This window comes from Balaenoptera acutorostrata, chromosome 5 (genome assembly GCF_949987535.1).
Source record: "Balaenoptera acutorostrata chromosome 5, mBalAcu1.1, whole genome shotgun sequence".
Classification (NCBI taxonomy): Eukaryota; Metazoa; Chordata; class Mammalia; order Artiodactyla; family Balaenopteridae; genus Balaenoptera; species Balaenoptera acutorostrata.
This window is the reverse complement of record NC_080068.1, coordinates 137,000,110-137,144,288: the sequence shown is the minus strand read 5'-3', so window position 1 is coordinate 137,144,288 and position 144,179 is coordinate 137,000,110.

The following is a 144,179-nucleotide window of genomic DNA, read 5'->3' as shown; positions in this document are numbered from 1 at the left end:
TTTTTGGAACAAAGTATGGAATACAAATTATGCTAGCTTAAAATTGTTTAAGTGCTTGATTTCTATTTTCCCCTCAATTTTTATGTTTTCTGTTGCCTTATGAGAATGAAGAATTTCTATCAGTTAAAAAGAGAAGTGCTTGTTTTGGATGTGACAAATTTCTAAAGAATAAGAATCATATCAAAGGACTGCATTATCACATAATCAGGGGGTGGGGATAGCACCTTAAATACAGCACCAACTGCATTGCCGTTTCTTACACAGAAGAAGTTAGGGTTGAACAAATGGCTACTTTCTCAGCAGCTCTGTTAGATGCTTAGGTGCTAATGTTTCTAAATGAAAAGGGTAGAAGTGCCACAGCTCTTTTAGGGACATTAGTGCTCAAAGAAGCTAGTGTATTATTAGCTTTTACATGACTCACTTTTAATATAGCTAGTCATTAACCAAGACTTACTTTGGGGTTTTCCTTTTTTGAAAGCACTTTATATTTTGGCTTCTAAAACTAAATGCTTTGTTTCTGGGAGTCCCAGAAAATATATTTTTTGTTACTGTAAAAGAATAGAATACTGGAACTTTGAGCAGTGTATCAGTGATATTTTCCCCCTATAGAAAAGCCGTGAGAAATGTGTTGCACTATCATAAGACCACCTGAAAAATAGCAGTATTGTTTGGTTTATAATAAATACAGAGATCTAAATAGAATTTTACCCGTGTATTGTTTTAAATTAATGCCCAAGTATTTTTATAATCCTCATTTTAGAATGTGAGGACTCTATTATGATCTGGGGTAGGTATTTATTACTTTTTGTTTTGTTTTGTTTTTAATTTGTTTTTAATAAGGAATTGCAAAATCTTGTCGGTGCTGATCGTTTGACCAGTAGGTGGCAGCATAGCTCTTTGGTTGCTCGGAAGAAATGTTCTCTAAAGTAGTCAAAAGAACTCTTCTTTCGGTGATTAAAAAAAAAACAAAACCTTTTCTGTCTGCTGCATATGCTCCTTTTATTCTCACACCATATTCATGCATGGGTGTATAATATTTAGGTATTAGTTTTACAGAAGGTTAGCAATCTGCCTTATCAGATAGATTCTGTGATATGTAGGCTGTATTTACAATATAATTTTGATTTTTAAATCAGAACATTTTAGACCATAAAGGGATACTTCTAAACTCACTACTTCACCCTTATCATTTTACATATTAAAAAAACATAGAGTCCCAGAAAGATAGAGTGATGTATCCAAGATCAACCACAGGTAGTTTCAGAAATCAATTCATCCTCCTCTCTCAGTAAAAACTTATCTGCAACAAATTTTCTTTTGCACAAATGTTGAGATCTGAACTATAGAGTATAGACAACTACTCATATTTTATTTTGTTCATATTTTAAAGTAAAATCTCTCTCTCTCTCTTTTATTTGGTAAGTTTAGATTAAACTGTATGGAAAGACCATTGATAAGCGGCAGTATTTTTTCCTGACCATTGACATTCCTAATCCAATAACAACATCAGATTAGGTGACGAGACAATGCCAGCTGATAGGACAGTTTTAAATGATATGTTATCTTATTAACCACTTGTCTGCGATCTCTCAGAATGTTTATAGTTGCTTTTCAGAAGGTATTTATCTCTCTGAGCTTAAAGGCAAAGTTGTTACTGTGGGGAAGGACCCTGACAAACTGCCCCTCCTTACCTCTCAGGACTGGTGCTGCTCCTGGTGCTCTTTCACTACAGCGCACAGACTCCAGGCTGTTCCTAGAGGCCGCCAAACATAGTCCAGGCCAGACCCAAGCTTTTGCGTTCGCTAAAGCACTCTGGCTTCAAATATCGTCAAGGATTGCTTGCTTGTCTTCTTTAGGTTTTGGCACAAATATTACCATTGCAGGGAAAGTACATGATTATCTTACATAAAATTACAACTGCCCCCTTGTTATTTTTCCAATCCATATTCTCTGCTTTATTCAGTAGTCCTTTTGGCTACCATAAATTTGAAAACACTTCTTCCCAGCAACCAAAGAACTATACTATTATCCACATAGGCAAACAATATATTTTATTTATTTATTTATTTATTAGTTTATTGTCATTTATCCCACTAGACTATAAGCCTCAGTGTGCCCCAGACTTTGGCTATCTTGTTTTCTTCTGTATCTCCAAAACCTAGAGTAGTCCCTGGCAAATAGTAATAACTCAACAAATTGAATGTTGGATTTTTTTTCTTTTACAAAAAATAAAGCTCCTGGGGTCCTTGGAAGGAAGCTGTAAACAAGAGGATGCTACTTTTTAAGGTCTATTTAACATAGAGCTTATTTCCTAAATTATTTGTAATTCATACAAAGTATTACACGTCTTGTTTTGGCAAGTTCCTACATCTTTGCTAGTAATTGATGACTATTGCAAGGAAAAATAAATGAAAACATTAATAACGTATTATGCTTTCCAGATATTTGGTGAATTTCTTTTTTTCCTTCTTATTCTATTTTTTCTTCCTCTTCTTCTCTTTTTTAAATAATTATATAATAAAATACATGAGGTCAAACTAATAAAGACATCTTGGAATTTTAATAATCTCAAGTTTAGATACAGAAAAATAAAATATGGGGTTTATTTTTAATCTTGAGTCATAGTATTGACCTTGACAAATGTGTTAATGTGCTACCCAGCCTGAGGTGAGCAACTCTGCAAGTTTTGTGTGCACAGCCTTATTTGACTGGAATGCTCCTTGGTAGTAAGAAGGCTTATTTTCGTGACTAATCACATACCATTGGTACCTTGTGGCTTTGTGACTGTAAACCACCTAATCTAGGCTACAGATCAGTGGCAAGTGATGTCAGAAGAAATAATGCTAATGATGTGTGTGGCATTTTTCCTGTTAAGTGAATATTGATCCAGGGTTCTCACATTCAGTTTGTAGGGAGAATTTTATTACATGAAACACTGTCTTATGGAAAACATAGATACCAGATCCTTTGCTTTGGGGTTATTCCAGACCTCATATGTGTAAAAAGCTATAATCTATAGTGAGAAAAATATATTAAGCAAGCTTAATCAGTTCACATTAAACTCACATACCCCTATTCATTTAAGTTCAATGATATGAATTTTTTATTATGAAAGAATGAAACCTTTTATTCACACAGACTACCTATGAACACATTAATTGCTCCAATAATAGGCTTGTTTATGATGTTACCACCAACAAAGAACTAGTAAAAAGGAACTCTCATTGTCACAAAAATAAAATTGAATAAAGTAAAATGTATATTTCCTCATTTAACTCATGAGCAATTGATATTGCTCACTATGAACTATTTTTCTTAAAAAGAGTGAGATGAAAGAGCAGATCATGAGATGAAGGCAGTTTTACATCCATATGCATACATGGCCAGTTCCTTCAGAAAATAGTATGGGGAATGAGAAGTGAAGAGTTATCAAAATGTCTGAAATCACTCTATCTTGCCTTGAAATGAGATCTGGATACTTTATATAGGAATGCAATTAGCCACTAGCCAGTGTCCGGAAATGTGGAAGAAATATGATGCAAAAATGGTAATGATATCAAAAATTTCCATTTTTATCTAAAATTTGAAGAATAAAATGAATTCACAAAGAATACGTTTGCATTACAGAGGCATACACTTTTTGGAGTGGTATTTACTATGTGAATGATCATATGGCATACTGTCACTTCAAATGTTTTAGAAAAAAGGTCTGGATAAATTTAACCAGATGATGTGGAAAATTAGCCAATAAGCCACCTGTAGTTTTGTTTGTACAACAATAGCATACACATATAGTTGATGTCTCTGATTTTAGACATCACAATCTGTAACACCTCAACATAAAATGAATATCTGTAGTAGCCTCCTTTGGTTCCAGCTATGCAAATTAACAGTGTTTCCTGGGCACAGAGCTTAAATGGCACTAGGACTCTGCATGACAGCAATCATGCAGAGAACACACTAAGGTTTTTTGAAAATTTAAAATATGGACCCTAGCATGAATATTACCAACTTTCCTCATGGAATAAAAAGAATGTATTTTTTCTTAGATTAGGAACTTTAAAACAAAGTCAATTGTGACTCTTCCATATTAAAATTATTATTAGACATTATATCCCTGAACAAATGTAGATATAAAATTTATTGAAGAAATGAATATTTTCATATCATGTTTCGAAGCATATTCTACCATGCTGCTGTATTATATTCCATTCGGACCAATGCAGCATTCATCTCCTTTATACTAATGATTTGTTTGTTTCTGTCTTCTCCCAGTGGGTTGTGAGCTCTTGGGCAGTGAAACTGGTTTTTTGCCATTTGGGGAGTTCAGGTAGCTAATATAGTGGCTGGCATGAGGTATTATTCAAGAAATGTTTATTACATGGACCATAAATACTCAGCAAATTTTTTTCCCTTTTAAAGCTTTTTTGAGATGTATAAAAAGTAAACAAGTGAAATACTATAACCATTCACAAGATATTTTAATTTAAATGATAGTTATAAACTTTTGTAGAAAAAAATTTCATTTATTTAGTCTTTGTGTGCTTTCCTTATTTCTCCCCTCTTTGTTTTAAATGACAATATATAAGAAAATGAAACCATTTTCCTCAAGGCATGCCATTTAAAGCGCTTCTTTACAGTGATTTTGATACACATTTATGAGAAAAATGTGAAAATATTAGAAACTATCTCAGTACATTTTGAGAAAGTGATTTATAGTTGCTAGTTTTACTTCTTTTTTTATTCTTTCTGACCAGTAAGCAAAGACTTTTGAAATTAGGTTATGTCCTTTCTGATATGTGTCATATTTGAATCCAAATACATGTATACTTTTATATTACTTGCCAAAAATAACACCAAGATAAAAGTGATTTGTTTTCTCCATTTTTTTTTTTTCTAAAGTCAAGACCCTTTGTCATCATCTTTCCATGTAATATTCAGAACACAAAAGTCTGAGTGTGGAAATGATCACATTTCTTTGTTAATATTTGTATTAGTATTTAGTTAAAATAAGACCCTTTTTTAAGAAAAATAAGTGAAGAAACAGAGACTTAAAAAAAAGAAGGTCTTGAGAAAATTAAAAAGGGGAACAAGAGTCTATGCTTGTATCATTGAATTACTTCTGTGTCATATTTTTAAATGCCATTAAAATGAAGGAGAAAGTCAAACTTATTTCTTGTTAAAATTGTTTTAAAGCGTCTTCTCTTTCTAAATCAATTTTGGTGTGAGTATATATGTACTTGTAGGCCTTACAGAATACCGTCCCACAAATTGGTATTTGCATGTTTTAAGGATCTATCTTGGGCTTCTTTAATTACCTGGGTATAGACGGAACTAGCCTATAAGGCATGGTGTTCTTCATTCTGCTCCCTTTGGCCACCAGTACTGGATTGCAATTTTCTGTGGATTCATCAGGCGTAGGCACCTATCTTTTCAAATATACTAAGTAGACAATTTTTAACATCAAATATTATAAAGTTAATACAAAGGGTTTGGTAAGAAAATAATTAAAACATACTATGCAGTAAAATTTTATATTTTTTAAATTTAAACTTAAAGATGAATAAAACTACAAGTTATATACATAAGGGAATCACTTTTGTGATATTAACTTACAATTCTTCCTCTCTAGATGTTAGTGTGGCTCTTAGTGGATATGGTTTGACACAGAATCATTATGGTCTCCTTCAGCCCCTCCACTGCTTTCATCTTCTGTTAATCCTTTCTTGTCTCCTCATACCAACCTATATCTTCCTTAAGTCTGTCCGTTGTCATTGAGAGGGAAGATATTTAAAAACAGAGTCATTCATTTTATTTTTAAATACTTTTCCTACTAATGTTCTGAATTTTACTGCAGAAATCCAAGAAATTCTAGAAATTAAGAAGGTTTTTTGTAGATCATAGTAGCATCTTCCTTTTAGAAATTTTGAGTTGTGTGTTTCTTGAAAGTTTTTTGGGTACATACTACGTAGGCAAAAACATTAATTTTTAAATCACTGTTGTTATCATTATCCTCATCTCATCTAGATTGACTTGTTTTGATAACAAAGATATTGATTGAGAACAAGTTCATGAAAGATCGTGAAACCAGGAGTACTTATAGCATAGCTATCCAAGACCTACCAATAAGATAAGAACTATTCAAGGATAAAAAAAACTCTTTCAGGACTTCTTAGACAAAATTGAGACTGTAGTATATTAACAAAACTACTCTGGGACTAAAATATTTAATGTATTATTCGGGCAAAGAAAAATTGGCAATGCTTCATGTGCTTTGCTTCCTTAAAATACAAGTGCTTCAAATAAAAGAGTATTTGGGCCACATCTTCTCAGTGTACAGCCTAGTAGCTGATTTTTATTTCTTTTTTTCCCCCTGTATTTTTAAAAAGATATCTTTACTTAGCCATTTCATCTTTTTATTTGGCATTGCATGGGTGATTCATTGATGGTTGATGACATCATATAAATCACAAACTGGGGCAAAATGAAATGGAAGGAATCTTGTCCTCATTACTTGACCTTTACTTTAATGCAACTCTTATCGGACTACCCCTTAGTTTGGGGAATATACTGAGAAATGTAGTGCCTGCCCTCAAATTATATTAAAAACAAAAACAAAAACACTGTTAGCACACTTAATGTTCTCCTATAAGTACGGTTATTCGTACACTGTTGTTTCTCTTTGTGGTCATATAAAAGAATTATCCTTGTTTGTGAGTTTCTCCATCTGTAATAATGACTTTTACATTACTAGTGTGTAAATGGAGGAATATAGCTTGACTCACTGTTCGTTAAAATAGTAGGAAATGCCTAGAAAACAGTCAATATGATATAAAAATGATTTTACGGTTGGCCCAGTGCTAAAAAGCACAGATGCCTTTACCTTTCACAAATGCTTTGCCTTTCACATGTAAAAATGTAGTTGAAATTCGATTCATTCACTTGCAAATAATTAAAATGTACTGATTCATTGCAATACATTAGAAAAAGAAATGTCATCATTGGGTTAATTTTGTAGGTAGCAGATTATTAAAGTATTTTAAAAATATAAATATATTTAATTTAAGTTATTTATAGTAACAGTTGCTGCCATATTCACACTTTTTAAAAAATTGAATCTAAGGTAAATCATATGTTCTGTGTCTAGAAGAATTAAGGTAATTGTGAATAAAATATTTATCCAATATTATTTTACACAAATAAGTAATACTTCAGGTAGTTGCTGAAAAATAATTATTTTTTCAAAATTATTATGAATAGTTTATTTTCAAAGAGATAAAGATAGAAATTTTTATTTAAAATTGAAGAATTCAAAATTTCTCTTATAGCCATTAAATGGAACCAGACTTGTTTTTTCGGTTTAGACAATATTAAATTTCAGAAAAGACATGAGGCAGATGTTTCCAGGCCTTGGACCACAGTCAGTGAATGACTGTGATTTTGAGGAAAGGAAAACAAACAAGGCAAGCCCCACATGCACTCAGGCTTTCTGACTCAGGAGACCTTCTCTCCCACAGTGCAGTAAGTTGAAGTCCAACCAGAGTACAATAGCCTCACTGAGCTGGGGGAGAATATTGGAGTTTAGGGCAACTGAAGTGGTTGAAATTAGTAGGGCAGGTACTAGAGAGAAGAGAATGCAGAGAGGGAGGTCTCAGAAATCTAGAGAGTGTTCCCCATGTTTCCATGATTGAGGGACAATTTGTACATGTGCAGAGGGACTACTGGAAGGTTAGTAGGGAGTCACTGCTGCAGGGGACCAAGAGCTGACAGAAATACCAGATATTGTGAAGTGCTGAAAGACAGAGTTCTAGCCCAGTCAGATAGAGTCCTCCCCAAACTCCTTATCCATTCAGTTGAGACTGTAGAATCTTCAAGCCTTGGGAGAAAAAAAATATGCCTTTGAATATGAACCGCATCCTGGGACTAAGGAAAAAACTAAACTAGCTGTATTCTAACAAAGAATAAAAGCAAGCCTGGGAGTCTGGAAGTAATGTGTCAGTAATTTAACTCCCTAATAGAACAAACAAACCTAAATACCTTTAAAGGTGTTGCAGGCTCACTGAAACATACCATACATAGCATCCAACATATTAAGAAAAAAATGACTGGATCTAAAGGGAGCAGTAATTTGTAATCCACAATTAAAAAATTAACAAGCATGCAAAGAGGCAAGAAAATAACCAATAACCAGGAGAAAAATCAATCAATAGTAACAGAAAAAAATCGTGACTGATAGAATTAGCATAAAGAAGTTAAAATAGCTTTGATAATTTCATTGCATATGTTAAAGACTATATGATGAATAAAGAAATAGCATATGTAAAAAAAAATCACTCAAACCACTAGAGATTTTAAAAAACATGCAAAATGAAATGAAAAATACACCAAATTTGATTAAGAGCAGACTGGACACTTCACAAGGTAAGATGAGTGAAGATGCAAAGAGAAAAAAAGACTATGAACAGAATTTCACATTTTCTGTGGGGTATTATCAGTAAATCCAACATTTATATAATTCGAGTACCAGAAGTTGGAGAGGCAGGAAAAATTTAAATAATAGCAGTTTTTTTTCAAATTTGATGGCAACTACATGCTCACAGATCCAAGAAGCTCAATAAACTTCAAGCAGAAATATCAGGAAAGAAACTGCACAAGGAATATCATAATCAAATTGATGAAAATGTGTGATAAAGAAAAATCATCAGGCAGAAATAAGAACTATGACTTACAAAGGAATAAACATAAGAGTGACCGCAGGCTTTTCACCAGAAACCACACAAACCAAAAGATAGTAGAAGGTTATTTTTAAAGTAGCAAAAACAAAAAAACAAGAAACTGTTGACCTATATTTCTATACCCCCCAAAAAAGTACTTTTCAAAAATAAAAGTATTAATTTCTAGCTTAAGAGCATGAGGAGTTTTGCTGACCTGGTCTCCAGTGAAATTGATGGAAATTATTTGTAAAAACAACCATTTAAAGCCTCTGGAAATAGTACTAAGGGCAAACGGAAAATGAAGAAACATCTATTCAAGAAAATGTATAAAAACTCAGTAGGAAAGGCAAGAGTCTGTGATATTTGAGCCAAGATCACTCCCTCCCTTCTCTCTCCCAGCTCAGCAAGAAAGAGACTCCAGACAGCTGCAGCCAAGAAGCAGGACTCCTCTCTCTTCCCAGCTCCCAGTCAGCGGGCTTTCTTCCCAGGAGAGGCATGACTTCAGTGTTTCTCATCCTGCCCTTAAACACTTGTTGCTGAGGCTAAATCACATGTAAGTGCAGTCTAGACGAGGGGGCTTCCTTCGTCTGTGCAACTGCCACTTGTGGAATGGAGGCTCTGCTTTGAGTGTGGCATGTTGAGAACACTGGGGCTCCCATAGCTCTTCCTCCAGTTTGTGAAGTGGTGGATTCACATCAGAGAGGCAAGCTGAGAAAATTGCGGACTGTTGCCTGCCCCTCCACTGAGTCAACTCCAACAGCAAAGGTGTTACTCAAAGAGAAGCTTTCCATTGTCCCATCCCCAGCTGTTTCAGAGATTTTTGCCTTTGGGTAAACACAGGATGTAAAACAGGTAGTTCCTAATCTCTTCGCAAAGAAACTGGCCTCTTTTGCAAGAGTATGGAGAAATTTAAACCTAAGGGCACTCTCAAAAGCAGTTGAGGGGTTTTTTTTGCTTTTTTTTTTTTTAGTACATCGCTCTTTTCTTTAATGTTTTTATTTTATTTTATTTTATTTTTTTATTTTTGGCTGCGTTGGGTCTTCGTTGCTGCATGCGGGCTTTCTCTAGTTCCGGTGCGTGGGGGCTACTCTTTGTTGCAGTGCGCGGGCTTCTCATTGCAGTTGCTTCTCTTGTTGTGGAGCACGGGCTCTAGGTGTGCAGGCTTCAGTAATTGTGGCATGTGGGCTCAGTAGTTGTGGCTCGCAAGCTCTAGAGCGCAGGCTCAGTAGTTGTGGTGCATGGGCTTAGTTGCTCCATGGCATGTGGGGTCTTCCCAGACAAGGGCCCAAACCCATGTCCCCTGCATTGGCAGGCAGATTCTTAACCACTGTGCCACCAGGGAAGCCCAGCAATTGAGGTTTTGATGAAAAACAATTGGGAGGAGATAGGTGGCTTCAATGAAGATACAGCTTATACTGTGGGCCTGCTAGTTTGCAGGAGGAAACTCTGGAATAAGACAGCTAGGAGGAGTACTCGAAACAAATATCAATGCTGATTTCAGAAACTATCCCCTCAAAGGAGACAAATTTGACTGGATTAGTTTGAAGAGTAATTTTGCCCCAGGGCCTTACTGGAAATAATAGAAAAGTTGTCCAGAGGAGCAGTTAGTGGCGTTTCACAGATAGGTGGGTTATGGGAGAGAGTGGAAGAGAGTCCTACCAGTGACACTGCCATGCCACGGTAACTGGGGGTATAATGAACACTGTGACTCTTTGAGGAGAAATGTCAGGGGCATAACACTGTTGGGGTAGGGGAAAGACTTCAGTAAAATAATCCAGCCAGTCACTAAGCAAACAAGTGAATTGTAATAATAATTCCAGGAGGAGGGACAGTACCAGAGAGTACTGAGTTCCTACAATATATTATCTAAAATGTCCACTTTCTAATAGCAAAATATGAGACAGGCCAAGAGATAGGGAAGTATGACCCATAACTAGGAAAAAAAGCATGAGAAAGGAACTGCCTATAAGGGCAACTAGATGTCACATTTAACAGCAAAAGACTGCAAAGTAGTTATTGAATGCCTATTTACAGAAGTAAAGGAAAGTATGATCGAAGAAGTGAAGGAAGGTAGCCAGGAGGGAATCCGGGGAAGTGTGGAGCTGCTTAAGAGGCAAGAGACTTTTTCTTGCCTCTTTGTTTCCTGGTGTGCAAGTAGAGGGGATTAAGAGCACCGCTTAAAAGAGCTCCAAAGACAGGCACAAGCTGCGGCTGTCAGCGCAGACCCCACAGACGGGCATGGGACGCTAAGGCTGCTGCTGCAGCCACAAGAAGCCTGTGTGCAAGCACAGGTCACTATCCACACTGCCCCTCCCGGGAGCCTGTGCAGCCCGCCACTGCCAGGGTCCCGTGATCCAGGACAACTTCCCTGGGAGAACACACAGCGCGCCTCAGGCTGCTGCAAAGTCATGCTGGGCTCTGCTGCCACAGGCTCACCCACACTCCATACCCCTCCCTCCCCCCCCCTCGCCCCCCCCCCCAGCCTGAGTGAGCCAGAGCCCCGGAATCAGCTGCTCCTTTAACCCTATCCCACTTGAGTGGAAGAACAGACGCCCTCAGGCGACCTGCACACAGAGGCGGGGCCAAATCCGAAGCTGAAGCCCAGGAGCTGTGCGAACAAAGAAGACAAAGGGAAATTTCTCCCAGCAGCCTCAGGATCACTAGATTAAATCTCCACAATCAACTTGATGTACCCTGCATCTGTGGAAAACCTGAATAGACAACGAATCATCCCAAATTGAGGAGGTGGACTTTGGGAGCAACGATATATATATTTTTTTCCCTTTTTCTCTTTTTGTTAGTGTGTATGTGTATGCTTCTGTGTGTGATTTTGTCTGTATAGCTTTGCTTTTACCATTTGTCCTAGGTTCTGTCTGTCCATTTTTTTTGTTTTTTTTTTTAGTATAGTTTTTTTTTTTTTTAATTAATTAATTAATTTATTTATTTATTTATTTTTGGCTGTGTTGGGTCTTAGTTTCTGTGCGAGGGCTTTCTCTAGTTGCGGCAAGCGGGGGCCACTCTTCATCGCAGTGCGCGGGCCTCTCACTATCGCGGCCTCTCTTGTTGCGGAGCACAGGCTCCAGACGCGCAAGCTCAGTAGTTGTGGCTCACGGGCCCAGTTGCTCCGCGGCATGTGGGATCTTCCCAGACCAGGGCTCGAACCCGTGTCCCCTGCATTGGCAGGCGGATTCTCAACCACTGCGCCACCAGGGAAGCCCCCTTTAGTATAGTTTTTAACGCTTGTTATCATTTGTAGATTTGTTTTTTGGTTTGGTTGCTCTCTTCTTTCTTTCTTTTTTTTTATTATTTAATTTTTTTTAATAATTATTTTTTATTTTAATAACTTTATTTTATTTTACTTTATTGTATTTTATTTTATTTTATCTTCTTCTTTCTTTCTGTCTTTTTTTTCTCCCTTTTATTCTGAGCTGCGTGGATGACAGGCTTTTGGTGCTCCAGCCAGCATCAGGGCTGTGCCTCTGAGGTGGTAGAGCCAAGTTCAGGACATTTGTCCACAAGAGACCTCCCAGCTCCACGTAATATCAAATGGTGAAAATCTCCCAAAGATCTCCATCTCAACGCCAAGACTCAGCTCCACTCAACGAACAGCAAGTTACAGTGCTGGACACCCTATGCCAGACAACTAGCAAGACAGGAACACAACGCCACCCATTAGCAGAGAGGCTGCCTAAAATCATAATAAGGCCACAAACACCCCAACACACACCACCAGACGTGGACCTGCCCACCAGAAAGACAAGATCCAGCCTCATCCACCAGAACACAGGCACTAGTCCCCTCCACCAGGAAGCCTACACAACACACTGAACCAACCTTAGCCACTTAACCCAAAACAATTAACAAAATGGTAATAGGAACATACATATCGATAATTACCTTAAATATAAAAGGATTAAATGCTCCAACTAAAAGACATAGGCTCGCTGAATGGATACAAAAACAAGACCTGTATATATGCTGTCTACAAAAGACCCACTTCAGACCTAGGGACACATACAGACTGAAAGTGAAGGGATGGAAAAAGGTATTCCATGCAAATGGAAATCAAAAGAAAGCTGGAGTAGCAATTCTCATGTCAGACAAAATAGACTTTAAAATAAAGACTATTACAAGAGACAAGGACACTACATAATGATCAAGGGATCAATCCAAGAAGAAGATATAACAATTGTAAATATTTATGCACCCAACATAGGAACACCTCAATACATAAGGCAAATACTAACAGCCATAAAAGGGGAAATCGCCAGTAACACAATCATAGTAGGGGACTTTAACACCCCACTTTCACCAATGGACAGATCATCCAAAATGAAAATAAATAAGGAAACATAAGCTTTAAATGATACATTAAACAAGATGTACTTAATTGATATTTATAGGACATTCCATCCAAAAACAACAGAATAAACATTCTTCTCAAGTGCTCATGGAACATTCTCCAGGATAGATCATATCTTGGGTCACAAATCAAGCCTTAGTAAATTTAAGAAAATTGAAATCATATCAAGTATCTTTTCCGACCACAATGCTGTGAGACTAGATATTAATTACAGGAAAAAATCTGTATAAAATACAAACACATTGAGGCTAAACAATACACTACTTAATAACCAAGAAATCAAAGAGTAAATCAAAAAATACCTAGAAGAAAATTACAATGAAAACACGACGACCCAAAACCTATGGGATGCAGCAAAAGCAGTTCTAAGAGGGAAGTTTATAGCAATACAATCCTACCTTAAGAAACAAGAAACATCTCAGATAAACAACCTAACCTTACACCTAGAGCAATTAGAGAAAGAAGAACAAAAAAACCCCAAAGTTAGCAGAAGGAAAGAAATCATAAAGATCAGATAAGAAATAAATGAAAAAGAAAAGAAGGAAATGATAACAAAGATCAATAAAACTAAAAGCTGGTTCTTTGAGAAGATAAACAAAATTGATAAACCATTAGCCAGACTCATCAAGAAAAAAAGGGAGAAGACTCAAATCAGTCGAATTAGAAATGAAAAAGGAGAAGTAACAACTGCCACTGCAGAAATACAAACAATCATGAGAGATTACTACAAGCAACTATATGCCAATAAAATGGACAACCTGGAAGAAATGGACAAATTCTTAGAAATGCACAACCTTCTGAGACTAAACCAGGAAGAAATAAACAATATGAACAGACCAATCCCAAGCACTGAAATTGAAACTGTGATTAAAAATCTTCCAACAAACAAAAGCCCAGGACCAGATGGCTTCACAGGCGAATTCTATCAAACATTTAGAGAAGAGCTAATGCATATCCTTCTCAAACTCTTCCAAAATATAGCAGAGGGAGGAGCACTCCCAAACTCATTCTACGAGGCCACCATCACCCTGATACCAACACCAGACAAAGATGTCACAAAGAAAGAAAACTACAGGCCAATATCACTGATGAACATAGATGCAAAAATCCTCAACAAAATACTAGCAAACAGAATCTAGCAGCACATTAAAAGGATCATACACCATGATCAAGTGGGGTTTATCCCAGGAATGCAAGGATTCTTCAATATATGCAAGTCAATCAATGTGATACACCATATTAACAAATTGAAGGAGAAAAACCATATGATCATCTCAATAGATGCAGAGAAAGCTTTTGGCAAAATTCAACACCCATTTATGATAAAAACCCTCCAGAATGTAGGCATAGAGGGAACTTTCCTCAACATAATAAAGGCCATATATGACAAACCCACAGCCAACATCGTCCTCAATGGTGAAAAACTGAAACCATTTCCACTAAGATCAGTAACAAGAGAAGGTTGCCCACTCTCACCACTATTATTCAACATAGTTTTGGAAGTGTTAGCCACAGCAATCAGAGAAGAAAAAGAACTAAAAGGAATCTAAATCAGAAAAGAAATAAAGCTGTCACTGTTTGCAGATGACATGATACTATATATAGAGGATCCTAAAGATGCTACCAAAAAACTACTAGAGCTAATTAATGAATTTGGTAAAGTAACAGGATTCAAAATTAATGCACAGAAATCTCTTGCATTCCTATACACTAATGATGAAAAATCTGAAAGAGAAATTAAGGAAACACTCCCATTTACCACTGCAATGAAAAGAATAAAATATCTATCAATAAACCTACCTAAGGAGACAAAAGACCTGTATGCAGAAAATTATAAGACACTGATGAAAGAAACTGAAGATGATACAAATAGATGGAGAGATATACCATGTTCTTGGTTTGGAAGAATCAACATTGTGAAAATGATACTACCCAAAGCAATCTACAGATTCATTGCAATCCCTATCAAACTACCACTGGCATTTTTCACAGAACTAGAACAAAAAATTTCACAATTTGTATGGAAACACAAAAGACCCCTAATAGCCAAAGCAATCTTGAGAAAGAAAAATGGAGCTGGGGGAATCAGGCTCCCTGACTTCAGACTATACTACAAAGCTACAGTAATCAAGAGAATATGGTACTGGCACAAAAACAGAAATATAGATCAATGGAACAGGATAGAAAGCCCAGAGATAAACCCACGCACATATGGTCACCTTATCTTTGATAAAGGAGGCAAGAATATGCAGTGGAGAAAAGACAGCCTCTTCAATAAGTGGTGCTGGGAAAACTGGACAGCTACATGTAAAAGAATGAAATTACAACACTCCCTAACACCGTACACAAAAATAAACTCAAAATGGATTAAAGACCTAAATGTAAGGCCAGACACTATCAAACTCTTAGAGGAAAACATAGGCAGAACACTCTATGACATACATCACAGCAAGATCCTTTTTGAACCAGCTCCTAGAGAAATGGAAATAAAAACAAAAATAAGCAAATGGGACCTAATGAAACTTAAAAGCTTTTGCACGCAAAGGAAACCATAAACAAGAGAAAAAGACAACCCTCAGAATGGGAGAAAATATTTGCAAATGAAGCAACTGGCAAAGGATTAATCTCCAAAATTTACAAGCAGCTCATGCATCTCAATATCAAAAAAACAAACAACCCAATCCAAAAATGGGCAGAAGACCTAAATAGACATTTCTGCAAAGAAGATATACAGATTGCCAACACACACATGAAAGAATGCTCAACATCATTAATCATTAGAGAAATGCAAATCAAAACTACAGTGAGATATCATCTCACACCAGTCAGAATGGCCATTATCAAAAAATCTACAAACAACAAATGCTGGAGAGGGTGTGGAGAAAAGGGAACCCTCTTGCACTGTTGGTGGGAAGATAAATTGATATAGTCACTATGGAGAACAGTATGGAGGTTCCTTAAAAAACTAAAAATAGAACTACCATACGACCCAGCAATCCCACTACTGGGCATATACCCTGAGAAAACCATAATTCAAAAAGAGTCATGTACCACAATGTTCATTGCAGCTCTATTTACAATAGCGAGGACATGGAAGCAACCTAAGTGTCCATCCACAGAAAAATGGATAAAGAAGATGTGGCACATATATACAATGGAATATTACTCAGCCATAAAAAGGAACGAAACTGAGTTATTTATAGTGAGGTGGATGGACCTAGAGACTGTCATACAGAGTGAAGTAAGTCAGAAAGAGAAAACAAATACCGTATGCTAACACATATATATGGAATCTAAAAAACAAACAAAAAAATGGTCATGAGGAACCTAGGGGCAAGGCTGGAATGAAGACACAGACCTACTAGGGAATGGACTTGAGGATACAGGGAGAGGGAAGGGTAAGCTGGCACAAAGTGAGAGTGGCATGGACATATATACACTACCAAATGTAAAATAGAAAGCTAATGGGATGCAGCCGCATAGCACAGGGAGTTCAGCTCGGTGCTTTGTGACCACGTAGAGGGGTGGGATGGGGAGGGTGGGGGGGAGGGAGACTCAAGAGGGAAGAGATGTGGGGATGTATGTATATGTATACCTGATTCACTTTGTTGTGAAGCAGAAATTAACACACCATTGTAAAGCAATTATACTCCAATAAAGATGTTAAAGAAATAAAATAAAATAAAGAGAACATGCAATTTTCCAATATTATTAATGAAAGCAGAAACATCACTACAGATTCTACATACATTAAGGGTTTGAGAAGGGAATATTATGAGCAACCTTTGTGCCAAGAAATTTGATGTTAGATGAAATAGAAAAACTCCTTGAAAGACATCAACTACGAAAGCTCATCCAAGAAGAAATAGATACCCTGAATAGCTCTATATCTATTTTTAAAAATTGGATTCGTATTTTAAAATGTTCCCAGAAAGAAAATTTCAGATCTAGGTACATTGAATGATGAATTCTACCATTTAGAAAAGAAATATTAACGGTTTCATACAAACACATCCAGAAAATAGAGGAGCAGCAAACAGTTCGCACTTCATGAACACAGATGCAAAATCCTTAAACATAGTTTAGCAAAGTTAATCCAGTAATTTATGTAAAAGAAATAAAATTTGTGTAAAATTTGTAAACAATGTAATTCACAATATAAAGAGACTATACTATAAAAATTATATGATCATCCCAATAGGTGCAGTAAAAACATTTGAAAAAATTCAACATATATTCATGATAAAACTCTCAGCCAACTAGAAATACACAGGAACTTCCTCAAACTGATAAAGTGTACCTGTGAAAACTTACAGCTAACATGATGGTTAATGTTGAAAGACTAAATGCTTTCCTTCTAGTATCAGGAAAAGAACAGGTATTTTTCACTTAAAACTGTCTAATAAAATGTTCTCAAGATCTTGATATTTTGTTACACCTTATCTATCAATTATTAACATTTTCATTATTATACAATGAAAGGAACACAGAACTAGTTTAACTAGTTAAATGGGTTGTCTAACTGACCTTAGTTAAGTATTTTGGGTCAGTTTAGGAAAGACATTAAGGAAAGGAAAGAATTTTGTTCCAGGGACTGGGCTTGATGTTAATATACATTACATATTCAAGTTTTTCTCAGGCTTTTATTTCTATACATTTTGTTCAAATTTTTATATTCTAGTACTGCACAGTTTTTTAAAGATTCTTGAGTGTTTATGTTCAATGTTATATGTAATTCTATACCACATTCCATTTAGAGATCCAAACATACAGAATAGAGAGAGAACAAGGGAAAAGAAAAAAAAAAAAGCCCAGAAGCCAAAAAGATGAACAGAAAGTAATCTAATTTTTTAGATTATACAGGTGAAGATAAAGATATAATTGGACCAGAAAGTTCCAACTGGACAGTGAGAATCTGAGGAATGCGAATTAGGCTTCTGGAAGAGATGGGGGTTCAGAAATGGTATGAATGATAGGGTGGCAATTAGGTGGTGTTTCACCCAGATTCCCTCTTCAGTCTCCAGGCACCCATCCTCCAGCTGCCAAGCATATAATCTTGATTGCCAATTGTTCACAGCTCTATTCCTCTCTTAGTCACAGGAAAATGCTTCCCTCAAGGCTGTTCACCTTTCCAGGAGTGACCAGAGATTGGCTGATGTGGGGATACAAAAGCCTGGTCCTTTGCCTAAATTTGGAACTACCCTGAAGGGTGATCCCAGCTGCAGAGCTCCGTGTAGGATTAGCTGGGATCTTGGTTGCACAGCGTTACAATAGCCCCTCTGTCTAGTCCTGCTCTTCTCACTTCCAGACAGGTCTGTCTCCCAAGACTACTCCCCAGTAATCATTCTGCACGGAAGTCCCAGTTTTAGAATCTGTTTCCACAGGACCCAATGTAGAACGGATGACCGTTGAATTGATACCTGTGGGAGAGTGGCTTTTCTGGTACATGGTGCTATTTTGAAAGGGCTAACTTTTCAGTGAATTGAGTAGAAGACATGAGAGGGTGTGACTGAGGCGTGTGAAATGAGCAGGATCACCAGAAAAACTGGAACTGCTGAATTTAAATAATAAATACTTGTATGGAAAATATTTCTCAGAAATTCACTTTAAATTACTAAATAGGAAGTAAAGTTAGCTTGCAAAAATCATTTCTTTAAAAAGAAAGTGGAACAAAATCATTTTACAACTTGACACCTAGGTCCTGTGACTGCCAAGTACATCCTGGCAGTATTGGCACTGAAGCCAGGGCAAGTTTAAAGAGTGCCAATGGGAAACGCTGGTGCCAAGCTAATGCTGAAAATTGCTTAAACTGAACACTAATGCCAGTTTGCTTTTGCATCATAATAAGGTAAAGAAGAAGCTAAAATTCAGCTTTTACATGATAAACATTTTTGGTGTCCACATCTGGTTATTTCTGAACTTGTCATCCATCCCTCCTCACTTACCCCTCCTCCCGTATATCATCTGGGAATGATTCCAGCCACCTAGTTTCTAAAACAAGAAATCTGAGAGCCAATTTAGAATCTTACTCACATAATCCTTACATGCATTCCCTACATCATGCCCAAGCTGGCTGCTACCTCTTTATTAACGTTTGAATTCATTCTTCTCTCTCTCCAAGTCCATTGTTGCTTTTATGATTCTGACCAATATTTGCTAGATTATTTCACAGCTTTCTTACAGCTAGTATCTTCCAAACCAAGCTCAAAATTATTCCCAGAATGAATACTCTAAATGCAAATTTAATCATGCTATCCTTCTGTAACATGTTCAATGTCCTCTATCTTTAAGACACATCTCAGGCTCCTTAGCACATCACAGAAGGCTCCAGTCCTGTCTATACATTACCTTTCTAGACATTTATCTTCTCATCAAATCTTATGGCCTAACTACATTATACTACTTTCATTTTCCTCAAATTTGGACCTACTCACATGATAACTCCTCTTCCTAGAAAACCCACTACTTTGGGTATCAAAAAGTATTGTCCTTAAGAATGTGGTTTGGAAAAAATTATAATCAGCTGACTTTTTAAAAAATAGAATTTGAATAGCTTTAGTGGGAACATGTACTCTCCAGTTGACTTTGGGACCCCCCTGACTTTTATGATACCAAGGCAAGTTGCTTAGGTTTATCAGTATTTGTCTTGTAAGACTGTTCCTCTGAGTACCATCTGAAACTTCCCTGACTGTATTAGTTTTATTTAAGTTTCCCTCCTCTTAAGGGCTCCTATAAGTACCTTAAAAAATTTTTTTTACAATAGCATTTCCAGTAATCTTCTCATATTACCTACATTTTTCATATTACCTTCATTTCCTTCATTTTCCTTACTGACATTTTAAGCATAAAAATATGATATATCTGTTGAACTAAAATTTTGATAATTCCATCCAATTTGTTGTTTGTATTTTCATATCAAGCCCATCTATATGGCATCTTATTTTAAGTTACTATTAAATGGCTGTTAAGTATAGAACAAATAAATTTATATCATCAGTTCTCCATTGGGGGTGAGCTTGTCTTCCAGGGAACATTTGCAATGCCTGGAGACATTTTTGGTTGCTACAATGAGGGGTGGAGGAAACTACTGGCATCTGGTGGATAGAGTCCAGGGGCACTGCTAAATATCCTATAATATACAGTACAGACTCTCACAACAAAAAATTAACCATCGCAGTATGTCAAGAGTGCTGAGGTTGAGAAACCCTGATTGATAAGGAAACAAATGTCTCTTAGGCTCAGGAGTCAAACTCTTCCGGTCCAGATCCTGCCTCCAAGTGGGGAAGTGTCTGGTGTGATGTTGGCCAGTTTACCTGTTCCTTAGTTTTCTTTAAAAAATGGAGGTAATGACCATGCATCAGAGGGTTATCATCAGAATTAAATGCTTAAAACAGTACGTGTATATAGGTAACAATTAAAATTTTTAATTATTATTCTTGTCATATAAACATAGTTTTATTGCTTGTGAATGTATGTGACTTTTCAATCACAAAATTGTTAAGTCAAAGCAATTTTGCCAGAATCCATTTATCTTGTTGCAATATTCACTTATATATCACTGTGGTTTCCTTTTGTTTTAATTAAAGACCACCTAAGTTAGTCACATATTTTGTTTTCTTTTTCTCTTCTCTCCAGTCATGCCATCACTAGGTCTAAATTGTTAGTGGTTTAGTTATATAACAAGGGAAAATTGTACCAAACAAATAGATCTAGTGTTTGCACAAGGCAAAAATGACATAATTTGACCTAGGCTAATAACTGGAGATAGTTGACTTAAGTCTGATGAGTATCATGAGATTGCTGAGCTTTTTAACAGTAACAGCATTCTAAATTCCCAAGCAAAGGAACCATTTACACTTGTTGGTTACAAAGTCTAAAATACCAGTGTATACCCAGTATATTTTCAATATTATAATTTCTGTCTTGTTTTTGCAGTAGTATTAAAAATCTTACAATTTACTGGCAAATTCTTACATTTTCTAATGTGAACAAATAAACGGTTACAAAGCAAATAATTTTGCACTCACACAGGTAGTTAATATAATATAAACTTAAAGTTGAATCTATCCTTCCTGCAAATAATGGACTATATGAAATTTTCTAGCTTCCTAACCTATTTGTAAGCTTTCTGATAAAATATTTATCGTCTATTGAGTCACTGGATACTAAAAAGAAAAAAAAATGTTTTGGAACTCTTTTCATAATAAAAATGCAATTAATCACATTTAGGGAATTTCCAGGGAAACATATGTATCTTTCTTAATAGTCAATAGCACAGAAACAGTCGGAACCATCACTTATCGTTGAGTGAAGTTTATTAAGGACTGTGTGGGAAAAATGTGGCTCATTCCTCAACCTAAATTAGACTGTTTTGATTTAAAGAAGCTTCACCCCACTTGGAAAAAACAAAACGAAAAAACCCAATGCTTTCTAAAAGTGCTATAATATGTCAGACCAAAATATCGGTTTGCAGTACTTTAGATGAAACATAAAAAATTCACAAGACTAGTATATTCACAAGGCTATCTAGTATATAATAGACATGGCTAGATACCTGATATGATAGATTTTTCATCTTTAGTGTTGATTTTACAAAACTATAAAACTTTGTAGACATATAAGACAAAGACAGAAATAACATTTGAGATAAGAACAAGAAAAAAGAAGCACCTTAATAGAATCAGGGTTTTGTTTTATTTTGGCTTTTTGTTTGTTTGTTTGTTTTATTTTTTGGGTCCAGACCTCAATATATTAACACATGCATTTATCTCTTCTATTTCCCCAAATCACACTACAATTAAATGAAAGAATCACTTGTTCTGAGGAAAGCTAGTTGCCATGTCGTGAGGACCCTCAAGCAGCCCAATGAGCGGTCCATGTAGCAAGGAACCGAGGCTTCTTGTGAGTAGCCCTTGAGATACTGGTGTTTCCTGCCAACAGCCATGGAAGTGAACCATCTTAAAAGCAGATTCTGGAGCCCAGTCAAGATGACTGCAGTACTGGCCAACGTCCAGCCCACAACCTCATGAGGTACACTGAGCCAAAGCCACTCAGTTAAGCCACTTCTGAATCTTTGACCCACATAAACCAAAAGAGGACCAACGTTTGCTGTTTCAACTTGCTAAAACTTGGACTAACTTGTTACATGGTAAAAGTGATACAATGCAAGAATAAAAGAGAAGAAAGAACATCATAGCAGATGGAATCTGGTAAAACTTTGAAAGCTGTAAGGCAAATGGACAAGTGATATAAGACAGAATGTAGGTAGGATTGAAAACAGGTGGATGGATAATTGAAAGTCAATAAAAGGAGAACTTAGATTCCAAAATGTCCTCTCCCTCTCCTAACTCAAAACAAAATGGGACAAAACAAAAACCATCTCTTGCCATTTTGTCAGAAGATAGATGGCTTACTCTATGGAAGGATGGTAAATTCTGGTACATAAGGCACAGCTGTGGAAAGGAGTAACAGATTTAATAAGGTTGATTAAATGGAAGTCTACTTGGTGATTAGCAGGAAACCAGCCAAAGTTTCCTGCTAACTTCCCAGAATTTTACAAATTAGAGTTATAACTCCCACCCCCCAAGAGACAAAATTGAATTAGTCCTTCCTTTAAACTAATCAGCACCAGAGAAAGCATGATCTCAGTGGAGTGTACAGTTCCACAGTAAAATGGCCTGGATTGTCGACTCACTATGCTACTGTGGTCCACATCGTGGTAGACAGAATTCTAAGATGACTCCGGATGACCCACAGCCTCAAATAATCACCTGTGAATAGGATGGGTTATCACTCCAGTTATAAGGTCACCTTATTTGGTAAAAGTGGAAGGATTTTGCAGATGTAATTAGGTGTCTAACCAGTTGACTCTGAGTTAATAAAAAGGGAGATTATTGGGGTGGGCCTGACCTAAACAGTTGAGCCCTTAGAAGAGACTTAAAACGAAAGCAGACGTATCCCTTTGGGCCTTGAAGTGGAAAACTGCCATGTTACGGAGAGCGCCATGTTTCTAAGAACCTGAATGCAGACTTTAGGATCTGAAAACAACCCCTGACCAGCAAGCAGCAAGGAGAACATGGACCTCAGTCCTGTAACTGTGAGAATTTCTACAGTTGAATTCTGCCGCTCATCTGAATGAGCTTGAAAATAGCTCATTTGAGCCTCTGGCTGAGAATGCAGCTTGGCCGACTCTTTCATTTCAGCCTTGTGAAACCCTGAGCAGAAAATTCCTCTGAACCATGCCCAGACTTCTCACCTACAGAACTGTGAGATTAAAATGGATTTTTTTTAAGCCACTAAACTTGTGATAATTTGGTGTGTGACAGTAAGAAACAAAAACTAAAATACACACCATTAGACAAGTTCTGCCAATTTAAACAGAACTTCCATTTAGCACTTTTCTTCTTTTTAACATGAATAGGTAACCAAACGTAATTAGACTTTGAGGAAAGACATTAATTATAGACAATGAATTTTTTTTCAGAATTGAAGGACTTGAGTTTTCACATTAATAGGACCATTGAGTATACAGCAATAATGAAAAAGACTCAAAATAAAACTACATTATAAAATTTCAGAACATAGTGGATAAAGATATGATCAAGCTGAACTGCATTAGATTGACAATAATATATGGAAGCCAGAAGATAAGAGTGTAATACCTTCGTTTACTAAGAAAAAGGGTTATCCCTCTCCCCTGAGTTCTATACCAAGGCAAAATAAGGATGTCATATTATGATACAACAAAGATGTTTTTGGTGGGCATGCATGTTCTCAAAATATTACCTCCCATGCCTTTTATGGAAACTACTGGAGGCTGTGTTCCCTAAAAGTCTAGAGAGTACAGCAAGAAAAAAAGAAGACCTCCATTCCAGAAAGCAGAAGATCCAGAGTTAGTTCTAACAGAAGGATGATAGTGAAAGGAAGTCCCAGGGAGAGTTGTATAGTAGGCATGGAGAACAGCAGCGCAACCCACATGGAGGTGGGTGCAGAAGGAGGAGGGCTTTGGGATAGAGGTCACCTTGAAAATAATGAATTGATAGATATTTTGATGGGTTTGAACATGCAGAAAATGCCACTCCGAGACTTTTTAGAATCCAGTGGACTGTTTCAGAAGAAGAAGCAATTTTATTAGAAAACAATACAAATTCCAAAATGGGGCAACTGTTTATTTCAGAAAAGTTAAAACTTTTTTTAAGGGTGCTTACTGATGTATAACACTTGGCTCAGCATTGAATGATAAGTGTAGTTGCATAGTAGTATATACTGAGTATTTAAACAAATTTTGTGATTTGGGCTTATTATAAGAGTGGAAAGAAAGAGAACAATGGAAAGGGCTTTTGTTGTCAGAGATATAAATCTTACACACCATAATAAAAAACAATATATACTTTATAAAAATTGTATATCTAGATATAGCAGTATAGGTATACATTTTATGTATACACAGGTAAATGTAAGTGGACAGAGCTAAAAAAGAAAAAAGAAGCCAAAGCAGTGGGATTAGGGAGTGCTAGGAAATAGTGGGAAAAAGACCACTTCATTACCAGGCTTATTGGTTCTATTTGACTTTTTTTTTTAACTGAGTGTTATGTACTACTTTTTAAAATAAAATTCATTAAAAGGATCATAGTAAACTAATTAAAATGTAAATGTGGGGCGGAAATGTGGGAAAATATTTCCAGCTAATGTTACAGTCAACAAGATGATATTTATTATTCAAATAATTTACTCATTACTGAGAAAAAATATAACATGCTGTCATGGTTGAGAGTGATTTGGAGACAGACTCCATTTTTTAATCTCAGTTCCTTTGATACTAACTCTTATTCCAGGCTAGACACATAATTTCCTCCTCTCTAAAGAATAATACCTACACAACGTGGTTCTTGGAAAAATAAATATGAGAAAGCTTGTAAAGTATTTTGACAGTACCTGGTAAATAGTAAGTCAATAAATATTGACTAAATAAATTACTAGAAAATATTTACTAAGCAGCTCTACGTACACAGTCTAAGTCTTAAGTCTGGTCACAAAGGAACATGAATGAAACAAGAATAATTTTCGCATGTAGAGCTGGCAGTCTAGTTGGCAGTCTAGATAAAAGACAAATGAGAAAATAAAACTATAAATTTTTTAAAAGCTCAAAATATTTTAAAATTAAAATCCTAATAAATGATGAGTACTCTGAAATACACAGAGTAGAAGGCAACACCGGAGTGTGTGTGTATGTGTTGCAGGGTGGAAGCTGTACTTTTAAAGGTTATCGTTGGTTGTCATGAGGCGATGGTATTAAGTCGCCACCTGTATTAAGCTGCTCAGAGTGCCATAAGAAGACACCACACTGGCTGTCCTAACCAACAGATTTGTCTCTCATAGTCCTCAAGTCTAGAAGTCTAAGATCAAGTTTCTTGCCCATCGGATTTCTGTCGAGGGCTTGCTGACGGCCACCTTCTTGCTGTATTTTTACATGGCTTTTGCTCTGTGCTCACAAGAAGAGAGAGACAGAGAGAGAAAGAGAGACAGAGAGAGCGCGCAACCTCTTCGTGTCTCTTCTTAGAAAAACACCGATCCTACTGGATCAGAGCTCCACTCTTTTGAGCTAATTTAATCTTGGTTACATCTGTAAAGGATCTGTCTCCAAATACAGTCACATTGGAGGTTAGGGCATCAACATATAAATTTGGGGGGAACACAGACATTCAATCCACAACATTTTACCCCTAGCCCCCCAAACCTTATGTCATTCTTGCATACAAAATACATTCATGCCATTCCAACAGCTGCAAAAGACTTTAACTCATTCTAGCAACAACTCAAAAATCTAAAGTCTAACGTCTGTTGTAAATATCTAATTCAGGTGTTAGTGAAACTCAAGGTACAGTTCATCCTGAGGCAAAATTCCTCTCTAGCTGTGAACCTGTAAAACCTATCAACTTGCATTTGTGCTTCCAAAATGCAAGTTGAGAGGATAGACGCTCCCAGTCCAAAAGGGAGAAATAGGAAAGAAGGAAGGAGGGATGAGTCCCAAGCAAGTCCAAAACCTAGCAAGGCAGATAATATTAGGTCTTAAGGCTTAAGAATAATCTTATTTGGCTTGAAACCCATCTTCTGGACCCACTGGGGCTGCTGTCTGCACACAAGGCTCTGCCAGGCAGGGCCCCACCCCTAATGCACCAGGCAACCTTACCCTCAAGCCTCCAGGTGGCCCAAGGCTCCATTTAGTGGCAGCCTGGCATATTGAAACCTTGACGGTGGCCCCACCCTTTGAAACTGGGGTAGAAGCAGCCTTGACCCTGGACCTGTGGTGAGAGTGGCAGCCCTGATGATTGCAGAATCACCTTTGGGGTCATTCTACGGCCCCATCCTGTAGAATATACCACTTTTTTTTTTTTTTTTTGGCCGCACCTCGCAGCACGTGGGATCTTAGTTTCCCGACCACGGATCAAACCCGTGCCACCTGCAGTGGAAGCGCGGAGTCTTAACCATTGGACCACCAGGGAACCCACCCTGTAGAACAGGGGTCCCCAACCCCTTGGCCGCAGACTGGTACCGGTCTGGGGCCTGTTAGGAACGGAGCCGCACAGCAGGAGGTGAGCAGCAGGTGGGGGAGGGAGCGAAGCTTCATTTGCCGCTCCCTGCTCCCCATCGCTCCCCATTGCTCACATTACCGCCTGAACCAACCCGCCCCCGCCCCCCCGATCCGTGGAAAATTGTCTTCCATGAAACCGGTCCCTGTGCCAAAAAGGTTGGGGACCAATGCTGTAGAATATAAAGTCCTACAGCCTTCCCTTAATTGTCCTATCTTCGTCCCCTTCAGTTCAAACTGGCAGTGTTTCTGCTCATATAATCCCATAATCTCTTTATCTTTGGCAGTCCAGCCACACCCTTGGTGTTCTCTTCACAACACATTTTCTCATTTTTTGCAATACGGACAGACTGAGAATTTTTCAAACGTTTAAGTTTTTGTTCCTTTTTGTTTAATAATTAATTAATTTAATAATTATTAAGTAATTAATAATTACCTCAATTACCTGTCTCCTCTTGCGCTTTACCATAAGCAATCAGGAGGACCCACATCACACCTTCAATATTTTGCTTAGAAATTTCCTCAGCTAAATATCCAATTTCATCATTCACAGGCTCTGTCCTCCACAGAACACTAAGAACAAAAGTGAGTCATGTTCTTTGCCACTTTATAACAAGTATTATCTTTTCTCCAGTTTCCAATAACCTATTCCTTGTTTCAGTCTTGAGACCTCACTGAATGGCTTTTAATGACCATATTTCCACTAATATTCTGTTGATGATTACTTATGTATTCTCTAATGAGGGAGGCTTTCTCTCCAGCTCTCCTCTTTTCTTTATGAGCTCTCACCAGAATCACTTTTAACAGCCATATTTCTACGAACAGTTCCTTCCCAGCCATCTACGGTTTTTCTAGCATACATCTCAAAACTTCTCCAACCCCTCTACCCTTTAGCCATTTCCAAAGCTGCTTAACATTTGTAGGTATTTGTTATATAGCAGCAACCTCATTTCATGGTACCAAAATGTGTCTTGGTTTGCTCTGGCTGCCATCACAAAATATTACAATTGAAACATAAGAAATTTATTTTTATCAGTTCTGGAAGCTAGAAGTCTAAGATCAAGGTTCTGACCCAGTTACCAGTGAGATCTCTCTTCCTGGCTTGCAGGTGACCACCTTCTTGCTGTGTCCTCACATGGCCTTTCCTCTGTTCTTGGAGAGAGAGAGAAAGAAAGAGAGAGAGAGAGAGAGCATTCTGATGTCTCCTTGTATCAGGTCTCTAATCATATTAGATCAGGACCCCACCCTTATGACCTCATTTAACCTAAATTACTTCCATAAAGGCTCTATCTCCAAATACAGTTGCATTGGGGGATAAGGCTTCAACATATGTATTTTGAGGGGACACAAGCATTTAGTTTATAGGATAAGAAGGTAGATTCCATGACAAGGGACAGGGTAAGAAAAATTCCACATATGCATTGGCATATTTCAATAACTGAAATAAACCTGATGTGGGAAGCAGAATTGGTAAATTTGGGCAAGTATGAGATAGGGAAAGGTTAGAATGGTGTGGTGAGGACCTTCATGTCATGATTTTGGATTTTTTTTTTTTTTTTCCACACCATGCAGCTTTCGGGATCTGAGTTCCCCAACCAGGGACTGAACCCGGGACATGGCAGTGAAAGCACCGAACCCTTAACACTAGACCACCAGGGAACTCCCTGGATTTTGTTTTAAATGTGAGGGTGAAAAAATTAAGCCGGGATGGCACTACAATGCAATTTATGTTTTAGAAACATCACTATGATGGTTGCATTGAAAACAGATGGATTATGAGTAATCCTATACAGAGAGTTGATCAAATATGGAAAGCCAATAAGTAAAACACAGGCAAAAATATGAACAAAATACTTACAGAATTAATACAGATTATGATATATTTAAACTTTATTAATAAAAGATGCTAATAAAAAGCATCAATGTAATGTCATTTTCATCTCTTCAAATTTGTATTAAAAGGGCCCAACTAAGATAAAAATCAACCAATGAAATGATATAAAAGCAGAAAAACCAAACATAGTACCTCCAGGAGATCAAGAAACTGGATGCTGCCCTCCTGTTTCCCTTTCCTAGGCAGTGCCTGTCCCCAGTGGTCGTGTGGAAATGTGTCAGAGTGATTTTTGGTGTCACAATACCTGGCAAGGTTCTACTGGCAATTATTTGGGCAGAGGTGGAGGAGTTGTGGTGGGGAGAAAAACTAACCTTCTGAAATGGTCTGGCATGTTTCATGCAAGGAAGAATAGCCACACTTAAATGCCAACAGAGCCCTAATTAAGGGTGTTATTCATCAATGAAATGACCACATAACAATCACCCTTTTCTCTGCTCCTCTCTGGCCAAGAGACAGGCTCTCTAGAGCAGAGAAAACCAGAAGTAGCCACATTCCAGAAACAGGAAAAAATATACGTATGAAGAGAGAAAAATGCTTGACCAAATGGACTATGAAGGATTATTGAGGTGTTAATGACTGGAAGATCTACCCAAGGCAGGCATAGACTTAGAGAAATGGAAAATACTAACTCATAAAATTGATTTCCATTTTGTGGTAGAGGTTTTTGAATTTGACTTTTGACAGTCCAATTCATATTTGATATACTATCCTCAGTCAAGCAAAATAGCAAAACGTAAAATAAGCTTTAAAAGAGTTAATATACTGTAATTTCAGTTCAGTAAACTGTCCTAATGAAATTACCAGAAACTTCAGGAATTCTCCATAAATTAGTACATTGTTATTTATATTAAGAGTGGAAATGATTATGTATTATATGGCTATCTACACTGTGTTTTCCAGAATACATATTGACATACACATCTTCTCACAATACAATGATAGGAGAAAGTACATTGCATATATACATACAGTTTATAAAACATTGTATGTATATATGCATATGTATATATTAAAAGGAAACCTGCTAAAATATTAACAATGATTATCTCTGGTAGGTAGTATTACTAGTATCATTTTTTTTTTTTTTCACGGAAGGATTTTTAATTAATTAATTTATTTATTTTTGGCTGTGTTGGGTCTTCGTGTTGTGCGAGGGCTTTCTCTAGTTGTGGCAAGCGGGGGCCACTCTTCATCTCGGTGCGCGGGCCTCTCACTATCGCGGCCTCTCTTGTTGAGGGGCACAGGCTCCAGACGCGCAGGCTCAGTAGTTGTGGCTCACAGGCCTAGTTGCTCCGCGGCATGTGGGATCTTCCCAGACCAGGGCTCGAACCCGTGTCCCCTGCATTGGCAGGCAGAGTCTCAACCACTGCGCCACCAGGGAAGCCCCTACTAGTATCATTTTTTAAAATCTCTTTATATTTTTGAAACTTCTTTAACAGTCATTTTGCTTTCCTTCTTCATGGTTATTTGCAAAATAAAATGGTACTTTTCTCATTGAAAATGATTCAAACATCGTTGAGATATATCAATGATGTCTTTTATTTTAAAAGAGGCATTTCTGGGGATATTATGCAATTGCAAGTTTGCATAATTCAAAGCTAAAATAATTCAAGAATATTTTTTTTCCTGTAGAATAGGAAATGGAGAAATGCAGTCTTAGAATATAGATATTTCTAATCACAGCACATCTCCTAGATGTGCTTCTTCTCTAATTATGTTTTTTTTATCTAAAATAAAGCTATCTAAATTAAAAGCTTGACCTTCTTCGTAGAAATTTAACATACATAATTGAATTCCAAGGTTTGTGTCGCCTGGCAGCACTTTTCTGAACTAGCACTGATTCTACTATTTAATTAATTCTTAGATGATATTGTCATAAGATAAAAATATTTTTGGGTTACAAAAACATTGAATGTCAAAGTAACAGCACAGGTGTTAGAAAAAAATTTCCTGGAAATTCCAATACACATTAAAAACAGTCTGGTTTAAAAGATGTACTGCAAAAAAAAAAAAAAGGAAGGAAGTGGATATTGCTGTTAGCTGACGTTAGTCTGTGGCAATCATAGAAGCACAATATACAATGGAGCTCGTCTGCAAGTATTACATTCAGAAAGCCTTGATAATAAAAAAGTCAACATTTTGTATACTATTGTTTCATAAAATGCAATTATACTACATATGCAATAAAATACAGCACTCCCCTCTACCCAGCTCCTACACACACACATTTTATTACCTTCTGTTCTCAATCATATATTCCTCCCTAGAGTTAACCACTAAACAGTTCGTGTGATTGCGTCCAATCATTGATTTTATGATTTTATATGTACATAGTATATAGCATTACCTATGAATAACAAAAATAAATTAAAATGTACATAAATCATTTTTCCTTTAACTTATGCGCTAAAAAATCACTTTGTTGTAATACTCAGAAGAAAAAATCTAATCCCTATGTACTCTGTAATCAATTGGCTCATAAATCAGGTCCTACGATTGAAAATTTAAGAATTTAGTCACAAAAAGATTCTCCTTAGACTCTGTTCTCTAGATCTACATAATTACTTCTATTTGTCTTACCTAAATATGGATAGAAACATGTTAAGAGTATGCAATTACATAAATTCCTGTTACTAGGTAATATTTCTCCTAAAAGTAAGAAAGATGAGGAAAGAGAAAAAAGCCAGCTTTTCCTCTTGAGTTAGTACAATGTAAAATACTCATTAGCATAGTGTTTTTCTTGAAAAATAAGGGCCAGCTATCTACTAAGCTATGCTAATCTCTCCTTAGAAGCAATTTAAAGGAAATTTATAGAAAATACTTATATTGGATTAGGGCTAAATTATTATCTTTGTGAGATGAGGGTAAATCTTTTTCTTTTTAAAAAAGAAATAAATAGAACAAAAAACACTTAAAAAATTAAATTATTAATTTATTAATTAAAAAATATTACCTAAGTATTTATGGAAAAAGGCTTAATTACAAATTTCTCCCCAAAGAAGCAGTTTTAAAACTTGTAGTTCCACTACCTTAAAATGCTGCCTCTTCTATGTCTCTCCTCTTATACAAACTAGGTACTTTTTAGCTATTTTTTTTTTTCTATGTTCAGTGTGATTCAGATTAGTAAACTATCAGGCAACTGCTATTTCAATAATTAATAATCTCCTATCCTTGTAATTTTCCATAATCATCATGGTTAAAATGCAGTGATTCTACCAACCAATTATTTTGTGTCATGGACAGAACACAAAATAATTAAAAGCATCCAAAGAGTTTCTAATGATCAAAGAAAAGAAGTTTAGCTATGGAGATAAGTTTATTGCTATTAGAGATTGACATGCACGGCAAATTCTTATATCCATTTCCCAATTTTGTATGATTTATATTTGGCTTTTCTGTTGATGGTTAAATAATTCAAATTACATCAGCTTTTTAAGAACTAGAAAAAAAATTTAAGGAATAGACGTTTTAAGAAATAGAAAATTTTGTACTTATAATTAAGATTGTTCTGGGTTGCTGTCCTCATGTTTTTCAATGTCAGCCCACAATGGCTCAATACTTAAATAGGAATTGTATGCATGTGTGTGTTTACAGTTTTTGTACTTCTAGAAGAAGAAGGTGCTTAACAGATGGAGCAATATTGAACTTTACCCAGAGTTACATTCATCTTATGCACAAGTCTATGCAGCAAGCAAGCCAACTTGACAGTTTAATTCCACATTAGGATAATGCTTGGAAGGGTAATTCTATTGGCACTGCAGGATAAGGATGCCTGTGTTGTGGCTTTGGCCTATAAAATTGTTAGCTGTAAATTCTGAGCTGGCATTGTGAGCTTCTTAACTTTTAAACCAGCCTTTTTTTAGCATCCTATTACCAAGAGTAAGTTATTTGCCCCATAAATCCGTCTAACCGATTATACTTTTCTTTTTAAAATCATTTGGCAAATATACCCAAAGCAATAAAAATCTGCTTTTCATATGGATTATCTTATTTTAGACATAATAATCATGTGTATGCAAAAAACACTGAATGGGTTATAAATGGAACAGTTTGTTTACGAGAGTAGATTTAAACAGAACCAGAAGAGTTTTATGTTTGCTGTATTTAAGGATTAAAAAAAAATCAATCAACTGCTTGAGTCGACATAAATGTTCACGATATTTTCTAAGGATAATCAAAGAAATGAAAATACCTCTTTGTTTACTTAGTTTTTTAGAAACTAGCACTCAAATCTGATTGTTTAACTATGTACCTTTGAGTTTATATAATAGAAACAGTTGATGCTTATACTTCGCCACTGTGGAGTGACCAGACATGAGCACAGAGAGATGAGCTCTGAGGATACCTGAGAGGTGTCTGCCCTGCCTTCGCCATTTACACGATGGCTGGATATCTGAAGTTTCAAGCTTACAAATGTGAACATAAGGGTTTTAAAGGGCAAACGTTTTTGCTCTTAGCTCTTTCCTTTTCCAGATGGAGAAAAATCTGCTTTCAACCTTAAGTCTTGGGTGGACTCTCATCTCAAAGTCTACAGATCCTGCCATCTCTTTCAGCTTAAAGGGGCTGGTTGTCTCTGAGAAAAGGTTTGAAGCCCTGGCATACTGTCCCATTTCCAACTGTGACTATCTCATGAGATTCTTTCTTTTTTTCATCTTTCGGTATCTTAATCTAGTTGTTATTTTATTCTTTTCATTGGAGCTCAGTTATCCATGACATCTTTCTTCTACCATATCCTTTTCAATTAATTATAATTTATATTAGTTTGACACGAAATCATCTTTTTTTAATATTTGTTCACATGTATATTTACATCTTATTAAAATTTTTTTAATCATCAGACTATTTTTTTTAGAGCAGTTTTAGGTTCATAGCAAAATTGAGTAGGAAGTAGAATTCTCATATACCCCTTCTCCTCCCCACATACACTGACCATATTAATTTTCTTCTTGTTGTTTTCATTGTACTTTTCAAGTTAAACATCATTGGATGTTGTTTTCATATTTATATCTATAGAAGCAAGAATTTTATAATGATTATAGCTATAAGAATCATCTATATCCATTTATAGCAATTTATCAAAAATGTCAACTTCAATAGAAGGGACAGCCTAGAGCTTTCAAATAAGAAAGTTTTTTGCACTGTCTTAAGACACAGTAGGACAGTTTCATAACCTCTTAGATGGGCAGAGGGGATAATGGCAGCATGCCTGGCATGTTTTTGCCAACCTTGACCTACTACCTCAGGATGGGAGACCAGATTTCTCTATACAAGCTTTGTGAGTCATTTTATTGAAAGCAGAACTTCCTCCCCCAATACTGCAAACTTGTAACAATATATTTTAGACCTAAAAGACTATTTTTTCTTCATTACTTGGATTAATATTAAATGGCTGTACATTGCCATCTTATTTGAATAGGTATAGTTCTTATTTTATCATGCCATATGTGAATTTAGGTGATATAAAAGTCACTGTCTCCATCCTGTATGATCATTAACAAGGGACAAATTTTGAAATATAATTACATCAATGGTATTTAAAATTAATTTTAATTTACAGTTGCTAGGCAATTTACATGCATTAATTCAATTAATCTTCACATTATCTAATAGCAATTATTTTTATCCAAGATTACTAATGAAGTCCAGAGAAATGAGTTTACTTGCACTTAGCCACCTGATTACTAAGTGATGAAGACAGGATTAAAATCCAGGATAACTGGCTCCAAAGCCCATACTCTTAACCATGACGCAAACAGAGGTGGTAGGAAAGAGGTAAGAGGCATCAGTCAGTTTTGAATCTTCTAATCTTCTGGAAGAAGACAGTCCATAATCAGATTTGTCTACTCTTTGTTACTTCAATTTGTCTCTCACATGTTTATTTTATTGATCGTTTTTGCTCAGTGCAGAGCTCATGACAACCGACTGTCCAAGAATAAATTCTCATTGGGACCCTGATATTTTTTCCTCTTTCAGACTTTTGTTTAGAGTGTGCACCTTAATCAAATGTGTTATTTGTTTGAAATACTTTTGAACACAACAGGCTGTGTAAAAACTAGTTAAATAAATCAGCCCCTCTTAAAATGTTTACTGCCATTGTTTTGGAATTGCTTAGAGGCAAGGTGAAAGAAGAATCTCTCTAGTATGAAAGGATATCAACTTTTTTTCCTCTTTTTTTGAGATGTTCTGTACTGCTAAGATTATCCTCAGGAGATTTTTATAATTGAGTTAGCGTCATCTTTGCTGAGTTAGGTCTATGAACACAAAAACAAAACAAAACAAAATAAAAATAACAATTACATCACTTACTAGTAAAGCAATACTTAAGTAGAACACTAAAAGTCTACAAGAAATGATACCCTCATTTCCATTAAACAAGATATTTTAAACATTGCCTACATATTAGAATTTCCCCCAGAAGCTCTGTAGAAAATACTGAGGCACAGATTTTACCACCAGAAATTCTTAATTGTTCTGTGATAGAGTTTGAGCATTATTTAATTATTTAGCTGTTGCACACCGACTTTTTAAATCTATATCATTTTACATATGTTAAAATGCACACATTTTTAATTTTTAGTTCATATATTTAAAAATGTGAGTATCTGTGTAATCACCACACATCAGGATATATACTGATAGAATTTTTGTTTTCCATTACCCCCCAATTCCTTTGTGCTGCTTTGCACTAAACCCACCCATCTATCCTTGGCTCCAGGCCATCACAGATTGGCTCTCAGTCACTGTAGATTAGTCTTGCCTGACCTAGAATTTTACATGAATAGAATAATTCAGTATGTATTTTTTTTTTTTGTATCTGGCTTTTTTTGTTTGACCAAATGCTTTTAAGATTTATCCATGTTGTGTATATGCTTTCTTACTGCACAGTTTTATTGTGAGTTTATAGTATATATATACTGAGGGACGAATGTATGTATGTATGGGGGATTGGTGTCAGGACCCCTGCGGATGCCAAAATCCATGGATGCTCAAGTTTCTTACGTAAAATGGCATAGCATTTGCATGAAATCTACACACATCCTATGTAAATTCAAGTATTGCTTTTGGGGATTTCTGGATTTTTAAAAAATATTTTGGGAGCCACAGTTGGTTGAATTCACAGATATGGACCCATGTAATCTGGAGGACCAACTATACAGATATATATATAAATATATATTATACAAGTATATGTATATATTATGCCTTGTGTTTTTTGAGTTCTTTTTAAGATCTTTGCCTTCCCTGTCTATCCTATGTTGGGGGAAATTTTTTCTGATATTTATTTCTAGAACTTTTACAGCTTTATCTATTTTATATTTAAGTGTATGACTCCATTTGAGTTAATAACTGTTTGGAAAGAGGAAATGGTTAAGATACATTTCTTTGGATATCCAGTCCACCATTCCACCATTCCACCACTACTTAGTAAAAAGACTATTTTTTGTCTACACAGAACTGTGAAAAATCAATTAACATGATTTCAGAAAGGTTTATTTTTTAGTGAATTGAGAAGATGACACAGGTGGATTTTAGTGGAGGTGAATAGTATATTTCTCTACTCTTTGAATGGTTTCATTTGATCTGTAAGTCTGTCCTTAAGTGAATACCACACCACTTAGAACCTTGAGAATGTGTCTTAAAATGTATTAGCATAACTCTTCCAACTTTGTTATATGTCATTTTTATTTTAGCTTTTTTTGTGACTTTGTACTTCCTACAAACTTTAGAACCAGTTTGTCGTCTTCTACCAAAACAAAACCAAAAAAAAGGTTTTGGGGATTTTCTTTTTGAGATTATGCTGAATATGTGGACCCATTTGGGGAAAAATAAGACCTTTGCAGTATCATTTATTTCAATCCATGAAATCTGTTTGTGTCTCCAAATTTTAAGTAGTCTTAAATTATTGTCAGAAATGTTTTGTAATTATCAGTAAATTGTTTTTTCACATATTGTGTTAAATTTGTCCCAAATTATTTTGCATTTTTAATGCTAGTTTAAATACTATTTTTTTTCATTTACTGATTATTTCCCAGTGTAGGAAGATGTGGTTGATTTTTCCTCAGTGTCTTTGGGGATTCCATCAACTACAGAATCTTGCTTTCTGTAAAAGAAAATATTTATACATCTTCCTTTGCAATAAGTATTCTTTGAACTTCGTGGTTTTTTTCCCTTTGTTATACGAGATAGAACCTCCAGAGAAATGTTACACAGAAGTGGTAAGAATGGACATCCTTGACTTCTTCACCTTAGAGGGAACACAGTCAGTCATTCACAACTAAGTATAAAGTTAGATGTAGGTGTTTCAAAGATGCCCATTATCAGAATGGAAATTTTCCCTTTTAGTCTTAGGTGTATGATAGTTCTTATGAATGCATGTTGAATTCTGTGACATGTTATTTCTATATCTCATCGAAGCTGCACTCGCCTTCTCGGGTGGGACTTGAACCCATGATCCCTGATTAGGATGGGAGTCAAACCCACTGTCTTTTTTTTTCCCAACATCTTTATTGGATTATAATTGCTCTACAATGGGGCATTAGCTTCTCCTATATAACAAAGTGAATCAGCCATACATATACACATATCCCCATATCCCCTCCCTCTTGCATCTCCCTCCCACCCTCCCTATCCCATGCCTCTATGTGGTCACAAAGCACCGAGCTAATCTCCCTGTGCTATGCAGCTGCTTCCCACTAGCTATCTATTTTACATTTGGTAGTATAAGTCCATGCCACTCTCTCACTTCGTCACAGCCTACCGTTCCCCCTCCCCATGCCCTCAAGTCCATTCTCTATGTCTGCGTCTTTATTCCTGTCCTGCCCCTAGAGTCTTCAGAACCATTTTTTTTCTTAGATTCCATATATATGTGTTAGCATACGGTATTTGTTTTTCTCTTTCTGACTTACTTCACTCTGTATGACAGTCTCTAGGTCCATCCACCTCACTACAAATAACTCAGTTTTGTTACTTTATATGGCTGAGTAATATTCCATTGTATATATGTGCCACATCTTCTTTATCCATTTTTCTGTGGATGGACACTTAGGTTGCTTCCATGTCCTGGCTATTGTAAATAGAGCTGCAGTGAACATTGTGGTACATGACTCTTTTTGAATTATGGTTTTCTCAGGGTATATGCCCAGTAGTGGGATTGCTGGGTCATCTGGTAGTTCTATTTTTAGTTTTTTAAGGAACCTCCATACTGTTCTCCATAGTGGCTGTATCAATTTACATTCTCACCAACAGTGCAAGAGGGTTCCCTTTTCTCCCCGCCCTCTCCAGCATTTATTGTTTGTAGATTTTTTGATGATGGCCATTCTGACTGGTGAGGTGAAACCTCATTGTAGTTTTGATTCGCATTTCTCTAATGATTAGTGATGTTGAGCACCTTTCATGTGTTTGTTGGCAATCTGTATATCTTCTTTGGAGAAATGTCTATTTAGGTCTTCTGCCCATTTTTGGATTGGGTTGTTTGTTTTTTTGATATTGAGCTGCATGAGCTGCTTGTAAATTTTGGAGATTAATCCTTTGTCAGTTGCTTCATTTGCAAATATTTTCTCCCATCCTGAGGGTTATCTTTTCATCTTGTTTATGTTTTCCTTTGCTGTGCAAAAGCTTTGAAGTTTCATTAGGTCCCATTTGTTTATTTTTGTTTTTATTTCCATTTCTCTAGGAGCTGGGTCAAAAAGGATCTTGCTGTGATGTATGTCATAGAGTGTTCTGCCTATGTTTTCCTCTAAGAGTTTGATAGTGCCTGGCCTTACATTTAGGTCTTTAATCCATTTTGAGTTTATTTTTGTGTATGGTGTTAGGGAGTGTTGTAATTTCATTCTTTTCAATGTAGCTGTCCAGTTTTCCCAGCACCACTTATTGAAGAGGCTGTCTTTTCTCCACTGTATATTCTTGCCTCCTTTATCAAAGATAAGGTGACCATATGTGCGTGGGTTTATCTCTGGGCTTTCTATCCTGTTCCATTGATCTATATTTCTGTTTTTGTGCCAGTACCATACTGTTTTCATTACTGTAGCTTTGTAGTATAGCCTGAAGCCAGGGAGCCTGATTCCTCCAGCTCCATTTTTCTTTCTCAAGATTGCTTTGGCTTTTTGGGGCCTTTTGTGTTTTCACACAAATTGTAAAATTTTTTGTGCTAATTCAGTGAAAAATGCTATTGGTAATTTGATAGGGATTGTATTGAATCTGTAGATTGCTTTGGGTAGTATAGTCATTTTCACAATGTTGATTCTTCCAATCCAAGAACATGGTATATCTCTCCATCTGTTTGTGTCATCTTTGATTTCTTTCATCAGTGTCTTATACTTTTCTGAGTACATGTCTTTTACCTCCTTAGGTAGGTTTATTCCTAGGTATTTTATTTTTTTCTTGTTGCAATGGTAAATGGGATTGTTTCCTTAATTTCTCTTCCTGATAGTTCATTGCTAGTGTATAGGAATGCAAGAGATTACTGTGCATTAATTTTGTATCCTGTTACTTTACCAAATTCGTTGATTAGCTGTAGTAGTTTTCTGGTAGCATCTTTAGGATTCTCTGTGTATAGTATGATGTCATCTGCAAACAGTGACAGCTTTACTACTTCTTTTCCGATTTGGATTCCTTTTATTTCTTTTTCTTCCCTGATTGCTGTGGCTAAAACTTCCAAAACTATGTTGAACAATAGTGGTGAGAGTGGACAACCTTGTCTTGTTCCTGATCTTAGAGGAAATGGGTTCCGTTTTTCACCATTGAGAATGATGTTGGCTGTCGGTTTGTCATATATGGCTGTTATTATGTTAAGGTAAGTTCCCTCTATGCCTGCTTTCTGAGGGTTTTTATCATAAATGGGTGTTGAATTTTGTCGAAAGCTTTTTCTGCATCTATTGAGATGATCATATGGGTTTTTTCCTTCAGTTTGTTAATATGGTTTATCGCATTGATTGATTTGTGTATATTGAAGAATCCTTGCATTCCTGGGATACACCTACTTGATCGTGGTGTATGGTCCTTTTAATGTGCTGCTAGATTCTGTTTGCTAGTATTTTGTTGAGGATTTTTGCATCTATGTTCATCAGTGATATTGGCCTGTAGTTTTCTTTCTTTGTGACTTCTTTGTTTGGTTTTGGTATCAGGGTGATGGTGGCCTCGAAGAATGATTTTGGGAGTGTGACTCCCTCTGCTATATTTTGGAAGAGTTTGAGAAGGATAAGTGTTAGCTCTTCTCTAAATGTTTGATAGAATTCGCCTGTGAAGCCATCTGGTCCTGGGCTTTTGTTCGTTGGAAGATTCTTAATCACAGTCTCAATTTCAGTGCTTGTGATTGGTCTGTTTATATTTTCTATTTCTTCCTGGTTCAATCTCTGAAGGTCGTGCTTTTCTAAGAATTTGTCCATTTCTTCCAGGTTGTACATTTTATTGGCATATACTTGCTTGTAGTACTCTCTCATGATCCATTGCATTTCTGCAGTGTCAGTTGTTACTTCTCCTTTTTCATTTCTAATTCTATTGATTTGAGTTTTCTCCCTTTTTTTTCTTGTTGAGTCTGGCTAATGGTTTATCAATTTTGTTTATCTTCTGAAAGAACCAGCTTTTAGTTTTATTGATCTTTGGTATTGTTTCCTTCATTTTTTTTCATTTATTTCTAATCTGATTTTTATGATTTCTTTCCTTTTGCTAACTTCAGGGGTTTTTTTTGTTCTTCTTTCTCTCATTGCTTTAGGTGTAAGGTTAGGTTGTTTATTTGAGATATCTCTTGTTTCCTGAGGTAGGATTGTATTGCTATAAACTTCCCTCTTAGAACTACTTTTGCTGCATCCCATAGGTTTTGGGTCGTCGTGTTTTCATTGTAATTTTTTTCTAGGTATTCTTTGATTTCCTCTTTGATTTCTTCAGTGATCTCTTGGTTATTAAGTAGTGTATTATTTGGCCTCCATGTGTTTGTATTTTTTACAGATTTTTTCCTGTAATTGATATCTAGTCTCACAGCATTGTGGTCGGAAAAGATACTTGATAGGATTTCAATTTTCTTAAATTTACCAAGGCTTGATTTGTGACCCAAGATATGATCTATCTTGGAGCATGTTCCATGAACGCTTGAGAAGAAAGTGTATTCTGTTATTTTTGGATGGAATGTCCTATAAATATCAATTAAGCCCATCTTTTTAAATTTATCACTTAAAGCTTATGTTTCCTTATTTATTTTCATTTTGGATGATCTGTCCATTGGTGAAACTGGGTTATTAAAGTCCCCTAGTATGATTGTGTTACTGTCAATTTTCCCCTTTTATGGCTGTTAGCATTTGCCTTATGAATTGAGGTGCTCCTATGTTGGGTGCATAAATATTTACAATTGTTGTATCTTCTTCTTGGATTGATCCTTTGATCATTATGTAGTGTTCTTCTTTGTCTCTTGTAATAGTCTTTATTTTAAAGTCTATTTTGTCTGATATGAGAATTGCTGCTCCAGCTTTCTTTTGATTTCCATTTGCATGGAATATCTTTTTCCATCCCCTCACTTTCAGTCTGTATGTGTCTCTAGGTCTGAAGTGGGTCTCTTGTAGACAGCATGTATATGGGTCTTGTTTTTGTATCCATTCAGCCAGTCTGTGTCTAGTCAGGTATTCCACAGATGCAGGGTACATCAAGTTGACTGTGGAGATTTAATCCGCTGCTTCTGAGGCTGCTGGGGGAGAGTTCCCTTTCTTGTCTTTGTTTGCACAGCTCCTGGGGTTCAGCTTTGGATTTGGACCCGCCTCTGCGTGTAGGTCGCCTGAAGGCGTCTGTTCTTCGCTCAGACAGGACGGGGTTAAAGGAGCAGCTGCTTCGGGGGCTCTGGCTCACTCAGGCCGCGGGGAGGGAGCGGTACGGAGGAGGCGGGGCGAGCCTGCGGCGGCAGAGGCGTCATGACGTTGCAGCAGCCCAAGGCGCGCCGTGCGTTCTCCCGGGGAAGTTGTTCCTGGATCACGGGAGCCTGGCGGTGGCGGGCTGCACAGGCTCCCGGGAGGGGTGGTGTGGAGAGTGCCCTGTGCTCGCACACAGGCTTCTTGGTGGCGGCAGCAGCAGCCTTAGCGTCCCATGCCCGTCTCTGGGGTCTGCGCTGGTAGCCGCGGCTCGTGCCCGTCTCTGGAGCTCGTTTAAGCGGAGCTCTGGATCCCTTCTCCTCGCGCACCAGGAAACAAAGAGGCAAGAAAAAGTCTCTTGCCTCTTCGGCAGCTGCAGACTCTTTCCCGGACTCCCTCCCGGCTAGCTGTGGTGCACTAACCCCTTCAGGCTGTGTTCACGCCGCCAACCCCAGTCCTCTCCCTGCGATCCGACCGCAGCCGGAGCCTCAGCTCCCAGCCCCGCCCGCCCCGGCGGGGGAGCAGACAAGCCTCTCGGGCTGGTGAGTGCTGGTCGGCACTGCTCCTCCGTGCTGGAGTCTCTCCGCTTTGCCCTCCGCACCCCTGTGGCTGCGCTCTCCTCCGCGGCTCTGAAGCTCCCCCCTCCGCCACCCGCAGTCTCCACCCGCGAAGGGGCTCCTAGTGTGTGGAAACCTTTCCTCCTTCACGGCTCCCTCCCACTGGTGCAGGTCCCGTCCCTATTCTTTGTCTCTGTTATTTCTTTTTTCTTTTGCCCTCCCCAGGTACGTGGGGAGTTTCTTGCCTTTTGGGAGGTCTGTGGTCTTCTGCCAGCGTTCAGTATGTGTTCTGTAGGAGTTGTTCCACGTGTAGATGTATTTCTGGTGTATTTGTGGGGTAGAAGGTGATCTCTGTGTCTTACTCCTCCACCATCTTGAAGGTCTCCCCCAAGAAAGCTTTTTTGTATCACCTAAATTGTCTTCTTTAATCATTTTTTTTTTACAGTTTTTGGCGTGGAGGAATGGGATCCTAAGCTGACTGCTAATGGCCTCCTGGACAAGGAAACACACAGGAGAGGCAGGCTGATCCCTTTGAGTTCACTGTTCTTCTCGTCATGTCTGAGGGCCACGGGTAAGTCACTCTAAGATTTGAACTCTGCTCCCTTGCATGCAGCTCTCCAGTCCAAACAAACTGTATTTTTTAAAAAATTATATATATAGACACACACACACACATACACACACACACATATACATACACATATATTCTTTAGCTAACCCTTGGCTTTCTCAGAGCCAAATTAATACCTAAGAGCAATGTGCTTCTGGGTTGAGGAGTTTGTGGTATTTTACAGTGTACCTCTTTGCACAGAAATTTTCTTGATGTTGGTGGTTAATATATATCAGAGAGGGTCCAGGGTTTATTAAAGTTCCCAGAAATGTTCTGGGGTCCCAGAAATGTTCCAGGATAATTACATTGGAAGTCCACATCAGGTGGCATCCATTATGGGACTCACGAAGCCTTAAGGTAAGCCACAGCATAAACCACTAGAGGACTTGGGGAAGTAGATTAAGACAAGAAATTCAGACTATTTTGACTATCAAAATCAAAATCTAAGTAGGCGTAAGTCAGACTATCAAAAGCCATTAAGGTGTCTACCTAGGGTTCTGTAGAGAACTCTTCTCCTAAAAGGAATAAGAGACCTATTGCTAATGGGTACTTTGAAGCCAAAGTCTCAAAATTGGGGGGCAGAGGTCAAGCACTTGAAAGCTGTTAGAGCACTTGCCGCTTAATTTTAAGACACGCATGCGAGGATAGTTTGGTCACAGAATGGGTTAGATTGACACTACATCACATACTGTCCTCCGGAAAGTCCCTGTGCAATGAGGTACACTGTACAACAGCACACAGTCCCCAACCCAGTGGCACATCCCTCTTGGCTATTAATTTGGCTCTGAGAGAACCAAGGATTAGCTAAAGAAACGGAATCCTCCAGTTTCAGAGAGTTGAGAGTATCACTTTCGGGCACATCTGCTTATTTTATGTCTAAGAACTGTGGTCTTGGAAAATCTAGATAGCTACAAAAATGGCAAAATCTTACTAAAACAGCCTAGAGTTACAATGGACATTATGGGGAACAGTCCAACTGGACAAGATCATTCATTTAAGAAGTGCACCTGAGGGCTTCCCTGGTGGCGCAGTGGTTGAGAATCTGCCTGCTAATGCAGGGGACACGGGTTCGAGCCCCGGTCTGGGAGGATCCCACATGCCACGGAGCAGCTGGGCCCGTGAGCCACAACTACTGAGCCTGCGCGTCTGGAGCCTGTGCCCCGCAATGGGAGGGGCCGCAATAGTGAAAGGCCCGCGCACCGCGATGAAGAGTGGTCCCCGCACCGCGATGAAGAGTGGCCCCCGCTTGCCGCAACTAGAGAAAGCCCTCGCACGAACCGAAGACCCAACACAGCCAAAAATAAATAAATAAATAAATAAAGTAGCTATAAAAATAAAAATTAAAAAAAAAAAAAAAAGAAGTGCACCTGAAAGCAAGGATTTCCAAATCAAACAGAATTGGATACCTATTTTAATTGGCATGCAGAAGCCTCCAAGAGACTTGACAATTTCTAGCTTCATTAAAAGGTTCATTGCAAAAGGCTAAAGAAAAATTAAAGACACAGGAGGCACCTAAAACAAAAGCCTGTAAGACTGATGTGACTTCTGCTACTGCCCTCTATCTTTATTTACCTGAATATTTAGTCTAGTAATTCTCTATCTGAATTTCCTTTCCACTCTTTTTTTTTTAATTTTTTTTTTTTTTAATTTTATAGCTACTTTATTTATTTATTTATTTATTTTTGCCTGTGTTGGGTCTTCGGTTCGTGCGAGGGCCCTCTCCGGTTACGGCAAGTGGGGGCCACTCTTCATCGCGGTGCGGGGACCGCTCTTCATCGCGGTGCGCGGGCCTCTCACCATCGCGGCCCCTCCCGTTGCGGGGCACAGGCTCCAGACGCGCAGGCTCAGCAGTTGTGGCTCACGGGCCCAGCCGCTCCGTGGCACGTGGGATCCTCCCAGACCAGGGCTCGAACCCGCATCCCCCGCATTAGCAGGCAGACTCTCAACCACTGCGCCACCAGGGAAGCCCTCCTTTCCACTCTGAAAAGACTGCAAGACTCTAAACAAAAGTCAAAGCTTTCCGCACCAACTCCAACACCCCCATATCTACCCTTGAAGGCGGGCCCTCCCAGGGTTGATGGGACGGTGAGGGATTCTCTGGCAAAATGCTACCAGTTATTCCCTCTAGTAGTCAAGGAGAAACTAAAATTAAAATGAATGGAAACCTTGCCATATTCTAGTAGATACTGGGGTTACACTCTCTACTTGAAACTTACTCACTCTGGAGCCTGCCGAAGGGATCCAGGGAAAATTGGCAGAAGCCAGCGAAGGATGAGAATTCTTACTAGAGTCAGCTCTCCTGGATCTCTGTAGTGTCTAGTTGAGAGAGGAAGGTAAAATTTTACGTTGCCCCTTATTGGTTATCAATCCTTTTATCTCCTAGGGACAGCTATTGCCTTCTTGTTTGTCTCATTTTGTGTCCTGAGAACTTGGCTTGGCTTTTTGCCTGCCTGGGACCTGCAGGTTGTTGGTTCTTTCATATGCAGGCAGCTCACCTATCAGGTTGGGGATCCCAAAATATGTCCAGACAGAAATGTGGGTTGCACCCCATTTGGGGCTAGATATTGCCAGACAAAATTGGGTACACTACATTCATAGCTGGGGTCCTACTGACCATTGCCAGCTCTCAGGGAATTGTCTAAGTCTTTCTTTCATTGGGCTGTCTTTGAGAGTGGCTCTGAAGCTTGGGAAGGTAGTATCTATTGTACCCTCTTTGGGGATACCTCTTAGGTCCATGAAGTTGTTTAATACTGCCAAGAATATTTACTGTTTGTCTCAGCTGAAACCTGACAAGATATTTGAAAGGATATATTTTTTTAAGTAGCTCTACAACCCTGGGAGTCAGAAGTTGGCAAAATTGAAAACTGACATTCAGAGCCTGACAGGAACTTTTTTTAAAGGCCTTCTCTTCTAAGCTAAATGAAACTATGTACCCAGAGGGAAAGAAAGACATTTAAAAGATAAACAGCTCTAAATCTAGAATATGGGAACCTTTTGATTTCTGTCTTAGTTGAAGAATCTTCTTCCTGATATGAAGAAGCAAACTGATAATAATGTACTTCAATGGGTGGATCAGTCCCTTGATATCATTCCTGTTGTACCCCAATTCTTTGAGAAATTAAGAACAACTGTTTTACAAATTGAGGACAACTTGTACAACTTACTTACAAATTGAGTCTTTACGAGAACAGAAAAAGTCCACATATCCTTTTGACCAATCCCCAAAACTCCCCTGTTCATCTCAAAATACTCGTAGATATCATAAAAATTCTGGATTTAGGAAACAAAAATCCTTCTTGCAGGAACTCACATTCTTTCTCTGTGCCTTTGCAATGTAAATGTTCTACTTGGTCTTCTCTAAGACCTGAATCTCTTTGAAATGTAAACTCGAGGGATGTAATTTATCAGAAGAAAGAAAAAGGAAAAGGATATTTGAAAACGAGGTGAATGAAGAATCTTAAGTCTTCTCCACAAATATTATGAAAAAGTTTAAGCCATCCAAGCCGGTAACCTTAACTTATTCCATCTGGCAGCAACACAGTTTGGATTCAACTGTTCTTTTTCAGACTAGTGAGTTTTTCATTATCATACCCAACTCATGGCTAAAAATTTAAAACAAAAGCTATAAAATCTCTGTGTCTGTCTGTGTATTTATGTATGTCTTTGTATGCGTGTTATAAATGTATGATTTTTTTCTACCTTTGGATGGTATTATATGTAAAGAGCTCTATTCAAGTTCCCAAGATAATCTTCAGTAAACAAAAGCTAGTTTAAGTTTGTTGGTTTAATTAAAATAGCATGTCTTTAGAGTTATCAGCATTGAATATAATACTTTTATTCTACTTAGGTTAACCGGAAGTCAAATAAGCTTATGTTATCTCTTACAGAATTTGTCAGCAGGAAAGATAACTTAGGTGATGGTTAGCTGTTTAATGTCTCATGAAAATTCCATGAATAATCTAAACATAATTGTTAAGAACAAGTAGATTAAGTAGATGTAAGTAAGATAAAATTTTATAAATGGATTTTTCAGCAATAATTACGCTCTATGGTATGTATACTTAAAAATAGTTTTCAAGATCTTTTTGGCAGCTTCCATCCTTAAAGTTATACTGAGTTAAATTAAATGATGGATATTCATTGACTACCTAAATCATTTCCAAATAAGATAAAATACTGAAACATTAATTACTGAACAAAGATTTATCCACTTTTGCCTTCCTTTTACAGAAGAACTAAAAATATTTGGGTATATTAGTAAACACGTTTTGTACCACATTGAAAAATTTACAAGTAAGACTCTACTTCTAGAAATTCTGAAATGTATTTATAAATTTTCCAATCCACAGAATCGTAGTATAATAGTTCACAAATTGCTTTCTTCTAAGTTTTCACTAGGAATTAAGGATTCTAAGGGTTATGGATTCTAATTAAGATACATAAATAAAACTACTAGAAATAATAAGGGATACATGTCTGTGCAAGGGAATTAGGTTATGTTTTTGGTAAGAAAAGGTATGAGGTATGGAGATGTGTTTTTGTTAAGGTAAAAAGAGTAATTTTTTTCTGAAGTAAAACAACTGATTGTTCCAGAAAGAGAAAGATAGAAAAAAGTAGGACAAAATCTGAATGAATATAAACAGTTGTAGAGGGTTTGTGGAAAAGGCATCTTGGGAAAGAATTTTATGTGTGGTCAAGCTGGCTAAGGTTAGAATGGATATATTTAAGTTTTGTTTTATTTTTAATGAGTTTTACTATCAAAAGCACACTGGTACAAAATTAGTATTTGATTTTCTCTCTGTTAAAAGGATAAAGCTTTATTAGTTTATTGGTCTGCCCTTAATAATAAATTGTAAACCTTTTAAGTAATCTGCCTGGAAAGCAGAGATTTTTTTGTGTGTCTTACCAAAATAATTTACTGTACTTCATGTTTCTTTATCAGGATTTTGATTACATGAGAAATCCCAGCCTTCTCAATATTAAAAGAGTTGAGGTTTTTTTACAACTATGTAGCATTCTATATTTGTTTTCAAAGTCTTTAAATCTTACTTTGATTAAACGAATTTTTTTTTTTTGAGAAACTCCCTCCAAATCAAATTCTAAGTAAAGTCTTTTTGACCTTGAACTAACTTTGGGATTTTTCAAAGGGCTCCTGGAATGTCTCCAATGATTTGTTCTCTCTTTTTGTAAAAAGAGAAATGTTAAACTAATTAGGCTTATTTGATATGTTAAGTCACATAGGAAACATTTTCAAATAAGAAGTGATGTTTAACCTTTTTTAGGTTATATTTGTATGTTATTAATATCAGAGTTCTAGAAATTGTATAACATTTCTAAAAATCCAGTATGTCCTGGTATAATTCTATTAGTCACAATTCCAGTTATCACCTTAAAATGTTGTGTGTCACAAAAATAACCAACATTCCTTGTCAATTCCAGTATAATGAACTCTCATCAGATCTTTAACCATGGGCTTTAAGTCTTTTGTCATTTACAGACAGTTATTGTTTCATTCTGATGCTTTTTGCAAAAGTAAGGGTCATGGAAAGGACCCTACCAAGTACTCTTGACCACTGACACTGCTGCCAAATTACAAGGTGTCAAACCTTGAGTGCATATTTCACAACTGAAGAAGGTTCTACCTGACATCTGCTCTGTGTAAATGCCAGAGACCTAAAATCAAATTCACTAAGAAGAGAAGTAGCTGACATTGGGGTAGACTGCTTCAACCCAGGATGTCAGATCAAGAGCATTTCTTTCCATTCATTTTTCCCTCTCTGATCATTCTATTCCTAATTCTTATACCAGGAAGGTTGTTGTGATTCTTCTGTTCACCTTCTTCCTTGTCCTGGCCAGAAAAGATAATGCCATTGCTCACATATCTTAGGTCATTGGGTAATCCAGCCTCCAACCAACTGTTGGATTTGCTATGATGCTCGTGATTCTGTAGCTCTTTGTGTTCTTCACAAACTTCTCCCTGATTTCCAGTACCTCAGCTTCTCTGGAACAAGCTTGCTGGATAAACACTTCTGGGAATATAGAGACACAGTTACATGAAATACCTAAATAGGGCAGTGGCTTGCAGAAGTGTCCACCTCTTTGGGATCATTTCTTGACTTATCTGATTCTAGCTGGTTTGGGTCATGGGGACCCTGGCTCAGGAGTGCTCTATAAACCATGGGCCTTGTTTTGTTGTCTCTCCAATATACTGTATTCTTACAAAAGTTTTAAATGCATATAGGCAGCCATCAACCAGCTGACAGATGATCTCTCTCTCTGGCTGGAATGACAAAAGAGAACAGAAGACTAGCCAGCTCTAAGAATAGCCTGAAATCACCTCTTGTGAATACTACTCAGCATAGTATTCACAAGACTGAGAGTCACACTAAGACTGATATTTTTTATCAAAGCTCTTGAATGGTCAAGAGGATGATCAAAAGAGGGGGACTGATGAAATAAATTTCTAGGTCCAGGATGGAGCTGCTCCTGCTGGAGGTGCCACTTCAGGAAACCAAAATTTAGGTAACTTCTGTGTTTCTGTAAATGTTCCACTTGCCAGGAAATTCAGCGTATCCAATCAAACAAGCCCCAGATCCCAAGCCAGTTATGGGCCTTTTCACCCCCAAGTTGACTATGTGGTCCCCACCAATCAGATATTTTCTATCTTTCTCTTCCTTGTTCTTATTTTTTTAATCCTATAAAAGCTTCTGGCCTTCTGCCCCATTTTGCAGTTCCCCAAAAGGAGGCTGTCCACTTTATGAAGTGGTAGATAAAGTTTGTGTCACCTAAATTGTCTGCTTTAATCATTTTTTAAGAATATTAACTACTACTATAAAGTTAAATTCATTGCTATCTTAAATTTCGTGAAATTACTTCTCAGCAAAGTCTGTTATTCAGAACCCTTTCTTATAAGTAACAAAAACGAATTCCCAGTCATTTAAAAGAAAAATGCATTTATTGAAAGGATGTTGACTGGCTCACAGAGCTGATGGGTGTGATAGTCAGGCTCAGAAAATAGGCATGCACCGAAGGAGACTCAGAAGCAAGTATCACAGCCAGACTCATGCCACAGCAAGTGGCCGAACAAGGGAAGTGCTACTAACGTTAGACACTGGAGACTAGTGTTGTCATCTCTGCCCCTACCAGCACTGGGCAATATTCCTCCAATGTATCTTCATCTAGTTATTTTTTTTGTGCCATGGTCATCACATGCCTGATTAATTCTTCATTATCCCTGAATCACACACTTATGATTTTCTGTCTCAGATGGCCAAGCTCAAGCATACACAAATGCCCAATCTGCTAAGTAGGAAGGGAAGGTGAGAGCCAGGCTGTTCAGCTTCTTTGCCTCAGTGGTCAGTACTCCCCAGATTGAGTGGGAGATCAAGTACTGGTTTGGAGTGAAAAGACATATACCCCACTTTCACTTATCTTGGTTGATTTCTATGAAGAGCAGATGTGTCATTTGCCATCCTTACTACTGTGGTTCTCATTCAACAACATAACACACTAGGACCCTGGCCCCTTGCATGAGAAATCGATCTTAGTGAGCCTGTTTTCTAGCTCCTATCAAAAGCACAGGTAAAAGAGACATAAAGGAAATCTTTTAATCAATTCTGAATTTTATTTCCTCCTCCAAATCATCTAAATTCTACCTTTGGAATCAGTTCATCCTTTGAAAATATACATATTCTAATTGTACTGGTTTTGTCCTCAGAGAACCATCATAATAGTGTTGTGTTTTATTTTCTGCCCTTTACTTTTGTGTCATAAAATTATATGGAAATCGTGATATGTTTACTTTTGTAAAAACAGTGTTTAGAAACTTCTCATGACATCAGTCTTAGGATTTCTTTAAATTTTTGTAGGGGTGAGTGGTTAAATAATTCAGTGGAAGAAAACTATTAACTTCATCTAAGGAACTGGTATCATACCTAATCTTAAATAATGTATTCAATACCTGAGAAAGCTCAGATTCAAATATAAAGAACAAACATATTACTGTGTTTTCTTTTTATAGTTTCTAACCACTTGTCATTATTTTAACCAAATTCCAAAGATGCGTAAGTTTACCGTAAGTTCACTCCAAAAATTGATATATATTGTAATGTGTGTCCATATTCCTCATGAACCACCCAAAATCTCCTTTAAAAACATGTGGATGATAAGTGATGCCTAAAGAGTTCAGATGAAACGAGAATAAAATATCAATTAATAAACAGTAGAATTCATTTACTATACAGAAAATCATTAGGGTTTGCAATGTTTGGCTTAATATTGGGACTTTAACATTGTAATTGTAGAAGTTCATGTTAATAATAAAAATTAGAAATAAGTTAAAATAATAAGAAGTAAAAACTGTACGGTAAATCCTACCACCCAGAGATAAGTGCTATTGACTTTCATCAATATATACATCCTTAGATTTACAGAGATGTTTATCTTTGAAATTTAATTTAATTTGATATGATTTAATTTCCTGTTTCATTATGCATATTAACAGTGTTATTAGCTGTCATGATACAGAATAATTCTTGATTTCTTTTTCCAATTCCTCCAATAAACTTACACTCTGATTAATAAATCTACTATACCTATGAGAATAGGTACTTTCAAGAATTTCTTGAATATTCCAGTAAAGTAAAATCACTCTTTTTAGAAGCTTGATCATAATTTTGTATTATTCCATCTTTACCTCGAATTTTCCTCCCTGGTGATATTTGTCTCTCACTATATATAAGCAACAAAGCATTAAATATGTTAATAATGGCTCTGTTGTATAATATTGACAGGGTTATTTAAAATATTTGTTAACCATGAGAAAACAGGTAGAACTAATACAAAATTAGACTGAATGGCAAAAGAAATATCAACAACTGTCAGTTTAAAAAAATATTCAAATGGTGTGTTCATTATTCCACAATAATCAAAATATTTAAAAGAGCAATTATGGTAGATTTTATAAATCTCTGTGGTTGTTCAATAGCATAATAATAGTCACAGTTTTGCAGCCAAGAGGATACTTCTGAAATTGTTTCTATTTCCAATAAACTTGGACTTACAGGACTAAAGCAGAGTAAACTTGAAGAGCAGGCTAGACTCTAGTACTGAGGTATATTTTGTGTTTGTAACAGCTACTGCAGTGTTTCAGAACCTATGTTTTCCTTCCTGGAATTTGCAAACAGCCTAGACTCTTTCGCCTGACAGAGTAGTTAGTCTTTTCATTTATATTCATCATAAGAGAATAGCACTTAATGCAAGAAATGCCTTAAGAGGATGCATGAATGTAGGAATGCTCTCCACCTTTCCAACACTGCTACTGTGTCAGTTCTCATAAGGCAGAGAAACCCTGTTCTTAGGATAAAGAAGAGTTTAAGAGCAATTTTGATAAAGCAATTTTTTTCTGAATGATTTCGTGTTTTTGTGGTGAAACCCACTTAAAACTAATTCTCTCTCAAATTGAGAAGTTGACAAAGAATTAAGAAAATCATGACTGCCCATCACTCAATTCTAGACAGGAACGAAAGAGGGAACATGGAAGCCTAGAGAGATGTTCTCCCAAACTTTATGAAACTCTTTTAAGGAGCTAAAATCATCTTGTAATGTTTGAAGTCACTTTATCTAATTAAGGTTCTATGCAATTTGTTATTCTAATCATCTAATGAGTTCTTTCCCGTTATCAAAAATTTACTAGATATATGGGCTTAATTGAGATCTTCAGTAATTAGATCAGGATAATAATCTTTGCATTAACTTAATAAATAACTTATTTAATTATTTTAGTCATTTTTTTCTGAATAGACTATATGATATATAATTTGTGTAAATTACCTAGCACAAATCCTGATTTAAAGATTCCATATGGCAAATATTCTTTTGCTTTCAATTTTTACATTTCCCACAAGTAAAATAAATTTTACCTAAGTTTATCATAAATCTTACAGTAAAAATTATTTATTGTTAATGAATTTACTCCCTTTTACTACTTATAGCCTGATGGATCACAGGTCCTTTACTAGATAGTGTTGCTACTTCTTCTCAAAACCAAAAATAGAGAGACAGAAAGGGAGGAAGGAAGGAAGGGAGGGAGGGAGGAAATAAGTGAAGAAACCAGATTGACACATTAACATTGAAATGAACAATGAAGTTTTCTATTTGGATGAATTACAAGCTTTCTACAGTAAATATCCAAATAACAGGTTACAAGTTAAGAAGGACCATTATGTTATCAAAATATGAAAGAAAATATAATGAAAGAAATAAAAAGACATTGTAGAGTCCTTTTTAAAAGATACTCATATTCTTCAAGAATTAGCTGTCCAGTAAAACCAGCTATCAGTTTCTATTCTCAAGACTGCCAGGGAAGTTGGTGTTAGCCCCCAAGTGTGTTTGATTTTCCTGTGACTTCAGTCACTGCCTTGAATCTCAAGGGATGAGACTGATGAAAAGGCTGACTAAATTGGAGTTCTTGTCACCCTTTAATACTTTCTGTACATCTATCCTGAGCGTTCCCTTCAGATTAGAAAACATCCATGGTACTAGTTATTTTGACAAATGTCTAAAAGCATTGTTGCCTTTTAGCATCAAGTATCTCAGATTTACCTATTCAGTGATAATTTCTCTAATTGTAAAGAGTTCTCATTGTTTTCTGATGAGCTGGATGCCAGCATGACATAATCGAGCCAATAGAAAATCGAAGAACCCAGAAGGAAACTGAAAAGCTGGGAGTCTCGGATGCTGAGCTCCCATGGCCATCATCATTTTCTTCATTGTATTAGAGTTGGGCAGGTTACCTGAGTAAGGAGACCTTAGCATCGTTACCCTTCCCAGCAAACTTCCAGTGTGGTCTTGAGGCTCGAGTTTGTAAGCTGCTGAAACACTGTAGTATATACAAGAAAAACATTGAAATTTTTACAATGTCGAAGTATTCCTTAGAGTGAAATAAGTAGTTGATAAGACTATCAAACTATCTAACCTTTAGGTAATAATCAGATTAGGATTATCAATTCATCCATATTAACTCAAAAAATATAATGGGATACAGAATCTGTACAGAAACCAAATGAGGTTTCTGCTGATAAATGCAAGGTGCTATGGAAATTTTTCTTAAATTTTTAGGTAAGACTTTTTAAAATGTTATTTATTTATTTATTTTTATCTGTTGGGCAATTAAAATTTTTCTCTAACTTAGTAAGGAAGAAATTAATAAAGGACACCCAACTTAAATGTAAGATTGGTGGCCTGAAATCAACTTTATGAGTAGGGACTTGGCAGAATCCTAGTATTTTCCAGTTAATTATCCTGTAGATTTTAAAACTTGGGTTCTGTAGTGTATTCCCATAATTGCACTACAGTTAACATTCCAGAGTCTTTCAAATTTTAATGATTCATTATTTTAAAAAATTTCCACAGTTAACTTTAGAGCCAACAGTATATCAATGTATATTTAGTGCAGCTTGTTGCGACACAGATTGAATCAAGTCCAATATCTTGCTCTTAGGAAAATAATTTTTTCTTGAGCAACACTGATTACCAGGGAGACAGGGTAAGAAAATATGAATGAATCCGTGAAAATCCATCACCATGCTGGGAAACCACAGAGTGCATTCCTTATGGGTATTGTGTCAGTGCCATCATCTCTGTTTACAAATGACAAATTAGAATTAGAATCAAATAAAACAGTTTTGGCTAATTTGCTCCACGACTCTACAAATTATTTACTAGTGTGAAGCCTAATGAATAAAGTAAAAAAGTGCCATTCCATTGCATTTCTTTATCATTTTCTGCATGGGAAATGGAATTTTTAAAATGACCCCTTAACCTACCATGCTAATTAAATTAGGGAGCATAAAATGTGTAATTTTGACAATATTAAAATAGAATAACATTTTAAATAGATTTGAGCTTATACAGGGCTAACACAAAACCATGTGCATGAAATTAAAGCAAGTGAGATAATTTTTTAATCTGAGTGATATTTGTTTTACTGTTTTTCAGAATTCCTACACCTAAATAGGTATACATAAGACTAAAAACCATGTCTTCTCATTTTTATTTTCATATTTCATATTGATTATTTCATAATTATTTGTTATAAGAGATTAAGATCAAATCCAAAATAAGAATTAGAGGGAGAGAATTAGGGAGTGAGGGAAGGAGGGAGAGAAATTGACTGTTGGATATGAAGTCTTCAAAATATTTATTTGCTCCTACATATAAAGACTTTATGGAATGAAGTCGACCAACTATAACTCAAGCCCAAAGAGATTGATCTCTCACAGAAAAAAGATTAAAGTTCATTAAGAAACTGCATACATATGTAAATATGACATCACAAATCAGTGTTAATTTCTCTGGTTTTTAAAGAGTTCTCATTGATGAATGTAGTTTTTAGTAAATGGTGTTGTGACAACTTAGTAATCATTTGCAAAAAAGAGATATTAGAGTCATACTCGACTGCATATAAGAGAATAGCTCCAAGTGGATGAGAGATCCAGAAAGCAAGGACATGCTTCAAAACTAATGGGAACATGTCAAAGTGCATAGGATCTAGTGAGAAAGGGGCCCACAGGGGTCAAATTAGTGACAATTAAACATCATAAAAATAGAGTAACCAGTTATAACACAATGAATTAAAGTATATTATGCATGAGTCCATAGTAATACTTTAAAAAAATGGGGAAGGAGAAAAGCTGTTTTCTAACAGAGGAATATTAGCTAATACATGTAGTAGGAAAATAGAAAATCAGCATTTGTGACTACTGTAATAATTCCTTATTCAAGCAAAGATTATCAGTGAATGTTAAAATTCATTCACACATGTTTTAAGCAATACCCCACATATTATTTGCAGAATACCAAAGGAAAAAAATTTTTTTTCCTTTCTGATGTAAAGATCTAGAAGGCAATACCAGATAAAATAATCCTACTTGGCATTGGTTGATAAGAACAAAATGGTATTATGTGCCTCATAATGTTGTTATGCAACAGGAAATCACCCATGTAGTATTTTTGACACATACACAAAAATGTTTTACTCAAACTTGATTTATGAGGAAAGAATTAGAAAAATCCATATTATATGGTTTTCTGTATAATATTTGGCTGCAACTCTTAAGAAATAACTTCTTCCACATCCTACCTGGCTGGAAGAAACCTCCAGCATTATTGTGTCTGCCCATTATGGCTGGTCACCATAAATAATTGTTTCCCATTGTGAGAAAAAAAAAATGCTTTGAGGCTTGAGCTATCTAGATATATCTAGTCGACCTCTCATCTTGGTTTCCAGGTTCAGAGACTTGGCAACAATTTCTACTATTACCTTGAATGTGTGAATTACATGTCAGGTTCAACAGCCATGTTCTTTTCACTTCACTTTCAGTGATTTCTCTTCCATCCCACTCAGTACCGGACTCCTATACAGTTCTGTGGACCTCAACATCAAACAGTAGTACTCGAACCACAAACATAAACTTTACTGTTCAGCCTTTAATAAGCATCAACTTATTAAAGTGGAATAATAAGAGGGCTCCTGCTGGAGCCCTCTTTGCTTTAAAGTAACCACATCTATTCTTTAGTATTGTTGACCTAAAACAAATGGACAGTTATTTCTCCAGAAAAAAAAAAAAAAAGGTTTAATGAGGATCAGCAGAAAATTGCAGTTCAAGCTCTGCAGTCATGCTAAGCCATGTGCAAGTGCTTACACGGCAAGTGAGGGAGAACCCTTTTATAGAGGGGAAAAGGAAGTTGGGCGGGCGATAGGGCGATAGTGAACAAAGCGTCCATGGCTTTTCATTGGCTGAGTTGTTGCCAGGAAAGAAAAGGAGCCTTTCTTCTGCTGGTTGAGCTCTGCTGTCTTTGCAGAGCATGACGGCTTCCCCCTCTGGTCTCCTGACTATTTAATTTAGGTTTCTGTTTATTAATTTTTTATAGTATCATTGGGATCTTCAATCCCTTGGACCATCCTTTTTTTCTTAGTCTGTGAGCCTCAAACTCCTCATTTTCATGACTTCTTAGCATATGTTTCAGGTATTTCACTTCAACTTTCATTCTTCCCAAACCCTCAACTCCTCCTTTCCCTGAATTTTACACATATATGTTCAATCATGCATTAGTCCATCCCATGAAGTGGGCATTATTTAGGGCATTTTAAACTTCAGGTAAATAAACAGATAATATTTCAAGGTTTTAAAAATGTATATCATCAAGGAAAATGTACTGTTTAATGTAAACAGTAAAATACTTTCTTACCAAAAGAAAATGTTTATTTAATGAGGCCAGGCAATAGGCAGTTTATTGAGAGCAAAGAGAAACAGGCAGACTTCTGCATGATAAGTGGCAATTTATACTGGGTCAACATTTGTGGAAAATTTTGCAACATCAAGATCCATTTAAATTTTTATATATTTGGCTCAGTAATTCTACTTCCGAAAACACATACCAAGGAAAAATCCTGAAATACCATGTAAATGCACCACATGCTTATGATTAATTTATTCCCTAAATTTCAACACTAAGACATTTTCATATAAATTAATTTGCTGACATATGATGGAATATAATAAAACTATTTCAACTATTTTTACACAGTTAACACTGGAAAATAATTATGCATATTTAAATGAAAACAGGCTTTTTCCTATATGTCTATCAGATTCAAATAAATTTAAAATTTTCAAAGTAAAAGCACCAAAATATTAACAATAATAGTCTCTGAGCAGCAAGAGAATGGGAGATCTGTATTTAATTCTTTGCATTTTAAAAATTTCCTAATTATAATTAGGAGGCAAAATATTTGTTGTGGTTATTCATTTGCTTGACTGCTTAAAATAAATCTTTTAAGTGTTATTTCTAGGAATGCTTATATATTTCAGATATTCCCTTTGTCAAATCAAAAAATCTAGCATATCATGCACCTCCAACTTTACCTTTAATGTCAGGAATTCCCAACGATTTTACAGTATATGTGGACATGTTATGTGCCTGGAGGGGTGGGATGGGGCACTGTTTTTCACTGTTCCTGTCTCCTAAACTTGGATTCATAGATTCAAATACATCTTTTTGAGAGCCGCAAAGCATTAGCCACACAGTTTGATTCCTTTAGCTCTGACCACAAGACCACCAGGTTTCTGGGCAGGAGTGATAGTGACGGGAGAGGATGAGGATTCCTCTACTTTAGTGTTGCTTTCTGTCAAGGGATCATAATATTAATTTGATGTCAAAGCTCACCCAGGCTCCTAATTCATTATGGGTTACTTATTTTTCCCCTTCTTGGTATGGAAACATAAGTTTAATTTCTGTACTCTGACTCACCATACCCTACCTCCACATATAAATAGAAATGTAAAATTTTATATAAAAATATAGTTTTAGGGCTTCCCTGGTGGCTCAGTGATTAAGAATCCGCCTGCCAATGCAGGGGACACGGGTTCGAGCCCTGGTCTGGGAAGATCCCACATGCCGCGTAACAACTAAGCCCGTGCGCCACAACTACTGAGCCTGCGCTCTAGAGCCCGCAAACCACAACTACGGAAGCCTGCGCGCCTAGAGCCCGTGCTCCGCAACAAGAGAAGCCACTGCATTGAGAAGCCCTTGCATCACAATGAAGAGTAGCCCCCGCTCGCCTCAGCTAGAGAAAGCCCGTGCACAGCAACGAAGACCCAATGCAGCCAAAAATAAATAAATTAAAAAAAAATGTTTTTAACATATATATAATTTTAAATGTCTACAAAAACCGTTCTTGATTTTTACCTCTCTATCTCTTTCTTTACCTATAGATGTCAGCAATTCCCTCCCATGAGAAAAATAAGCAATCCACCCTCAAATCAACCCTTTTCCTCCATTTGCCTCTTTACTTTCACACCTGGTTTACTGTCTAGTTCATACCTCTAACTTCAGCCACACTGATGCACTGAAACTGTTCTCATTGAACCAATAGCTGTCCAATTGCCACAGTAACTTGTATTTTCCAGCTCTTCCCATCCTCTTTAGCATTTGACCTTTTACCACTCCCACCTCCTTGCCGGAACACCCCTCTTCATTGGCTCCCTTGGGCCATCATTCTGACCCTCCTGCCTTCTTTGTGGACCCTTCTTCCTTGACCCCTAATTTGAAACTCATGATCTCCTGGAGTCTATCTTGACTTCTTTTCTCACTTTCATCAACCTCTTGGGTGATAACATTTACTTCAATAATGTAAACAATACCCAGCCCTGCCTATGATGATCCCAGGTAGTTTGCCATCCTGAATCCATCATATGCTAGCCAGTCGCCAAGCAATAAAGGACATTGGCTGGCATTTGAATCATGGGTCTTCTGTCCTTGTTTGTTCACAACATTTTTCTAATTTGTTCATACTTCCATATAACTTTTTAACGTTCGGTTCTTTGCCCTACCCTGTTGGATCCTGGATTTTTTGCTTGTCATTTTCATCTCCTGAGCTGTTTCATCTGGGTTTTCCATATAGATCTTTGTCTTAGATTGTCTCTCTGATTTCCAGCTCATAGAATATTTCTCATGACATACCTGCTTTGTAGTTTCCTCAGAGCCTGATATACTAGCACTTGTGAGCTCTAGACAAGTTCAAATTGGAAAAAGGTTTCAGGAAATTTTTACGTTTTGCCAAAGACCAAGAATATGTCCCTGACTGAAAGAGCATTAGTGAGTTTGTCGACATTTTCCAGTCCCTGAGGCTTAAGAATATGGTACCAAAGAGAAAAACACCACGCATACAATATCGTATTTTTCTTAACTGGGATAAACTGCTCTCCAAACTCACAGATCTCACCTCTCACAGCTGTGAAAGCCCACTTCGTTCAGCAGTGCCTTTTTGTGCGTGTTCCAGAGAAACACTGGGCAGCCGATTAAAAAGCCATTTGAATTTAACATGAAGCTATATATTTTTTGTGATTCAAAATAGGATTCTACTGAAGAAACCAGAAGGGTCTCATTTCTTGTATCCTGCTGGCCAGAGAGGAGGAGCGATGGATTAACTAGCTCATGCAGATTGTCCTTTCAGCAATGATTACAGATGTTTTCTAATCACCTTTCCAAGAAAGCTTCATAGTGCTGCTTACAATGATACAGGAAAATTTGCAATCTATTTTCTCCAATAAGGGGAAGATATAGGTGACCAGTGTGCTACGAAATAAGACATCATCATTTCTTCTTTCTAGAATGATCCACAGTCAGAAAATGATTTAAAAGACTCTCAGCTAAATGCTGCACAATAAGACAACTTGTGCTTCACAACCAACTAGCGGGATGAACAAACACATTTTTATATTTGAATGGGGATGCAAATGAGAACCCATCTATGACTTCTCACTGGTCATTACTCAAGTTGAATCAAGTAGTTGAGGTGGAGCCAGTGGGGTGAAAGGGGGAAAAGGAAATGATGGAGCACAGCCATCACTTTTACCCCTACTGTCAGAAGAAGCACAAATGAAAAGGGTAGCATAGTTTTCTTATATTGAAACCAACCCCATTGTTGTGGAAGCAAAGTGTTTATGGAATAAAGCCTGTTACTAAAGACGCCACATTCTGCCCTCCTCAAAAGCCCAAACATGAGGCACCTCAAAGCTATAGAAAACATGAATTCCCTAGTGAAATGGGGTTTTTTTTCCCAGTTCCGGTAAGCATAGGCAGGACTGATCTCCAAACCCTCCTGTCTTAGTCTGTTTGCGCTGCTGTAACAAAGTATAAAAAACTGAATGGCTAAGAAACAATAGAATTTTATTGTCCTCACAGTTCTGGAGGCTAGAAAGTCCAAGATCATGGTGACAGACCATTCAGGGCCTGGTCCACGAGTCTGCTTACTATTTCATAGACAGCTGTCTTTTTGCTGTAACATCACTTGATGGAAGAAGCTAAGGAGCTCTAGGAGGTCTCTTGCAAGAGCGCTAATCCCATTCATGAGGACTATACCCTCATGACCTAAACACCTCCCAGAGGCCGCATCTCCTAATACCATCACTTTGGGCCTTAGGATTCAAACAAATGAATTTTTAGGGGACACAACCATTCAGTCCATAACATTTCCAATAATAAACCCTGGAGCACTGGACAGTGATGCTGTTCTTGTAAATGGAGCTACAATCTCGGCACAGGTTCATACAAAACCAGATGGACCAAACCAAGAGTGCTGAATTCCACTATGTGATCTGAAATGGGAGAATCCTGCTTGAGTGTATTTCTTCTCGGCCTGTGGTTAAAAAAAAGGTCCATTGGCAGGTGTTCAATAATGACTTCACTTTTTTGTATTGGGGTACACGACGTACACGACGTAATGGGTGCTATTTCTAACCTCCCGAAAATGCACAGGCCAGTGGTGTAAGCATGCTCAAGGCCTGCACAGCAGCCACGCCTCTAGGCTAACAGGTGCTTCTGAAATGTGGATTTGAGTTCTGCGGCTACATTTTGTCCAGCTGTTCTAATCGTAAGTCAACAAGCACCACAGACCATGCACAAATAAATATATGCTTCCTTTTAGAGGAAACTAAACGAGTGTTCATTCAAGGAAGCCTTTCGTATTATGTTTCTCCAATTTCAGCGCCATATTTGACACAATTCAAACAACAATAACAACTAGGAACCTCAGGTATTTCCAGATTAAGCCGATCCTGTTTGTTCTCTTCTTCAAAGTTCAAAAATGTTATTTACCAGTAAGTCATAAATAAAGATATTTATGATATCTTTATTTATGACTAAATAAAGGTATAATTTCAGGGAACGGAAGAAATCACCCCACACCAGAAGATCCTGTAACTGAGTAATTCTACAACAGTTGGAATTAGCCAAGGTAATCAGTTCAAAATAAATGGCCAGTTACCAAATATAGTAATGCCTGTTCCTCCTCTGTTCTCCTTACATTAGATTTGCCCCTCAAATTCATGCATCAGTTATATATCTACCTCCTTGATATAGCTATAAAATATATTTAAATCTAGGTATACTGCCACTGATTAAACACATATATTTGCTCTCTTTCAGTCCTTAAAAATCGGTAAGAAATTTTAAAAAATAATTTTCATTAAAATTATATAAAAATGAGATTTTTAAAGAAATGACAAAAAATACCATTGCATATGTATGCTGAAAATTTTACAAACAATAATGGTCTTTAAATGAGAAAATGCTTCCAGTGTTGGGATGTATGACTCAAGCATGGTCAAGTAGTTAGCATATCCTATCTAAACTAGCAGGAGAGGGCATGTAATGTCACAGGGTTTATTTCTATTCTGTTAATCATTCCTCCATGTATTACAGTACATCTAAATTAAACAACATTTCAGTATAAATTGGTTACTGTCAAAATACTGTTTTTTAAAAAAAAATCTGTTGAATAATGACTTTGAATTAGATAATCCATAATTATTGTCCATCATTGCTGTGCTCACATGAATACACCCTGAAAGCATAAAGAACTTACTTATTTTTACATGCGCCTAGTTGACTGATTTTGTTTTCTTTTGTTTTGTTTTTTGATGGGGGGATACAGGAGAGTGGTTATTAACATTTTTCTATTTAAGGATTCTTCATGGTGAAAACCTAAAGTGGTGAACTTGTGCTAAATCATTGCAAGCATATCTGATAATCATAATTCTAAACGTAAATTTAGTAGAGGGAAAACACCAAGGCTGCCTTGACCTCGTGTAAGGAAGTGATGCCTTTGGTTTAACAATCTCACGGAACTTTCTCAGAAGTTCAATGCCACCAGGCATTATAACATTATTCTGTAATAAAAACAGAACATGTTTTCCAGCACCTTTTATTTATTAAATATCTCCATACTTGAAAAGTAGTACAGTATAATAGTTACAGCACGGGTTCTGATGGGTTGCAACCTGGGTACAAAGCCCATCTGTATTTACTCTGTTAATGTTTAGCACCTCATTTAGCCTTTTCTTCCTCTGTAAAATGGGAATCATAATAGCACTTACTTCCTAGGGCTGCTGTGATAACTAAGTGGGATGATAAATTTCAAGTGCTTTGAAAAGGATGCAGTGAAGTTTTTTAAAGCTCGAAATAATTATCTGTTATCCTCATAAGAGTTCTATTCATTCAGTAGATGTTGAGTACTTGTTGTGTGGTACATGTTATGCTAGGTCTTGTGGGGAGTTAGTGCTGGATAAGCACAGTAAGTTTAACCACAAAGAAAAACGCTAAGTGAGGTTCTAAAAATTAAAATTCTTTCAGCATTTGGGTAGATATTTTTCTTAAAAATTATTTCATAAATATGAACTCCCAATGCTGTAAGTGACATTAATAACATTCCTGTCTGCCAATCCATTTCCAAAGACAAAGTTTAGTTTTAAAAAAAAAGGCATGACATGAGTACTTTACAGATGTATAAAACTCTCACGTAAGTTATTGCTGTTTCATGTCGGCAAACGTGGCCTGCTTTCATCATAATATAATGTATTAAAATCCTTCATTTGACTAAACACGGGCAAAGGGCACAGCAGCTGGTTTTGCAGTATTCTAGAAGGGCTTAAAAGTTCTGGAGAAGAAATGAGTTGCTAAATGTTGTGATTGAATCAAGATTTTCTTGTCAGACATAATTAGCTGAATATGGGAAGAGGTCAGTGGTCAGACTTCTCTGTCAGTCCCCAACCACTGGAAATAGCTTCAGGGAGGCAAGAATCCCATATTTTAAATCCAGATTGAAGGGAAACTATGAAGAAGGGAATAGGCCTTCCACAGCTGCATGGCTTAAAATTTAAAACAAACAAACCAAGAAAAAAAACTACGTTATTCAAGCTGTCTTGGCAACAGTTTTCTCATAGGATAATTGTCGATCCTAGGATACATGGATGGTGTGGAAACCACATGTGTTTGCAAGATACGTCCAATACAGTCACTGATGACTGAAGGCATTATCGTGCTCCCATTGGCATTTACCTCCTATAAAGTGAAAAATAACCCTTGTAAGAATCATTCCTGCAGCGACCTTATAACAGCAGAGCTGTTACATGGCTTGTGAAATTTAAAATACGATCCTCTTATGTTCAGCGCCGACACATACTATGTTAATTCCCTTTGACAGTGTTCTTCCTTCTGATGAAAATTTTATTTGCCCACAGAGATACCATGTATATCTTTAAGATTTACTCTTCACTCCAGAACCTACACATGATGCTTTTATTCATTTAGCAAAATAAAAAATAATAATAATTGCATATTTTGTGGCCACCCAAAGGTGAAAGACCTACTGAGCAGCAAATTTACCCAGAAAGAGTAAACTGTGTCTGCCTTCTGTTTTGGGGTGCTCTATTAGTTTTTACACTGAACTGGCATGTCTTATCTCTGATTAGCTTTGTAATTTCTTCAGGACTTTCAACATCAAGGTAAATTTGGTTTCTTCATGTAAAAAACTGGGTTACAGAGTTAACATTCAATTGACTCTATAAATAATACAGCAACAAAGTTTTAACTTGCAGATATTTCAGAGAGCTTTAACATATACACATTTCCATTTTCTGCCCCTGGCAAACTTTTTGATAAATGTATGTTTCATCCGTCAAGCAAACTTTAACTTGTTTTAGCTATAGATTGAAAGTCCAATTTATTCAGAATTATTTTTTAATCATGTTGTGGTTGAATTGTACATCTCCCCACCCACCTCCAAATTACTCTAGTATGTTGCAGTCCTAACCCTGAGCACCTCAGAATATGACTTGATTTAGATATAGGATCTCTTCACATAGATAATCAAGTTAAAATGAGGTCATTAGGGTGGGCCCTGATCCAATATGAGTGGTGTCCTTATAAAATAAGGGAATTTAGAGATAGGCACACAAACAGGAAGAGAGCCATATGAACATGAAGGCGGAGATGGGTGATGTTTCTACATGACAAAGATTGCCAGCAAACCTCCAGAAGCTAGAGGAGAGGCATGGAACTACTTCTTTTCTCGACCTTAAGAAAGATCTAATCCTGTTTGTTACTGAGTCCAAGCTCATACTTCTCGCCATACCACAGGCCAATAAATCGAGAGACGAGTTATTTGGGCAAGGAATAGTGACTTTATTTGGAAAGCCAGCAGACCAAGAAGATGGTGGACTAGTGTCCCAAAGAACCATCTTACCCGAGTTAGCATGCAGACTTCTTTTATACTAAAAGGGGAAAGGGTGTGTGATTGGTTGTTGGAAACTTCTTGGTGCCAGAGCCCTTTGTCTTGCAGCTGTCCAGTAGATCTAGTCACAGTGTTCCTATAAACCTCCAACAGGACAATTGTTATTTTCTATTTTGCAACTTTTTATCTCTATGTGAATAGAAAAGTGTTATGCCTTTAAAGGTCAGAGCCTTGAGAATGGGCTATCATGTATATTTCAAGCTGTAAGCGACATTCATCTACAAAGGTGTACAGACAGCATGACTAAGCACAGGCAGCAGAGCACAGGGGTTAGAGCTAAAGGAATAGATCCAATATGGAGTCAGGTTTGTTCTTCTTTGTTACATGCTGATACTTTGACTTGGGACTTCAGGACTCCAGAACTGTTAAACAATGAGTTTCTGTTTGTTTAAGCCACTGTGTTTATGGGACTTTGTTGAGGCAGCTCTAGCAAACTAATATAAATTAGATGCAGAGCTGAAAAAAAGAAAATCGAGATGGACTAATTTTGCTGTTGATTTTCTTTTAACATAACCACTTGTTCCCACCAAGAATTTTGTTTCTTACCTCTAACTGATTCAAGTAAAAAAATTAATGATTTGGGTCACTTCCAATTTTACTTAACATTACCTTCTACAGTGACTTTGCAGGGGGTGGAGTGGGGGGGTGGGGGGGGGGTGGAGGCAGGGATAACTCCTCTCTGTCCCCTTGTTGACATGTTCACTAAGTGGAGCTTTTGATGATTAACACCACTCATCAGGTCGCCTCCTTCCTACTCGTGTATCATAAAGGTCTCCTGCAGCTCCCAGCAGTGTCATACTAATTCAGTACCCAAGCAAAATTAGCAGCAGGAAACAAACCTTTTGTAATTTTCTTCCTTTATAAATAGCATTGTTCATTCAGTAAAGGATAGCAGTTCCTGCTGTAATTATTTCTGCACTGAAAAGTTACTTTTTTTCCATCAGTCTTAAAAATCAATCAAAATGAATGCACATACAATCAGCCAGCCTACTGACAAAGGGAACATTCCTTTTACTTTGGAACTCCTCTGATTTCATCTTTCCCAGTGGGTCTGTTGTGCAGGCATTTTTTAGGAAGCATTCAGTACATTTAATGTGTCTTGAAGTTGCCACTGGAGAGAGTGGAACTACAGATGGAGCATGGGTGAGAGCATGTGAATCTTTTTATCTCAAAAAAAGGATTTTTTTCTCAACAAAACAGTTAATTTTTAATATCATTTGAAGGTGGAATTTGGGACTTTGTGGTTTCCAAAGGTGAATACAAAAATTGTAAACCAAAGGTAGTGCTATGTATAGAAGAAAAATACATAGAAATCGTAATTTCTTAGTATGGAAGGAGTTTCATCTCTGAAGTAGTGTAATACATCTTCTTCAGAACTGACTAGAAGTTTAATGGACATAGACCTTAGTAAATTTAAGAGCTTACCAATTTTTATGATTTTGCAATTGCTGTGAGGAAAAAACATCAAATTGGTTGATATTTCTCCTTTATCTGAACTCCAAGTAAATAAAATTGAAAAAAAAGGTATCTCTCTATATAGACAATAATAAAGTGATCAAAAACAATTATTTTATACAAATAATAAGAAAAGCATTCAGAACAAACTATGGAAAAGCAAAATTTAGAGATGAGGGAAAAATAAATGAGTAAACATGGATCAGTATATTTAATGCTATGTATAGAATTAATAATTTCACTGTATAATAGAAGTCCATCATGAGCCTTAACTGAGCTCTTTGCTGGGTTGCAAACGTGTCTCTGGAAATGAACTGACGTGACTGGACAGAAGTGCCAGCAGAAGAGCTTGGAAGCCCCTTAGAAAGAAATAGTCAAAGTCATGGGAAAAAAAAACTCTTTTAAGGAGTTTGTCTTGCACACCTGCTTAGAATGACAGGATTGTAGATTTCAAATTTCCTGGGTTTTATACATGACAACTGTTGATTAAAATACATGTTTGTTTCTCCCCCTTGAATATACCATGTCCAGTCTCCTATGGGCTCAGGACTGACTTTAAGATTGAGACAAGGTAATAGAAAAAAAAAAAACCCTGAAAAATGTGTTTTTGTTAAACTTCAATGATATATGTAGAGAAAACTTAGTGTTGTTTTGAAACTCATATAACATAGTATAACTGCAAAATGCAAGATAAATATTTTCTGTGTATTGACATAGAACATTATATTAAAGACCAGTCAATAGTACTTTCTTTTGGTCGGGAACCCAGCACTATTATGCCCAAGGCACAAGGGTCAATTTCATTGTAGCACTTCCTGCTAATGATAGTGTCCCCGACAATGACAAGGGAGATATATCCTAGGAGCAATAATTTACGTTTTGTAGAAAGCAGTTCAGAGACAAATACTTATGACAGTCTTCAAGTACATTCAGGGACCAGTTGCTTTGCTAAATGGGAGTGGCCAAGAAAAAATATGTGCATTGAGAAACAAGTATTTTTTTTTACAAATTGATTTTTAAAGTGCTGCATTCAATTCTATAATTTCCAATTTTGTCTAAGCTTACATTTCAGAAAAAAACAATTTTTAGAGTAGTTTAAGGTTTGAAACAAAATTGTGAGGAAGGAGTAGATACTTCCCATGTAACCCCTGCCCGCACACATGCATAGCCTCCCCCATTATCAAGTTAACTCACCAGAATGATACATTTTTTTTACCAAGGTTGAACCAAAATTGACACATCATCACCCAAAGTCTATAGTTCATCTTCGAGTTCATTCTTGGTGTTGTACATTCTATGGGTTTGTGGAAATGTGTAACATATATTCATCATTATAATATCAGAAATTACAGTGTTTTGCCCTAAAAATCCTTTGTGCTCCACCTATTCATCTGTGCTCACTACCACCAACACCCCTGCAAACACTGATCTTTTTGCTGTCTCCATATTTTTACCTTTTCCAGAATGTTGTATAGTTGGAATCATACAGTATGTAGACCTTTTGAGATAGGTTTCTTTCACTTACTAATATGCATTTAAGTTTCCTGCATATTTTTTCATGGCTTGATAGCTTATTTCTTTTTAGCTCTGAATGACATTCCTTGTCTCGATGCACCACACTTTATCCATTCACCTACTGAAAGATATCTTGGGTGCTTGGTTGCTTCCAAGTTTGGGCAATTATGAATAAAGTTGTTATAAACATCTGTGTGCAGGTTTTCTTGTGGACGTAAGTTTTCACCTCTTTGGGTAAAAACCAAAGAGCATGACTGATGGAATGCATGGCCAGAGTCGATGAGTTTTGCAAGGGATCACCAAACTGTCTTCCAAAATGGCTGTATCATTTTGCATTCCCCCCCATTTTCATTCCCAAAAATGATGAATGATTCCTGTTGCTGCACATGCTAGCCAGCATTTAGTGTTGTCAATGTTCTGGATCTGGCCGTAGGTGTTTAGTGGTATCTTGTTGTCTTAATTTGCATTTCCCTGATGATGTATGATCTGGAGTGTCTTTTCAGATGCTTATTTGTCATCTATGTATTTTCTTTGGTGAGGTGTCTGTTAAGATCTTTGGCCCATTTTTAATCAGGTTTCTGTTTTCTTATTACCAAGTTTTAAGAGTTCTTTGTATATTTTGGATAACAGTCCTTTATCAAATGTGTCTTTTGCAAATATTTTCTCCCAGTATGTGGCTTGTCTTCTCATTCTCTTGACATTATCTTTCATAGAGCAGAGGGGTTTTTATTTGTTTTTTATGAAGTCCAATTTATCAATTATTTCTTTCATAGATTTTTGTGTTTGGTGTGTTGTATCTAAAAGTCATTGCTATACTCAATGTCATTTAGGTTTCTTCCTGTTATCTTCCAGGAGTGTTATAGTTTTGTCTTCTTCATCTAGGTGTAGGTCCATTTTGAGTTAATTTTTGTGAAGAATATAAGTTCTCTGTCTAGATTCTTTTCTTTTCTTTTCTTTCTTTTTTTTTTGCCTGTCATGTAGATGTTTAGTTATTCCAGCACTATTGTGTAAGAGGCTATCTTTGCTTCATTGTATTGCCTTTGCTCCTTTGATCATATTTATGAAGATCTATTTCTGGGCTCTCCATTCTGTTTTATCGATATGTCTATTCTTTTGCCAATACAACACTTCCTTGATTACTGTAGCTATATAGTAAAATTTGAAGTCAAATAGCATCAGTTCTCCAACTTCATTCTTATTCTTAATATACTTCATCCTCACCATCTCAGGCTTTATACATAGAATCCTCCAAATGGAGGGAGTAGGGGTTTTCTATTTTACCCCCAAGTGGGTGAGGGTAGGAGAAAGGTATGTATTTAAAGAAAATTATATTTAATAAAAGGTTTCTCTTAAAAAGGAAGAGCATGTACCTCTTGCCTCTCCATATGAACTTTAGAATCAGTTGGGTGATACCCATAAATTAACTTGTTGAGATTTTGATTGTGATTGCATAGTTCAGCTTGCTTTTGTGCTAAGAAATCAATCAATAAAGGCAATATAATACAGATGACCCTTGAACAACACAGATTTGAACTGCACAGATCCACTTATATGAGGATTGTTTCAATAGTAAATGCTACAGTACTACATGATATGAGGTTGGTTCAGTCCACAGATGCAGAACTGCGGATATGGAGGGCCAACTACAAATTATGCTCAGATTTTCTATTACACAGATGATTGATGCCTGTAACTCCCGCGTTGTTCAAGAGTCAACTATACTAGCAAAATTTTGGAAAGAATAATTCCTATAAGCTGAATCTTACTGCTGAGTTGAGAAGAAATGAAAGAATTGCTCTATGACATTAAACTCTGTTCTCCATAGTATGTCATCTAAAATTAGAAAACTGTAACTACATTCCATAACTATTTGGTGAATGTCAACTGAAAAACTTCAAAACATAGAGACTGTTCAGCATCAGTATAGTACTATCACATCGTGTTCGTATCCATGTATTTTTGAAGAGTGCCAAAATAGGTGATTCATCTGAACTGCCTGTTTGTTTTGGTGTCATGCAAACAGCTTGCTAAAGATAGTCTGTGTTTATGTTCTCTTGTGATTAAGTTGGGTTATGCATTATTACTTACTATTACTAAAGGCATATTAAGTTCTAAAAACTGATTTTGTCTAGCAAGTTAAGAGAAATGATCAGTCATGCATTTAAAATAGGGAAATAAACATGTAATGTTTTGCTCAAACTTGACACATATATTTAAACTGTAATTTCTTGCCCATGTATGATATCTCTAAAGGAGGCTATTTACTTCATCAAGGCAATAATTTAATGACTAAGGTGTTTAAACTCTAATGGCCATATATACCAAAAAGAAAAAATACCTACAAAGGTAGCAAACAAGTTTTTTTTAGACTGAGCAAAAATGTCTTGCTATTAATATTATTCTTATTTTTGGACTTGTTGAGTTGAGTAAAAGAACATGAATGAGGATCTAGCTGAGATTATTTATTCAAGCAAAAACAGAATTAGAAAGGGCGGTGACCCATACATCATTGCCACTGTTAGAAACAGCTTTGAAAATTCAGTCTCAGTTGAGTGTATTAAACTCCGTGAATGACTGGGCAGGCAAAATTTTAGTCCACTTGGATAATTACAGTCCACAGTCATATCTAATGGGATCTGCATAAATCAGGGTATTGTTTGCCACAAAGTGTATTTATACTTGTCAAATTATTGAAATTGGACATTTACAAAGGACCATTTCAATTCATAAACATGACTTTTTAAATGAATATTTATTTATAAAGCACTTGTTAAAGAAAATAAATTTACTTAGGTAATTTTGAACTGTGATTTTACAGCATGTGATATAAAACCATTTCTTACTAAGGAAACCTTTACTAAGTGTCTGCTGATGACAAAGCTCAAAATTAGATATACATAGGATCCTTTCAGCAGTTCACAGGGGAAAATATTTCATAGTATCTACGTGTCAACAACAACAAAAAACACTAACATAAATTTAAATTCTAAACCATGGGGCTAATTTTTGTGGAAGGAATAGCACCAAGACCATATACATTGGCCACAGATGCATACCCCATACTTGTACAACTTATATAAAGCCTGACAGATAATTCTACCTATATAGTAGAACTTTCCCAAAAAGTTGAGTAATAATTTATTACAAAAATTATCAGGAATTATGACGTTCGATAAGGGTTTTAGACTACCAAATATTCTACTTTGGAAACCTCATTTTTTGAATTTGAATTCTTTTTCATCTTATTCAGTATTACTTCCTTTATTAGTCAAATTACCATTACAAAACAGATCCTTTTCATAGTCTTTGACTGCTAGGGGCATTACCTGTTTTGGACGGTAAATAGCCAATATAAGGACCCAATTCCTTAAATCTTTGACTAGCTGTCTATACTCTGTGGCTACTTCTGTTAACCTGATGATTATATATCATGGACAACATTACTGGGAAATGCATTCTCATTTATTGCTAGGACATGGACCACAAAACTCTTCCTAGTTTCTGATTCTATTGAGTTGGGCTGGACCACAGAAACTAAGACATCTCCCATAAACATAAGCCCATGACAGAGAAGTTTTTGTGGCCTATTTATTCGTGCTTCCTTCCCAGCATGGGATTGGCTTCATTTCCCTTTGATCATCCAAGGTTGACTTCTCCTCTAGGTTACTCAGAACTATGCTAATGTAGCAGCTGGTTGACATGGAACAAGGGCATCTAAGGGCAAGTCATGTGAGTCAGAAGAACATATTGCCCTTTTAGTTCTAGGTATGAACAGTTTATCCTTACTGGCAAAACTTTCTCTTCCACCCAACTCTGCCGCATAGAGGGGTCTAGTTTTGTTGTTGAGACATGCGTTTTCTCCTGCATGTACAACAAAGCCATTAAGTCTTCAGGAGGAAAGACAGTTTTGAGTTTCCTCTAGAGACTGGAATGTCACCCTAAGACTCTACTTAAATTAGGGATTGCTTGTTGTTCCCTGATAGGAGCATACGCTTTCACAGTTGTAATTAGCATCTACTGTGTTTTCTTACAACAACTTTCCCATTTGTCTTTGACAGCTTGATTTATTCTCATCATTCAAGATTCAGTTAAACCAATATATTGTCTTTAAATCTTTTTCTCTCACAGTCTGCATCAGATACTCTTCTCTGAAATTTCTGCATATTTGTGACCAAACTTTTTGTAATATTTTAAAAAACTCTATCCCCCAATATGTGAGTTGTCCATACTGCACTCTTGATTAATCTTCATTTGTAACTCTCACATTTATGATGATTACATATGTAGGTGAAAGCATCTGGTTACTTAACTGTGTCTTTTAATATTGAAAGGCATCATTTCATTACTATTGTCTTATATATCTCAATTATCTTACAGTTATGTTTTTTTCCTTTTTAATTGTATTCCCAACTTAACTGTGGGGTCCTGTGTCCAGAAGCCTGGGTCATTAAACTCTATATTCTTAGTACCTACATCTAGTCAACACCTTTTAAGTATATGAAGGGATTGTGGTAACATTTATGAAAGTCTTGATCCCTAAGAAATATATCCCACCTGTTCTAAAACTTGAATATAGTTCCTAGGTTGCATTAACCAATTAAGACAATTTGTCTACATCTGAAAGAGAAGCACCTGATTCAGAAAAAGGACATACGGGCATGATCCCAGAGAGATGGCAGTGAGTGATCCTGAAGAGAGATCTTAGTTCCCTACCCAGGAATTGAACCTGGCTAGCCTGGATAAAAACCAGGAATCCTAGCCGCGAGACCACCAGGGGCTAGAGGCTAGAAGCAACGTGAGCCCTGGCTCTTCCCTCCCCGGTTGAAAGCAAGAATGTTTCAAGGAGGCAAGAACTGTAAAAACAGGTACCAAGTTTATTATTAAAGACACAGCACGGTATGGGAGAGCACACAGAGAAACGGTTTATTTATTTAAGTCAGAAGCAGGGCAGAAATATACACCCAGAGGGAAGGGGTCTGTGCATCCTCTCTAACGAGGAGGAGCGCAGTGTAAGTCAGAAACGGGGCAGAAATACACCCCGGGAGAGGAGGGTGGGCGTCCCGAACGAGGAGTGCGGTAAAGAGGTGACTTCAGTCACTTATACAGGACAGTCCTTCCCGGTCTTTGTTCACATTTGGCCAACTATCTTGTTTCTTGTTTCACACCCGACTGGTCCCAGGACCCTCCCCACCATGCGTGCGCAACTTTTTGTTCAGATGGATCCCACCGCAGAGGCCTGTGGGTGCACGTCCACACCACTTATTATGGGGTGGCGCCCCCTCCCTTTTTGACCCCCAAGGAGCCTTCCTGCGCATATGCAGACAGGGAAGTTTTCCTTGACCTCAGGAGTGGTCATCTTATCTCTTTACTTCAGCAGAGCTCAGCTTCTGCCACTAGCTTTGTCCTTGGAGTGTCTGGGTGAGAACAAAGCTTCAATTTTACTCCACTTGGCAAACCCCAGCTGTCCAGCCCAGGGGCCCATCTATCTCCTACCTCAGGCAGAGGACTAGAAGGGAAATTTAGAGCATGTCATCTATCTGGGCAAAACCTCCCAGTGCCTTCCCATATTTCAATCTGTAGTTATCTATACACCTTCCTATACTCTCTCCGGTACTGTAAGATATAGAAGCCTCACAGTACCACCCTTATGAAACTCTCTTTCTGCAAGGATTATTATTGTGATCAACATTCTGCCAACCAAATATATTTATATGAGACTTTTGAGATAAAAAAGAATACAAAATATTGCTTTCTTTCACAGTGGCAGTACGCAAACACATGGCTTCACAGACATGACATTTTGCAGCAACTTACAGATTTTTCCCCTGTGAGTGCCCTGGGATACCATCACAATAAAACATTCCGGTTGTCAAAGAAGGTGGCTTTTACAGAAGCATTGAAAGCATTGAGGGGAAAAATAATCCATATCCAAGAGGTTTATTTTTATGAGGACAAATCTCTGGCCTTTCCATACTGAAAAGAATCTCCTATAATTATCTTGCCACCAGGTGACTGGCTGGTTTCCTTGGACATAAAGCCCTATTAGTGAGTCAGTGTTGACCTTTGCTGTTGGCTGGTAGACACGGCAGCAGAGGTGGTGGCGGGTGAGTCTTGCTGAGGGAAAGTTCATGTTAAAAGCCTATGTATAAGCTCCACCTGGACTGTCTTAGCCACACTGAACATGAGCCAACTGAGCAAACACCAGGGTGGCAAAGAAGTTATCAATGAATTCAGGCTCTGTCAGCTCAGAAAACTCATCTCAGATTTTCATTTTGGGTCTGTTTCTCAGCACTATTGTTGAAACACTGTATCATTTAGTATCTGGCAAAATGTTCAACACAGTATTGTTTAACAATGGGGACAAAGAGGCATAGGTCTGAATCTCAGGAGATTTTCTCTTTTGGGGTACCATTTAATACTCCCTGGAGAACTGTAGGAGCTCACTAAAGATGGGATCGACAAGGTGTTCAGCCCCTTCATGAGTGATTAAATCCTGCCAGCTAGATGCTGACTGAGAGCAAAGAAACAAGGAATGGTTAGCGGAAGGAGAAAATTAAAAATGCAAACTGCTACTGTGTGACCCATTGCCGAAAAGAGAACTTTAACAACTATGCATATTTATATTTCTTAGTTGCTTTGTTATGTATATCTTTGTCTATATAAGTCAACTTATTTTCACTCTTCACTTACTAATATACATAAAGTGTTGGTGGTTCATATAAATTAGTTTTTAGGGACTAAATATATTAAAGGTAGGTTGCAACTGAATTTAAGGAATAATTACTATCACTCAGGGATGGATCTGGTGATTGATGGTACTTTGGTTGCCTATTTTGGGGCAGAAATTGGGACATCTTTGTATGAAGAGTAGCCACTATTATATTAGAAAGAATCATGTTGTTTTTAGCATTGCTGCATGATGAAATTTTAAACATTGGCCAAAGTTGTTTATATTCTGCTACCTATTATTTATTTTGGCACCCAGCATTTGTTTTCAAGCTCTCCTGTGCTCTTCTTTGTATCACAAGAGGTAAAAGCTGGTAACTAGATTTTTCAGACTCCCTTATATCCAGGTTTCAGTAGGATTCTATATTTTGATTTGACTCTAAAGATGGGCTAAAGCCCTATCATTATCTAACAAACAATGTATTTTACTTACATGTTTTCAGTCTCCCACACTAAATTGTACAAGAGTAAGGATGTTTTGTCAGTATCTTTCACCATTACACCTTCACTGCCTACAACAATATCTGACATATATTAGGGGCTCAATAACATTTGTTAGTTGAAATGATTAATAAATGAATGAACATTAAAGCTAAGAGGAACTATAAGAAAAACAATGATTTTATGTGGATTTGCACATTGAAATGTTTTAAATAGACAAGGATCATCTCAATATTTTGGTTGCTAACACACAGACACGGGCTTGGCTAATTTTTCAGCTCATAATTTTGCAAGAATATTCAAATTATATCAGAATCTACAGCATTCAAAAAATAAAAGTACAAAAAAGAAAAGAAAAACTGAGATCTCAGGTAAATGTGAAAATAAAATTTCTTAAATATGTGAAAAAACAGTAAGGAAATGAAACATATGAATAGAAACAAATATCGTATATTAATGCATATATGTGGAATCTAGAAAAATGGTAGAGATGAACCTATTTACAGGGCAGGAATAGAGACGCAGAAGTAGAGAACAGACATGTGGACACAGGGGTGGAAGGGGAGGGTGGGATGAACTGGGAGATTAGGTTTGACATAAATACACTAGAAGGGTAGATATATGAATACATATAGCTGATTCACTTTGTTGTACAGCAGAAGCTAGCACAATGTTGTAAAGCAACTATACTCCAATTAAAAAAAAAAGAAAGAAAGAAAAATGGCCGGTGGTTGCATCATTGAATAAAGTCACTGATTACACAGGTTAAACTGAATGTCACTAACATCTATAGTAAAGAAAAATGATAGTGCAATTCATTGCCTGCAATTTTCTTATCCTAAACAGTGGATGTTATTTACTTTTGCCCTTCTACCTACATTAGAGATGTTCCCCCACTACTGGTGTTGATGTATGTTTCTCCTAAGGAATTATCTACCCCTGGAGGGCAAGGTCCACATATTGCTTATCTTTGTATTGCTCGGTTACAGCATAGCTCTTCTCACAGAAGAGGAAAAATACATTTTATAGAATCAAATTGAAAGGAAACATTTGAAGTGGCTGAATAGCTAGCTAGAAATACTCTGTACTTACTGAGTTCAATTTCATATATGCTAATAGCACATTGACTAAGGGCAAAAAAAAAAAGTAACACAAACTTAACTAAAAGTGCAAGTTTTCAATAATGGATTGATAAATGATTCTTCCCTACAGAGGACATTTAATAACATTTAGTATTCCCTTTCAACCAAGCACATCCTTGCAAAATAAACATCGGAATCATTTCTTTCAAATTACTTAAATAATTCTTAAATTAAAACATTTATATCATAATTGCATTGTCAGTCATTTGAAAATTCTTATATCAAAGTGAATATGTATCATTTCAACAATAATTAACCCCAAAACTGTCATCCAAACTTCATATAACCGTCTTTATTTGGACTTAAGAAAGGAAAAAAGTACACACTCATCTACGTCTTATTATTCAGCTTTTGACCTTATTTATTTATTATATATTTTACGTTTATTATGACTCTCTAATGTAGATGAGTCTATTTCCCCCTGTAGTGGCTCATTGAACTGATAGTTTTGACATTTCTTCCTCAAAAAAGTGTGCATAAAGTGTCATCATAAAATCTAATTTACCACTGTCCTACATTTGAATATGACTGTTTCTGTACACTTAACTTAGTCATACCACTTGTTAAATAAATTTGCATGTCATATGTGAGATTTTTGTTGATGAAATGTATTCTATGAGAGACTCAGTTGTCAAAGTGTTATCTTCATCAGCTTGAGATTTCAAAAGCAAAAATCAACAACCTCTTTCATTTCACTTTTTCTGAAGAACTGTTTTTCAATAACAATTGTTAGATAGCAACGCTCATACTCTTCATTTCAGAAAAAAAGCTTTACTAAAATGGTGCATTTTGGGGGTTAGACTCAATGCTGTTTTTTTGTTGTAGAAATACAACTCTGAATACTCCCTATCTATCTATCTATCATTAAATGCATTCAGTAGATATCTGTAAGGCTAAAATGCCAGGAATTATTATTCATTTTAAACTTTATTAAATGGCACAAATTTCACTTAAAATATTTCTACCACTAGGAAAATCTATTACCAGGAAGTTTGAAATGAGTGTTGGGTGATTTAGTAAATTGTGCTCTAATTACCTACAATATATGAGAAGCACCACCAAAGTTCTGGTCATTCTGGAGAGACTGAGAAAGAGAAAAAAGAATGCTTGCCTGAGAGCAGAACTGGCTTCTAATATTGGATCTATTTGTTACGATTTAAAATTGTGAAGCCCTCATTTACTCATCTGCAAAATGTAGAGTATAACACTTGTCACTTGGTTCTGGCTTATGGTAAGCAGCATTTAAAGTTCACAAAAATGCTTTTCATATTGCGAGGTGCACAAAACATGTAAAGTAGCATTGCTATATCTTCTGTATCTCTGGAGGAGAGAGCAGGTCAAGGTTCGAAGACCTGCAGTGGAACTCCATGCAGCCAAATGGCAGAGCAAGGGCTTTGGGCAGCTGGAGAAGAGAGCCTGCAATTGGGAGTCAGAAGAATAGGAAATATGTGTACTTAGAGTGTGACCTCCAGCCAAATTTTCTTTCTCTCTCTTACGCACATATGCTTCTGACCTGTCCTGTACCTAACTTCCCATCTTCCCTTCGGATGTCTCAAACCAGAAATCTCTGGACATTTCACAGCATTTCTCTTTATCTCTTTATGTTGAATCATTTACCAAGTCCTATCAATTTTATCTCTGGAAAGTTGCCTTTTATTATCTAGTACAGAATCCATGTAAAGCTTATATTACATTAATATTTTATATTATTATTTAACATGGTGTTAACTTAATTTCATCATGTATACATGTGTAGTATGATATTTTTGGAATCCATTGATCTCTGAGTTCTCCCCCAGACTCCCCAGCTCAAAAAATTAGTCCTGTTGTGAAAGTAAGTAATCATTTCATTCCACAATACAATGTTGCCAGGTACATAAAAAAAAAAAAAAGACAAATTTAAAACAGAAATAGAAACAGCACTCTGTAAAACATCATTTTTCTTAACAGAAAATATTTGTCCAATGTCAAGGGGATGGAATAGATGAGTTAATATGTTTTTGCATATTTAATTTCTGCGATCCTATGAGGTCTGTTATTAAAAAAGTAATTAAGAGGAATTACACAATTACATTTAACTTACACTCATATATGATGTTTAATTTTAAAATGTAACTGTATCATAGAGTCAAATTTCAGGAAATAGTGGGTATGTGAACTTAATGTATGACTTTAAAAAAATTTTTATTGGGGTATATATGACAATTTTAAAACAGCTTTTTTTAACATAAGAAACTAAATATATTAGTACTGTGGTAAAAACCCTTTCAGTATTTTTTTTTCCTAAGTCAAAATCATTAATTAGTCGAAATTTATGATAAAAATCTTCTAAATTTTGAATTTTCAAGCTCCTTAATAACCTTACGGAGAAATGTAATCAGTGCCTCAGGGTGTGTCTGTTGAAGCTAATGGAACATAGTGTAACATATTCTGTTCATTTAGCTTGTTTTCATGATGAAAGTATTTAACTATATAGTGAGCTCTTGTTGCTAGGAATCAATTTGAAAGACTAAAAATATTTGCAGTGTAATAATCTGGTTTAAAAGTTATGGGCCATTTAACTTCTAATGTTATTTTTGAATTTGTTGTTTTTACAATTGTTGTGATGCATTCAGGATCAATCAACTGTAGTAGCAGGTTTTAATAATTTATACATCATGTGCTAAATTGAAGGAGAATTACAACAGAAGAGCCCATGCTATTTCGTAAAGCCCTTCCTCTGTGTTCTTCAATTCCGTAACCAAAACTTAAAATTTGAAGGTATCCTTCATTCATATGCCTCATTTGATTTTATTTCTGGAATATGTCTCGTGTCTGTTTTGAACTTTCCCTCCCCTTTAATTTGGATCTCATTGCTTCTCAGTTTCACTCCTGTATGAGCTTCAAAGCTTTTCTTCAATCCATCCTTCCTCTGCCACTTTCTTATTAGAGCTTCAATACTTTCCCCCAATCCTTACTGAAAAAAAAAAAAAATTAAAACTCATAGTCTAACCCCAAAGCTCCCCCACCCCTACACACACACACACACACACACACACACACACACACACACACACACAACACACACAGTCTGGACTCAATAGACGTTTACAGCCTTACCTCTTGCTGTATACCCCTATGTCCCTTCTATTCTAGGGACGTTAGCATACTGGCCCATTACAACAGATATTCAAATTTCTCCAAGGCTCTGTTTTGCTACCAGAGTCCTAATACCGAAATGCCTTTCTTCTCCTCACCCTCAGCCGTCTCAGTCTGTTCAGTTTCTAAGTAGACTTAATGGACTTGCTGATTGTCTCCACAGAACTTTTCCTTTCTCTCCCTATTAGGAATTAATTTTCACCTAATTTGTACTCTTTCTGGCATAGTACTTAGCCTGTTGTACCTGAATTAGCATTATTACAGTCCAGCATCATTTTCTCCACTACACGAGTACTTGTCAGCAGGGGAAATCTCATATTCATTTTCATCTCTTCTTCCTTAGTGCTCAGAGGAAGGGTTTCCATGGAGTTTAATATCAATAAACATTTTTTGAAGGAAGAAAGGAAAGGAAGAAGGGAGGGAGGAAGGAAATAATATTTCCTAGTTTTCCTTTGCTCAGTATTTCCTTTCTGAATTAACAGATATACTTTAATGTTCTGATAGTTTATACACATGTCCGTTACATATATGTCATATTTCAATAATGAATTTATAAGGAACCACATGGCAGGTCTTCACTCACACTCCTTGCTCTTTGGAAGTTTGATATTTATGGGCAAGGCTTACTTAGTGATCCCATCTGCTTATTTGTCATGGGTTGAATCATAAGCTGATAACCAATATCCATAACCCTGTCATCGAAACTAGCCTTACAAAAATCCCTCAACTTGTCCTACACAACGTTCAGTCCAAAGCCCGCTTTTATCTGAAGAACAAATAAAAACATTCCTTATTTTCTCATGCATAGTTTCCTATTTAATCTTGATTCAAACATTCCTCTACTTAGAATGTCTTTGTTAATTACAGAGAGACTCTGGAAATCACTCTCTCACACGTTACTTTCAGATAGTTCTTGAGTTCTTTTCCTAAAGATATAACTTTGCCACATAATAAGAGTTAAAACAGGCTTTTTTTCCCGCTTCTATATTTACTTCGGTATATATTAAAGTGAGTGAAAATAAGGTAGCAATGTAATAAATGCTTATTACTCTCCAAAATTCAGTTAACTCCTGCAATTTTATGCAGGATCTAAATGTATTGCTTGATTCACTTAAGATTCTGACTTCATTTTTTTTTTTTTTGGCTATAATTATAGAACCAATTAATTTCTTTTTAATATTTATTTATTTATTTATTTACTTGGTTGCTCCAGGTCTTAGTTGCAGCAGGCAGGCTCCTTAGTTGCGGCTCATGGGCTCCTCAGTTGTGGCATGTGAACTCTTAGTTGCGGCATGCATGTGGGATGTAGTTCCCCGACCAGGGATAGAACCCGGGGCCCCTGCATTGGGAGTGCAGAGTTTTAACCACTGGACCGCCAGGGAAGTCCCAGAACCAATTAATTTTTTAAAGTCACTTTATTAAAAACCATGTCTTAAGAAATACAGTAGTTATTTCTTTTCTTTCCTTCTGTTAAGAATTCCCCACTTAACCTGAAAAGAGCTGGCGGTGTCCCCAGTTAATAAGAATTCCAGCAATAATTGCGTGAGTTGTGTAATTACTGGCACGAACAGCCTATAGTGCTCACATTCACTGCAAATGTTTCTTCTTTTAGTATTGCCAGGGTAATTACATGTGCTAGTAGAATTCTAATACAGTTTTTAAAATTAAAAAAATAGTTTTGCCAGGTGATATCAGCAAACAGAACTTTTTCACTCAGAAAAAAAAAAATCACATAACCTAAAATAACCACATCATTGCTGGCAAAGAATGAGTGGGTGAAGAAGCAGCTGTGACAGAGTAAAACTGCAAAGGGACGGTGACATTCTGGCTCCCTGGGTTGGAGTCTCTGATAAGCCAAACCCACTGTGTGTGTTGGCAAAGCACTTTTCTCTTGTCTTATGTGATCCTGTAATTATCTGTCTTCTAAAATGTGAATAGCAGTTCATGCCTCGTGGGATTTCTGGTAGGGTTACATAAAGTAATGTATGTGAAAACCCCTAGGATAATGGCTGGCAGTTTTACAACAGTAACTGCAGTGTAATGAGTGCTTTTGCCATACCATTTGCTCTTCTGAGAATTTAGTGTGTATCTTCTCAATGATATGCAAACTTCATCTTTCAATATTTGGCTGCATTAAGGACATACCTCTTTTTTTGCTTGATTCTCTTTAAAATGAACTCATTTTTTTTTGTTCTGTGAAATTATGGGTCTCCTAATTACACATTTTTTCCTGTCACACACACTCACACACACACACACAAATATTTTTATGCAAATATACCACTATTATAATATTTTACTAATACTTTTCCAGTCCCAGCTTAATGCACCTAATATACCACTGGTGTTACACACTCCTGGTTTCAGAAATGCTGCCCTATATATTGTAGCTCTTATCACAGCTCACAACCTCAGAGGGGAGGGAGGGTAGATATTATCACCTTTTTTGTTTTTTGGGGTTTTTTTTGCAAATAAAAAAAAAAAACAAAGCAAAGAAAATGTAAGTAGTTTTTCCAAACTAGCATCAAGATTTAATGTGACAGAGCCAGGTTCCAATCCCAGACCTGACTAACCTCCAATTCTATCCTCTTAACAACTCTATCATGGCATATTTCTCATGAGTAAATCGGTGAATGTTTCTGCAGCAGTTATGTTTCATTTTTCTTTTGATTTTAAGCTCATGCAATTCAGATATATGTTTAATTCATATTATTGTATACCTCAAAAAGAGAAAGTATTGCCCTATCTAACATGTGATTAATAAAGATGTACAAGAAATAGTGATTTAACATCTTTGCATTGTCAGTCAGAACATTTTCCTTCTGACAAGAGCCCCAATATCAAGAAAGGGCAAACCCAGATTCAGTTATTTTCTTTAAGTGCCCCAAGATCTTTTCTCAGATTTTCTTCCACCACCAAATAAAGGTAATTGCTCTAAGGAGGATTTGGTAAATTTCCAAGTGAGAAAACTAGACTGGGATACCTCAGGAGATTCTTAGTTATAACTTATCAGCCAGGCTGTTTCTGATGTTTTAACCTTGGCCTATGAACAGATGCTCTGACCTCACCTAGAATGTTTTATCATCTCTCTTCTTCTCTACTTCTTTATATCCACAACCTCTTAGGAGCAGCTAAGGAAAAACGCACAAACAGGTTCCTTTTTTTAATCTAAAATTATACTTAAAAGAGGCCCAATATTGAGTTTTCCTAACCAAAACTTTATCTTTATCTGACATAAAGTCCCCTTCTCTAAAGTTTGGAAATTCTGTGACCATTTGCTTTTTTTAAAATTTCCTATCCTGTTCATAGAATTCTTAATTCAGCACATTGTGAAAACAATAAGAAAATGTGTGGTAAGGACTATGCATTTTCAAATGTACTTCGAAATGATAACATGGATTAAGTGAACAGCAGCAAAGGTTGATTCTAAAATCAATCTTTTCCCACCTCCTAGAGTAATGGAAATAAAACCAAAAATAAACAAATGGGATCTAATTAAACTTAAAAGCTTTTGCACAAAAAAGGAAACTATAAACAAGACGAAAAGACAACCCTCAGAATGAGAGAAAATATTTGCATCTGAATCAATGGACAAAGGATTAATCTCCAAAATATATAAACAGCTCGTACAGCTCAATATCAAAAAAACAAACAACCCAATTAAAAAATGGGCAGAAGACCTAAACAGACATTTCTCCAAAGAAGACATACAGATGGCCAAGATGCACATGAAAAGCTGCTCAACATCACTAATTATTAGAGAAATGCAAATCAACACTACAATGAGGTATCACTTCACACCAGTTAGAATGGGCATCATCAGAAAATCTACAAACAGCAAATGCTGAAGAGGGTGTGGAGAAAAGGGAACCCTCTTGCACAATTGGTGGGAATGTAAATTGATACAGCCACTATGGAGAACAGTATGGAGGTTCCTTAAAAAATAGAATTACCATATGACCCAGCAATCCCACTACTGGGCATATACCCAGAGAAAACCATCATTCAAAAAGACACATGCACCCCAATGTTCATTGCAGCACTATTTACAATAACCAGGTCATGGAAGCAACCTAAATGCCCATCAACAGATGAATAGATAAGGAAGATGTGGTACATATATACAGTGGAATATTAGCCATAAAAAGGAACAAAATTGGGTCATTTGTAGAGACGTGGATGGACCTAGAGACTGTCATACAGAATGAAGTAAGTCAGAAATAGAAAAACAAATATTGTATGTTAACACATATATGTGGAACCTAGAAAAATGGTACAGATGAACCGGTTTGCAGGGCAGAAATAGAGACACAGATGTAGAGAACAAACGTTTGGACACCAAGGGGGAAAGTGGCGGGGTGGTGGTGGTGGTGTGATGAATTGGGAGATTGGGATAGACGTGTATACACTAATATGTATAAAATAGGTAACTAATAAGAGCCTGCTGTATAAAAAATAAATTAAAAAATAAAATAAAATCAATCTTTACTCTTCATCACTGAAGAATTGGTGATAAGATAATTGATTTGGCTAAGAAAATGGTGGTGGTCTAGTCTAGATTCTTCTTTGTTTTGTCTAATTTTCCTCCTGTCTCATGTCATTTTCTCCATTCTGAGATTTTTGCTTCTTGCTTCAGGGCCCTTATTACCAATTCTTTGATAAAGAGGCCTCATCATCAAAGTACTCAGTTTTTGAATCCATGCAGTTACAAGGTTGCAAAAGGAATAAAATAATTTTATAATGTGAAATTATTCACTACTAAAATATCAGCTTCTAAGATTAGTTCCTATTCAAACATCCACACCTCCACTCCAACACATACATACACACTAAATACAGGCATTTATTCTTGGACATATTTTGCCAATTTTTGGTTGCTATAAACATCTCACGGAAGAATGAAAATAAAAAGGAGAGTGATTACAAGGTGCAATTACATATATCTTGGCAAATATGCCGAATTTCATGAGTCAATAAAGTGAGATGTTGAGCAAAATTATTTACCACTTAAAACCATTGACGATTGTGTGTATGGCAGAGTTCACAGATTTAGAATTGGAAGGACCATTGACAAAGATGATGATAAAGGGCTTATGAAAGAGAGTGATTTAAATATCAAGTGATGATGAGAAATCTGTGAAAAACTGATAGAAGTTCTCAAGTGTTTTTATTAATAACTTTGGTAATCTTTCTTTAGAAGCCAAATGTGAAGTGAGGAGTGTCACATGGTGGCATCCTATGGCAATAAAATGATAATAACATAAATAGAATGTTAACACTTGACTAATTTTTATTCAGTTTAACATTCAGAAACAAATATTGTGGACCAGTTCTCAGCTACTGAGTCAGTTCTTGATACAATAATGTAGAGAGGCAATGACAAACTAAAGAAAGGAAGGAAAGGGAAGGAAGAAAAGCAGGAAGACACTAACTAGCATGACATAGAATTAACTATTTAGATTACAACTTTTCATATGTAGTTTCAGAATTCACTGCCTGTAGCAGCAAGTTCTATCATTAGGCAAACATTAGGTATTAAAATTGTGGGTAGAATCAAAGTACATGACCTCTATACATTGTCTCCACCTTGCAGAAAACATGCATATTATTACTAAGACTGTTACTTTTGTTACTTGAAAAGGATTGTTACAACACTATCAAATTTATTAAAGGAGATATAATAGGGAAATTTCTGGGTGAAGTGCCTGTCTCATAGTAGGGATTGAAAATTCTTAGTTCACTCTCCCTTGAAGATAGCAGAAGACTTGATAACAGCTTATTTGTTCTCACAAATTAGTAGGTTGAGTGCATGGGTCAAATTTAGGCTCTTGACTATTCATTCGGGAGAAGGCCAATTGTTACTCCATTTCCTTCCACTTCTTCATCCCTCTTCTTTCAGTTTGCAGAGGAGGAAATCTTAAAGTGTAATTGCAAAGTTATACCTTAATGATACCTCATCATTAGTTTTCAACTTTGACCTTTAATTTCACTTGCATATATGGTTTCTATTTCTTTCTAATATAAATATTTTTAAGCAATGTATGTATATCCTTTTGATCTATATTCATTTCTCTATGAACAATTTCATTTAAATAGAAATAAAACAATTTATTTTATTTAAACAATCACTTTGACATATAAGATTGGTCATATAAGATATCAGATTGGACACTAAAGCATTTACTCAATTAAAATAATTGTAATGATATTTTCTTGAAATATATATTCATACTCTAAAGAACAGAACTTTACGAGGAGAATTAAGAAAGATTAAAAATTATACACAGTTTCAACATGCATGTAACTTTGCTTTTATATAATTTATTTTGCAAAAAGGAAGAAAAAAGGAAAAAAATTATCTTCATTTCTCTTCACACAGTTATTTTTAACCAGGTATCACAAAAAGCATTGCTATCAGAGTGCTGAGTTTGTTGAAAACAGAAAATGCTTCTTTAAGGTACAAGTAGTATACAATGAATCTGCTTGATAAACATGATTGCCTAGTCAAAAATTGCATTCTGCCAGAAAGTAACTGTATTTAATATGGCTACCCAAATGTAAACATTTACAGACTGCATCAAGGAAAATTATAAATATCTGACATCACTTGGGATGCAGGTGATTATGTTTTAGGCAGCATTTTTATGGAATTTATATTGCATCAAAAATGCTGACAAAATCAAAACTTTATATTATTAAAAAAATTATAAGACTGTTCTGTGATGAGCACATTTATTTAATATATGTTTTCTAGTCAAAGGGTTTCTTTTGAAATTACATAGCTATATCCTGTTTTCAGTTATTCTTAATAATGTTAAGTCAAAGTCATTTTTGACTTTGATGGAGGAAAAAGTGATTTTAAGAACTATTTTTAGTCAAATTATTTTGGTAGATATATAAAACTACATTTCTATAGTTCTCAGATGATCAAACTTTTTTTTCTTGCTGTTTAGTCCGAAGAAACTAGAAAGAGTGCTGGTATTTTCATCTGACTGTCCAGTTTGTAAGCTTAGGTGAAAAGTTTTTCTGTTTCCCCTTGATATCTATTTATCTTGAACTTTGTAATGATAAATTCTAAGACAGTGAATAACCCTCTTCAATAGTGGTCTCTCGATAGATGCTGAAGTCTTTATTCTTGGCTCTGGTGTTCCAGAACGGCTCCAGTTATGTTTGCGTGCTCATCATCGCCCCCCCCCACCGCCCCGCCGCCCGCTGTGGGCTGCTTTGCACACACCAGATACTATACTGAAGCAGAAGCATTTCTCCTGGAGTGACTCAATAGACTCGTGAAGCTCTCTATCCATTTTCCTTCTCTTTCCTTTCCTTTAGCCTGAAAATCAAAGGATTTTTACACTGCTTCTTCACAGTTATTTGAGTTTCATGAATTCTCAAGCGGTGGAAGAAACTGGGCTGAGCACCTAGAAATCCTTGGATCATTATGGTTGTTTATCAGGAGAAAAATGTTAAAAACAAGGTCGGTTAATAGGTTAAGATGTTTTAGGATAGTCAGAGATTCCATTGCAATGACCTATTACCTGGATTATTGGGGGAGTTTATGATCGATCTGTGCTTCCTAATATCAGAGAGGACAAAGAATTGTAGCTCAGAAAATCTCACTGTCATCACATACAGGAATAGAAGATACTTTTAGCTAACTGATTCATAAATTCTGTATTGTTTAAAATGTCTTTTTTTATTCCTATTTTCTTTAAAATTCCTCCTTCCCAAACTCACCATTTTACACAATTTCTACACAAGTACCCCACACCTTTATGTCTTTTTCTAAAAGGGGATCCTTAAATATGTACCTAAAGTAGGTACATTTCAAATGATTCATATACAAGCATTGATGAATGCTTTATTTTTACTGCCCATTACACTTTTATAGGTAGGAAATATTTTTGATGCAAATTAATAAAAATACCCTATTGATATGAAATATATTGGTCATGCTTCCCCCATATAACAATTATTACATGATTAAATTATGAAATATTTAAAAATCAGTGTTTTGATGACAGTAGAGCTGTCTGAAAGTGGGCAGAAATGGAGGAAATTAGACGTTGGAAACAATGGAAGTGCAGGGGATCTGATTGTTCATAACTTTTTTGGCTGAGGGTAAACCCTAAACTCCTAGGTACAGCACAGCAAAGTAGTCTTAATTATTTGAAGTGTCAGAATACAGAACTCAAGGATAATAGAGTAGATTATAAAAACAAAAACAAAAACTAGATTAGCAGAAGTCCAGACGAGAGAGAATCATAGAGGGGTTGAACTCTAAAATTTCTTTGTAAATTTTACGGATCATTGCTTGATCACTGAATTATGCATGTGGCAAGGAGACTGCAGGGTTCCTATAAAGCCAGCAACTGTAATGGGACAGAACTGAGCGAAGATTTCTGCTGCATTCCACTCCAGAGAAAGCAGTTCGGCATCTGTTACAGAGATAAGTTAATTGCCTCTCAGAACAAAAATCAAGCCCTCTTCAAAGCAATGTAACTAAACTTGGGCTATCTACAATATACTATTCAAAATGTCTATTTTAAAGCAAAAAAGTATCCGACATAATAAGGAATAGAAAAACATAACTTATACTCATGAAAAAAAATCATGAGTTGTTCAACAGAAATAGATCCTCAGATGATCCAGATGTTGGAAGAAGCAGAAAAGAGCTTTATAGGAGCTATTTTAAATATGTTTAGAACCTGAAGGGAAATATAATGAATTGAAATATAATGTCTCTCTGAAGTAAAATGACAATTAAAAACTAAAAACAAATGGAAATTCTAGAATTGTACAGTATAATCAATGAAAGGAAAAATTCACTGAATGGGCTTGACAGTAGTGTTTAGAGTGCAAAAGAATAAGTCAGTGAACTTTAAGAGATATCAATAGAAGTTATCCAGTTTGAACGACAGAGACGCAGTTATCAATGGGGCAAATTTAAGGGGTCTAAAATTCATGTAATTTGGAAGCCCAAAATATGAAGAGAGAGACAATAAGACAGAAAAGGTATCTGAAAAAATTATAGTAGAAATTTTTCCAAATTTGGTGTAAATTTCTATCTGCAGTTTGAAGGAGCAAAGTGAATGCTAAACAAGATAAATACAAAGAAAACCAAACCTAAATGTTTCATAGCATAACTGATGAAATGCAGAGATACGAAAGGAGCCAAAGAAAACTGAAAATACTACATGCAGGGAAACAATAAGAATGAGACTGAACTCTCATAAGAAAAGAAATGGGAGGCCAGGAAGAAATGGAGCAAAGTCTTTTTTTTTTTTTTTTTAAATTCAGTGCTGATTTTTTTTTTTTTTTTAATTTATTTATTTATTTATTTTTGGCTGTGCTGGGTCTTCGGTTCGTGCGAGGGCTTTCTCTAGTTGCGGCAAGTGGGGGCCACTCTTCATCGCGGTGCGGGGACCGCTCTTCATCGCGGTGCGCGGGCCTTTCACTATCGCGGCCCCCCCCGCTGCGGGGCACAGGCTCCAGACGCGCAGGCTCAGCAGCTGTGGCTCACGGGCCCAGCCGCTCCGCGGCATGTGGGATCTTCCCAGACCAGGGCTCGAACCCGTGTCTCCTGCACTAGCAGGCAGATTCTCAACCACTGCGCCACCAGGGAAGCCCCAGCAAAGTCTTTTAAGGTGCTGAAAGGAAAGAGAAATATCAACACAGAAATCTTTATTTAGCAACTCTAGTCTTTAAATTGAAGTTGAAATAAAGGCCTTTTAGGTGAAAGAAAACTGAGAAAATTATTTTCCAGGAAACCTGCACTACAAAAAATGCTAAAGGATGTTCTTTGGGCTAAAGTGAAGTAACATCAGATAGAAACTCAGAACTACATTTAGACATAGAGAGCACAGGAAATAATAAATATGTCGGAGAGATAGTTCTAATTTTGTAAAAAGACATATGACTGTTGAAAATTAAACATTGCACGAAATGCAGTTTATAACAATAGCACAAAGAATGGGGAGGTAATTGAAATGATACTGTTATAAGGTTCATATTTTCTACTCAAAGTGCTACGACATTAACTCTAAGTAGATCATGATGAGTTAAAGATGCATACTGAAATCCCAAGATTCGATCACTAAAAGCTATTTAATTAACCCAATAAAATGCAGGAATGATGGAGGAACAAAAAACTGATAGGACAAGGAAAAACAAATAGTAAATGGGGACTAAGTTCAACCATATCAATAATTCTATTAATTAGATTAAACACTACAATTAAAAAGCAGATTGCCAGTGTGGATTTAAAAAAAAGTGTTGTCTATCAAAGATACACTTTAAATACAAAGACATAGAAATATTCGACGTAAAACGAAGGAAAAAGATATATCATGAAAACACTAATTATATGTAAGCTTGGGTGACTGTGTTCTATCAGACTATGCAGACTTCAGTACAAAGACTCTTACCAGGAATAAAGAGGGAAATATCAAATGTTAATAGGACCAACTAATCAGTAAGATTAAACAATTATAAGTATGTATGGACCTAACAGATTTTCAAAATACACAAATCAGAAAACTGACAAAACCAAACGAGCAATAGACAAATATACACAATCATAGTTGGAGATTTTAACACAACTCTCTCAGCAATTAATACAGCTCTAGATGAAGAAAAATCAGTAAGGACTCAGAAGATTTCAACAGAACAATCAAATAACTTGACATAAGTGAAATTTACACGATATTATGCCCAACAGTTACGGAATACATAGCTTGTCAAGTGCATATAAAACAGTCACCAAGATAAACTATATGCCCATAAAAAGTCTCAATAAATATCAAAAGAATAAAATGTTAGAGAATGTATCTTCTGATCACATTGGAATTAAATCAGGATCAATAATACTTTAACTAGAAAATCATCAAATACTCAGAAATTAAACAGTACAGCTAAAACAATGCTCATAGGGAAAATTTAAGCATCAAATGCTTATATCCAAAAACAAAGTTTTACAACATTGATCTAAAACTTCTTTCTTACAAATCAAGAAAAAAAGAGTAAAGTAAACACAAAGGAAGTTAGTAGAAATTAATAATAAAGAAAAGAGAAGAAATCAATCTATCTTATCAGAAGAACAGTGCACAAAATTAACAAAACCAAAAGTTGATGCTTTAAAAATATAACAAATTTGAAAAACATTTAATAAAGTAGATCAAGAAAAAAGATGACAAATTACTGATATCAGAAATGAAAGAACTTATAGCGCTTAGAACCTACAGATATCAGAGTAATAATAAGAAATTATAAACAACTTTATACTAATAAACTCCATGTTTTAAGTGAACTGAAAAAAATCTTAAAAAAAAAACAAACCTACCAAAATGATACAAAAAACTTACTTGGTTATTAAATATTTGCAACAAAGAAACCTCCAGTTTTCTAAATATTACATATAATGTTTAAGAAGAAATAATGTCAAACTTATATCAATACATACTCTCTCAGGAAAATAGAGGGTAAGAAATATTTCCCAAATGATTTTTCTAAGGTAACATTTCCTCATTCCAAAACTTGGTAGAGGTATCAACAGAAAAGAATATTACTGACCAAAAGTCCTCATTAGCCTAAATGCAAAAATACTTTAGAAAATATTAGAAAATTGGGCCTACCACCACAAAAAACAGGAAGAATATTTTATGAATAATAAACATATATTAAGGAAAGATGGTGTTTTAAGATTATTTTATTTAAACAAAACTGGCTACTTTTTAAAGAGGCAGAAAAAATTTCAAAGCAAAGTGAGAATTTAATATTAACATATGCAACACATTGACTATTAATGATTGTGATTAGTGGGATTGGTTTCCCTATATAATTAACATTCAGGATTACTTAAAATAGTGTTACTTTCTTACAAAACTAAACTGAAAATTTTCAGATATGTGGAAGATGCTTTGAAAAGTGCAAAGGAAATTAATGGTATGAAAAAGTAGACTGGAGTCAGACATAAACTGATAAGTCTCTGAAAATAGTGCTTGAGTGTCAAGTACCCATTCACTGACGCTCTCCCTCTAATTCGTGATGTTATTAGTAAAGTCCCCAGACTCCTGAATACTGAGAATAAAATACATGGCCTGAGGTAAGGTATGAAGTCGTTGATGTAGTAAAAGTAAAAGCCAAAGTCTCAATTCTAAATTAGCTTCCAGAGGGTAAATTATGTGCTTTTATAAAGAAAAAGATAACAAGAAAGACAATGGAGCACGAAGAGGAAGCTAAACATTTCCAAAGATTGTTTGACCTTTGTGATCACATACTGGACAATGCTTTTGATCAGTTTAATGAACCCTAAACTGTGTTGTTTCAAAACCAATAATTCATTTCAGTTTACTCCTTTTAATTTAGTGGAACCTATCGCAGTTTGTACTGAGATATATGAATATTTTTAAGTTCAGGGGCTTAGGCAGAGTCAGCCAGTAGTTTGTTTCAACACTCCACTTCTTCTTGGATGCCGTCCCAAACATACTCAATAGATGTTACAAATGGCTCCCCAGATTTCTTTTTAGGAACAGAGCATTGGTCAGAAACACTCAATGGATTGCCTGATCTTAAATTCACAATTCTTAATATGGCATTCATTAACCTAGGTAACCAAACCTACCCCTTTTGATTTACCTCCTGCCAATCTTCTCCTGGCTCCTCTGGGAGTCAGTTTACAATCTGATAATTCCTGAAAATGTTTGCATGATGTTTTTCTCCATGCTGCAGACGTGACTTTTTTTTTCTGTGGCTCTTCTCTCTGCCTGGTGTGTAGGGGGACCTAACCAAATTCAACTCAAATCCAATATCCTTCATAATGACATTCTCAGCATCACAGATATCCAGATGAAATATATATTCTTTCTGCTTGGTGTTGAAGTTTAAAGATATCCTTAAATCTTTAAATTAATGCCACTTTTCTCAATCTAGGCTTAGAACTAAAGAATCAATAGACACTGGAGTTATTAAATATCAAAATGTCAGCATTACTACTAATAAGAGTCTGTGTCTATAGGTCTGTTCGTCAAGTAGCCTCAGTCATAGAATAAAAACATTTAATCACCCACACACTGGTATCATAATATTCCTCTCATTGTTTAGTTAATAATACTAAAACTCTTCTTTAGTTTTCCAAGGATAGTTCCTCATTATTTAATGTATTTTATTTTATAAAACAACAAAAATATTTATCATGATCTTAATTATCAATATTTAAATATTTCATTCTGTTGGAACACAGCCTTAAGTTAAAAAAAAAAAAAAAAAACAGTTAAAGTGACATAATTCAAATTCAGAATATATCCAGTGTTCTATCCTTCTCTTTCCATGAGTCATCCTTTTAATTCTTCTATGACAGAGGACTTAAGATTTCTGTTTCAAGTCTTCCACTTTATCCTTCTTGTCTATGAAGAGGAGTTGAAGAAAGGCTTTGGTAGAATGAGGTAAAAACAGTCTGGAAAAACAAATCATCTTATTATAACTATATATACTAATTAATTGAATCATTATGAGCCAGACACTCTACTATGTCTTTAAAAACACAACTATAGGGCTTCCCTGGTGGCGCAGTGGTTGAGAATCTGCCTGCTAATGCAGGGGACACGGGTTCGAGCCCTGGTCTGGGAAGATCCCACATGCCACGGAGCAACTGGGCCCGTGAGCCACAACTATTGAGCCTGCGCGTCTGGAGCCTGTGCTCCACAACAAGAGAGGCCGCGATAGTGAGAGGCCCGCGCACCGAGATGAAGAGTGGCCCCCGCTTGCCGCAACTAGAGAAAGCCCTCGCACAGAAACGAAGACCCAACACAGCCATAAATAAATAAATAAATAAATTAATTAAATCCATGAAAAACACAACTATAGACAAGGTAGACGTAATATCTGTCTTAATAGAAATTAAAGACCAATATAAAACAGACATGTAAACAGGCAGAAATGGTATTATGAAGTTAAGTGATAAATTAGGTGAGCTATAGGGTGTAATGTGAATACATACAAGAAGGTTACTTAATTATTCCTTAGGGAGATTTATTTCTTCTTCATATAAGTTTATTCTCATCATTCATCTACTAGCATCACTTGGAATCAGAGTAATTAAAGAATAGGTAGTTTCCTGAATTAAAAATTCACTTATTTTCTTTGTGTATGCTCTTCCAACTACAGGAATATTCTTTTCCTGGCAGACCACTTGTACAGTTCTTAGTCAGACTTAAAAGATTAATTTAAAACCATATCTCTAGCAAACATGCGATGAACCACTCTGCCACTAACCTCATACAAAACAGACCCAATGCCAAATTGGTTGTTGCTCCTTTGGGATGCCACTTATCTTGTACATCTCTCTGCTTTTTAATGTATTGTACTCGATGTTAAAGGCTGTGTAGCTTAATGACTAAAAATATGTACTTAACCTTACTGGTTTTAATGACTAAGAGCCAAATGTTTGGGTTTGAATCCCAGCTCTGCCATTAACTAACTTGATTTCAGGCAAGTTTTATTTTAAAAAGCTTGCCAGAGGACTCATTAGCTTGGAATTACAATAAAAGGGCATGTTTCCACAAAACACTAGATTTTTTTATTGATTTTAAGCCAAGGATCTTGGATTCCCAAAGATCTTGGATTCCCTTTTAAGTTAATATAATTTCTTCACACACATTTTGCTTCCTACCTGCTATTGCCACCAGAGTTAAGCCTGCCTGAACAAAACATTGTGGTGCTTCAAAATAGAAAATCCGGTCTCCCCAGATGGGCAACTGTTTTGTGTTAAACTCAGTACAAGGGGAAAGAATAAGGGTAAATGCACCACCAAATGAAATTCCTTGATCCCTTAAATGTCACATGGTGCTCTTCCTCTTGCCCGTGGTGCTTGCCAGACTGAAAGCGGTGGCATTCCTGGAAAGATAAACTCTAACCAAGCTACACAAGCCTGAGGATCTCAAGGCTGTGGCTGCCGGCCCCATCAGCAACGTCAGAATCCGCGAAGTCAAGACCCGAAGTCTTCTCAGGTGCGGTTCTCACCAAGGTACCTGATAAATTAAGCTGTTTTGGACTGCAAATACTAGAAAACCTAGACTCAAATGACATAAACCTTAAGATAGTTTATTACAAAGTGTAGAGATAAAATCATTTCCTCTTTGGTCAATTCAGTATCTTCATCAGGGGTGCAAGTTCTTTCCATTTTTTTCTGTTCAGTCCTCCTCAGGGTATTGGTTCTCTTCTCTTCAGCTGAAAGATGGTTGCAAAAACTCCAGGCATCATATTTCTACACACCAATGTCTGGAGGCAGAACAAAGATCATCTTTTCCTTAAGTCTTGTTTATGACCTAGTTAATCTTTCCATTACCAGAAGGCTTCTAACTTCTCATTGGCTGGATGGCTGGAATTGGGGCACAATGGCCCACCTAAGGCATTCACTGCAAGAAGAAAATCATTACATATTTTATAATTAGAGAAATACCAAATTGAAAATGTTAAACATTTATATGGCCATCAATATTTTATGGCTGAGACAATCTATTACTAAAAATAGTAATTTCATTTGTGTGACACTTTCAAGAACCATTTGTAATCTACCAAGAAATTGCCTGTTTTGTCATTCACATGTTCTAAGATGTTTATTATTTTACAATTTATTCCTTTGGAGATTTAAATTTTTTCATAATTTCTATGGGCATTTATAATTTCTTAGGCATTTAATTTCTCCATATGTAGGTAAATTTCCAGAAACTGTACCGACTTTACAGATAACTGTAACCGACTTTACAGACCAAAGGAAAGGAAAAAGAAAAGGAAAGTGCCCTCTAAAATCTCTCATTGACAATATGGCTAATAAATTATCAAATTTAAAGTAAAGCATGGCAGTTGGATAGAGGGTCATAATCCAGTTTAATACTGTAATGATAAAGTTTCACTTTGGTTGAATCAATTAAAATTAATTATGTCACTATAATGTGGTCACTCAGAGGACAGATTAGTTGAATATGTTATAGGTATTAAGTTCTATTGGACAGTGGAAGGAAATAACAGTTTAAAAGAGCATCTAGGTTACATATACTCGGTCTTATTTTAGTTAACATTGGAGAGTATGACTTTCATTATTCACATTTGTATACTAACTAGAGGAACTTCTTACTGACAGAAAATTCATCATGTTTTGGAATGCCTCGTGTCTATAGCCAGCCTTGAAGTAAATGCCCTTGAGTGTGGCTGTTTATCTGAGAGAAAATAGTTGATATTTTTAGAGACGCTCACCCACTTCAGCCACAGATCCATGCCTTCATTACTGATGAATATAGCTTTACAGTAGGTTAGTAGAGGAGCTTTATGTATCATTATTTTAATAGCATCACTTTTCTAAAGAAGGTGCATTTAGCAATGTGAGATGTTAGCGATCATGGGTCTCCTCTTTACTGAGGATGGGAAAGTTATCTTCTTTCATCCGAGACACCAAAAGCACTTAAAAGACATTATCTCATTATCTCTATAACAGCCTCTGACAGAATTGGCTTGTAGTATAATTCCATTTTATTGGTGGATAAAGTCATGCACATTATGGTTTTATAATTTAGCTCGGCAGCTGGGCTGCCCTGGCAAAAGAGCTTTCAGCTTTACTTCATCTTAGAAATTTGCCTCATTTATGTCTTCACACTTCTAGTGCGGACATGACCTTAATGTTCCGAGAAACCAAGTATTTAAGTGGTCATTTGTCCAATGACATTTTTTTCCTGAAGAAATGTTTCTGAATTATACTTTATTTCATTTTGACATGAAAGAGAAATGAATAATATTTTGGATAATGGACAGAAATTGAATTGGGTCATTTTCTAGATTCGAATGAATACTAGAACTCTTCAGCAGTATTTTTTTGTTAGTATTAAATGGCTTCAGTTACTTTAAATTACTTAAATACATGACTTTTTAAAAAAAATACATAATTTTTTTTTTTAAGAATCAATTTTATTTATTTATTTTTGGTTGCATTGAGTCTTCATTGCTGTGTGCGGGCTTTCTCTAGTTGCGGAGAGCGGGGGCTACTCTTCATTGCGGTGCATGGACTTCTCATTGCGGTGGCTTCTCTTGTTGCGGAGCATGGGCTGTAGGTGCATGGGCTTCAGGATTTGTGGCTCGTGGGCTCTAGAGCGCAGGCTCAGAAGTTGTGGCACATGGGCTTAGTTGCTCCGCGGCATGTGGGATCTGCCAAGACCAGGGCTTGAACCTGTGTCCCCTGCATTGGCAGGCAGATTCTCAACCACTGCGCCACCAGGGAAGTCCCAAAAATACATAACTTTTAAAAATCAACTGGACTCAACCCTTTATCAGACGTATGCAAATTAAATCCATGGTACACTTCTTTCACACGTTTCCCCTAGGAGTTAAGGAAAATTGTCTTAAATTTAGTCCAAGATAAACAGACTAAAACCATGATGACATAAGAGCTTTAACTCGAAGAAACATGTCAATTTATTGAAAACCATTTAATTGACTCAAGCAGAGGATTGCATTATCCTTTATCAAGTTTTACAATTATTCTATTTTTTTTTAAACCAGAAGTAAAAGGTAGGCAAATCCAAAACATGTTTTTGCAGTGGTTTCACAGGTTTACTCATGGAAGTCTGAATCATATTTTGCCCAGGAAAGATGAAAGAGACTTTATAGTTTCCAATGGATAACAATATTAATCAGTATACAGTGTATAGTATGGGGAGTCCAAGGGTGAGTACGGACAGAAGAAGGGAACATGGAGCCGTAGTAATTATTCTGTGCCTATTCCTTGTCTCAATTTTCCAAGGAAGATTGTATTAAGTACCTTTTATAAATGAGGTATACTTCAGAAACCAGGTATATACAAATATAATTCAAACATGAGTGTGTCCTTCAAAGAGGTATGTATGTTTGTTACCATAAAAATTAAAACCAAGGACTAGTAAACACAGTGAAAAGAAAGTATAGATCAACATATACTTTTGTACTTTACAACATGTACTTTTTTGTACTTTAATTTCTTTTCTGGATATTAGAGATCTCACAAATCTATTATGGCCCCAAAGGGGGCTGTTACGTGCTCCAATATTATAGAAAAATGAATGTGGAATGAAAAAAAGTAAGACTTTTTCAGCTTTAAAAGTGAAGTTGGAATATGCACTTTATGATGAAAGCTTTTATACATTTAATGAAAGCTCTGGACTTCACTAATGTAATAGAAAATACTGAAAGGATTTTTAACAGATGTTTAATTTTGACAGATAAATTATGATTGAGTTCTAAAAACTTGGGATTTTGATCTATTATTAGAAAAATGTATTAATGTTTTCATTTCAGGACTGTAAGATTATAATAGATTCCTTTTCCATTCCAGAGAGTCATCCAATTAAAGTTTTACTCTCAAAGATAATAGCATTTTGATTTAGGTTCAGAATAGGTGTATACAATCTTTTTAAAAATTTATTTTAAAAAAGAATCTTTCAATATATTTCTCCTTTCTCATATTGTAAAGGTAGAAACTGATCTTGTCTTGGGAATAAGCCAAAATCAGGCTTTGATACAACCCCAAATTAACATAAAAATAAATAGAACTGTGGCAGTGTATAAATTTGACCCAGATTGTGCTCAGGTCGTAAGATAAGTCCTATACCTGTAGCAGAAGAATTGCTTTTGACTCAGAAAAATATTGATTATTATTACTTCTGTGTTTAAAACATTATCCTATTCTATGATGACACGCAGTATGAACAGAATCAAATACTGCATTCCTTGAAATATTCAAATAATAAAGATCGGTTACCAAATATCCGCATTAAAGAAGATACACAGTGTTGCACATGGTTTTTATGTGGTAAACTAAGCCAACTTGAAAGAAATGTTTGTTTAGTGCCCTGAGGGTCAAAACTGCTGGGATCCCTGTTCAGACAAGGACAGGCGGGGGATTCCAAAGATGACTGTGGAGCTCCACAGTGTAAAGGTGGGAGCATTTTGACAGAAGTGTGTCAGTTCTGACCTTAACTCCTGCTGAATGCTTTGTTCCTGCAAGAGAAAACCTCTCTTCTGCTGAACTGTTCAAAATTCATTTCCAATGTGCATTTGCTCTGCTCCACTCTGTCTGAAAATATATGCAGACAAAGCTGATTGACAGCTCTTTAGTTGCCATACCATGAAGGTTGAAACCAGAAAGGCTACACCTCTAATTCACTGACAGCTGAAAGCTACAGAACCTAATTTCTTAGGTTTATTCTTATATCTCTACTCATTGTCCCAAGAGGAAAACAAATAATGGGGGATTACACAGGACTAATGGACTCTATATAGCATAAGGGTGTAAAGATGGAAATCACAGTCATGAATTCTCTGCACTTCTGAGAAGAAAAGGAATCACATTTATTCAAGTACTTCTCACAAAGATGGCTGATGAAATCATTTCATTTACCAAGAAATATTTCTTTTCCAAGGAGAAAAATACGTAGGGCACATTTTCCATATAATTTAACAATTAGTAAAATGTAAAACTTGTCTATAATAAGATACTGAAGTTCTAGCATAAACTGTCAACTGGTTCACGAAATATTCAAACCTAACACCATTTTCTTTTTCATCTCTAAAATTCAGGCTGTGCATGCTAGATTCTTGATTCCCCTCTCCTTCTTGCATCTAGTGTGATTCTATGGAAGAGTTTTGGTTAATGAATTATACTCTGAAATTAACTCCTGCTTTCATTCCCTCTTCCTTCCACCTTCTCCTAACATAAACAGGAATGTGACAGTAAGATGCAATAGCCATCTTACAGCTATAAGGGAACACCCCGACAAATGAGAGGTATCAATTTGAACACTATTGATCCTCTATATTCCTTTCTCCCAATTTCTTGTTACATGAGAAAAGTAACCTTCTTATTTCAGCCCATACGGTATGTTGAATAACTGCCCTCCCTCCAAAGATGCTTTCATTGTAATCCTCAGGACCTGTGACTATGATACCTTTTGTGGCAAAATGAACTTTGCAGATGCAATTTCGTTAAGGATTTTGGGATGGGACTTTAGTCTAGATTACTGGGGTGAGCCTAATGTAATCAAAGGGTTCTTTTAAATGAAAGAGGGAGGCAGGAGAGAGAAGGTCAGAGTCTGAGAGATTTAAAGATGCCACATTAAAGGCTTTGAAGATGGAGGAAGGGTCCATGAGCCAAGGAATATGCACATCCTCTAGAAACTAGAAAAGGCAAGGAAACAGCCTCTGCTAGAAGGAAACAGGCTTGCTGACCCATTTGAGACCTCTGAAGTCTAGAACTGTAAGGGATAGAATTTGTGTTTTCTTAAGCCACTGTGTCATTGGTAATTTGTTACAACAGTTACCAGAAAATGACCCAGCCTTAGTTTCTATTATTTACAATATAACTCAATCTTTTTGGTTTTTTTTAACATCTTTAGTGGAGTATAATTGCTTTATAATGGTGTGTTAGTTTCTGCTTTATAACAAAGTGAATCAGCTATACATATACATAAATCCCCATATCTTCTCCTTCTTGTGTCTCTATCCCACCCCTCTAGGTGGTCACAAAGCACCGAGCTGATCTCCCTGTACTATGCAGCTGCTTCCCACTAGCTATCTATTTTACATTTGGTAGTGTATATATGTCCATGACACTCTCTCACTTCATCCTAGCTTACCCTTCCCCCTCCCCATGTCCTCAAGTCCATTCTCTATGTCTGCGTCTTTATTCCTGTCCTGCCCCTAGGTTCTTCAGAACCATTTTTTTTGTTTGTTTTTAGATTCCATATATATGTGTTAACATACAGTATTTGTTTTTCTCTTTCTGACTTACATCACTCTGTATGACAGACTCTAGGTCCATCCACCTCACTAATAACTCAATTTCGTTTCTTTTTCTGGCTGAGTAATATTCCATTGTATATATGTGCCACATCTTCTTTATCCATTCATCTGTCGATGGACACTTAGGTTGCTTCCATGTCCTGGCTATTGTAAATAGTGCTGCAGTGAACATTGGGGTGCATGTGTCTTTTTGAATTATGGTTTTCTCTGGGTATATGCCCAGTAGTGGGATTGCTGGGTCATATGGTAGTTCTGTTTTTAGTTTTTTAAGGAACCTCCATACTGTTCTCCATAGTGGCTGTATCAATTTACATTCCCACCAACAGTGCATGAGGGTTCCCTTTTCTCCACACCCTCTCCAGCATTTATTGTTTGTAGATTTTTTGATGATGGCCATTCTGACCTGTGTGAAGTGATACCTCAGTGTAGTTTTGACTTGCATTTCTCTAATGATTAGTGATGTTGAGCATCCTTTCATGTGTTTGTTGGCAATCTGTATATCTTCTTTGGAGAAATGTCTATTTAAGTCTTCTGCCCATTTTTGGATTGGGTTGTTTGTTTTTTTGATCTTGAGCTGCATGAGCTGCTTGTAAATTTTGGAGATTAATCCTTTGTCAATTGCTTCATTTGCAAATATTCTCTCCCATTCTGAGGGTTGTCTTGTCATCTTGTTTATGGTTTCCTTTGCTGTGCAAGAGCTTTTAAGTTTCATTAGGTCCCATTTGTTTATTTTTGTTTGTATTTCCATTTCCCTAGAAGGTGGGTCAAAAAGGATCTTGCTGTGATTTATGTCATAGAGTGTTCTGCCTATGTTTTTCTCTAAGAGTTTTATAGTGTCTGGCCTTACATTTAGGTCTTTAATCCATTTTGAGTTTATTTTTGTGTATGGTGTTAGGGAGTGTTCTAATTTCATTCTTTTACATGTATCTGTCCAGTTTTCCCAGCACCACTTATTGAAGAGGCTGTCTTTTCTCCATTGTATATTCTTGCCTCCTTTATCAAAAATAAGGTGATCATATGTGTGTGCGTTTATCTCTGGGCTTTCTATCTATGACGCAATCTTAACTGAAATAGTTGCATAAGGATTCTTAGATCTCAATGAAGCATTCCAGAAAAAGACCCCAGGGAAAACTGTAAAGTGAATTAAATTTACTCCAGGGGTAAATGGCTCTTCTTTTGTTCAGGGATTCATGCTTAAACATTTATTTAATATGGAGAAATTTTTAAAAAGCAGTGCTTTTCAAGAATGACCTAACTTGTTTGGCAATTTCCTTTTTTTTTTCCCCCAAGAATGGTAAAATCACAATGGACCCGCTTTACTGAGAATGGTCGATCCTTTAGTAACATCCTTCACAGGTTAACCATTTACTTAAAGTGGATGTTATATGTAAAGCTCATTTAGTAATGTCTTAAGCAAAATGATGTATGTGTGTGTATGAACACACACACACACAATTCTGAGTTATCAGAGAGGCCTACAAGTGTGTCCGATTTTTCAGAGGCTGCCACAGTCCTGCCTCCTGGTATACATGTGTTTGCATAATCTCTTCCCTTGTGTGTGGGCATGGCCTGTGATTTGCTTCTGACCAATAGAATATAGCAGAGGTGATGAGATGTACATGATTGCATTATATAAGATTGCAACCTTGGTCTTGCCAGAGCCTCTCTCTTTCCTTGATGGCTTTAAAGAGACTCATGTGGTGAGGAACTGAGGTTGCCTCTAGGAGCTGAGTGTGACCTCCAGCTGAAAGCCAGCAAGAAGCAAGTTCCCCAGGGATCAAAGTATAGAAAGCACTGCAGTGAAGCACCTTCAGCCTCCGGACATTGTGGGGTTTTTAAAGTTTTTTATTAGCTGAACAACAGTACTCTTATTTCAAGTCCCCACCAAGTTAATAAAAAAAAAAAGAAGAAGACTCTAAGCCATTTATACAACCCTGACTCAAGTCCAGCCTGGCCCCATCCATCCAGTTGTGTATTAGTCAGTCCATTAATCCATCCATCTATTCATACAGAGGGAAGATAACTTCAGTGTGAATTGTCTTCCAAGTTCCAAAGCAGGAATTCTTGATGATGCAGGATGAACAACAGAGCCTAGCCTCATTCATTGCGTATGATCTGCCTTACCCTAAATTTCCAAGACCAAACTAGACCTATTTTGAGGGCATATAAATCAATTCTGGACCAGCATTGCGTCACTCAGCAGCCATTTACTCTGTGGCTAAAGTTAACTCTAATACAGTTATATCGTCTGATTCATTCACTTAGAAGTAAATCCCTTTGCGAGCATAACATAGCACTTAAAATTATGAGTATGTGGTGTTGATTAAGAACTGCCTGCATTCAAATTTCAGCTCTACCAGTTTCTAGGTTTGTTACCTTAAGTAAGTGACTTACCTAAGTGTCTGTGTCCTCATCTGTACAGTCAAGATAACCACAGTTCCTACCTGGTCAAATTGTTGGGAGATCTAAATGAGGAAATACGTAAAACATCTGGAGCTACCCCTAAAAAGAGTTTAATGGATGTAATATATAGTTATGGAAGAAGTTTTTTTTTCTCATTCCCCTAGTCTATGTGAGGCTGGATTGTCCCTAAAACACTCCAGGCCCTTTCAAGCTACTTCTTTTCCATGGAGGTGAGGGGCTATCTGTCTGGTAAATGCTGGAGGAGCAAGTGTGCACTCTTCTTGATCCAGTGCCTCCCTCCCTCCTTTCTCTCGGGGATCTGGCTGTCCCCCGGAAGCGCCTTTTCTGTTCTAGTGCTTGATGCCATAGGCTTCACAAGGACAGCTGTGTTCCATTGGGGAAGATCAGCTATTTTCGAGCTCTGTGTTACAGGATAAGTTTACCTAATACTGAGTTTCAGTTTCAAGAACATATGTGTGATTTTAATGAATGGTTGTAATGCATATTTTTTAATAGTTAGGAATGTATTTCAGGAAGAGAATACCAGTCAGAAGATGATTTTTGAGATGATACATGGGGAGAGATCATATTTTTTTATGTTCTACCATTTGTCAGTAAGATTTCAACAGCCTTAGTCTCAGAGAAATAAAGAACTTCATGATTCTCAGATAAGAAAAACTTGGTAAATAGCCTTCATGTGTACTCTAAAGATCCCATGTGATAATTTCCCTTGTATTAGTTTATGGCTAATATAAGAAACTAGACTATCCACATATATAATTAATGACTCTTCTCAGTAAACTGGAAATTAATTTGAAAAAAAGTTGCTAAATTTTGTCCAAACTTATTTATTACATACTAATATTTCAACTATTAAATTGTATAACTTTGATTATACTATTTTAAAGTGTTTCTTAAGTACTGTCATACACCACAACTGATTGTGTAAGTGGTATTCTTTTGAAAAGCAATTGATGATAGGTATCAAGTGTCTCCAAATATTTATATACTTTAAGCAAATCTTCTATAATCTTCCCTAAAGAAGTAATCAGAAATAAATGGAATATTATTTCATCACATATAAGTTTATTAAAACAATTTGAAATTGTGAAAAATTGAAAGAAACTTCAACAGTTAATGATAGAGAAAGGCTTAATAATCTTTGCTATAGCCATAGCTTTTAGTGTGTAAGTATTCCAGTTAGTGGCTAAAAATTCTAGCTAAATGGCAAGGATAAACAAATGTGTGATAATCTTAAGTCAAAAGCAAAGTTTCTAAATGTATGTGGACAGTATTATAGCAGCAATGTTGAAACAACATAAATACCAACCATAATAGCAACAATCTACACAGCAGAATTAAACTGGGAAGGAAACTCCAATACAAAGTAGGGATTATTTCAGGGTGGTGGTTTTCAGGCTGTTCCCCAAACTTCTCCCACTTTTGCTGTATTTTCTATTTTCTAAATAACTGCTTTGTTTTGTAATTACTTTTTTAAAAAAGTTATTACCTTGTTATTAGGAAAACATTTTCTTATTTTACTTGTCTGTTTAAAAACTCATTAAAGAGTACATTCACTGGTCAAAATTTTGCTTAGAAGTAGAACATAAATCCAGCTTATCACTCTAATAAATTTTTTGTCCCTAGTTAGTGTGGATTACAAATCTCCACAGTACGTTTAGAATATTTAATGCAATGTCTTTGATTTAATTTTGAGATAAAGTATAGCAGGGTTTCCTTATGCACTCCTGTGTATCAGCAGGATCAAGATATGAATTCAAGTAGCTTGTTCAGATGGTGTCAGGCAACGCTTCTCCTGCACTGCCTGGCTGTCCAGCACCAACACCCACTTCACAGCTAGCTGCGTCTGCTGGTTTGCCCAGGCATTTGGACTCTGTTCACCGTTGGGGTTCAGATATGTACAAGGGGGTCTAGTGAGCTCATCGTGGAGGGGCACGAGCAGCCTGGGAGAAGGAATCCAGCACAATTCACTGGACCTGGAATGAAGCACTTAGTTGTGGACAGCTCCGTGTCCTGAGGAAGAAACAGCTGCTCATTAAGACAAAAAGAGTTGTAAGATCTGGGCCCTTAAGCAACCTTGTGGTGGGATCTCCCTAAAATGTTCATAGATGGAAAAGTGGGGACCTTTCCCTACTGGCAAGGAGAAATGGGAACTTTGTCCATGTCCTACAGTAGGGTACATCATTTTACAGCCCAAGAAAGGGGTAGATGCAGCAGCAGGGCCAGATGGAATGTAGGCGGGCATCTGAGGCAGATTGTGCGGAGCAATGAGGGCGTGGTCGGAGCAGTCCCCCGCCCCTCACGCAAGTGGGTGTGGCTTATGAATCTCCTGGGTGACAGGAGTGGTCAGCCAAAGCAGTGTTTCCTGAGGCTGCGGGAGCTTGTGCACAAGCGTGAGGACTGTATCCCAGGGGCTTGATCAACAGGTTCCCAGAGTGAATTGAACACTCTGGGAACTCCAAAAAAAAAAAAAAAAAAGAGAGAGAGAGAGATGGAAAGCAACCTCAGAAAAGAAAATGGCATGCTGCATTTATGCAGTTAGATCATCCAACGAGCACACTGTGAATCTGATTTTTAATGTGATTTAATTAGGCTGGTTTGGTTTGAGGACATTCAAGTAACTTTTTTTCCTCTTTCATCTATCAAAATGCAAGTGAAGATGTATGTGTTACATCTATATGATGGTTTTGCAAGATTATAGTTCAGTAATGCTCAATACATTTGCAATGACAATACATTAAAATAGTCTATTTGATATGCTGATACAAACCTGACCCAATACACTTGTTACAATTTGCATTTACGTTTTCAATAATATTTTAAGAAAGATTTGATAATGTGATAATGCCCCTTGAAATAATTCACCATTCTCTTGGTTGTCAAAAAATGAAATAAATTTGGAATTACAGAACACATGTGAGCCCTGAATCAGAGCTGGAAGATACCTTAGAGATAATGCACTTCAAGGCTCTCATCTTATATGCAATAGGTATGCAAAAGCTAGTGTAGAGAATTAATTAACTTGCCCAAATCACATAGCTAGTTAATAGCATGCCTGAAGTCATATAACTAGGCAGTGGCAGCAATCTTGAATCCATATCTCCACTACAAAGCACTGCCAACTCCAGTTTTGTTTCTACTCTCTGATAATTCAGAGAATTTTTCACTAAAAATGAAAAATGGAAATTGACTTGAGACTGTGGAAAACAATAGGCCAGTTAATACTTCACTGGATCAGTTATGTGAATGTAGTCTTAATCAATAAAAGGAGTGTATCACTGTGGTAGTCAACTTCTCTTGGAAGTATTTCTGTACAAATCAGGCCAGTAGGCAATTAGTAAATCTCATGAATTTCATTTCAGTTGCCCTTTGTTGTATTTTGAAAAATTAAAGTGCTCCTACTAAGAAATTACTTATTATTTGTATTCTCAGATTTTGATTGTAGGAAAGTGGTCCGTACCTTTGTTGGGTCCCAGAATAGGCTGCCCCAAAATGTCCCTCAATGGCATATTGATTATTTTGAATTAAAGTTACTTAAGAAATGGCCGGTATAAGAGGGACACTCTGACCTTCCTGTCTCCCTGAAAGTAAGAAATCAATCTCTCATGTGAAAGGTATACTCCCTGCATCTAGAGATGGAAGGACACCCTCATCACCAAATACAGGGTATTCAGGCCAAGAAGCCTATGTAAACAAACCTGGAAGATACCTTAGAGATAATGCACTTCAAGGCTCTCATCTTATACACAATAGATATGCAAAAGCCCGTGTGAAGAATTAATTAACTTGCCCAAATCACATAGCTAATTAATAATGTGCCTGAAATCACATTATTTTATCTCCTTGCAGGCTTTCATACATGGTTTGAGAATAGGATTCTGCCGTAGCTCCCTAGGTTTCTATCACAGTTTCAGGTTGTAAATAGAATATATGTCATATCTTCCACTTGCCTGTGCAAAGCCTCTCTCCATCCTTTTCCTCCCTACCCTCTGCCTAGGAGGCAGAGCTGTATGGCCAGAATCAGCAGAGCTCTCATACCTTCCAGCCTTCAGCCCGACTTGGCCAATGGCAAGCTTCGGAGAATGTTAAAGGACTGGTATTAGAGGAATGATGTCTTATGGCAGAGAAGCCCTGAGAGAGACCTTCAGTTGGCTCCTTGCTTCTGGAAGCCATCTAGCGTCACTCAGGAGACATTGTGGACCTGCCATGGTTATGTACCCCGACCCTTAGAAGCCTGAGCTCTGTGCTACTTCTGTGCTCACCAAGGGGCAGGAGTCTGCTTTCTACTAAAGGGCCTGAATCAGGTGATAATGTCCATGTAGAATTTCAAGACCGTGGTCAGCAGGTAGTTCTGCTTCTGTAAGCCAGGATTCCAAAATGAAGTCGAGCTTTAATTACTCTAAAGTTGAACAGAGGAAAAACACTAATCTTGTGTCTAAAAAAATGACCTCTAAACAAACCGGGATATTGCCTTCCTAAATTCAAGTGCAATTGAATCGCTTTACTTTACAGGAATAGCTGGAAACATCTTGTTGTAGCTGAGAAATGTTTTAAAGAATAATGCGTATAGACCTATGCCTTACAATACTGTAGCCACTAGCCACATGCAGCTAATTAAATTAAATTAATTAAGAGTAAGTTTAATTAAAAATATAGTTCCTTGGTTGTACTTGTCACTTGGCTATTGGTGACTAAATTGAATAGCATAGATTATAGAATCTTTCCATCATTGCAGAAAGTTCTATTACAGCGCTATATAGTTGCCACTATGGAGACAGAATTATTCAAAACATATTTAGGGTCAAAAAATACATTTTGGGTCAGTTCTCTAAATATTCTGGAGCTTGTTCAAGTTAATAAAGCAAACAAAGAAATAACAGTAGGTGATATTTACTACATACCAATAAAGTGCCAGGCCCAGTGCTAGGTTATTCTCATGGATTAGCTTATTTAATCCTCAAAAATCCATATTACTTGCATATTATTAGTATCCCACTACTAATATTTTTACAGCTAGTAACTGCCGTAGATAAAATTAGAATCCAGCTAATCTGACTCCAATGCCTGGGTCTTAACAGTCACACTCTACTGCCTACCTAATAATTGAAGAAATACTGAATTATTTGGGACTTTTTTTTTCTAAGAATGAGAAAGACCAAGTAATCATTATCAAGTAAAATAAGATATTATTCAATACCCTGCATGTATACAATATTTCTCAAAAAACTTTTAAAATGCCTTTATCATATGAACTGAATACCATTGTCAATGAAAAACATTAATCAATAGTCAATCTAAGAAAGAAATGGAAAATTTTATTTGAGCCAACCTGAGGATTATAACCCAGGAAATAGTCTCTCAGAGAGCTTTGAAAACTGTTCCGAAGAGGTAAAGGGGGAGGACAGTATATATGTGATTTTGGTGAAGGGGTACATGCAGTCAAGCACATGTCTCAGTGAGAAGGTTGCTGCTGGCTATAGTTAATTGTTTAGTGCTTTTCTTTTGTTTTTTTGTTTTTTATTAATTATTATTGGAGTATGGTTGCTTTACAATGTTGTGTTAGCCTCCACTGCACAACCAAATGAATCAGCCATACACATACAGATATCCCCTCCCTTTTGGACTTCCCTCCCATTTTAGTGCTTTTCTAAGTACGGGAAGATGCAAGAAACAGGGTTCACAAAATCTTCTCCTGAAAATATTTAACTATCTGAGGACCTGTTCAGTCAGTTTTCCCAGACTTTTCCCTGATCTTCACTCTGAATTCCTTTCAGGGTATATTGTATATCAGCGACAGTAGTGACTAATGACTTGATTATTGTAGAACTGGGTGGTAGGCAACATTCTCTATTTTGCAGTCCCTTTTCTTTGGTTCTTAATTTCCACTAAGGTTTGGGAGCATTTTGTGATCAATTTGTCCCATGGCACTAGGAATGCTCATTCCCAGGTCAGGTGAGGATTTTGTTGATAGTCTACTCAGTGTGCTATTACTGGACTAGGCCCTGTTAACAGTAACCAAAGCCTCTGGACCACCTATCTTTCTAGTCTGTTATGGTCCAGGATATGGTCCCCTCTTGTTGCTTCTTCCCACATCTAGAGTTAGTAACATGAATAAGGTCATAAGTAAGTACTTAAGCTAAGAACTTCCATTAGGTGTGGACCAGTATCTCCCCAGGTCCTCTGATCAGTCTGTTCTGCATCATTCGCTCTCTTTAAGGGAAATGATATATTGTCATTGTACATAAAGTTCACCAAAGATGACTACATGTACAAGGCAAGCGGTGCATCATCATGACCCCTTACAGGAGTGAGAAAGGAATGTTATCTTCTAAGGAGTTCACATAGCTGGTGCCAGAAGAAGAAGAATTGATCTTTATGGCTGAGCAGGTATTTCTAACTGTGGGGAGGTCTCGTTAACACGTAATGCAGATGCACAATGCACACCAGAGGGGAGGGAGGAGGCCAAAGGGCAGAGGAAAAGTGTTATGTTTAAATTTTTATTGTCTTGCCTTAAAGTGTGTATTTTTATTTCATCACCATTTGTTCCTTCTATGTTAAAAAAAAATCTAGAGTATATTCTATTTTATTCAAAAGAGATTGGCCATTGTCAAAAAAAGTACTGTTAATTTTGGACAGAATTGGGGAATATGTTACTGATACAACATTCCTTCACAATCATTAGTAGGATGTTTTTGTTGTTTTCTTTTCTCTTTTTCATAAATTAGCCACTCTTAAGACCATCTCAGTATTAAAAAGAGTAAGAAAATAAATTGGAATAACAGTTGATGATTTAGTTCCCCTAAATTATGTACTGAGTCAATCAAGGCCTTAATTAGCATAAGGTTAAAGTTCATAAGGAAAAAATTATGCCTAGTATATTTGCAAAGCCATGATTAAGAAAAGAATATTTTACTGATGCGTTGCATTGTTAGCACATTACTAATTATATTCAAACACATGACTTGATCTTTAAAAAAATATTTTTTATTATCTCATAAATTATGTCTTTGGAGCACTACAGTACCCCCTCTATTTACACAGTATTAGAACATATAGAGGAAAAGTAAATTCAGTTAATTTAATGTCTTATTATAGCAGCAGTTTATAGATTACACAACTAAAATTCATTTTATGTGCATACTTACAAAGGTATCTTTAAAATAACGAAATATCTTTTGCCAGTAAAAGTGTCTTTTTGCAAACAGAAAACTCCTTCTTCATTTTTTTTCTTATTGGCAGCAATTTAGTTTTGCATAAGTTAGTATTTCCTGCTGTGCTAAACATTAATTCAGAAAGGAAGATTGACAGCAACTTAAGTATTCAAAGACCAAGTTGCATAGATCAGACCAGATTAACTTCCTTACTTCCCAATATTTAAATAGGATATTTTTCTGACACCCTCAAGAGGTTTCTGGAGATTGTGATACATCATTGTGTCTTCTTAATTGCTCAGCATGTTTCTTAACTTGTATGGAAAATTACAAGTGAGATTTTCCACAATATGCCTCTTCTACCATTGGAGGAAATTTATATTTTCCTAAAAAGCAGGACAATAGATCATCATTCACCGTTGTTTTGAAATTTGAAAATGGCCATATTTTCAAGTATTATTTATTAATTTATTTTAGGACATTAAAAGTAAGAAACATATTGACTTTTTTTTCAGTCATGTTTCTAATTAGTATCTCTGTAATATCCATTTAGTTGACAAGTTATACACTGTGTAGGAAAGAATTAACTCAGTGTGGCCTGGGTTGTACAAACCCTATACGTTCCAAATAAAGCTTTAGCCCTTGACCAGCTCCTGGGACATAATTTCTAAAAGCTTGGACTATCTTGCTTAATAAGAGTGTTTCTGTTTACCTGGGGTCTTGGGCCACACCGGGTAGTCTATGCTAACAATGTAATTTAAGGTGGAGGTCTTGGGCCGTGCAGTGTCAGTTTGACTTCTGGAGGGACTGGAGACTGAGGAAAGAAAGCCAGGCAGGCAGGTGCTCCATGCCTACGTGAACAACCCCCAGTAAAACCCCTGCTCACCAGCCTTGGATGAGCCTCCGTGGTGGGCAACGCCCATATGTGTCGTCACACGTATTTACGGGGGAGATTGAGTATTGTCCGCGTAACTCCACTGGGAGAATACAACTGGAAGCTTGTGCCTGTCTCACCTGGATGCTGCCTTATGCCCTTTCTCCTTCGCTAATTTCAGTCCGTTTCTGTTCACAATACTGTACTGTAGCTGGGAGTATATCAACTTCTCTGAGTTCTGTGAGTCCTTCTGGTGAATCATTAAACAGGAAGGTGGTCTTAGGCACCCACTGGACACACACAAACAGGCACATGCATACACACTTGTGTGTGTCTGTGTGTTTGAAAGCACTTTTAAGATCCTTCTACACTTCACCTCATAGAATCATAGAATTATTAGCTTAGGGTCACGTGAAATGCAAAACCCACATATTGTCTCTTTCCCGATGACTCCCGAAGATTATCAGATAAAAATACTCTAGTATGAGATTTTCACGTTTTAAATATTGGATATGAATGGGGTATATTCTAAGTTACAATGGCATATCTTACACAAGATTGTAATGCACATCCATGAGAGACACCATGAAGTAGTTTATATGAATTACACTCACGTTAAGGAGATCAGCATGATGATTTGATCCTATAAAATTAAAACTGTTTATGAAACCCAGCTGGATCCTTCAGGGCCTTCCCCTGTACAAGCCCCTCTATGTCTCCTTCTTGTCTGGCCTTCCCCAAGTTCCAAAGAGCAGACTTAAGCAGTTAATGATTAGAACAGCAGAGTCACAGGACTCCTAGTTCCTCCTGAAGGGGTATAGATAACAATCTAACATGTATCTTTGAGCTGTTCTGAAGAAACTAAGACCTCGCCCAGTAGAGGATGGTGACTACATGCTGACTATAAGCACATACAACCCGGACTGGTTGCAACCAGTCGGTGGATAATTAAGATTCCCGAAACGTACTCTGTTACCTCACCAGCAGCCAGTCAGAAACGTGCCCATGAGCTGATCACAGATGCTAGGACTCACATCCCTTGATGTTGCCTTTAAAGGCCCTTGCCTGAAAGCCATCAGGGAGTTTGGTGCCTTGCCGTAAATTTTGTACTTTCTTTCCCCCCAACTCGGAGTCAGTAGATTGGCTTTGTTGTGGGTCAGGTGAGTGGACCTGAGTTCAGTTTGTTTGGTGACACTTATAATAACACGAACCATGAAACAAAACTCAATTGAGAACCTAGACAAAAAATATTTGCAATATATGCAACAAAGAAAGGAAAGCTATAAAGAGGCCTTACTTAAAAAAGAAAAAAATGGAAAAAAATTATGAGTAGACATTGCACAATGAATAAATGTTAATGGCCAATAAATGGTAGGAAATTTGCTTAGATATAGCTCTAATTCTGAATCTTTAAAAATGTGGGGTTTTTTTCTAGGAAAGCAGATCGTTTGACAGTTTATTTTTCTTTAGATTTTTATTTTTTAGAGCAGTTTTAGGTTCAAAGTAATATTGAGCAGAAAGTACAAGAGATTTTCCATGTACTATATCCCCTGCCACCATACATGCACGACTTATGCTGTCATCAACATCCCGCAACAAAGCGGTACATTTGTTACAATTGATGAACCTACAATGACATATCATAACCACCCAAAGTACATAGCTTACCTTGGTACATTCCTTAGTAAGTACATAGCTTACTCTATGAGTTGGACAAATGTATAATGACATGTACCCATCATTTTAATATCATACAGAGTATTTTAATTGCTGTATAAATCCTCTATAATCAGCCTATTCATCCCCTCCCTCACCCCCACCCTTAGCAACCACTGATCTTTTTACTCTCTCCATAGTTTTGCCTTTTCCAGAATGTCATATACTTGGAATCATACAGTATGTAACCTTTTCAGACTGGCTTCTTTCATCTAGTAATGTGCATTAAAGATTCTCCATATCTTTTCATTGCTTGGTAGCTCATTTCTTTTTTATGCTGAATAATATTCCTTTGTCTGGATGTACCACAGTTTATTTACTCATTCATCCACTGAAGGACATCTTGATTGCTTCCAATTTTTTGGCAATTATGAGCAAACCTGCTGTAAACATTCATGTGAGTGTTTTTGTGTGGACATAAGTTTTCAGAACCTTTGGGTAAACATCAAGGAGCATGATTTCTGTGTCTTATGGTGAGAATATGCTTACTTTTGTAAGAAACCAACAAACTGTCCTCCAGGGTGGTTGTACCATTTTGCATTCCCATCAGCAATGAATGAGATTTCCTGTTGCTCTACATCTTCATTAGCTGGTGTTGTCAGTCTTTTGAATTTTGGCCATTCTAATAGGTATGTAGTGGCATCTCAATGTTGTTCTAGGAGTATTATAGTTTTGCGTTTCATATTTAGGTCTATGATGCATTTTTAGTTAATTTTTGTGAAGGTTATTAGTTTTGTGTCCAGATTCATTTTTTTCCTTGTGGGTGTTTCAGCACCATTTGTTGAAAAGACTGTCTTTGCTTCATTGTTTTGCCTTTTCTCCTTTGTCAAAGATCAGTTGACCACATATATGTGGGTGTATTCCTGGGCTCTCTATTCTGTTCTATTTGTCTATTATTTTGCCAATACTACACTGCCTTTCTTAGTGTAGGTTTGTAGTAAGTCTTTAAGTTGTGTAGTGTCAGTCTTCTAATTTTGTTCTTCTCCTTCAATATTGTGTTGGTTATTCTGAATCTTTTGTCTCTCCATATAAACTTTAGAATCATTTTGTCAATATGCACAAAATAACTTGCTGGAATTTTGTCTGAGATTGCATTGAATCTATAGATCAAAGTGGGAAGGAAGGACTGATATCTTGACATATTGAGTCTTCCTTTCCATAAGCAGGAATATCTCTCCATTTATTTAGTTATTTTTTGATTTTGTTCATCAGTGTTTTGTAGTTTTTCTCATGTAAACCTTGTATATATTTTTTTGGAAAAATACTTAGATAAACTGCATTTTTGGATGCTAAGGTAAATGGCATTGTGTTTAATATCAAGCTCTATTTGTTCATTGCTAGAATACAGGAAAGTGATTGACTTTGTGTGTTAAACTTATATCCTGCAATTTTGCTATAGTTGCTTATTAGTTCCAGGAGGGGTGTGTGTGTGTGTGTGTGTGTGTGTGTGTGTGTGTGTCATACTTTTTGTCATTCCAGGAGTTTTTCATCATTCTTTTGCCATCCCCCCCAGTTGTTAACTCTCAGAATTGTCCACACTGAGCCTACAGTTATTTGTCAGTTAGTTTAGATCTTCCTACCCTGGCATTGGTTCCTGTAGTGATTTCTACTCATGAATCTCTGCTCTGGTGAGCTGTGATTCCCTATATTTGCCTGTTTGTCTCTCCAACCTTATGGATCCTAGAAGAGTTGTTGATTTTTTAGTCTGTTCAGCTTTTTACTGGTTATTAGTGTCAGTTTCTAAGTTCCTTACATGCGGAAGAGGAAACCAGAAGTTCAAAGTTTTTTTTTTTTTTTCAATCATAGAATACAACCTATTGTATAGTCACATTTATACAGAGAAAAATATGCTGGTGTACATGCATTTATATGTGCACATAAATACATAGAAAACCAGTTTGAACAGAATCATATCACATAGTTAAAATAATTATACCTGGAAAGGTCAAAAACAAAGGGATGGGAGTTGTGGCCCTGCCATGTAGGCCGGGATAGGGAGTAAGAGTATTTTGACATTTTACTTTATATATTCCTTTACTATTTAGATATATTACAATAAACTTCATTTTCGCATTTTAAAAATTTTCAATTTAAATACAGTTTGTAATTTCAATGTCTATTTCATGATAGCCTTGATAGACTAACTTGAAATAGAGCTTAAAGAATGTGATAATAATTTTCTATCACCTGCAGGTGAGAAAACAAATTCCAGACAAATGCAGATACAGATACAGAGTTAGTATTGATCTAAGAATAAGATTTCTACGTAAGGTCTCTCACCTAAAATTCAGTTCTCTGTTTCATGTATTCTATTGATTATCAGCAGGATATAATGTTCCTAACCTCAAGAAGACTGCTGTTCTATGATTGGTAGATGTTTTTGTGCTTTCTTAAATTTTATGAAGCAAAAATTGCAGCGCATGGCACAAATCTTGATAATATAAGACTCAGACACGCCTTCTATTATATTGTGAGCCTTCAACTCCTGTTGTACTATTTAAATACTTCTGCATCAGGACCCTCTACCCCCGTTACACATATACACACAACAATGCATCTTATCTTGTGAACTAGGAAATTGAAGTTTACAATTTAGATCTTTGTAATTTGCTGAAACTCATATAACAATTACTGTAAAGCTAAAATTATCACTGGTATGCTTGACTCTCAATCCAGTACTTTTTCTAGTACAAACATCGTAGTACTGAAGTGCTAGAGAGGTCTTCATGGGTTGGCACTAAACATTTAGTGCTGGTGAGGGACTGATTAGTCTCACTTCTAAAAATAAGTATTCGCTTAAAAGAAAAAAAAAAAAGAATCTACAATTGAGGTGCCTTTTAGCTATACTGTCAGTCCTTTTGGAAAACTTCCATGATACATCAAAATGAAAGAAGATAATACTTATTACAACATTTACTACATACCAGACACAGTTCTCAGTGCCTGGCATTTCTTAAGTAATTTAATCCTCACAACAAACCTGTAAGGTAGGCAACCTTCTTATCATTCCCCTTTTACACATGAGGAAGATGGAGCAATGAGCCCTCAAATGGCTTGCCTAAGGTACCAGTGGAAGTAGTGACCAAGCCAAAATGCAAACCTAAGCAGTGTGATTTGCGTGACCTTGTTCTTAACCCTTATTCACTCTGCCTTTTGGAGAGTAGAAATCTCTCTGAACTCCCTATGTGTTTGACTAAACTCTGTTTTATGGCATCACAATAAAGAAGTAATTGCTTAACGCAGTGCTAGTCACATAGTAGGAACTCAATTTTTAAAGCTCATTGTATTATTTTGTTAGTTTTTGGTTTTGTTTTTTCCTTTTTTCTATTGAAGTATGGTTGATGTATAGTATTATATAAGTTTACAGGTGTGCAATATAGTGATTCTCAAGTTTTAAAGGTTATACTCCATTTATAGTCATAAAATATTGGCTATATTCCCTGTGTTGTACAATATAACCCTGTGGCTTATTTTAGACATAATAGCTTGTACCTCTTAGTTCCCTACCCCTATATTGTCCCTGCCGCCTTCCCTCTCCCCACTGGTGACCTCTCTTATCATATTCTTTTGAACTTGCTCCTATTTGTAGCTTCCCTATTAGACAGCAGACCCCATAAAGGTGGGATCACATGTCTTATTTTTCTTTGGGTCTCCTACTGGGTCCAGAATTGTGCTTTACCTGAAGTAGGTGCTTTTTAAACATTTGTTAAATGAAGAACGAGTAAGTTAATGAATTAAAGATGAAATAAATTGCCACATAACTCAATAAATAAATGAAGGAAAGACTTTCTCAGAGAACATACTTGGTTCAATATTAGAAGACAATATCTTAAGATATCACTAAAGATTTCCTTTGAGAAAATAGTGTCATTGAATGTTTTCCTTCCTGCTAAGTGTGCACGTACGTGTGTGTATGTATCTTAAAGGAACTCGGGATGCTCGATCTGAGCTCGGCGTGGCTGTGGCTGCTTCAAGATTATTACACTCAGGAGAGGTTGGTTAGACTAATTTCCCCCGAATTTAAATGTGGATGCCTCCTTTAGGTACTGCAAGTGAGGTTAATGAAACGTTACCGGTCAATCCTAGTTGGCACCATTTATATGCTAATTATTAAGCAAAGACAGTCTAAAAAACAAATATGCAACTCTACTCAAGTCACTTTTAAAAAACATTGTCCTTATGGCCACTGCTATTTCTTAACTCATCTAGAGTGGCTTCTTTGATCCAGTTATTCCCTATGTAATTTTTCTCAATTTAGATTACATTGGAAAAGAAATTAGGTTGTTGTACATTCTCCTTCTCTGACTTTGTACCATTCACTCCAGGATACCCTACGTTTTGTATGACACACTAAAACAGAGGGAAATACCTGCTGCATAATGTTCTCAGAATTTGCACATAAATAATATTAAATAAACAAACACTGTAGTTTGAGACTTTATGATAATTGTAATCATGTTATGATCATGATCATTCTACTTTTTAGCAGGTGTTTTTATTTCAGTTAACATTTTTAGGTACCTGTGAAAAGCATAATACCAAATATACTGTAAATACCTCTTGAAAGAGATATGCTATTGAATCATTGTTATTATTGGTTTTTACTTTTGACGTATTTTTTCTCATTAAGCAGTGTTTTGTTTTATAGTGTCTGTGTTGAAAGCCACTGAAATGGAATCATTGAACACAGTGCAGTCACAGGCAGGAACAGAATGTCACTCTGGTTAAGAAAGACCTGTTTCATCTGGAGTTTTTGCTTAAAAGTTGTTTTTAACCTGTTCATGTGAGCAAGAGACTGTTGATTTCAAGACAGAGATTAATTCCTTTCTAAAACTTGCCTCTTTTCTTTAGTCAGAAAACTTAGAAGTGAGCTTTGTCATTTCTTGTCCGTAGCAGTTGGAATAGATTTTTTTTCCCCTTAAAATGCTAGGCCCATTGATAACCTGATAACACAAGCTTCCTCCTATTTATTCATTCACTCAGCAATCCTTTATGAAGCAGTGACCATGTGACTGGTTCCTAAGCAGAGCTCTACTTTAACGTGACTAATAGCCTTGCCAACAGAGGGTAAGGGTGAATTTCTCCAGGAAGGGACTCTTGTATTAAATGTTCCCTATGGAAATGTATTGAATATTTAATATATTTTATCTATTTTTTGAATAGCTAATGCATGCCTAGAATACAATTTAAAAGGTACACATAGATGCAACTTTCAAAAGTAAATCTACCTCCCACTCCTATCTTTGGGCCATCCTTTCTCTTCCCTGTATACAAACACAGCTGCCAGTATGATGGGTAGGCTGTATGTAGAAGAATTTGATTGTAGAAGGGCGTTCCTGAGGTGAGGGCAAGGGGAGTAAGGATACATGTAAAAATACAGGGCCATGAAAAGTGAAGATTTGAGGAATTATGGAAAAATATTTCAGAAAATCTGGGGCATAAAAAGTGGTTTATTGGGGAAGAGGAAAGAAAAGCTGGTACAAGAGCATGCTAGAGGCAAAGAGCTGTAGTCTGCTTTTGAAGTCAAAGCGCTTTCTCTTTTTCAGTATTTTAAACATTCATCATCACACATATATTAATATAATGGCCACTGAATATAATAAGATTTAACCTACATTTATTGAATACCTAGTAATACTAGGCATGGATATGAAAACGTACGCAATATATGGACTCTGCCTTTCAGGCATTCTCTACCAGTTGAGGTAAACAAATAAATTTATGACACCATTTGAGGAGAAATAATTAAAAACAAAATCTCCTCCTAACCCAGGAAACCTCTCCACAGAGGCAGAAGAGAAAGAAAACAGTTTTATTATGAATAAACAGGAAAGCAGAATGTGATTCCCATCACAGGAAATCCACTAAGAAATTGCAAAGACAGAAAGGAATCTCACCCTTGTATATAATCAGGCAGATACAGCCCATCACATGCATGTTCCCAAGATAAACAATACATAGTCCTCACTGAGAGGACTTAACAGCAGTACTTTTCACATACAGTTCATCCTAAATTTACTGGGTAATTGGGATGATCTTCTGTGCTATCCAGAGGAAAATAAGTTCTCATATCTTTATGACAGGTGGTAGTTTTGCGACTTAGAGCAAGGCTCCTACCTTCCCAGGGCTGCTATCTTCCTTGATGATTACATTTTAAGAACTCAGTTCCAAGGTCCTTGAGGAAGACTCTTGTGGGCCATAAACTTGGCAAGAGGCTTACTTAACAGTTAAAAGCATTTACATACATGTCAAAGAGAGATAAAACTTTCATTGATAAGTTTTCTAAAGTGAATGTTCTAAGAAAGGGAGAGAATGGAAGTCTCTTCCCTTATTTTCAACAAAGAGAATTATTTTTTTTCTTTTTCGGTTTGTATTTACCATTAGAGCCCTCCCTTTAGTACTACAATATAGTGACACCACAAATTTCTAACTCCATTGCTATATTCACCTTTCTCTGGACAAGTTGTCACCCACTAAATAACTAGCAAGTCCATAGCAAAAGACAACATGAAGCAATTGTCAGAGTCTGATCAAATAACAAAATTAATAAATTTTGAAAAAAATCCATACATTATCTGGAATAATAATCTTTGACCATATCATACAAATGGTAAATGGTTAAATCAAATTCTTAATTAACAACACACAACTTTTTTTTAGTCATACATTAATTTTACAAATATTTGTGATGTCTTTATAGTTGTATTTTCAAATGAATTACTAGAAGTTCAAATGAATAACTGGTAGTACCTTATAAAGCCTTACCCAATCTAAGCCTAAAGGATAGCTTAACACTGGAGCATGATAATCTAAATTCTTAATTAAGAGTTTTCCTTGTGAGGCTCAGTATATTTCTGGCCCTGAACTCCAGTCAGTCACATAAGTACCATCACTTTTGTGCAACAATTTAGGCCCTTTTGTATTTGTTCTATCTTCCCATGATTGTTCCTAGATGTGAAACACAAAGATACTTGAGACCATCATCTAGGATTAAAGTCTTATTATGAGGCACTCATTGAAAGGTACAGATTGAAAGTCCAGTGTTTAATGTATATGGCTTTAATTGTTTCTGAAAACAAACACACCCTATGGGCCACTTTTTTTTTTTTTTTTTTTTTTGCACTGGGTCTAAATTAATAGTCACACAGCTATAATAGGCAACAATTATAAAATCTACATGACTAACAGGCATTCACCTTTGTTTACCTATCAATATTGGAATTAAAGATAGCTAGCATCTCAAAGTTAATCAAGTGACATTAGAATTGTCTTTTCAGAATCTATATATAAGTGCCAAATTTCTGTTTGTCTATTATTAGTGTTTTCTTTTTTGTTCTTCATCCTTTAATCATACCAGTGAATAAAAAGTTTTTGTGTCAGATTTAGAGCTTGAGTACCTGGATGCATATTAGTTACCTTTACTTTCTTATTATCAACAATTACTAATGAAGATAATCCATTTTTACTCTATCAGTAGTCAGATATTTTAACTTATAAATCCAGACCCTGTTTATACTGGAAATACAATTTAGAACTGATTGGAAATGAGACTCTGGGAACCATTTCTAGGAGTTCCGAAAGAAAAAGTAATGTAACAAATGATACGTTTGTTTTCTAGTAAAATGTGATTCTTAAAGTAACTGAAACAACTCTACTGTGAATAAGACAGCAGTGCATCTATGAGAACAGTAATAAGTTTGCTAGAATACCTACATTCAACTACGTTCAGTACCAATATCAATCACTCGGGAAAACTAAAATTTCCTTTGTGGGAACCACGATCTAGTCATCTTAAGATGCTCCCATGGGGAGCATGACTTCATCCAGTTTTGTGTTCATTTGTTTTTCATATTGATAGCAGCACTTGAAAGCGTCTCTCCCAGTATGATGACAGCCTGTCTTTTCCTTGCTGTACAACATTTCTATGTAGACGAAATCTGGTCAGTAGGAGTGGCTGACTTCTTCCAGGTCCTTCTAGATCATTATGGCTTTATGTCTCAGCGTTTCTAAGGAAAGAAACCCTGTTAAGTATTGGACATAATCATGACAGAATTCAATGAAATCACATACAGAATGTTGTATCAGACCAAAATTTACGGTCTTGCCACACACAAATTTAAAGAAAAAGATTCCATGTTTGCTGGTAGGAACCGCTCTCATTTTTGACAAGGCTAGTGGTTAAGCTGAAGACCATCTTGACATAGGGTTTCAGAACCTTAGCTAATGAGTTTTATACAGTTTGATTTACTCACTCAATTTTCTAGAGCACTAAGGACTTTAGGAATCTGTAAATATTTGCATAATTACTTGCTAAAAATAAAATTACTTCCTCTATCTGATTTAAATGCTCTGGTAACCCAAAAGTAGAAATTATATTTATTGTGAGTCTTTACCATCACCTGAAAAAAAATTTTTTTTGAAGAAGGAAAGATTTTAGGCCTCATACACACCATAACTAGACAAAATCTCTTAACCTTTCACAAATATTAGTTTTATGAAGCCCAGCTGCCACCTGGCTTTTGGAAGAGTTGGTCAGGAAGAACGTTCTGTGCTTATCTTGGGAGTAGCCTGTAAAGAATTCTGTTGACGAATAGCACATTTAAAAAATATATTTGTAATAATTGTATCCCTTTGGTGTGCTTTGTAGGAGTCTAGTGTCTTTAAAATCCCTGTTTTATTCAGCTGATTCTGTCGATGACACAGAACAGAACCAGCAATTGGAAACTGTGGTATAGGAATTATTTTGTTAGGTAATATCCATAGTCCAGTCAAATTTCTTTAAGTCCCTTTTATAATCCATCTTCTTTTGTTTAGCATATTTTTTTAAGTGAACAAATATTTTTTATTGTATCAAAAAGGGAGATTCTAAGTTTGGAATTTGCCATGTTTTAACAGCAACTTTTGCAGCTCTGTCAGCAAAATGAATCACTGATATCTGAGCAGGCAGTTGTAAAGTCTCTACCAAATCAGCTATCACTTTTCCATGAGATATTCTTAGTACCCATAGAAGTAAAAAATCCTCCATTTAAAAAAAATTGCTTTGTTGTATGACAGATGCCAAACATATTTATTATTAGTAGATATAGTCTATATATTCATTTAAAATCCAGAACCAAGAAATGCAGCTCTAGTAACTGCTGTCAACTTGACCTGCTTGTGCAGACCTATTTCTGTAGTCTGGATGGAGTGTCCGTGGAACTCCCTTCAGAGGTTGGCCAGAAGGGATTATTCCCTTCAGTGAAGAGCTCTAATGGCGCAGCCAACACAGCTGTCTTTAATCTTTTTGCTTCTTTGTCTAGATCTACGTTGTGCCCAGCTGAGTAGCTCCTGCTAAAATTTGAGTAATGGTCCCTCCCTGCCTTCCTATCACCTTTTTCCTTAATGTGCGCTTTGATATTTGGCAAGACAGCCAAGATACACCTGGTTAGGGCCAAAGGGCAATTTTGATCTGCCCTTGGATCCATGCCAATAATTTCTGAGAAAATCTCAACAAACTACTGATTAAATCAATCAGGGGCTCACCTCTCTTCTGGACACACCACTGCAACTTCTCCCAGCTGACCTTTGGCATAAGGCTTCAGTATTGCCGTCAGTAGCCCCTTGTAGGTCTTACTGACCTTAGACCTTTCAGAGTTGTGGGGAGTGCCAGATGGTTGGCTTCCCTTGCCCACCATACCCTTTAATGTGGTCATCTTCTGGACCCTGATGTATTTGCTTCATCTAAGGAGCAAAGTCTGCTGTTTGCATAAGTCCATGCAGTACCAGTGAACACCTCCAGCTGTGGGGCTTTAAACTAATAACATGCTGCTGAGTATTTCTGCAGCTTTCTGGAGTCACAGGGGAAAGAAGACTTTAAATGAATAATAGCAGCTGCTGAGAAAGACACATCAATTACCCAGGAATCGTGGGTAGTTTCTCAGTGGTGTCAGCTTTGCTGGCAATCCAAGTAGGAAGGGCTGACTTCCCTTACAATAGGAAGGGCTGATTTTCCTTTATATAAGAAAAATGTAAATTATGTGGCACTTTGGTTTCCCTTCCTGTGTTGACATTTATCAGCTTAACACCCTTGTGTGTTTGCCTTTTATCCAAGTTGCCTCTATATGGAAACACAGTCTTTTATCCAAGTTCTCAATTATTCCCAGGTCAGGTCGCTTGATCATGTCTGCTTTCATAGCTACATAATGTGTAGAAGAGAAGGTACCCATGGGAAGGAGAATCTGGCCTAAGACATGAATGGACACAGGGCTAGGCCACAAGACGGGCAAACCTGCGTCCTCAAACAGGACAAGTAATGTGTTACTGGTTAAAGAGGTTGTACCTTTGTTCCTTTTTGTAGGGAAATTTACCAACTAAACAAACTACCCATCACATCCCCTCCCAGAGAGTCGATCTGAGTCAGGGAAAGATAAAGAGACACACGAGAAGCAGAGGGAGTGGGGAAAGAAAAGAAAGCAGGAGAGTTCTGTGAAAGAAAAAGTGCCCAGGGAAAGCCACCCCCAAGTACGCCTCAACGGCATATTAATTATTTTGAAGGTTACTTAAGTGTCTACTGAAGAAAACCGCACAACCTAAAAGTTGCAAGTTAAGTTTTATTCAGGGATCTTACTAAGGACTATAGCCTGGGACACAGCCTCTCAGATAGCTCTGAGAAACTGCTTAGAAGAGCCAGGGAGGAGCCAGGATAGATAGGAGTTTTTGCTGGGGGGAAAGAAAAAACATGGAGTTGAACATCAAAAGATTAGGGCTAATCACAAAAAACAGACATCTCGAGTTAATGATTTTAGTGTATTTCTATGTATGGGAAGATGCAAGAATCTGAGCTCACTGAAAGTATTCCTTAGACTTGCATCTTAACTAACTAAGGCCAGTATACAAAACACAGAATGTTTCCTGTTTTCCTCCATCCTGCACTCTCCTCAGGGTGCACTGTCTGGGGGCAGCTGTAGTGGCTGATGTCTTGATGGTGGGCAACATTTGTTGTTTACTGGAATGGTAGGCAACATTCTCTGTCCACATAAGAAACAACCCATGCAAGAGGTGAAACCAAGCAGGACCCTGTGGGGCTGCTGGGCACGAAGGCCTTTCTGTCCCCCGTTTCTTGTTTGTAGGGAACAGACTCCAGCCTCCATGACCTTCCTGGGTTGCAAAGGGCAGGTTTGAACAGTTGCCAGTTGGGGAAGAGAGGGGGTGCAGAGACAAGGGAGGAGCAGCCAAGAAACCACCTGAGGCCAGATTAAAGGAACCAGAGAAGCTCATCAAGACTAGGAGACCACCTGAGAGGAGATTAAAGGAGTGCAGGCCCTGCACACACACTAATCTTATCAGCAGCCCCACCCTAAACCATTGCTATAAAAACTCCTCATCAATTTCTTTTGGGTTGGGACACACAGTTTTCGAGGGCAGGAGCCCACCGTGTCCCCCTTTGCCTGGCAAAACAATAAAGTTATTGTTTTTTACTTCACCCAAAACTCTGTCTCTGAGATTCCATTTGGCACTGGTTCACAGAGGTTGAGCTTTCAGCATCAGAGGGACACTGTGACTTTCCTCTTTGTCTTCTCCCTGAAAGCAGGAAATAAATGTCTCATGTAAAAGGTACATTCCCTGCTTCTGGAAGTAGCAGGGCACACTTATCACCAAAGATAGGGAATTTGGGGCCAAGAATCCTGTATGTGTAAACAAACCACGTTACTTCTTTAATATCCCAAGCCCAAACTCTGTTTAGATTCTTCACTAATTAAGCACCCAAAGCCTAAGTTTCTTTGTCCTGTTGCTGGGGAGGAAGAAATTTTCCTCTACCCTTCTAGGTTCTTCTGGCTGGTCTAAGAATTAAATTGACATGAGATAGATTAGCAGGAGAAAATCAAACAAAATAACACATATACATGGGAAAGACCCAGGAAAACTGAGCAACTCTCCAAAATGGCTGAAGCCCTCACCTTAAAAGGATGTTGGGGGTAGTGGTTTGGAACTTCAAAGGGGAGAAAGGCAATTTACATGGAGATGATGAAAAAGCAAATATTTGGTGATGATGGCAGGAGCCATTAAAGAAAAGGAACAAAGGTACATGTAGCAAGAGGGAAGATAGGGGTAGTCATTACAGTGAGTATAAACATGATGTAAATTCTCCCGAGTCGCAAGACAGAGACTCCCTGCTTTTTGTGTCTATCCCTGATGCGACCTTTAAAACAACAAAAGGCATTGGTCTCTCTGGAATAAAAGGAAGCTCCTAGGAGTGGGAGGTGATGGGAGCCCTAGAAGAAATGGGTAAGAGCTGCCACCCGTAAGTCTCATCTCATCTCCTGTCCAGGGTCAGTGGATGTGAGGTTCGTAAAGTACGGCATCAGTCACAAACAGGTATCCACAAAGACCACAGTCCTCACACATCCACACTCATACACACAGGCACATACACATCCCAGCAGTGAGATGAGATGAACAGAACACTGGAGGTCAGAGAGGTGAGGGAAGGCAAATTTTAAGTTCCTTATTTAGGGGAAGACCGGTGTTAAAAGAAACTGAAGGATTTATAAGTTCTTAGCTTCTCCCAGGGAATAATTTTGTTCTCAGTGATCTATAAAGAATCAAGAAGCTTCCTTCAAGTCCTGCTGCTTTTCACCTGATGACTGCATGTTTATTCTCTGTGTTTGCAGTGATCTCGTCCTTCTCCCATGGAATCTCTAGATTCCTGATTGGAAACTCTGCTTGCATCTTTTACTTAAAACAAGGATGCCAGCCCAGAACAGTGCCACAACAAATGCCATGCTCCAACCACTAGACTCTGATAAGCGTAGTAGAAATAACCTTTTCCTTTCTCCTGTCCATTTGCACTAGTCAGGAACAAGTTGGTATATAGGAAGATCAGCACAACTCAGCCTCCAAAAAGATATCAAGAAGACACGCAGAGGCCAGAGCAATGCTCAGATCGATAGGAGTGGGGACAGGAAGGTGCTCCCCCAACCATCTTTGAACTTCAGAAGCTAAGGTAGATGCATTCAGAACTTTCCTTAGTGGTAGAGTGTCATGACTGGTGTAGATTGCCACTGCCTAATTAAATGAGATAGTAGATTAACACAATGGAATTTGAATGACAATCTGAATAATTTGAAAGTTAAAAAATAAGTTTATAATTATATCAGTTGTTGCTGAGTACTGGTGTGGCTTTCAGAGGTTGTTCTATCTAATACACACAATACTGTTTTATACTTAATTAGCAAAGTATATGCAATACAAAATATCAAGAGATCTGATAAAATATAAGCATGCATGATTTTTGACCATTTTCCTCTTGATATTTGGCCCAAATAAAAGTATATTGTATTTCTATATAAAAATCTATTTTTAGAAATACATATCAGAATGAATCAAAATGTAAATTGATGTGTTAAGTATTAATAAATAATTATATTTGGTTGAGGAAGCACTTTAGAATTTCACTCTTTGAGAATATACGTCTGGTAGTTTGACAGAATCTTTTAATTTTCTATTGGAGGAAAATTTTTACTGTTAGAACATGTATCTCCCTTTACAAAATGACAAACTTTTACAAAATTTGTATGAAATTATTTTTCTTTTTTATTCCACCAGAATTTCATTCTCATCTGACAGGTTTTACAGTAGATAATTTTACAGTTATAGAAAGAAAGGTAGAATTTTAATTTGATAAAGTATAAACTTGTTTCAAATCAATTCCGATGAAGCATTTATTCTTCATAAGAGTTGAAATTAGTTTTTATTGTAGGTTTATTTTAACCATATCTTAAATTTTGGCTTTCTGCCCTTCAATTCTGGAATATCTCCTAAATCTGTGATTCCATGATCGCAAGCCTAGACTGGCACCCATCATTATCTCCTATGGTAAAGATTTATGTTCTGATTTTTTAAAATTATAAGTTGTGAAATACACCTCGTGAGAGGCAATTCTAGTTGCATACTCAATAGCCATTTTCTCCCTTTTCCATTGAACCACATTTTTCTGTGTGTGTGTGTGTGTGTGCGTGACTGTGTGTGTGTGTGTGTGTTGTGTGTGCGTGTATATTGGCAGCAGTGTGCTTTAGCCCAGTAAAGAGGTAATAAAAGGTTACATGGCAGGAAAAGAGGCACATGTAACAATATAATGACTAGATGTTAAAGCAAACATTTTACCATGAGATGATAGGTCTTAGAAAAAATATCCAACCAAATGAGGACAACAGAGCATAAATGGATCTTTGATGGCGCAGTGAAGCTACTGAAAGAGTTCCACAATGACACCTACCTTCAGACTCTGTTAAGTAATCAATGATTTTTTTATTGTTTCAGTTATTGTTAGTCAGATACTCTGAGTCTAGCAATGAAAGAGCCCTTAACTGATTCAGATGCAATATATCCACACTCATTTCTATAAGTGAATTATGGGAAATAGTTTATCAACCTGAAAAGCAATTTCACATGATCTATGTTTTTCCTACTTATAGATATAACTAGGGGCTCTATTATCTTGAACTAATGCAAAGTGTGTTTTATTAAAGTAATTTTAAAGTAGTCACAGACAATGAAAGTCTTAGATTTTTGTCAGACTTTGAATCTGCATTTTTAATAATGCCACATTTTTACTGTTTCTAATTGGCACATGTTCTTGTATCCACTCAAGAGCAGTTTTCAAAAAACGTGGGGTGGGGGATAGAATTATTCTCTAGGTCAGAATAAAATCTTACCTAGAAATATGGACCATTATATAATACATAAAAGCAGAGCTGCTTTGATGGAAGATAGAAAGGGATATAGTAACATTTTCATGTCAGATTTTTTCATTTTCCCTTGTGAAGAACAGTTTGAAAACCATTTCCTACAATATTCTACTTTAACTGTATTTACCCATCTAACTTCTGTTCTTCCTCTAAAATCCAATTCAAGCTTGTTCTCCAGTTGTAGGTGAAGTTTTATAGTACAGCATTTTACATGAAAAGCAAACAAGTTTCAGCTCCCTTTGTCATATATTTACCTTATGGAGAAATATGGCAAATATAGTATGATATTGCTTGGAGCCTGACTGACTTCTCAACTATCCATCCTCTCTTGCCCTTGCTTTTTATAATTGCACATAATTCTTACTTGTCACATGATGGCTTTAATTTTTTATATAATGAACCAATGATTAGAACACCTTTCACCTTTAGTGAATATAATCTAAAAAAATTCATCTACAAACTCTGAGTATCTAATGATTCTTTAGGGATCACTCTTGGACCCTCAGCTTTCAGGCTAGTCCACCTTATTGGCCTCCTGTCTGGTCTCCTACTTCTCCATTTCGCTTCAGGTACTTGCAGAAATTTGAGTCTGCCTTGAACCTCAGCCTAACTGACTGGTGATCAATATCCCTTCACTAGTTATTATCATTTCCTTCTTTAAGATTAATTCTTGATTCTCTTTAGCAATGCTCATTTGAAATCCTTGAGACCACTGTTTGGCCAACAAAATGTTCTTGTAGAATTAAAATTCTAGTGGGTATGTAGTGGTATATCATTGTGGTTTTAATTCACACTTTTTCTGATGACTAGAGTTCTTTTTTATGTGCTTATGGTCATTCGTATATTTTATATTGTGAAGTGTCTTTAAAATTTGCCCATTTTACAAAAGTTGTTTGTTATTGTTGAGTTATAAAATTTCTTTATATATGCCAGATACAAGTCACTACTCAGATACTTACTTTTCTATATATATTTCCAATTTGTGGCCTATCTTTTAATTTTTTTTAAGTGCATTTGTTTGTTTGTTTGTTTAAACATCTTTATTGGAGTATAATTGCTTTACAATGCTGTGTTAGTTTCTGCTTTATAACAAAGTGAATCAGCTATACATATACATAAATCCCCATATCTCCTCCCTCCAACTCTCCCTATCCCACCCCTCTAGGTGGTCACAAAGCACCAAGATGATCTCCTTGTGCCATGCGGCTGCTTCCCACTAGCTATCTAGTTTACATTTGGTAGTATATATTAGTCCATGCTACTCTCTCACTTCGCTCCAGCTTAGCCTTCCCCCTCCCAGTGTCCTCAAGTCCAAGATTTTTTTAAAAATAAAGTACACTGTACACACTTTTTCCTTTTCTGATTCATACTTTTTTTGGGTCCTAAGATCCTTTGTCTAACCCAAGGTTAAAAAGATTTTCTCGTATATTTCTCATTTTCTTCTAGAAATTTTATAGTTTTAGCTCTTAGGTTTGGGTATATGATTTATTTTGAGAATTTTTTGTATAGGTAATGTAAGTATTGAGGATAATTTATTTTGATATGAATATCCAATTGTCACAACATTGTTTAAATAACTAACTCTTCCGGTTAAATATTCTTGGCATCATTGTCAAAAAATCAATTGACCATAAATGTATGGGTCTATTTCTGGATTCACTATTTCATTCAGTTAATTTATATGTCTATCCTTACACCATGTATGAGTTTGTTAGGGCTGCTGTAACGAAGTATCACAAATTGTGTGACCTAAACAACAGAAATTTGTTGTTTCACAGTTCTAGAGACTAGAAGTCCAATATTGGTAGCACCATGCTCCCTGAAGGTGCTAGGAAAGGATTTGCTCCAGGCCTCTCTCCTAGCTTCTAGCAGTTTTTTGGCTTGTGGAAGGATAATTCTAATCTTCAAATGGCATTCTTCCTGTATGCATATCTGTGCCCCCAATTCTTCCTTTTTATAAGAACGCCAGTCATATTGGACTGAGACCTACTATAATAACCTCATTTTACCTTTCTAAGAACTCTAAATAAGGTCACATTCTGAGGTACCAGGGGTTAGGACTCCAACATAACTTTATGGGGAGGGGGGAGGGACACAAATCAACTCATAATGTACCACTTCAACAGTTTTAATTACTGTAGCTTTATAGTAAGTTTTGAAGTCAGGTAAAATAATATTTCCAAATGCATCCTTTAAAAAGTAGCAATTCTAATTTTTCCCATTTATATATAACATGGAAGTTCAATAGGAGTCCTACCAAAAATTCAGGACAGTGGTCCACCCTTGAGATATACAACTGTAAGTTATTATCATATTGATGATATGGAAACCATGAAATGAATGAGATCACTAAGGAAATTAGTATAGATAATGTAGGGGAGCAAAATTCGCCACCCCAAAATGTCTACTTAGCATGCATATTATTTTGAACTGAAAACAATCAAGAAAGAAGGAAAGAAACTTTGACCTTCCCCCTTATCTGCCTAAAGAATTTAGGTAGAGGGCCTATTACAGGAATAGAGCTATTACCATAGATAACTATAATACGAACTAGGTGTGTAGACAGAAGGAACCTAACAAAGTCTGTTAAAATTCCTCTCGGTGTCTCATTGTCTCTGCATGGCCCAGCAAACATTTGTGCACCAAATACTTGCTTTTCCGTCTCCATATCAGTTGCCTTTCTCCCCTTTGAAGTTCCAAACCACCACCCACAACATCCTCTTAAGGTAAGGGTATTGGCCATTTTGGCTTGGGTAAGTGTAGTTTGGTGACTTAGATATTCTGATTGGACAAGGTCAAATAGAAAATAGACAATGCAAAAAAAGGCTCAAAATGTATGGAACTCCTTTGAGAATTTGTGCTAAAAAGAGGAGGAAAAAAAGAGAAAAATGGTAAAGAAACATCAAGAAAGTGATTTTTAGAGAGAAATAATATCTAGTTTTGAGGCTCAAGGGAAAGATGATAAAACTGATGCCACATGTGAGAGAGGAGAGAATTTCTGGAGCAATATTCTTGAATTGATGAAAAGAGGTACAATAAAATGCACAAATGGGCGATTGGCCCTTGCTAGGGGCAGAGATAATTTATACTAAGAGACAAATTATGTAGACAAGACCAAGGAGATATGTAGGTACAGTGGTGAGAAATCAAGAATGTTTGTTTCTTTTACCTAATTGACAACAAAAGCAAGGTTATCAGCTGAGAATTAGGAAAAGGAAGGATGTTTTCTAGGTTTAAATAGGGAAGAAAACTATGATAATTAAACAGGAGAATAAGAACGTCAGTAGATTTAGGAAAGATATTATAACTGTTCAGTTTAGTGATGACTGAGGTGAAATAAAAGCAAACAACATGGTTTTATGTTTTTCTCCAGTCATATCCAGCTAAGCAGTTGCAGACACGTAATGGATAAAGCTTTGACATAATCAGAGCAGTACTTTAGCCAAAAAAGTTTTATTAAGTAAGATAACCAGAAGAATTGAAGACTTGTTTGAGGCAATGATTTTAGTGGCTGACCATGAAATTTAAGCTAGATAAGAAGGAAAGCTAAGAAATGAGGTATGTAGGGACACAGAAAAAGTAATAGAATCAATGGATTGTGAGATCTCAAAATCAATGGAATTGGGAAACTAGATAAAGTGAACTGTTAGCATGCTTGCTCCTCCTACACTTTATTGAATCTACCTTTCTAGTTCTACCTTATTTTAAATAAGTATTACGTTTGTTGTGTGCTTCTTCCATTTCTATAATTTTATTTCTATAGCATTTCCATTTTAAACCATAAAATTTGGTACTGCAACTTATATTTTCCAGTAAATATTAATGTTTAGTTTTTCTCACTTGTGTAGAAAATGTCTTGAGAACAGACAATCTGCCTCTATTTCACTGTTGAAAAATTAATTTCAATTTAACTCAACACAAACTCACACACGTGTGACAATTCACTAGATGAATTCACTCAGGTTTTATTGGTTTACAAGACAATAACTCAGTTTTCTTTTAAGAAGCTTGACACTATTCTTAACGAAGAGAGAAGATATCATGAGGAAAGAATAGTCCAGAAATTATTAGTTAATTTTAAAGAATATGTTGAATTGCCTGAGGCATGCAGAATGAGGGGGTTGAATATATAGGAGAGGTATGATAAGCTGTTTTTCAAGGACCCTGAAGACTTGGGAAAGGATGAAGTCACATTACTTTCAACATTCCTCTTTTAATTGGTAGATAAAGGAATATTTAGGTGTAAATGAAATAAGATTTTCTTTTATGGGTCTAATAGATTGAGTGTGAACCTGCCAGATACCTTCAATGTTCTCTGTAAAATAAAAGATGATTTCAACCTCTAAGAAAAGAGTTAGCTGAAAAGGATAAGGTTTTAAGGAGAATGGAGGAAATTTTAAATAGGTAATATGGAGAATAGATAGATGACTGAATCAGAAAGCATAACTAGATATCTGGGTGGAGTGAAAAGCACATTCTAGGTTTGTGTTCATGGACTTATATTGGTTCCAGTCTAGCAGCTGTGTGAGTTAATATCCAAGTAGCATTCTGCAGGCCAGGTGGAGTAATAGTGTATAGGAGGTATTTAGGATGTACTTGGTGGGTGAGTAAAAAGGATAATGGAACAAGAGAATTGAGAATATTAGCAAGAAAGGACAAAGTGGAGCACTCTGGAGACGGATATAAAAGTGAAGGTCCAGGACGGTGGCCATGGAAGTCGGAATCCGCTAAGGAGTGTGTAACAACTCACCTGCCGAATCAACTAGCCCTGAAAATGGATGGCGCTGGAGCGTCGGGCCCATACCCGGCCGTCGCCGGCAGTCGGTAAAAAAAAAAAAAAAAGAAAAAAAAAAGTGAAGGTCAAAATAGAAATGGAGTTTGATAAATTAGATAAAAAGAAAGAACAAGGGAATAAAGGTCTCAGTTGATAGAAAACAAGAAAGTAGAGGCAGCATCTGGAAGAGGAAGTAAGGAAAGTAGAAGATTGCTGTTAGAGTGGAAATTTTGATTTTAAGCTCTTATAAAAGGACTCATTGTGAAGGTGATAAAATCTAATATGTTGCCAGGTCCGAGGAAATTAGCAGTAAAATTCACTTATAAGCATATTGTTGAATACCAGTTTACGTTCATTGGTTGATCGTAAGCTAATGTTCAACAGACTGATATTTAAAGTTAAGTGGCTAATGCTCCAAAACGTAAATTCAGTTTCTAGTAAATCTAGATACATAACTATCTGAGGTTCAAGTTTGCTTTCCATTCTTTTGCTCATATTTTCTATAGTTTCTTATTGATATCCTGTAAGCACTAGTCTCTCTGAAATGCAATGGCATGAATTTTGCTTTTATTTGTTTTACTTTCATATTACCACAGTTACTGACCGTAAAATGGCAAAAGCCCACTCTAAAACTTTCAAGACATCTAATCATCTGAAATAAAATAATAAATTTAATAATTCAGGTTATATACATGTGAATAAAAATGTCACTCGTCGAGTTCTTAAGATGTTTCAGGAAAAATAAAACTATGGGAAATGGACACCTTAATTTTATTATATCTAACATAAATTTCTAATAATAAAATTAAAAAGTGATAACCTTTTTTATTGTTTTCACTTATCTTTAGATAAAGTCTTCAATTTTAACATTTATATTTGTAAGTGTGCTGGGTTGTCAGTTTTGCTGAACTAAAAAGTGTTGATTTGCCCCCAACTTTTTCTACTCAGTGTATGAAATTGCTTTCATTTTAAATTACTGATATTCAATCAGAAGAGGCTAACAGTAGGGACACAGTGCTTGGTGAGTTCACATAACTTCAGTCACCTTTCATCCAAAAAGACACTATATTTAAAAGAATAAAAAGAGACTTTCAAAAATATTAGATTGGTTTTGTTGGGGAGGAGCAAATTTCCCCCTTATTCCTCTTGAATTCTTTTGGCTAGTCTAACTGAATTGACACACGACAGATTAACAGGAGAAAAAAAAAATTAATTTGTACATATGGGGATCTCATAGAAATAGGACCTAAGAAGTAACCAAAGCAGGCAGCTTTAATACTTTATAGACAAAGAAACAATAAATTTGTGAGGAATTGACAGGGCAAAGAAACTTAGGCTTTGAGTGCTTAATTGGTGAAGAATCCAAACAGAGTTTGGGCTTGAGGTAGTAAATTAGTAAAGTAATATGGTTTGTTTATATAGACTTTTAGGCCCTGAATTCCTTATCTCTGGTGATAAGGATGTCTGTCCACCTCTTGGTACAGGGAGGGTACCTTTCATATTGGCGATTATGGGAGATTATGGGATCAGGGAGACAGAGTAGAGGGGCAGAGTGTGCTTTTTGCACCAGTTGTTTTTTAAGTAACTTTAATTCAAAGTAATTAATTAATATGCCACTTTGTCATATTTTATGGTGGCCTGCCCTGAGCTCCAACAGTTCAAAAATATTAGACTAATTTTTGCTAGGTTTTGATCATACAGATGAACCTAATGGCATAATATGTTGATTGCTAATAAAGTCATTTAATATTCTACACATCTGCATATTTATCAGTTCTAAGTGCAGCCTTGCAATCAGCAATATCCCCATGATAACTCTCCCGTGGTGCTTGGCAAGATAATATAATGCCTGATGAGCAGTGAGGCACTCTTGAGCCAAGAGGTAGTCAGCTTTCAATTTTGGTACAAAGGAAATGAGCTCACTCTGCTGCCCTAGGCCTCAGAGTCAGCATGGAGTGGGGCACCCCCTGAGCAAGGAAAACCCAAGGAAGTCTAATTGTTTAAAAGAGATCTGCAACCTTTCCAAAATATTTTAAAAAGATGAAACAGATTGTTATGCACCCATTAGTAATATATACTTAGGATTAATTATCCCTTTTCAGTGAAATAGTCTTGTAATTTAAAAAGTAGAGTCCTTATGAGGTGTCGTATGCATAATAAAGCATTGTAATAAACGGTTATCCCCAAAGAACTGCAGCTCACAGATCATTCTTGGCGCATGACGATGCTTTGAGGAGGGTGTACATTCCTCACTGTCATCAACACTGATGGAGTTACACTTGTGTACATATTTTACTGTTTATAATGCAATGTGCTGGAATAAGACCCTGCTATATTTGCTTTCCTATTACTAAGCCAAGAACTCAAAAGCAAAGTACTTTGGGGAAAGCTGAAGTACAGTATGTGTATCCCTAACCATACTTTGTTGTAACTGCCTTTCTAATTACGTTCCCTCAGGATATGGAAGAAGTGCAACTCGTTCACCTTCTATCACACCTAGATTGGGACCTGGTATATTTTAGATAGCTAAATCGTTACCAAACTCTGTTACCCAACTCAGGTTCAGATGCTCATTGCTCAAAAACCAATAATTGAGAGGCAAGTGTCTGTAGAAAGGAGAGGAAATTTAATCAGAAAAGCGAGCAATCTGGGGAGAAGGTGGAATCATGTCCTGAGACCAACTCCGAAGATTCTGCTGCATCATGACAGTTTTTAAAGGAAGAAAAAGGCGGTGGGAGAGAGAATCTCAGTGAATCATCGAGGCAGGAGGTTGGGTTCTGCATCATTCTCCATTGCATGCAGACTGGCTGACTGTCTTCTCATATGTTATCTTGCCCACGTGATCTGTCTACAGGATTGCTAAAGGGGCTGTAGAGGGTGGAGAGCTAGTCATTTTTTAACTACTTAAATCCTCATTCTTAATTCTTTTTATCTAGGAAAAGAATCAACAGGTCAGGCAAGGCATGGTGTGCACTCAGGAGAGCATAGGTCAGGAGTTAGTTTCAATTGCTTAGTGATCTCATTCCTATAATTGGGTTCTTTTAAGTTTAGAGGGGAACAGAAATGGACAAACAGGAAAGGGGCAAAGGATCTGCTTTCATATGTATTTCTTCTTCATACCCAGTTTGAGCCCCTAAAACCCTTGGAATTTCCTAAGTGGTAGGAGTAATAAGTGTGTCTCTTGATATTCATAACAAATCCTTTGCAAGCACACCTGAGCTTATTTTAATGAGGTGGCTATGGGAAAGTACCTAAGGGTGGGGCCTGGTTGCCAAGGGAAAGAACCATGTGATGAGGGTTGGAACTTTCAGCATTCTCTGGGGCTATTTAATAAAGCCTACATTAAAAAAAATAAAAGACGAAGTTCAGAGATCTTCCAGGTTGATGAACACGTGGAGATTTGGGGAGAGTGGTGCACCCCTTCCCACATACTTTGCCCTAAGCATCTCTTCCATCTGGCTGTTCCTGAGTTGTATCTTTTTATAATAGACCAGTTGTCTAGTAAGTAAACTGTTTCTTTGAGTTCTGTGAGCCACTCTAGAAAATTTATTGAACCCAAGGAGGGGGTCCTGGGAACCTCTGATTTATAGCCAGTCAATCAGAGGCACAGATGACAACCTGGACTTGGCATTAATGTTTGAGTGAGAGGCTACAGTCTGCTGGGGCTGAGGCTTTGCCCTCTGGGATCTGACAGTATCTCCAGGTAGTGTCAAAATTGAGTTACATCTGTGGGACACCCAATCAGTGTCCTTGAGAGCTGGAGAATAGCTCGGTGTGGGAAAACCCCCCACATGTCTGGTGTCAGAAGTATGAGTGTGGTAGTAGTGTGAGAGTAAAAGCAGAGACACTGAGGAAGAGTGAGTCTTTTCCAGCACATTGGACACACACACAGATATAGGTGGATGTAGACATAGATGTAGACATGGATGTAGACGTAGACGTAGACAGATATTTAACTAAAATGTTTTTATTTGCTGACCATTTTAGATTCATTTATATATTAAATATGACTTCCTTAGTTATTAAAAAATTAATTAAATGTTTTTAAAGTTGTTTCCAGTCTTTTCTCCCAATTTTTATATTTCCCAATTTTTTCTAACAGTTGAAAGATTGTATAGCATATATGTCCTTATAAATCAATACTTTCAACTCAAACACTATGTTTCTAATTGAGTAAGAATCAAAAATAATGAACAATAATTTTAAAACTTATCCTCCCACTCTCAGGTTTGGGAGTTCAAATTTCCACAAAAAACAAAACAAAAATGAACTTTCTAATATTTAGGGTACACCATAGCACATTATGAATTTGATATTTTTTAGGATATAGAACATGAACTTATTTTTGTCATAAGATTTCATCACACTCCACTATTCTAGCTACTAAGGGACTGTCTTTTGAGCAGTTTCTAGAATCAGCCTCACCCCAAACTACATAGCACATTCAGATCTGATATATCACAGAGAATAATGTTTTTACCTCAGTAACCATCAGTACTACCCCAATACAGACTTGCTGTGTGCAAAATCTGCTTTCCTCTGCTGGCCCAAACTGATTGTACCAGGCCTAAGGATCAAATATAAAGAATTCAATTCATAAGCCATTTTAATTGCTTAAAATTGCAGTAAATTTTACCTACATAGGATTGAGCTTGTCGGCCATTTTCTCTCTTAAGAATATGATTTGGGAAAAACGAAAAGAATCTGAAAGTTAGTGAGGGTGAAGAGAGTCCATGCAGAAACCCAAATAACGAGAAGGCCAAACTATGAGTACAATGAATATACAAGTACAAAAAAGGCTATTACTTCATACGAAGTTCTAGAAACAGCTACTCAGTTGAGTGTGAGGAATTTGGCTAAAAGAGTCAGAAGGGTTGAAGTAGAGTAAAGTAATCATCAAGCCATGAGCCGTGTAGAAGCAAAGCTTGGGAGTTAAGATCCGCAGACACTGAACAATGGGATGTTGTGCCAGTTATCAATTTATTGCCTCTTAGTTCATCCTTGATTATTTAATAATGGAAGCTGACCCTGTAATTTGTGGTCAGCTGGCACATTGTTCAGCTTTGTCAGTAGAGGGCACTGAAAGAGGAAGAGGTTTCTTTTTCTACTGTGCCTCTTTTACCAGGCTCCTCTGAGGTCGGGGAGATGGCATTTCCAGCACCAGGCACCTGCATACACAGAGGGCAGCTGCTCCCCCCATGCATCCTCAAGCGTCTTCACATCAGAATGATGCCACTCAGATGGCTTTCTATCGAGGGCCAAGTTATGGCACCTCTCCGTGGGTAGCTCCCTCGGTATCTCAGAGGACAGAGTTTTGCCAGCATAGAACCCTGGGAAACTTCTCCACCATCCACTGATCTCTGGCTGCCCCTTCTCCAGTGAGGTCTTTATCTAAGCCCTGGGTGGGGGCAGGGCACTCTTGCTGGGGTGCTTTATCTCAGCCCTGGGGTTAGTGGCTACTCCTTATATATGCTGTTTCTTTTCTTTTTTTTTATTGTTCCTTTTACCTCTTAATAATCAAACTCCCATTACTCCAATCTCCTGTTAAAGTTAATAATTAATTATATTAAACTTTCCCTGTCCAAATTCCTGTATACTTTGCTCCCTGTAGGTGTCTAACTGATACAGACAGCAACAAAATAGCTTCATTGAATGTCCTCCATAAAGCCTGCTTATAGGATAAAATTTGATCCATCCAGGAGATTCTTAAGTATTTATTATTACTCTTATAATTCCAGAAAAGAACATATGACTCATACGCCTTATGAAATCATATTTTTACTTATTCACATCTTTCAAAAGTCAGGGGTGGGGAGCTAGAAAGTATCCAGGATGAAATTAAAGGGAGTGAAAGAGAACTTTCAAACACTCTCACTTTGTTTTATTAAAAAATAATTTTTTTATCATGGATTTTCTTGTATCATCGGTGATTGAGAAATCCTACTTACAACCCAAGATCTTCAAACTTCTCTTCTAATTTAACTGGAAGTGTATCCAGTTCTTTTCTAATTTCTGAGTAGTTGCTACCATGTCAAAATTGGTTGGGTCATTGAGGATCCTTCCTTCCAATGTTGAGGCTGAATATTTGCAACTTCCTAGAGAGTAAACACAAATATCTACATTCAACCCCCTCTTCTGGAAAGCAAGGGTTTGTGATAACTGGATGGATGATGGTGTACAATGACAGTCGGCTACTCTTTGCTAAAACAAAGCCGAAGCCAGACCTCTTCTAGTCCTTTAATTATGGGGATATTCTGTGGATGGTCCTTATTTTTACAACATCCAAATGGGAATTTGTTTATTCCTATGCACTTGGATTTCTTTGTTTGAGATTTCAATTCAGTTCCAAAATTCTTACGTTTATCTACAATACATCACTTAGAGTTTCCCAGTCTGCCCCTGACTTTGGGGTGTGAACTTCATTATTTTGTCCCATGCCTGGAGTATTACCACAGTTGCCCTCTTTTCCTCTTCAACCATGACTAATTTCTCCTGCAGAAAGAATGAGAAAAGATCTGGGTTGTGTTTATATCCACTATTATAAATTGTTGCTACATATTCATTTACACTTTTCTGATCTTTACACCTGACTTCGTCAGCACCTGACCGATGGCTGACATAGTCCTTGTGTAACATGTACACTGCTGCTCTGATTGATGATCTGTAATCTTACATTGTAATCCCAGTCAGCATGCACCTTGGCTTAAATACATTCCATGGCAGTGACGCACGTCTGCAGAGATACCAGTTCACACAACTCTGGGTCCAGGAACAGGCTCTGGTACCACACTGCATGTTCACATTTTAAAATGTCCCATTCCTGATTATGTCATATTCTCACTACAATTCGAAATCCTTTTCTTTGGTCCCTGACAATATAATTATCGAAAAGAGTACCAAGTTATTCACTGCAACTAGCCTTCACCAGCAGTTCTAAAACCTGAAGGATAATGAGTATTTAGTTTGATAATAAGTATTTGGAAGGAGAATAAGTATTTGGTTTGAATGGTGGAGTCATTCAGAGCTTTGAATTAATCTAACCAGTCCTGATATTGACATATTCTCGTTATCTCCAAATCATCACAATTTTCAAATAAATTCAAGGTTCGTGGAAGTTGGATATAACAGCTAATTTTCACTTTAACACTTACAGCAGGATAGTTTTAGGTGTCCACATTTAGTGCTGTACATAGTTTTAATTTTCTAGCGGGTGTAAACAATCTCTGTCAGTTATCCCCAAATTTGCAACTCCAACTTCAGAATATTTTCTGCACTATCTTTTTGACTTTCTCATGTTATTCAAGAACCATCTTTTCATGTTATTCAAGAATGATTTTTAAACAAGGATACTGGTGAATATAACACCTTTGGTCCCCAAAGTTGGATAACAGCCGATGAAAATTGTTTCTGAACCAACTATTACCAGCGCGGGAAGTTTATTCTGTGGATTTGTTTCTGCATAGATTTCCATTAATGGCTAAAATAATTAAAATGGAATTTCATTTGTATTTAGTTTCTCAAAGAATATTAACCCATTCATCACACCAACAACATTCCTCAAAAATCTCTCTCCTTCCCAATTCGCATATCTTCTGTAGTTATTCCAAACCTCTCACTTGCCAGATCCTTACGTTCTTTTGTTTATAGCCTCATCTGGCTTTTCTTTGTCTTCTCTTAACTATTTTCCATATTTATTTAGCAACTAGGCTAAAAATTTTCCCATGGGCAGAATTTGGTAGGAAAGATGTAAATGTTCATACACTGATATTTTTGCCCTGTTGCAAAATAATCCACCATTATTTTGAGTAGCCTGCTTTTTTTTATTGCGGTAAAATATGGTAACTGCTTTTTATCACTGAGTGTAATGATTGAAGAGTCACACATGAAAACCCATTCTGAAAAGGAGTTACATGTTAAAAATGCCAACATATGAAGTAAATATTTTTACAGTCTATACTATTGAAGTACCTTCCATGACACCATCAAATTTTAAATGCATATTTTTCTTGGTGTTCTTTATAAGTCAGGATTCCCATTCATTGAGAAATGCAATATGGGAATTTCCACTAATCCAAATATGAAACAGCTAGATTGAGAATATATCCAATGTCATAGGGCACTTGTTTTATATTAATTTGCACCTTTCCAGGGAAAATAATGGAATCACAGCTTATAAGATTTCTGTCTTACCTTTGAGCTACTCTTAGTTTTTCCAATGAAATAAAACCATAAAATTAAACTGAATCTGTCTAAAGATTTTTGTTATGGACTGAGTGTTTGTGCCCCCAGTTGTCATATGTTAAAGCCCTATTCCCCAGTGTGATAGTATTTGGAGGTAAGGCCTTTGGAAGTAAATAGGTTTGGGTGAGATTGCGAAAGTGGGAACCTCATAATAGTATTAGGATCCTTCAAAGAAGAGAAAGAGAGACCAGAGCTCTCTCTCTTTCTCCACCATATAAGGACAAAGTGAGAAAGTAGGGTATGTAAGAAGCATGTTCTCACCAGGAAACTTAATCGTGAACTTAGCAGCATCCAGAACCATGGGAAATAAATGTCTGTTGTTTAAGCCACCTCATCTGTGGTATTTTGCTATAGCAACCCAAACTGATTAAGACAATATTCTTTGTTGCTTACACTAGTCATAGTTGGCAGGAGTGGTTTAGTTTTGTTCAACTTTTGATATTTAACAACATAATTATCTTTTAATTTGGGGAGATTTAAGAGTGCTCTCTGATTCCAAAATATACAATTTTATACTTAAAGTGTGGTCTTTCAGCACTCTAATTCCACTTCTAATGCACATTATAACAAAGTAAGATTCAGTTTTGTTGCATTAAATATATACACACTTATTGTGTTATACATGTATATCCATAAATACCACATAATATATAATATTATATATTATATTTATATATTATATATATTGGGCTGGCCATAAAGTTCGTTTGGGATTTTCTGTAACATCTTAGGGAAAAACCCGAACGAACTTTTTGGCTAACCCAATACTATATAATTATTATTAATATATTATATATTATGTGGTATTTATGGATATACATGTATTATACAATAAATATGTGTATATATGTACTTATTGTACATATATGGATATTTATGTTACTTGAGAATAAGGAGTTAAGTGAGTGTTTCTATAAGACTAGGTTAATAATTATCCTTAAAGGTTTAGAGTAAATTAAAGAAAAAAAGGAACTGAGGCCATCTTGGGAGAGCATTTCTAGAAGGGAAGAGGGGTTATTTGATTCTCACTCTCCAACTAGAGCTTTTGGCACACACGGTTGCTGCAGTTCACTGGGATCTGGGGAGCTATTTTTCATTCTTAGCCAGGAGAATTCTGAGAAATGGTTGGAAAATATTTTCTCTCTCTACTCGCAACTATGTATAGCTGATATCATAAAATGATATTTTACTCCTGTGAATAATCACTTAGCTTTACTGAATGTCTACAGCCTATAGTATTAATGAATAAAGATGGAAATATGCACAATTAGCTAAAATAGTTAAGACCTGCAAAAAGTATGTAGGGAAGTAGAATTTATGATAACTTACTTAAAATCTAAGAGTCTGTTGGAAATACTAGAATTGATGTACTTAAAATTTTTCGCTTCACTGTTATTGAGCTAAGTGTTTGATAATTAACTCTAAGTAAAATACTACTCCAGCAGTATGAGAGTGGTCCACTTTCATGAATGATACAGTTGCTGCTACTATGCAGTTTGATCAAGTCTACCTTATCTGTAACCAGAAGGGATAGATTTATAATCTTGAAATTTTCTTTGAAGTATTTTTTTGTCATATATTTTTCATTGTGAAAGAGTAATACCATCAAATCAGAGCTAGAAAAGAAATGTTAGCCATTCATTTTCACATTAAAATTTCAGTCATATTGACTGCCCTAATTTTCCATATGCTAGCTGCTTTAAATTTTGTGTATTGATAACGTGGAAAACTTCTAATGAAGTATTTATAATCGGTGAGAGATTGAAATAAATCAAAGCACTTCATATTTAGAGCAACTACTCTATGTGACAGTTCTGCATAGGGTATATAGAATTTAATGAGGTGCATTACATTTGACAGTTGTTCATGAAGCAAAAAATTGTTAGAGTGCGTGTTAACCTTAGGTCCTTGTACTCCACTCTTCTTAAGTAATTAGACCTGTGGAAAAGAACCTTACAGAACAGTCAAAGGCTGTGCATACTGTACTGTAAAAGCCGGAAATTCATTGTTTGATCGTGTCAGAAAACATTGTTTCCCCATTAAGTAAGCTGGCTAACATATTTTTTAAAATCTATTAGGGATAAGAACAATAAACTTTCTTATTTTGGTTTACAGTGAAAAAAGAGAGGGTTAACTTTGATTTCTTATTTTTATATAACATTTAAAAACAATTTTAATATATACTTATTTATTTATTTTGACTGCGTCGGGTCTTAGTTGTGGCACGCAGGATCTTTTAGTTGCGGCATGTGAACTCTTATTTGCGGCATGCGTGTGGGATCTAGTTCCCCAGCAGGGATCAAACCCAGGCCCCATGCATTGGGAGTGAGGAGTCTTACCCACTGGACCACTAGGGAAGTCCCTATATAACATATTGATTCTCATGTACTCAACCCATCATTGTAAACATGTTACTGCATATTGAATGGTTTGTTTGTTTGTTTGTTTTTTTAAACTACCTTTCAAGGTGATTACTATTCCACTGTTAATGATTTGAAACAGGGAGCATTGTCCCCCTGAAGAAGATGGTAAATTAATGAACCTGATGCAAACAATTCGGTTCCAAAAGATGATGCTTTAAATTATACCCTCTGGCTAAAAGAAGTTAAAAATTTTGGAAGAGCAAACTTGACCGAAATGCAATCTTAACAATTTGTGAGAAAAGAAGTAATTTTGTCCCCTACCACACTTCCTTCCACTATGACAGAATTGATTTGATAAAAATAAAATCTAATTTTGTCCCAGATTTAAAAGTTTCCAAGTCCCCCAAGTGATTCCCAAAACCCTGATGAAATTTTTACTTGTCTTTAGACAGAAGAGAACAAAAAGGACAATGTCACAAGTTGTGCATGAAACTGATTATGTTCACTTCATCAAACTACTCTGTCTTGATATTTTCCACTTTTATTATTTTAAAATGGCTTTTTGGTTCTGAAATAATGGAGTAATAAAGGTGTTGTTATTTCCTAATTTTACTTGTAAAACTACAAAACTGATAGTCTTATGGGTCACTTTCATCTTCTTTTCGTTCTATTTTTTTTCTTTGCTCTTCTTTCTCTTACTTTCTTTTCTTTTATGTTATCTATCTGTGAATTCAAATTGGTGTAGTAACTGGCTAGTCAATGAAGTTAAAAATCCCCGACGTGATATTCAAGGCCCTGTTTTTCCAGATCCATCTTTCATAATCTCTAAACAAATGCATACTATTCAGCCATATCCAATTCTTACTCTTCTATGCCTTTGCATTTGCTATTGTTTCTTCTGAAGAGGCTTTCCTCCTGGCTCCTTCACATGCATTTAAATTTTTTACAAAGGTGTAAATCATACTTCAAGACCCTAACATCTCAAACACATTTAAACGTCCTTCCTCTCTACTCTCTTGGAATAGCCTGTGATTGCACATATGCGTTGCATTTTTATTTTTTTGCATTGCAATACTTCTGTGATTGCACTTGCCACATTGCATTATAATTTTTTAATGTGCTTGGCTTTCATAACATGATCTTCTTGAGAACTGGAACCATGCCTAATTCATTCTTGTATTTCCATTTCCTGGGATATAATGTATGCAACAGTCATTTAATTACAATTTCATGCATGAATTCCTGATTAAATGAATGAATGAATGAATGAATAAATGACTCATCATAGCTACTGCTAGCGCTGACAAAATTACCATGAATGTAGCTTATTTGCTAATTGTACAAAGATGGGATTTAAATGTTTACATTATTTGGTCCAGAGATTTTCAACTCTGTCTGTGCTTCATCACTTGTGGAGCTTTATGAAATCTGTGTTTGGTCCTCAGTCTTAGCCTGATCTGTTGTTTTGGGGTGGGTTCTGGTAATTATATATTTGTTCCCTAGTTTTAATTTTTACTCATGATTCTCTGTGCAGTCAGATTGAGAACAAGATGGATCAATAATTTCAAAGGCAAGTCTCACAGTGTAATTGGCTCAATATTAAGAACTTAGAAAATACAAATAAAAGTACAGCAATAGTGCCTGACTTGAAGTCTTTCGATACATTTTGATTAATTGTAGAGTGACAATTTGACAGTAACTCATACTTGCTTTGCATGTAATTTTGTTTCAGTTAAATCATATCTGCAAAACTTAGTCTCAGACAGAATTTAGGATATTTGCCAACATTGAGGACATGATTAAATACCTCCCTGACCTAGTAAGGGACAAGATGACTGGTGCATATGATGGGGCTGGGGTCTACAACTACAAATAAATTCTGCTTTGATGTTTGTTCTACAGGATCTGTAGAGTGATTTAGTGAAGTTATGATATCTTCCAGTAAAATAAGATTTAGTTGTAATGATATGTACAGTATAGAGTTT